The following is a 144,179-nucleotide window of genomic DNA, read 5'->3' as shown; positions in this document are numbered from 1 at the left end:
GACTAGAGGTATTATTTTTAGTTAATTCTCATAGTTTTGAATCTTCCCTCTATGTATAAACAGTAAAAAAAAAAAAAATAAGACTAGTTTTAGAGAAAATAAAACTCAATAAGAAAGAAAAGAACCTAACATCAACCAAATGGTACATATATTTATAACTGCACAGGCAGGCTTATGGCATAATACATTATAGTTTCACAAACAATCGATTCAAATTGTTGGATATAAAATTACTTTTTGATGACCACAGAGAAAATACAAGCTGTTCAAGACATTTCTCACACTATTATTGATTTTACTCTACTTTTTCTATTGCATTTTTAAAGCACTTGATGTCAATTTTCAAGTCTCTAGTCTACAGTAAAATACTAAGCAAATCCATGTATACTGGAATTGTGTAAGCAGTATCTAGAAAAAAAACAACTTCTTCAGAAAGCTTTCTTCGAATGTCCTTTGCCCACAAACATCTTTTTATTAGTAATATAAAATGGGTGTTACACTCCTAACAACATTTGAAATCACCTTGCTGTTTAAAAACCATACTATACATACTGTAACAATTACAGACAATAGGTCAGCAGAAAGATGTTAACTATCAAGAATTAAAATTACACATTTTCATATTATTATTTCATACAAATCACTCTTATTTCAAACAGATACCATGGCTCTTCAGAGAAAATGCAGGCAATGCTGATGTCTTTTCCAGCATCTCTTAGACAGACCATGAAAAGTTGCTTCCTCATTTTTTTAATCAGGTAGATGCTGACTGAGACTGTTTGGAAGGGAGAGAATGATGAAAAGAGAAAGCAGAGTGAGAAGTAAAACTTCCATGGGTTACAAACTAGTCTGTGACTGATGCCAGTGGGTGCCATGAAGGTAAAATGCGCCTTTCTGATTCCGAAGACAATGGAGCAGATATCTTTATATTGTGTCATTAGCTACCTTCATCCAAAAGCAAGTCCCTAGAATGGCAGATGATAGAGTGACTTCAACATCCTGAAAATATGACCTATGTGTGTATATGACATTATTTATATAAGAGGTTTGAGATATTGTTAAAACGATCCTGCTAGAATTCTGTACACGTCAGAGTTGCTCTACTCCAAAGCCATTCCTGTCTACTGTGATCCAACAAAGTACTTAATTGTTGTAGTAAACGTAATTGATCATGCTTTATCACACTCATGACTCTTGTTTATTTTTCTATAAACTTTATTTTTTCTCATCCATATGCGTGTGTATTACAATTTCTCACACACAGTAAATAAATCTACATCAACTGTCAGAAAAGCAATGTTTTCTGAACTTTTTGCTCAGATAAATGCTGAATGAAGGTTCAAAATACGTGCAAATCACAAATTATGTAGCTGACCTTTATTATGTTTTATAGGTATCCAGGCTTAAAATGTATATTATTGAACAAAATTGTTATTATATGAGTTATTAATGTTGTTAATAGTGCATAGTTGATAAAATGACATCAAATAACATACATTGAATCATATTTTGAAAAAAAGGCAAATGTTTTTAAATTGTCTATCTGGGTTGAGGATATCTAACAGTAGTTATGAATGACTGCTCTGCAAGTGGAAAGCCACGAGTTCTAATCTTCTGCGCCTATGTAAAAGCTGAGTATGGCTCTGCATGTCTGTAACTTCAGCGTCAGATTGTGGAGAATGGGTATCCTCATAATTCTCTGAATCAGCCAGCTATGAATAAATGGTGAACTTTGGGTTCAGTAAGAGACATTAAGATGATAAGATGAAATAGAGGAAGATGCCCAATATTCTACTAAATTTTCACATGACTATGGTACACTCTCTCTCTCTCTCTCTCTCTCTCTCTCTCTCTCTCTCTCTCTCTCTCTCCCTCTCTCTCTCTCTCTCCCTCCCTCCCTCTCTCTCTCTCTCTCTCTCTCTCTCTCTCTCTCTCTCTCTCTCTCTGTCTGTCTCTCTCTCTCTCTCTCTATCTATCTATCTATATATATGAAAATAAACTAACATTTCTAGAACAGAAACAAATAGTTCTTTCTTGTAAATTTAAATAACTATCATATTCATGGTTCTAAAAACTGCATCTATTCACCATAAACCCATATCTTCCCAAAGTAGAAGTTTCCAAATGAAAGCAGTAAGTTTGGTGTTTAATATAAAATATTTAAAATAAATGCCAAATATGTCAGGCTAGCAGGAAAATATAAAATCAGTATTACCTTTTTTGACCCAAATTTTAAAAAATATTTATAGCAGTTACTCACTGTGCTGGCTAGTCTTATGCCAACTTCACAAAAGCTAGAGTTAGCTCAAAGGAGGAACTTCAATTCAGGAAATGCCTCCATAAGCTCTGCCTGAAGGCATTTTCTTAATTAGTGATTGATGTGGGAGGACCTAACCCAATGTGGGTAGTTCTAGGTTCTGTAAGAAGGCAGGCTGAGCAAGTCAGACAAACCAGGCCAATAAGCAGGACCCCTCCATGCCCTCTGCCTCAGAACCCGCCTCAAGCTCCTGCCTGGTTTGCAGTCTTGCCCTGATTCTTCCAATGATGAGCCATGCTGGTGAAGTGTAATCTGAAAAAAGCCATCCCTCCAAACTGCATTCTGGTCATAGTTATTGATCACAGCAATAGAAACCCTAACCAAAGCACCTACATGACTATTTTAAAATATCATGCATTTATTTCCCTTTTTTTCTATACATAAAATGTAAATACATTCTTTGATTGGAGTGCCAAATGTTTTGCCATGTTATAAGAATGTCCTTAGCCTTCAGGTGCTTTAGAATAATAATTGAGCTATAAATAGTTGATCGAAATATCTTACAGTTGACGGGTCCTGAAGGTAATTTTGGTGCATGATTATTCTTCTGAAATTAAGCTTTCAGCTGATCCATTTTATTTCTTGCAAAATACAATAAAATATCTATTATATCCAGCTGGCGCTTACTGAATGAGATTCTGTGAGGCTTAAAGATTAAAAAACCTTAGTGTCTAGACTCACTTCAATACTGCATGCATCTTATACTAGTCAGATGAGTGACCAGGAACAATTTTCATAAATAAAATACAGGAGTTGACTAGGTGATTATCAAAGGATATTTAATGTCCTAATAGTCTATGACACTGTAATTTTAAACTCTTCCCAAAGTGTCATGATCTGCATACAGCACAGCATCAGTCTTCCATACACAAACATGGACTTGCATGTCCACTTTGACTTTTCTTGTAAATTGAGGGACCACTTGATGAATTCTAACCTTTCATCTTTTCTGAAGCACTGCATATATTGTCATGTGCTTCATCTATGTCTTCTTCTGTAGCTTCTAAAATGGGACTGAGGTAACCTATGTATAACAATGTCTTTATTTGCTTTAAACATGATAAACATCATTGCCTCTCTAATATGACAGGTAACCAGAAGGCAGTCATAACCCTTTCCCTCCCTCTTCTATGATGTGCCCTGAGCCTTAGATGGAGGGATAGCATTGTACATGTACTAATTGTGTAAAGGCAACCCATGGTCAGTTTTCTCTGCGTTCTGCTCAGTTACAGCTCTCAGTAGTAGCCTCCATCTGCTGCTAAAAGAAGCTTATTTAATGAGTGGCAGCTGCACTCATCTGTGTGTATGAAAGTATGTACTTAGAATACAGTTGTAAATTATAACAGTTTCAGAAAGTGGCCATAGGAGGCTCTCCTCTAGGAACCATATTTCACTAATCGTTAGTGCTTGCCTAGGTTTAAAGTACCAGTCATGAATTATCTACTACTTAGTGGACCGTAAGTACAGCTTGATGGCTGTTGACTGCCCGGATGATAGTCGTGTTTTAGATACACCTTCCACCACTGGAGAAATCTTTTAGAGCCAGTGATTTTTTTTTAGCAGCCTCCCAGGTCATTTCCCATTCAGTTCTTCCAAGTCCTGAGTCTGACATGTGTGGTATCTTCAGCAGTAAAGTCTTTTGTTTTGTTTTGCTTTTGATTTAAAAAAAAATCCTCAAGTTCAGATAGGTATCAATGGGAAATAGTAATAGCCTGTACTTTGGGGACAGTCTCTTAGATTTTGTGGCTGACAACAACTCAGATAGAAGTCATCTATGCTCAGCAATGGAATCTTGTTATGGAGTATATTGCTTTTGGAGGTGAGTCTCATTATCACTCTGTGTAATGGAAAAGAATGTAACATATAATATATTTTAAAGTTATAAAATAGTTTCCATATTGCCTTTTCAAATATCCTTAGTATTATCTCTCTTTTTTCTCTTCCCCTGCAGTAATCTCTGTCTTTTTTCCACAGCTGAAATTTGTCTTGACCTTCCTAATATAACCTGTGTGCACACATGCACATGCACATGGCTCCTTTCTGTTTTCTTGGATTCTGTGGTTACTTCAGGTTATACACTCACAGAGCTTGTTCCAGGGTGCTAGCATCCAGGCAGGGTCCTCTAGATACAATAAGGATATTGTACCCATAAAACCTTGACAATATAGTAAAGCAAGAAGTTGGTAATAACACCAGTTGATGTACCAAGATGAATAGGGGAATTTTCAGTAGGCCCATCCTTAGATGAAAAATTGTACTTAATCAATAGTTACTGAGAAAGAGGGAATCAATTTTACCCGGAGAGAAGCTCAATGATACTTACCCATTCCAAAGTGGTCGCCTTAAAAACATGTAGATAAGAGCAATGTTGAATGGGTTTAGTAGACTATCTGTGTGTGAAAACATACGAAATATAGAAGCAGTCATGAATTTAAGTGGGGCTGTGGAAACATTTGGATGGTCATAGGTAGAAGTGAAAATTATATAAATGTACAAATGACACTAAATAATGCCATCACTTATAAATACAGGTCTGAGCTATAATATTAACAATGACTGTATAATAATAGGTAGCCTTTTTGGAACAATGACATTTTACAGAAAAATAAACCTATAGAACATTATTTCCATTTTTATTGATGAATAATCTAATTCCCTAGGCGCCAGAGGTATGCCTATAGGAAAGAGGTTCAATGTTAGAAATCATTAAGAGACTTCTAATATCTTTAGAGCTCTACATCATAAGAAATAACAAATCCAAAGAGAATGGGCCAGTATTTCCATATACCTTCTCTGGATTTAGAGTTGAAATGACATAAGGAGAACACATCAAGGACATGCGCCAAGTGTTTCTTGGTATAGCTAACACACCTTTTGTCTGATCTATGGCTCTGAATTTTAACGATACATCATGTATTTAAAGAAGAGACTTGATATCCTATGAACATATACAGGGGGAGGAGGTCCCCCTCAGTCACAGTCATAGGGGAGTAAGGGGAAAATGGGATGGATGGAGGAATGGGAGGATACAAGGAATGGGATAACAATTGAGATGTAATATGAATAAATCAATAAAACATATTTTAAAAAAAGAAAAAAAAGAATGACACGTTGTCCAGCTGGTACTATTGAGAAATGGAGGAGGAAGATCGATGATTTGGAAGTCCTATCATCATCATTACTATAAGATCAGTACTGTTTCATCTTACATCACTTGGAGCCTAACCAAGAATATATTTTAATTTTTATATATCCGAAATGTGTTAGAAGTATTATTTCCATAGGGCAGTTGTATCCTCAGACACAACTGTGTAGGAATCTGTATTTGGTAGATCCCACAAAGAACGCGGAACCAGAAAGGAACGGCTATAAAATAGAAACTGGTCTTTCACCTGTCGTTAAACAATTGGCAACAGAATATTAAGTTAATATTCAGATAAACTCAATACCTTAAAAAATTATAACAAGAGGGCTCATGAGGTAAATAGAATCCTTCTGTGATGGAAATAAAGTTCCGTTTTTATTAGGCCATTCATTAGGGACCCTCAGCTAGACACATGAGCCCATTAGGTAGTGACTTACTCAAGTGGACAACACAAGAAAGGTTTATTACAAGACTAGCTGAAGGCTTGGGCCTTGTAAACATTTTGTAAAATTTCTTGAGATAGTTTCTTTTGAGAAACCTCTTGCCTTGGCATACTTTTCAAGGTTTCCCATATTTTAAAAAATCTAGAATGAAGAAAGATAGCCATCTGATGGAACATATGGGGGTCAGTGAAGACAGTCTAAAGTCACAGGGGTCATTAAGCCAACACCTGACTTTGGTGATAAGAAGCCTGGCTTTGTAGTATGCGAGATTCTGATTTCATCCTCAAAACACAATTCACTGAGGGCATCTTGCGATCATGGGGAAAGCAGGGCAAGGCAGTTATGGCTTAAGCTGTTAAGGTTCATATATCCTGTTTGGATGGCTACTTTTTAGACCATCATTGTGACTTGATTATTTTGTTAGCACACGCATGTTGACAGGTTCCAACTATTACGTATTATTATTCAGCCATTATCTAATTATAAGAGAGGTGAATAATAGTGTGGATGTCAGGAATTTATTATGATAATAGTGTTAGAAATTAAAAATCTCGAAAAATGGAGGGGTGGGGTTAGGTGAGAAATATATGAAAAGCAAATAGATAAAGGTCTGTGTTACCAGAAGGAATGATGTAAAAATAAGATAGAAAGGTTATTTCCAGGTTAGTAAAGGAATATAAAGATAATAGAGTGTATGTTTGTTTTATCAAGAAAAATTTCCTTCAAATTCTAAACATTATTAGGAAGTAGAGTTAAACTATTTTAAACCTTTTTAGCTAAACTTCTATCTGTTAAATATCAAGACAATTTTGATATGTTTTTATTAGTTTAAAGTTGAAATAATTTATGGACCCTTTTGATTACTAGGTAAACATCTTTTCTTTTGTATATATGCCCAATTTTCACACAAGCGTTAATGACCTGAAATTACATTTTGGCAAACATGACTCAAAATTTGTAAATATATCTTTCTAAATACATACATATAAATATGTATTTGGAATTCAGATGCCATTCCGCATTATCAATAACTACGCATCTCTCTGAAGTGTAATTAGTGTGACTTTATAGTCATGCATTACTCACTGAAGTAAAATAAGAAGCATAGCCTCATTTAGCTAGCCAAAGCATTTACTCTGATGAAGGCCCACCTCCTCACTTGTGTAAAGTGCAAAGAGCTATCTTTCTTGTTTTTGCTACCTGTTTCAATTCATGGGGAAGCTTGATGTTTGCATCCTAATTTTCTAACCTTGAGTGCTGGGGTCTCTCATATATTTAATGAAGTCTGATAATAAATCTTCAGTTCTTCTCGAGTAAGCAATCCTCCTGCAGACTCAGCTCTCTCCCCCTTGACTTTCCTGGAGCCCAAATAAGATTTGTGCTCTGACAGAGTGAGCATTTACTTTATCAGAAAGCATATTAGGGTAGGCATGTCTCAGCATAATGTGCACCAGAATCAGAGAGGATGACTAATTTGTTCTGCTATTAAGCGGATAATAAAATGATTTAGGCATGTAGATATGAAACAGCCAGCACTTTGTGAATTATATGTAGCATATTTCCTCCTAAATCTGGCCAAGTCCAAGAACCTTTTATGCTTAAATGACATTTACAGGAAAGACAATGCTCTGCCCAGAAATTAGAAATGTTTACCCAGGATGAGGTAGGAATATAAGAATTATTTTAAAGTCATATTATTTATAGACATCTTATAAATGTTGTTTTATACTTGCCTAGCTTTAGCCAATATTTTTCACACTTCAAGAATTTAAGGATGATACATATTCAGAGAACTTATGTAAATCAAAATAATTTTAAAAGGTTTATTAGAATTAGATTCTGGATCACAATTTAGTAATTATGAGGATAACTGAAAATGTATCTGCACTCATTGATTTATCTGTACTCCAGAAAATACTAATCATCCTTAAAGATCAATCAAATCCTTTAGGCACAAACTATGTTACTAGTGTATGTTTCTAATTTCTCAAAATTATCGGAAAATTATAATAAAGTTCTTGGGATATGTAGGTGGCTCAGTGGGACATATTTCTGGCTGTGCAAGCATGAGCACCTAAATTTGGAACCTTGTCGCTGAAGGAAATGCTAAGTATGGTTGATCACAAGAGCAACCCCCCCAGGACCAGGTAGAGGAGAGGCAAGAGGATCATCTGAGTCTTGTGGGCCACCAGTCTCACCCTAAACAGCAGCCACAGGATACATAATATACAGTACCTCATTTGCATGCAGTAACAAGGGGTCCTATCACACAGAGGGGAAAACATTACTTATTTATCCTATAAATGAGAAAATATCTTCTAGATATGATCAAAGGCCATTTGCTAGAGGCTAGGCTCTCCTCAGCATAGGATGGGGGTACTTCCAGAATTTTCTGTGCCTGTTGAACAAGTTCCTTTTTAAGACAGGATTGGGCCTGTAGTTTTCCTTGAGGACTACATGACATTCCTTACAAGATATGAGGTTACAGATCAGGCGGAGTGAGGACCGCCCTAAGAAATAGGAGTCCACTTTCATAGACTGAGCATGAAAATGCCTTTCCAGAGACATCAGACTTCAACCTTATCCAGCAGAGTCCCACGCATACATAGTGGAATTCCATTAAAGGGTAAACAAAAAAAAAATGATAACATTTGCCAGTAAAAAGATAAAACTAGAAAAATATGCAGAATGAGCTACCACAGCACTAGAAAAGCAAAATTTTCATGTTCTTTATTTGTGGGTCATATATCCCAGTCTTCAGAAGAGAATAAGTAACCTGGAGTGGTTGCAGAAACAAGGAAAGTAAAATGGGACAGGAAGTTGATAGAAGAAACCCTGGACAGGGGCATAGTAGAATAATGGTGCTATTAAGGGGACAATTAGAAAAATGAGGGTGAGGCTTTATCTGGGGAGGGAGACATGATTAAAATTGTAAATATGACTGAGAAAGTCATAAGACAATATTATTTTTGTTTACTTAAAAATGTCTACTATATATGAATGTTTATATATAAATATATATAATGAAATAAAGTTACGGCACTTAGAATAATAATTAGTAGCACGAGAGCCATAGACTAATAAAAACCCCATAGTTAAGGAAGGAAAAACCTCTTTGAAGAAACTCTTAAAGCAATGTAGGGTACTGCCATTGCCCTTGCATGCCTTCCAGAACCTGAGGCTAGGACAGTCTTGCCGAAGATATCATAAACTTTGGACACGGGCTTTTTGTCTATGGAGCTGGAACAATCTTTTATCTGATTAGATGATGCTACACAAATTAAGCTGACAAGAGACAGAAACAATTAAAGGTCCTATCTAGCCATAAAGTCTAAGAACCACAACAACCACAGGCATGCAATATATACCCAGCGAAACAAGAGAAGTTTTATATTTTGGGAGATAAAATAAAACATAGTATCATTACACAGAAAACATGAAATGAAGTAGACCCACGTACCAATCACTTTTAACTTTAGATAGCTGTTATTCTATCAGCTGCAATGTGCATAGGTTCACCTAACTTGGGTCCACCTGTGTGGATTGTTAATCAGATCAGAATGTGATATAAGGTGGTGGACTAACAAAATTTTCATTGGTGATTTTAGTGTGCAGCCAAATATTAAGATGTGCTGACCTTTAATTATTAAACATGCCCATTTTTAATTCAAATCATAGTAATATAGCTTCTCAATAACGATATGCAGGTACTGAGACTCCATAGTCATCAAGACTTTAGCATGACATGGGTCGTCAAAAACAAAAAAAACACTGTACTTATTTTTAAAAGTAATTTCCTAAGATAAGTAGTTTCAGATGGTTTTAGTTTTATATTCTCCCTGTTATTTCTTCCTTTGTTTGCAATTTAATACATGTTTTCTCTAATATATTCCTTTCAACATTGTTAGGTTATATTCATCATTTCTGACTTTTCTACATGCATTATTTCTAATGAAAATTGTAAAGCTTTCTTCCAAAATATACTTATGAACTTTTAGTTCTGAAAACTCGCCATGCATTTTGTAATTCTGTTATGTTAATAATGGATATTTGTACTTTGGGTTTATTATTTAAGAAAGATTAAAAAATAAATTTGCATTAAATGTATTGTATTCTGAAATATCATCAATTGTTATAGTCAAGTACATTCATAAGTGAGTAGGTTTGTAATACTACTAATGAGAAATAAATAGTGGGATCATATCCAATTGTACAAATTAAGACAAAAGAGCCTTATTCCACAGGCTTTCCTCTCAGTCAGCTCTGGCCTTTTTGAAGTTAGGACTTCTACATTAACAAAAATCTACTATTACATAAAATGAACTATCACCGTTGGGTTTTGAGTCCAGTTTGTTAGCTTACAAGATTACTGCCCATCAACAAAGACTGATTCAGACAGACAAGGTAGTCCAGCCATGGGTGATTATTTGTCAGCAAGTCTAGCCTTTGCCAACTCAAAACCAAGAAGAGACTTGATACCCTATGAGCATATACGGGGGGGGGGGGGGTAATTCCCCTCAGGAACAGTCATAGGGGAGGGGAATAAGGGGAAAATGGGAGGGAGGGAAGAATGGGAGGATACAAGGGATGGGATAACCGTTGAAATGTAACAAGAATAAATTAATAAAAAAAAGAAAAAAATTGATTCATACCCTCCAATAAATGTACATGTTAAAACATACATGCACATTTATGTACTCTTAGGAAGGATGCTACATCCATATATGTTATACATATATTAATAAAACATACACTACCTACTCAGTCTATACAATGTTATTTGTACGTATGTTTTCAGGGCTGACCATTGGAATTGAATAAGAAACTGTACTATTCCCTGGAGAAGACTCTAGTTGAGAAGGATAGAAAGGACAACTTAGAGGGAGGACAGGAAAGAGAACAATGGTGGAACAATAACATCAAAAGAAAAGAAATAATTAAAAATAAAAGTATTTACTGTCATCACTGTTCTCTTTCTGCCTGAAGTAAATCCAGAAGTTTTGTTTCAGCTTGTAAACAACTGATGGACCTACTCCTTGTGTTTATATTGACAAGCATATCATCAATGAAAAACAGAACTACTATGCTTCCAAAAATAAAGAAAATTTCTTATTTACTAAAATAATATTTTCGTAGGTAGTAATAGGACAAATGATCCACTCTTTTACTATTTTATTTTGCTTTGTTTTCTAAATTGTCCTTAATATGATGTAAATATTTTAATAGAAAAATCATAAATGTTGTACTATAAAATAAAAATTATAACTTAAAAATGTAGAATTAAATGTCTTCATCATATTATCAGGATGTTATATATATTCAATATACTAAGCATATGTAATTATAATTTAGATGCTCAACTAGCACTATTACTCCCTGCAAAGCAGCCATAGTTCTGGAAAGTACTCCACATACTACTAGAGGAGAAACAACATCATCGATATAACACAGATACAAAGCCTACATCCTACAACAGAGACTTCCCTACAGAATATATTAATGCAAAAATGACACAAAGGGTGTAGAAGAAACCAATCAATTTTCTATTGGATGTAGTGCATACCTCATGAGATAGAACTCCTACATGACACTGATACAGTGGCCATGAACCTAAAACTACAATTCTGCTAAAGAAACATGGCTATAAAATAACTCTTAATTACATATTTTTATTTCTATAGATTAGTGCCTCACTCAGCCATCCTCAGAGACACTTATACAGAACACTGGAACTAACACAGAGACTCAAAATCAGACATTATGTAGAGAGAGACTTTGGAGCACTGAGTCCTAAAATGGGATGTCTTCATCAAACCCCTCCCCGCAGAGCTGAGGGAATTCTGTGGAAAGGAAAGACTGGAAGAATCAGTGGTAATGAATGGCACTAAAGAAACTCATCTGGATACAGCAGGCATGATAAACATTAGAATCCATAGTCTGTGACAGCAGGCTCAAGATCTGCCCAGATCCAATTCAGCTCAGGCCCCAGCGCTGAATGGGTGAAGTAAATATGGGGTTTCAGCCCTAACCAAGAAACTATTTGCAATAACACCAGCTGGCCCAAGTAAAATCAACATTTTCCAATGGTGTGTCACTTGTTAAAACTCCTTGGGAATCTCATAATTAAGAGTAGTTGGGTAGTATTCCATAGTGTATATGTACCACAGTTTCTTCATCCATTCTTCTACTGAGGGACACTTAGGCTGTTTCCATGTGCTGGCTATTATGAATAAGGCTGCTATGAACACGGTTGAGCAAATTTTCTTGTTGTGTGCTGGAGCATCTTCTGGGTATATTCCAAGGAGTGGAATAGCTGGGTCTTGAGGAAGCCCTATTCCCATTTTTCTGAGATAGCACCAGAGAGATTTCCAAAGTGGCTGTACTAGTTTGCATTCCCACCAGCAATGAAGGAGTGTTCCTCTCTCCCCACATCCTCGCCAGCATGTGGTGTCTCTTGAATTTTTGATCTTAGCCATTCTGATGGTTGTAAGATGGAATCTCAGAGTTGTTTTGATTTGCATTTCCCTGATGATTAAGGAGGTTGAACATTTCTTTAAGTGTTTCTCAGCCATTTGATATTCCTCTGTTGAGAATTCTCTGTTTAGTTCCAAGCCCCATTTCTCAATTGGGTTATTTGTTTTGGTGGTGTTTAATTTCTTGAGTTCTTTATATATTTTGGATATTAGACTTTTGTCAGATGTAGGGTTGGTGAAGATCTTTTCCCAGTCTGTAGGCTGTCGCCTCAGCTATTAAAAACAAGGAATTCCCGAAATTTGTGGATAAATGGATTGAGCTAGAAATGATCATAATGAGTGAGTTAACCCAGAAGCAGAAAGACTCAAATGGTATATACTCACTTATATCTGAATATTAGCCCAAGGGGCATGTCCCACGAAAGCCTTCACTTACCAGGAAACTGAGACAGAGGAGAGGACATTCTATTGGGACTCTAGATGAGAGAATCATGGGAGAATGGCCAAGTAGAAGGATCCAGAGGGTCCTAGAAACCTACAAGTAGAACATTATGATAGGCAGATTTGGGCCCATGGGTCCAGCTCAAACTAAGGCACCAGCCAAGGACAATACAGGCGGTAAACCTTAAACCCCTACCCAGATCTAGCCAATGGACAGAACATTCTCCACAATAGAGTGGAGAATGGGATATTACTTTCTCACATACTCTGGTGCCTCACCTTTGACCATGTCCCCTGAAGGGGGAGACCTGGTGGCACTCAGAGGAAGGACAGCAGGTTACCAAGAAGAGACTTGATACCCTATGAGCATAGACAGGGGGAGGTAATCCCCCTCAGGAACAGTCATAGGGGAGGGGAATAAGGGGGAAATGGGAGGGAGGGAAGAATGGGAGGATACAAGGGATGGGATAACCATTGAGATGTAACAAGAATAAATTAAAAAAGAAAAAAATGCAAAAAAAAAAAAGAGTAGTTGGGAAACACAAAACAAATTCCTTGCTTTAATGTAGGCTATTTGTTTAGTTTTTATTTTTTGTTTTTATTGTTTTTATTTTCTTGCTTTATTTTCATTTTTTGAAAGTGTGTTTCTTTTTGAAAGAAAGAGAAAGAACAAAGTTGGGTAGGTAGAAAGATGGGGAGTAAATGGGAGGAGTAGATGTCACAAAATATAATGTGTGAAACACTTTTTAAATAAAATGGAATTAAGAGATAAAAATGGATTTTGTTTTTATTGAGTTGTCTATTGTGGAATGTGATATGCCACTTCGTTGAGGTGTTTGGACATTTACAGATATAAAACATTTAGATTGTTTGATGAGATTCCTTTATTAGACAAGTCTAGCATAGTTTAAGGAAGTCAAAACCATCACTTTTACATACGATGAAAGCCAGATCAGACAAAAATTTTTCTGCAACTCTGGAATATATGATTTTAACCTTTGCCTTTATATAATTCAGAATTCCACAGTTTTATGACAACCAACCCCTGGTGATCAAAGTACTCTCTTCTTCTTCATGGCATTTGAATAATTAGTGATACTGGCCTATGATGTGAAATTCCTGAAGTAGACATGTGGTTTACGATGACATGTAGCAGGTGCAGATGTCCCCTTAATGAAGCGTATCTGTTGGGAAGTATGCAGAAAGACAAATTCAATTTCTATCATATTACCACATGTAGAAATATAATTATGTCATGTGTTCTAATGTTCTATGATTCTATACGCCAAGATCTCTGGTGTTGGTCTCATATGTTTCATTACTTTCAGAAAGGCATCCTTTTTTGTTACCTATTCAACTGAACATAGAATAAAGGTATACTGCAATTTTATCTTTTATAATCTATCAAATGAATTATCTGTGTTTATAATGTATTTAGCAATCTAATTAAATATAATAGTTTTACACTTTTGGTCTGCTTTGTAGTGTATTGTATTACTTGAATTTATTTCAGACACAGATACAATTAACATTACTGATGTACCCAGGATGAAAAGATGGCCCTACATACATGCACGTACTGGCAACACTGAGTGGACAAAGTGGGCTTTAAAAAAGAAATGGCAGTCCTAGGAGACAAAAGAAGAAATCAAAGGATGAGATGGGGCTGAATTTAATCATTAATTTTTTAATTAAAATAAAAAAACTTCACAAAAATACATGTGTCAAAATTATGGTAAAATATTCAACTCACGCTTTAATACTGTTGATTTTTTAACTGTAGGTTATCCTTAAGTGAATATGGTGATCTCACTTGCAGTAGACACATGAACTAATTTTAAGCAATAATCAACTTATCAATAACACCATTGTTCTCTAACATAACCTTGTACACTTTCACACGTCCATGTACAGATTATAAAGTAAGAAAAAGCTATGTGAGTAAAACTTTGGGCATTATATAAATTGAAGAGTTCATATTAGATGTTCATTTTCTTATGACACACAGTACAGAAAATTAATCACCTGAGATTGAATTCATGTATATGTAGCACCAACATTTGCATGAATGTTTCAGTGAAGGTTAAGCAATTTATTTTCAAAATACCATAAAGGAATAAATAATGGCCACATGTAAGTTTACAGCATATGTTTGCTACACACAATAAAGAAAACTGAAATGATGACATAGTAATGTTGATATATAAACAATGAGATGCCCTCTAGCTATAGAATATGGAAGTATGTCTCATTGATCAAATATGTGACCTTAATAGTGAATACTATCAATCCTTAAAAAGGTATTAGAGAAAAGAGTACAGTGTTTTAGTTTTGTTTTTTAGATAGAAAAGAACAGATAAAAGTAAAATAATACATTAAAATTAAAATGTTCAAACTTCAGATTTAATATGTTACATGTAAGAGGAAATCTAATTTGAACAAATAAAATCACACAAACATACAAAATTACACTGCTTTATGGAGCCAAACTACGACAGAGAACTCTTGTTTGTGCTAAGTATTTCAGAAGGATATTGCCATGACTTTGCCCATATGACTTTATGTTAAGCAACAGTCTGTGGCTTTCTGTGGATGTGAGTGATTGTAGAGATTCCGAATTGTGATGGTAAGCTTTGTAGATATGCCGAGGTTCACATTACAGCATTAAGTATGTTCAAAGCAAATCTTTGAGTTCATTATTTCTGAAGCACTTTAGCCAGCCTGAGTAAATCATTGCTCTTAGGGATATTCCTTGGAATGAATTTAGTGCAGCTTAACACCTCCTTGTGGAACCAATCAAAGGGAGAGAAAAATAGGGCATGCTTCTAAATAGTGCAATTATGAAGTAAGACCAATCAAAACACTAGGGTGTCTTCCTACTACATACTGAAAACTGAAAGAAAAACAAAGAAATGTGGTTAGTTCATTATCCTACAGTCTTCTTTCTATAATCCACCTCCAAAAGTCCCTATAGTATTTGTTACTAATCTAGAAACTCAAAGATACAACTAGTATTAATCTACATAATTTAATTCTGAAGTTTGAACAAATGTTTTCCTCACTTTAGTAGAGTGTGATAATTTCATTTATTTCATCTTCTGTATCTGCTCTGCTCAGCATTCATGTTCACATACTCTCATTGTTTTAGAGTTCTAAAAATGCTTTCTTGAACACTTTTTCCCATTTTCATTAGTTGTTTGATATTCTTGGGTATAAAAATTATTGAATAGTGTTTTAATGTAAAAGATATGAGTAATAGTTATCTGGCTTAACTTTGTCATTTTTCTTAAAATTACCATCCCTCTAAATATTATCTGCTCTCTGAAATCAGTACCCACTTCATGTGCATGCATCTGTGCATGAGTGTGGGATTAGAGCAGGATCACATGCTGAAAACATCTTACTCCTGGTGCATAATCATGTACATTTTCATGCAGAGTAGATTTGGTTTAGCAGACATTGAAGTCCAAAATCAATTATTCACTCACTCCTGTAGTGAGAATTCTTTAATTTTGGTTTCTTTTCTAACACACACACACACACACACACACGCGCGCACACTCACATAGAAATACTGTAAGAACATCCTTTTGTTATAATCCCAGGTGTGGGGACACGTGGCTTCTGTGCAGCACCTGACTATGATTTGCCTCATGCATGGGGGAGGGCATAACTTTGCTACTTGCAGATAGTTTCTGTCATTGTGTGATGTTTGGAATTCTGGGGACCCTTCAGAAAGTATAGAAATGCTAGAGCCCAGACAGGTGGGCAGGGGGATAATTGGTTGGCTTTTGGTGGTTGCTGTTGGTTGTGGTTTGTTAAATGGTCATGGGCATAGAAGAAAGAGGAGAAAAGAAAATGAATACCCTGACAGCCAAGATCAAACTTGCCCCAAAGAACTCAATACCCTTAGTCAGAAGGTTGCAGTCTAATGATAACATCACCCACTTTCCTCAAGGATCCCTTTCCTTTCTTCTCTATTCTTTTTTTTTTTTTTCCTTATCTAGTGTTAAGGGTTGAAAGAATAGAAGAAAAGGGGTGGAGAAGGGTGAATGATAGAAGAACCCATAAAATAGTAAAAGACCAGTTACACAACCCAAAACACTTCCACTTACTATTCACTCATGTTCATGTCATGCCTCGAGTCTATATATCCGTGTTACTCACCAATTTATAGATACCACAATTCTGTAATTTCTAGAATAAACCATAAAAATATCGATATCTGAGCTATTTTACATCCGTTTAAATTACTGCGTAAGGTATAGTCCCTTTTGATGTATACATGTCCACAGTTTATCTGCCTGCTGAGATCCAGTTAGGACGATTTAGCTGGGGATCCTGTAAGCATTCACATGCAGACGTCTACTTGATCAAATTTCCCCTTTCTCTAGGATACTGACAGAAAATATTGCTGGATCATTGACATGTTGATAGAAGGTACTGTATACTAAAGTCTGGCTTCCCAGAGGAGTTATATCCTCGCCAACTATTAACAAGGCCTGTACTTTTTATTTACATATACATTTATATTATTACACATATATACAATAAACTACTTACAGCAAGAAGAACCATGAAACAATCAGGAATTATATAAATGTTACATTCATAGTATTATGGCTATTTGTATTTGACAGCCTTGAGAAAACATCTGTCCTACCTTGGTGCATCTAAAATTCTGAATGTAAATCAATATCTATCATATCTCATCAGTTGATAATGACAAGGCCCATACTTTTTAAATTTTACTTATTCTGGAATATATGAAATGAAATGTTTTAGACCCAATTCTGATCCTTTGAGCTAATTTATTATTGCATTACCAAGACCATCCTCTTAATAATTTCAGTCTTATTATTCTTGAAGTTGAGTGGAAATCTACCAATTTAGCTCTTTTATAATCACTTTTCTAATATATTTTATTTATCTTTGAACATGTCATATGTGTATACACATTACATTCATCATATCTGCCAAATTACCCCAAGTCTCCTTTCCTTTACAGTACATCGTCCTCTCTTCAAGAGCTCACTGAGTCCTGTTAGTGCTGCTCATACATGCATTTATTGGTTCTTCCACAAACACTTTGGATTCAGTTTATATATGTCTACAATAATCTTAGTGGGATTTGTTATGGATTGATATGGATTAAATCTATAGATCAACAAGGCAAATTAAATTTATTTTCTCATTGATATCTTTTCAATACATAATATAATACAACATTCCAAATGTTGTGATATTTTTTGGTATTTTTACTAGTCTTTTATAGTGTTTAACAGAGATTATGACAAAACTTACTATATTTACATATATGCTTACATATATATTACATTTGTACATTAATTATATATATATATACATTTTAATATTTAGATTTAGTGGATTTTAATTGCTTTTATATGTGATTATATTTGGATTAATATCTAACTATTAATTAATATCTAATAATTTTGTTAAAATGAGTTATTGATTCTTTTTACATTTTATCCTGATATGTACCCTAGTGCATATGTCTAAGTGTCAGCAAAATCTACTGTTAGTGTTTTCATTCTTTCCCTTGAGATGGGTTTTGTTGTTGTTGTTGCTGTTGTTGTTGTTGTTATATGTGCTGCATATGCCTATCTTAGATATACCAAGAGCTCTGTGATTGTCCTTTGATGAATAACTCTCATTGCAGTGCCTAGCTCTTACTTGATATCTGGGAATTTGAACTTAGTATTTGTATTTGTATGGCAAGAACTTTTACACAATGAATTATCTTCCCAATGACCTTTTTTCAATTTCTTAAACAAATGTTCATGGCCAGTAATGGTAATAAAGACGTACATGAAATCTATATCAATAGCATATATATATAAAGAGAAAGAATCTTTATCTATAGTTATGTCTATATGTATATATACATATCTATATTCTCTATATATCTATATCAATCTATTTCTATAGACATAGTGCTGTTTATAATAACATTAGTGTATAAGTTTCTAAAAATTTGTTTTTATTTCTTTATTTAACTGGTTAAAACTGTCAGTAAAGAAAAATGAATAATTCTCATGCATTTTGGGCATTGTGGAAAAATATATCTTTATTGTTTACAGTTTTATATTATGTTTTATTTTGTTCATTTACATTGAAAGTGTTCATTAATGACTAGTACTCCAACCTATTATCTGAACTCATTTTTAGACAATTGAATGAGCTTATTACAGGGAAAAAATGAATAGCAGATTTCATGTTAGTCTATGTTAAGTATCTAGCATCATATAAATGGCAAAATGCAATAATATGTGCTTTTATATGGCAATTAAACTCTACTTACAGTATAGTATACAAAAAATATCAAACATGAGAACAAATTGCCTAAGTCATTTTTGCATATGATAACTATAATCAAAACTATTCAGCCATGTGTAAAGTTCCTGAAAGATTACTGCAATTGTGGCCATGGGTGCATTTGGATGAAAGGCTAAGGATGTTTCTTCAAACAAATAATCAAATATGCATACTGAAGGGGAGGAAAAGCAATGCTTTCTTTTATGTAGGCTTTATATAGACTGGATATATATCATCTATGAACCTATGAAAGCAAAGCAGTTATTTCCAAGTGACAATTATTTATATTGAGGAAGAAAATTCAAGTTTAACTATTGAGATATTTATTTTCTTCATCATTTGGTTGCACAAAAAGTTACCATATTTATTTTTGCCATCTCAAAGAGCTGAGTGGAGCACTTTCTCCAAAGGAGGAAGAGAAGGAAGAAAGATGAATAATACACAGAAGATCAATAGCAAACTGAAATTGCCTAAACCTGTGTTATAAGTAAATAACATCAATCAGCAGATGAATAGAATAAATTAAAAAATCAAATTAATATGAATAATAGGATTTCAGTAATAATATGATGAATAGCAAAGCTTTTATCAATATAAAAATATCTGAATTATTGTTCTCTCTTACAGATTTTTGTAGTGCTCTGTGGTACACACTAACTTTATAATATTCATTGGGCATAACTAGGAGGTATCGAATAATTAATATAAAATGGATAATTGCTTCATTCATAAAACAATTAAATAATATCATATTGGTGGCAAAATGTATTAATTCAATGTTACACTCAAATTCAACTAAGTACTTTATTGACATAGTTTCATTGCATGCTTGAATATTTGTTTATAAAGAATTCTACCATAATAGTCGAATACCATACTTTCATTAGACTATCTTATATGTGCACAAATGCACATGAAAGAAACAGGCGAGTAAAAAAATAAAAAAGTCTATGATCAGTGTCACTAATAATTATAGCTAAAATGCATTTAGTACTCGAGTTATGAACTCCAATACCTGACATGGATGAAAATTTCATTTATTCCTCACTATAAACCTATAATACGCCTACCATCATTGTGTTTATTTCACAGATGAGGTAATTAAGATCTAGAAATCTTGCTGTGCACAAAGTCTTAAAAGCATAGTCATGTTTAAATATGGAAATCAATGTGCAGATGACTGACAAAAGAGTGACACTAGTTTTATACATCTTAGTGAAAACCATAATATTTTCTCTCTCCCAAATTATACTAATAATCTTCGAAAGTATCACAGTAAAGAAATCAAAACCCTTAGGAAGTTATTAAAATTTAGCACTCTACTCATGTGGGAGTATAGATTCCATTTGCTGCAGAGATTATTATAGATGTGCCTAGAATAAAATGCAAATATCACACAGAGTGAGCTGGATCTCTCAGTTGGGTTTCCCAAAATCTTATCACCTTAAAATCTTAAATATTGGATTAAGTATATATTCAAGCAAATGCTCTACTTAAAATAACATCTGAAGGTAAGTTAGCAGAATTGGAAAATGAAATGATTAGCTATACCTGTGAAACCAAACAAGATGTGTTGATTACAAAGCTATTTTAAGAGACAAGCTCAGAGCAATGTTCTATTGTGTACCTGAAATTCATTGAGACCTTTGATTATTATAATATAATAATGAAAAAGCCCACAGTATATAGTCTCAGGTTGATTGTATTGGTTACATAATGTTATATGTATTTAGCATAATATTTTAAACTTGAAATATATAAGCATGTTTCCTAATTATATTTTATTCAATATAACTGATAAAAGTGAATGCAAAGCCAAGTATAATATGATGTGACAATCATCTTGGCTGGATGTTTCTGAAGCTGACAGGACTCCTCGAAAAGGTAGGCAAAGCCTTGGGCCTGATAATAACAAACATTTAAATATGTTTTTGTTGTGTCATTATGAGTAAACTCCTAAAGATAAAATTGAAAATCATGATTACAGAAAGTGAAAAGGTAAATATTTTGGTAGGAAATAATATTGATTTAAATAAGAAAAATACGGGATCCTTCCCTCTGGAGGAGACTTGCCATGCCCAGGAGCATCCAGTCTTATAGGTCTCCAGAAGCAAGCAGGTTAAACACCATTCAGCCGTTTTCATTCTTGCTGGGTAACAGAGCCAGCAGAGGTGAGCTGCATGCTAAATGCATCCCCTACAGCTGCATAATCATCTCTTTGGAGGCAGCTTGACAGCCCCAGCACAATGCAGGCCTGACAGATCCCAGGAACAACCAGGTTAGACCCTGCCCATTCTTTCTCTTGCCTGCTGTTCCCACCGGGGATACAGCAAGCAGAGGAACACCCAGACCTCCAGGTCCTGAGGAACACCCAGGCAGCAGAAGTAAGCAGCCTGCTATTCTCTGAGCTCCAGTCACAGGCCCAAGGCTCTGCCTGCCTCAGCAAGGAGTCCTGTGAGCTTCAGGAACACCCAGACAAGACCAGGGTCAACCAGATGGCTAAAAGCCAGTGTAGGAACATAATCAACAAAAGCCAGGCCAATGTGGTATCACCAGAAACCAGCTATCCTACTACAGAGATCACTGGATATCCTGAGACGCTAAAAATAAGAAGACAACCTTAAATCCAGCCATGTAAATATGATAGAGGCCTTAGAAGAGGATATGAATAAATTCCTTAAAGAAATATAGGAAAATTCAAACAGGTGAATGAAACGAATAAACCACTTAAAACAGGAAAATACAAACAAACAGGTGAACAAAAATGAATAAATCCATTAAAGAAATATAGGAAAATGCAAACAGATGAAAGAAAGAAATTCCTTAAAGAAATACAGGAAATACAACAGCATGAGTGAAGGAAATGAATACACCTGTAGAAAACCAGAAAATGGCAATAGAAGCAATAAAGAAAACACAACTTGTGGAAACCCTGGAGATGGAAAATATAGGGAAGAAAACGGGAACTACGGATAGAAGCATCACAAACAGAATTCAATAAATGGAAGAAAAAATCTCAGGTGTAGAAAATACAATTGAAGAACTCAAAACATTGGTCAAAGAAAATCTTAAGCCTAAAACGTTCCTGACACAAAACATCCAAGAAATCTGGAACACCGTGAAAAGACCAAATTGTAAGAATGTTGTGTGTAAAAGAAGAAGACGTCCAGCTCCATATTCAACAAAATCATAGAATAAAACTTCCCCAACCTAAAAAAAAAAAAAGAAAGAAAGAAAGAAAGAAAGAAAGAAAGAAAAAGAGAGATGTTTATAAATATATAAGAAGCTAATAGAACACCCAATAGGTTTAATCAAAAAAGAAAATCCTCCTGCTGCATAATACTCAAAACACTAAATGTACAGAACAAAGAAAGAATATTAAAAATTGCAAGGGGAAAAGGCCAAGTCACATATAAAGGCAGATCAAGAAGGGTCTGGTCAGATATATTAAAGACACTAAGAGACACAGATATCATCCCAGATTACTATTCCAGCCTAATTTTAATTACCATAGATTGAGAAAACAAGACATTTCATGACAAAAACAAATTTAAACAATTTCAATTCACAATATCCTCCCCACTGAAGATAATAGAAGGAAAACTCCAACAACCAAAGGAGGATAATTACTCATCAAAAACCACAGAAAAGAAATAAATAACCCATACTAGCAAAACCAAAGGAAGGGAAGCACACACACCACACCACACCACACCATATCACAATCACCTCTCTCTCTCTCTCTCTCTCTCTCTCTCTCTCTCTCTCTGTGTCCCACCACATCAAAATAATATCTCTCAACATCATTGGATCCAATTCCCTAATAAAAATACACATGCTAAAAAAAATGCATGCAAAAACATGTTTCATCATTCTGCTGCATAAAAGAAACACACTTCAGCAACATAAGTAGCCATTATCTCAGAGTAAAGGACTAGAAAATGGTTTTAAAGTAAATGGACCCAAGAAGCAAACTGGAGTAGCCATTCTATTATCTAATTAAACAGACTTTCAACCAAAATTAATCAAAAGGGATGGGGAAAGACACTTCACACTCATCAAAGGAAAAATCCAACAGATGACATCTCAGTTCTGAACATCTATGCTCCAAATGCAAGGGCACTCACATTCATTTTTTAAATATATTTTATTAATTTATTCATATTACATCTCAATTGTTATCCCATCCCTTGTATCCTCCCATTCCTCCCTCCTTCCCATTTTCTCCTTACTCCCCTCCCCTATGACTGTGACTGAGGGGGACCTCCTCCTCCTGTATATGCTCATAGCACTCACATTCATAAAAGAAATATTACTAAACCTTAAACTCCATATCAAACCCCATACAGTAATTCTGGAAGATTTCAACATCCTACTCTCATCAATGGACAGATCATCAAGACAGAAACTAAACAGAGAAAGAAGGAAACTAACAGATATCATGAATCAAATGGACATAACAGATATCTACAGAATATTTCACCAAAATGCAAAAGAATATTCATTCTTCTCAGCACCTCACAGAGCCTTCTCCAAAATTGACCATATACTCCAACAAAAAGTAAGCCTCAACAGATGATTCAAGAAAATTTAAATAATCCCGTGGATTAAAGCTGGATTTTAAAAACAACAAAAATTGGAGAAAAGCTATAAATTAATGAAACCAACTCTCTAATCAAGGCCCACTGGACCAGAAATAAATAAAGAAATAAACAAAAGTCTTTGTAGAATACCACAAAAATGAAGACACAACATAACCATATTTATGGGACACACAGAGAAAGCCGGCTAAGGGGAATGTTTATAACACTAAGCACCTTCATAAAGAAATTAGAGAGAGTGTGGCCTTTAATCTCAGCGCTAGGGAGGCAGAGGCAAGGGGATCATTGTGAGTTCAAGTCCAGCCTGGTCTATAAAGTGAGTCCAGGATAGCCAAAGCTACACAGATACTCTGTCTTGGAAAAAAAAAATAAGAAAGAAATTGGAGAGGCCTCATACTAACAATTTAAAAAGCACACCTAAAAGCTTTAGGGCAAAATGAAAACACACACACACACACACACTCACACACACATGAGGATTAGATGACAGATAATAATCAAATTCAGGGCTGAAATCAGTAATTTAGAAACAAAAAGAGCAATACAAAGAATCAACAAAACAAGAGCTGTGTCTTTGAGGAAATCAAGAAGATAGCCAAACTTTTATACAAACTAACTAAGAGACAGTGAAACATTATCCAAATTAACAAAATCAGAAATGAAAAGGGGGATATAACAACATGTTGTGTACTAGCCCCTGGGAAAAATCGAAACAGGGTTCACCTGAAAGAGGGAGTGGGGATTGAAAGTAGGATACAGAGACGTGAGAAATAACGAATCAAGTCAGGAAATTTCTGATCAAGATTCACTTTAATGCCGACTAGCAGAAACATATATAGAGCAAGGTCAATAGGATTTATTTTAATCTCAATCACGCTAGCCCCCGGGCAAGAATACAATAGCCTAAATCACTCTCTGTAGAACTTCCTAGTTCTCTGAGTAGTTCCTTGTAAGAATTTCCTATATCTTCTGGGTGGTTCCAAGTTGAGACTTCTCTACTTCTTTCAAAGGTAAATAGTCCAAGGATAACCTAGAACATAAGACCTCATGGTGAGGTAAAGGTCAGCAACTCGAAGGTCACAGCATACAGCCTAAGCACAGGATTGCTGACATGGAAGAATTTGGCATGGGTCCCCACAACAACAGACAATCAAAAGCCTGTATTGTACACAACTAGAAAAATCTAAGTGAAATAAACAATTTTCTAGATATATTATATTTAGCACTCTTAAATCAAGATCAGGTAAACAATTTAAACAATCTTTAACCCATACGTAAATAGAAGCACTCATTAAATCTTCCAACTCCCACATCCCCCCAAAAGCCCAGGGTGAAATGGTTTTAGCACAGAATTCTATCATACTTTCAAAGACCACCCAATATCAATATTCCTCCATCTATTCCACAACATAGAAATATTGCCAAACTCATTCTATGAGGCCAGTTTCCCTAATACCTATCTCACACAGACTCAACAGTGAAAGAGAATTTCAAACCAATTTCCTTCATGAAATTCTCCACAGTTGTGTGGAGAGTGGAGACTGACTCTGACACGAACTCTGGTGCCCCCTATTTGACCACTTCCCCTTGGTGGGGAGGCCTGGAGGCACTCAGAGGAGGGGAAACAGGCTACCCAGATCAGACCTGATAGGGCATGATCATATGGTGGGTGAGGAGGTCCCCTTCTCTCGCAGGCCTAGGTGAGGGGAATAGGGTGAAAGAGGGAGGGAACGGGGAACAGGAAGATACAAGTAAGTGGATAAAAATCAAGATGTAATATGAATAAATTATTTGTATAAGTAAATAATAAAAATATAATAAAAAAGAAAAACTAACCAAGGTAAGCTATTAGCTACTAGAGCCATCAAAAAACTTAAAGCTCAGAACACACTACAGTACCAATCTGCTGAGGTGGAGGTAGTCCTTGGCAGCATCCATTGAACAACAGTAGGTACAATGTGAAAGCAGACACATTTTTCTTATGGACTGTCATGGGAAGAAACAAAAGTGATTGAATATTAACCATTTTATTATTTCAAGGGTGTAACTCCAATCAGAAAGGATGAGACCACTATGTTTACAGGAAATATTCAACTAATGTTGTTTATAAATATATATATTGTATACAAATATAATGTTGTATTAAATTCCTGTGGAAAATGTATATAAAATTCCCTCATGTTTTCTTTCCTCTTTATCATTCTTGTTTCACAGACTGGAGCTCATTTTCACAGACTAGTCTTTAAAGGAGTATTTTAATTTGACACCTAAAATCAATATTATTTATTCAACTCTTGTAACTGGTTAAAATATGCACATATACTTGTATATAAATGCAAACAAATGTTAACTAATGTTAATTTTTTTCTAAATTATCAAGTATATGGAAAATATTTTCAGCGTGACTTTTGTCACTAACATACTTTTCACTACAAATCATTAGTAGAAATCTTTGCTTTTTAGCTTACATAAAATAACTTTCCACATCTTATTACATATAAAACTAGTAAGCTCACTATTATTATTATCATAATAGCATTGTTATTATTATATTTGTCCTCTTAAACTGGTTTTATTTATTTATTTATTTATTTATTTATTTATTTATTCACTTTAAATCCTGAGACAGCTCCTCCTCCTCTCCCCCTGTAGCCCCTCCTTCATAAATCCCTCAGCCCAATTCTCCAGTCCCCTTCTCCTCAGAAAAGGGGGAGGAACTCCATAAGCACCATCTTGCACTGGCTCATTAAGCTCCTGTAGAACTAGGTACACCCTCTCCAACTGAGGCCAGACAAAGTAACCTGGTTAGAGTTTTATGTTTTATTTTTTATTTTATGTATTAAGTAATTAATGCATTTCTATTAGTTGTAAAAGTTTCAAGCCCTTTGTTCTCAGCATCATGAACTTAAAATGCTGTATGGATAGATAGGAATACAGCTGGGCATGGTGGTGCACACCTTTATTCTCAGCACTCAGGAATGCTGAGGCTGATTGATGCTGTGAGTTTGAGTCCAGCCTGGTCTACAATGGGAGTCCAAGGCAACCAAGTCTACACAGAGAAGCCCTGTTTCAAATGATGATGATGATGATGATGATGATGATGATGATGATGATGATGATTGAAAAGAACACCCTGCCAAAACAACAATCATATGTATGCATTTACTTGTTAAATCATGTGAACAAAATGTTTGCTACATCTTTTTAATAGGTCTTATAGTTAACTATTTGGGTCATTTATGCAAGGTCTAGTATTTCACTTTGCACATTACTTTTATAGCAATAGTGTATTTTTACTATAAATAGTATACTATTTTATAGTAATAGTATACTACAATGTGATAATGATAACTTACTAATATGTTCTTTGGCTGTTAGGAACTGTTAAAATTATTGTATTAATTTGTGAGTAGATTTTAAATCAATAATACTAGAAATAGGGAAAGAGCAGGAAAATCCCTGTCATATTATCACCTAGTTAAAACAAGGTGAACTTTGCGATCTTTCTCAAAACGTTCTGTGAAGCAGCATACTCTAAAACTCAACACATAATTCAAACACAACGTTTAATGTGAAGAAACAGAGTCCATAAAATGAAAGCAGCTTTACCTGTTATTTGATAATATTTTGTGTTAGAAGAGAACTTCTGTGAATTTATTTGTGGTCTGTGAGATACTGCAATAGCCGAGAACAAATTATCAATTAATATAATAATATGTGGTTCACACACATGCACTTGTACACAGACACACACAAGTGTGTGAGTGAATGAAATACAAGAATATGTTTACTTCACTGACACATTTAGACTTATGCCATTGTGATCTCACATATTTAAATTTTACCAAGTTTTCCTACTGACTTTTACTGTTATTTTATGATAATAAAAAGATCAGAAGGGGGAGAAAATGAGAGGAAACATATTAATTCTTTTCTTAGAATTCACACTATAAAACCTTTCATATTAACGTACTTGCAGATCATGCTAGTCTTCAGACTGTTTCTCATACCATATTCTTACTTATTATAATAAATTTTTTCTAACTTAAATTACTTTTGTTATTTATATAATTGTTATATTTTATTACTATTTATATTTGTTTTATGCCTTTTTCCTTATTCTGCACTCATTTTAATATTCATATTCTATTTAATTTAACTAATAAGTATGTGTTATTGTTATTTATGATTGATAGTATATGTATTTGTCTTAATAGATAGCTTCAAGTTCCTAATCTTCTGCTTTAGCCCCATGGGTGTTGGGCTTACAGGCATGCACTATCACTCCCAGTACAGGAGATGTGTTGTTTACTTCATTCCCCTCTTAAGTGTAATCGCAGGACTTCACATTACATTACAGGAGATTTACAGCCAGACACTTCTGTTTCCCTATTCCAATCTTTGCTTTTTTACTTCATTCAATTCAATTTCATGTGTATCATAAATAAATGCATATTGAACTTACTAAAAATTTAAATAAGAAAGACACTACAGGAGGTTTCTACATTGCCCCCAAATTGCCCTCAAATTCCAGTTGTTTCTCTCGGTACACGCCCCCTTAGTCTTCTACCTACTTGATCTCTCTTGTTCCCACTCTCATCCACGCCCAGTCCAGTCCACCCACAATATCTATTCTACTTCCCCTCCCCAGAGAGATCCATGCACTGCCCCTATGAGCTCTCTCTGTTACTTAGCCCATTTGGGTCTGTGGATTGTAGCGTGATTATCCTTTATTTGCGGTTAATATCCACTTTTTAAAAAATTTGTTCTTGTTACATCTCAATGGTTATCCTATCCCTTGTATCCTCTCATTCCTCCCGTTTCCCCCTTACTCCCCTCCCCTATGACTGTGCCTGAGGGGGACCTCCTCCCCCTGTATATGCTCATAGGGTATCAAGTCTCTTCTTGGTAGCCTGCTATCCTTCCTCTGAGTGCCACCAGGTCTCACCCTCCAGGGGACTTTTAAGTGAGTACATACCCTCTTTGTCTTTCTTGGTCTAAGATACCTCACTCAGGATGATTTTTTTGGTAGTTCCATCCATTTGCCTGCACATACCATGGTGTCACTGTTTTTAACAGCTAAGTAGTACTCATTGTGTAAATATAACACAGTTTCTTTCTCCAGTCTTTGGTTGAGGGACACCTAGGATGTTTCCAGTTTCTGGCTGTTATGAACATAACAGCTATAAACATAGTTGAGCAAGTGTCTTTGTTGTAGGATGGAGCATCTTTTGGATATATGTCCAGGAATGGTATAGCTGAGTCTTGAGGTAGATCGATTTCCAATTTTCTAAGAAAGCGCCATATTGATTTCCAAGGTGGCTGAATAAGTTTTCACTCCCACCAGTAATGGAGGAGAGCTCTCCTTGCTCCACATCCTTGACAGCATGAGATACCACGTATGATTTTCATCCTAGCCATTCTGACAAGTCTAAGATGGAATCTCAGAGTCCCTTTGATTTGCATTTCCCTGATGATTAATGGAATTTAACATTTCTTCATGTGCTTCTAGGCTATTTGAGACTTCTTTGTTAAGATTTCTCTGTTTAGTTCTGTACCTCACTTTTTAATGTTATTATTTTGTTTGTTTATATCAAGTTTCTTGAGTTCTTTACCTATTTTGGAAATTGCCTTGTGTAAGATGTAGAGTTGATGAAAAAAATCTTTCCTCTTTTGTAGGCTGTGTTTTGTCCTCCTGAGAATGTCCTTTGCATTGAGGAAGGCATTTGATTTCATGAGGTCCCATTTATCAGTTTTTGATCTTATGCCTGCACTATTGGAATTCTGTTCAAGAAGTTGTCTCCTATGCTAATGTGTTCAATGGAAACTCCCAGGAATCTACCAGAGTAATACTAGCTGTGACTCCTAGTAATGCGGGATACAGATCCTGAACTGGCCATCTCTTATAGGCAAACAAGAGTTACAGTGAAGAGATTTGGATACCAGCTCAGACCTTCTATAATTTGTCCTGCTAGTATGATGTGCTGTGGTAAAGGATGGCACAGAAATTGTGGGAGTGGCTAACCAAATTCTGGTATAGCTTGAAACCTATGCCATGAGAAGGTCTCGATTCCTGACACTGCTGGGAAGACCAGAAACTAGAGGCAAGATGGCTCAAAGATCTTGGATAGAGTCAAACATGACTGGTAAAAACAAACAAACAAACAAATAGTAAATGAAATGACACCTAACATATTCTGTTAGGTACCTAAGCCAATTGTCATCAGAGAGGCTTCATCCAGAAATGAGTGAGAACAGATACAGAGATTAACAGCCAAACATTAGCGGAGACCAGGAAATCATGCTGAAGAGAGGGAGGCAGAGAAGGATTATAGCAGCTAAACGTGTCAAGGGCATCACACAGAAAACCACAAACTCAACACACCTGGACTCATTTAATCACTGAGACTGACCTGACAATCAGAGAGCCCGTATGGGTCTAACCTAGGCTCTATAGCTTTGGAGATTTTTGTAGCTTGATGTTTCTGTGGGACTCTTAAAAGTGGGAGCCACAACTATTTCTGGTGTCCTTTTCTGATTTTGGGACCCTTGTCCTCCTACTTGGGTGCCTAATCCTCTCTTAATATGAGGAGAGATGCCTAATGTTTTTTGTACTTGTTATATTTGTATTTATTTTTTTATTCACTTTACATCCTGGTCAGAGCCCCATCCATTCTCTTCTCCCAGTCTCCCCCTCTCCACCCTCTCCCATCCTCTATTCCTCAAAAAAAGGGAGGCCCTTCCCTATCCACGCCAGCTCATCAAGTAACATCAGGACTGCACATGTCCTCTTCCCCTGTAGCCTGGCAAGACAGTCTACTAGGAGAAAGTGATAAAGAAAAAAAAAAGTGGCATAAGCTCCATATCAGAGACAGCTCCTACTCCCCTTAGTTGGGAGACCTACACGAAGCACATTGGCTACATCTGTGTTGGGGGCCTAGGTCCAGCTCATGCATAGTCCTTGGTTTATGTTTCAGTCTCCACAAGACCCCCTGGGTCCTGGTTACTTGGTTCTGTTTGTCTTCTTGTGAAGTTCCTGTAACCTTTAAGTCTTTTAACCCTCTCCCTACCCATTTTCCACATGAATCCCCGTGCTTTTCCCAATGTTTGGCTGTGAATCTCAGCATCATTTGGAATTGCTGTGGCTGGAGACTCTCAGAGGACAACTCTGCTAGGCTCCTGTATGTGGCAGTGTATCCTTAATAGTGCCAGGAGGTGGCTCTCTCCCATGGGGTAGGTCTATGGCTGGTCCAGGCATTGGTTGGACATTCTCTCAGTCTTTGTTTATCTGTTGTCTTTGTCCCTGCACATCTTGTTGTCATGGTAAACTTTGGGTCAAAGTTATTGTGGGTAGATTAATGTTCTCCCTCTCTATTAGGAGCTTGTCTAGTTAGAGCGTGTCCTCTTCAGACTATGGTCCTGGATACTAGGAGTCTCTGCCAGAGTCCTGGTCAGATTCTCCCAGGAGGCTACCCTGACCTAGGTCTCTGGCTTGTCACAAAGATGGCCACACACACAGTTTGTCTTTTCTCAGCAGGCCTTCTGTCCTGTCCTCCAAACCATGCTCTCCCAAGGTCAGAACTCAACCCTCATATCTCTCTGTGCTCCCTCTCCTACCTTGTTCACTCTTCTACCCCTACCTCTGTCTATTCTATTTCCCCTTCTGAGTGAGATCTAAGCATCCTCCCTTGGGTCCTCCTTGTTACTTATCTTCTTTGGGTCTGTGCATTCTAGTATGTTCCTCCTGTATTACATGACTAAAGTCTACACATATATGAAGAACTCAAAACATCACACACACACACACACACACACACACACACACACACAACTCTATTAAAATTGGAGAACAGAGCTAAACAAAGAATTCTCAACAGAGGAATCTCAAATAGCTGAGAAGCACTTAAAAGCAATGCTCAACATCCTTAGTCATCAGGGAAATGCAAATCAAATGATACTGAGATTCCATTTTAACCTCTCAGAAGGGCTAAGGTCATAAACTAGAGTGACAGCACATGCTGGCAAGGATGTTGTGAAGGAGGAAGACTCCTCCATTGCTGGTAGGAGTTCAAACTTTGACAACCACTTTGGAAATCAATCTGGTGCTTTCTCAGAAAATTGGGAATAGTTCTACCTCATGATCCAGCTATACCACTGGGTATATACCCAAAAGACTCCCCACCATAAGGCAATAAGGACACTTGCTCAACTGTGTTCATAGCAGCTTTATTAACAATAGCCAGAATCTGGACATGTTCACTTGTAAGTGGAGATGTCTAATCTGATTGCAACTTGATATGCCAGGCTTGGTTGATATCCCAGAAAGGCCTTCTCTTTCCAGAAAGAAAATGCAGGAGTGGACAGGCATAGAGTAGGTGGGGGAAACAGAGGAGGTGGTAAGCAGGAGGAGGGATGAGAAACCCCAGTCTACAACAGATAGGAAAATAAATTAATAAGAAAAACTTACATGCTAACCTATGTGATTTATATTTTCTTTTGTTTTTCTTTGGTTTTACATTGATTTAAGTATACGATTCTCAAGAATATTTGTTTTCTTTTTTCTAATTAAATTTATTTCTTTATACACTTTACATCTTGAGTGCAGCTCCCTCTCTTCTCTCGGTCCCATGCTTCCACTCTCTCCCCTCTGTCTGCTGTCTCACCTTCTTCTCAGAAAGCAGAGCCCTTCTCCATACTAACCCACCTGGCACATCAGGTTGCATCAGGACTAAGACAAACATCTTCCTCTGAGGCCAGACAAGGCAGCACAGCTAGGAAAAAGTGATCCAAAAGCAGGCCACAGAATCTATATCTGATCCATTTGGTAGATGTCACACATGAAGACTGAGCTGCCCATCAGCTTCATACGTATGGAGGGAGGGGCTAAGTCCAGTCCACGCATGCTCTTTGGGTTGTGCGTCAGTCTCTGTAAATCCCGATGCACCTAGATTAGTTGACTCTCTTGGTCTTCTTGTGGAGTCCTTGTCCCCTCCACTTCCTTCTATCCTTCTGCCAAGTCTTCCACAACACTACCCAAGCACCGCCTAATGTTTGGCTGTGGCTACCTCCTAACAAGGCAAGTATACCTTTAGAGGGAAAAAATAAACATGTTAGAGACACAATGGTTATCCAGTCCAGTTACTTCAGCTTGGCTGTAAATAAAATTAATTACAACAACTGCAATGGATCAGCTTAATGATCGCCAGCTGTTCTTTATCAACATTCCAAAAATAAATTTATGGTATTATATACAACTCTAAAAACAATTATACATAAACAGTTACATCTTGACAGATACATAAAAGTTGAACTGTATCAAGAATGTTTAAGTTTTTTTGGTAGCTTAAATTTTAGTACCAAAATCAAATCACAAAATAAATATTAATAAGGTTTATAGAATATGTTCATCTTTTTAAAAAACTAAAACATAAAGATTCATTGATTTCATTGCATATGCATGTATGTGTACCTGAGCAGCACTGTGTGCGGGTACCTCTGGAGGCTGCTCCCCAGATCTTCAGGAACTCACATTACAGACAGTCGTGAGGCAAGAGACGGAGGCACAGGGAACCAAATATGCAACCTTTCAAAAGCAGCAAGAGCCCTCAATCACAGTGCCATTTTCCAAGTTACTTGCTGCATTGCATATTGACACTACCAGATTGGTGGCACATTTTAATTTTATCATCTTGAATTAAGACCAAAACTAAAAATACTAACTTCAATAGTTTACAGGGTACACTTTTTGCGCAAATAGAATTTTTTGACTTATCTATCATTTCCTGATTTTCACATTGACTTTATTACCATGTTGACTTTACCCTCTCCTGTTTAAAGCATCATTCATCTATTTTAATACAATAGGGATTTTATGTTTCTGTAAGATTTGATTTATTCTTCATTGATTATATAAATGTTTTTATCATGAAGATGTTTTAAGTATTTATTCAGAGTCATGTTTTTCTTCTTTTTGGAGAATATAATAATATTGGCATTTTGCTGCATATCTGATGTCTGTTCTTTTCCATCAGTCCCATTAGAAAAGTCAAATCCAGTCTCAAACTACACACAGTCTTCAGATAGATAGTAATACTTTCATGTTCATTTTTTTTCTCAGCAGAATTCAAATTTTCTCACTGATAAATATTAAATTTGCCCTCTCTTTGTCTCTCTCCTCTGTCTGTCTGTCTGTCTGTCTCTTCCTCTCACCCCCCAACTTTGGAAAGATGTTTTCCAATGTAATCAATTTCCTAATACCTTTTATTTTGTTTAATCTTTTCTGCTACATAAGTATTTGGTCATGCTTGCTAACGAATGTAACAGGAAGGATTGGAGTAGTGTTACAGACTAAAAGAGCATATAAGAAAAGTTCATACTGAAACATCATTTTTGAGATTTAAGTAAATAAAAGATAATAATACATTTTTGCAACTTCATTTAAGGGTTTTCTTTACTTTATCAGTTTATTTACCTCAAACCTAAATGGTTGCTTAGTTAGGGAAATAAGTTGAATGTTAAAGCTTATTCATAGTTATGTCAACCTTGGCTTGATTGTAGTTTACAACAAAAAAGAAAACAGGTAAACCTTGTCATCTATATGTGTACAATATTTGACTGTCTACAGAGTATTTCTTTTAAAGGAACAAAATTAATAATAATTATTAAAATGCACAAATTTCTTATTTTAATTGTTTTATGTCAAATTTTATACTGTAATTTCCAAAATGCCATATTTTCACACCATCAAATTTAATATTCAGTATTATATAGTAGCTTTTCTTAATTTGACAGGTATGTAAACTGAAAAATAATGAAAAATCCATCTATATACTCTTGTATATATTCTTGTATGAATGGGTAGGTTCATATTGCTTTCATTTAATTTATTTTTAAATACTTGAATATTCTCAATAACTTTGAAACAAATTCTGAACACATATATATGAAGAGTACAATACTGGACAAATGATTTATTTTCAAAGAAGACAATTGCAAAGGTTTGTTGTCAGCCCTACTCACAGATATCTAATTTTCTAAAAGGCTACAATACATTAGTAACTTTAACATAAGTATCTTGTTATAGTAATATTACTTAAAAGATCACAAAGAATTCCTTAAAAAATACCTCCTGACTGTGTATTCTAGCTAGTATTTTCAGTAGCTTAGCATATATAATTTTTTTAGATGAAATCAGGCATATATTAAATATGTCAAAAATGCTAATGACATTATTAATATATTTTCTAACATTTTATTGTTACATAATAATACAAAACCAAGAAAAAAGCACTAAGTAGACTATAGAAAAATATTTTTTAAAACCTTTAAGGTCAGTTGACACATTTATATTTTATATATATATGACCATATATACACCTGTGCAAAATGTCTGATTTCATAATAATTTCTGAAAGTTATTGGCAAATATTTAAAATATGACCTCTTTGTAAAATAACAAAACCTCTAGTAATCATTATGTAAAAATTCCTCCCTTTGTAAAGCTCTGGCCTTTTTAAAGATATAATTGTGGATTAAGATTTTTTGCTTTGAAATTTTATCTTTACCTTTATTGGAACACTTCTGTCGTCAACAAAGGTGTGTTCATAATCTGACTTAATGAAATCAAGGCTTTCAAGAACAATCACAGTATATATGGCAGCATTTTAAGTGTCAAGTTTGGTCATTATCACATAAGACAATGTATTACTGTGACAAAAAAAATGGCATGTTTTTTCCAAGAGACCCCTGAGTCACAAACACTCAAAGTAGGCAGAGGCCCAGACAAACATTTACTCATATATTAAAGTGATTCACTGACAAAATAGCCATTTCTTCCACTTCAGAAATGCTCTTAAAACTATCTGTTACTTCATTATTGTGAAGTCTTTCTAATTCTTGGCTTTTTTTTTTTTTTTACTTTGCTTTAAAAATGTTTGCTTTCCTTCTGGATTATCTCTAACATGATATAGGTTGATCATTTGGATAATATCAGTTCTCCAATTTATACAGATGTCTCAAGTAAAAACCTCATTTTAAGTATGTGGATTCATAGGGCGCTCCTAGAGAAAACCCATGTTTGTCATATCAATTACTTCATATGAAATGTAGTTGCAATAAATTATTTAGTGAAAAACTGGTGTGCTTTAGTATTATAGAACAAAGTAGCTGAGGTTCTGTGTGCTTACTGCAGCATTTTATAACTGTTTCCCTTTGGGATATATTCATTTCATCCGGGACACGAGAGGATTAAGTAGTAAAGCAGTAATTAACTTTACTTAAAAAGGCTTGTATACTAGGTTAAAATTTTTATGTAAATTAAATATATGCTCAAACATTTATGTAAAATATATAAATGTACAGTTTTCGCACATAAATATATAAACTTAAGTAACATGTATATATAGAATTCAGTGTAAAGATGTTGCCCTTTGATGTGGATGGTGACAACAAAATACAGAAAACATAGATGCTGGTGACATTTGTTTTCTCACAGAAGCCAGGAATTTTCTAACACATAACTGTAGTGTCCTTAGGGACAAGATAGATGAATAGCCAATAAAACTATGCTATTCTAGATGACCCAACAAAATCAAGGCCACACAGAAAGTGAATTAGCTACACTGCCAATGCAAGCATGACCCTTTCCCAGTTTTTGACCTGTGCTATATAGAAGCTGTTGACCTGAGGACATCCTCTACAGCAGTGGTCCTGCAGAACCTTGCAAATGTTGGTAGCAGCTTCACATCTCTTCCTTTCTTACAAGCCCTCATCAGATGATGAGGGAAATTCACTTTCTCAAAAGAACCTATGAGGATATGTTTAAATAGCACTAAGTAAAAACAAACACACACATTCTTGATTGAATGTCCTATACCTTAATTTAAAAACAAACAAGTAGGCAGGCAAGCAAAGAAACAAACAAACAAACAAAACAACATGTCTCCAAAAAGGTCATCTCAACTATGTCATCAGGATGGGAGACTAAGCTGATTCATCCGGAACTTTGCAATATCTTTCAGTTTTTCCAAAGGTACTGACAAGTTAATTTTTTGGCACACAAATCTAATATTCATACTCTGTTCCCCCAGGAAAGCAAGTTAATACAAATGTACTTCTTGGTTATTTTCAAAATATTTTCACTTATTCAAACTGGCATCATTTGCATTAATCACACTGGCAAGACTGAATAATTAACAAGATTTTGTACAATTAAGGGTATAAAAGCAAAGTCACTCATATACTGCTGGAAAGACTATGAACTGGTAGCAAACATTAATAGAGCAATTGGTTATAGCATTTCTACCTGTATAGAAATACACAGGAAACTCTAACAGTGTATAAAAGTTCCATAACTCATGAAAACAATACACTAGAGAACCACATGAAAAGTTTTCTTAAAATGGTGATATCATGTAGCAACCATTTCACAATTAAATAATGTATATATGTTTTTAGTGTTTACATAAATTGCATGGTTTCTTAATTGATTGCTTGTACATATCTGGATATATTAGGAATCCAAATAGAACATAGAAAATATTTTGCATAACTTATTGTTACTTATAGTTGGATTTTAGAATATACTTGCTGATCAACTCTGTTTAAATTTATTTATTCTGTTTGTGTATTTGCCTGAACATGCCTGTATACTACTTGCATTCAGTGTCCATAGAGACCATAAAGGGACATCAGCTTCCCCAGAACTGGAGTTACGTGTGATTTTGAGTGGCCACATGGTACTGGAACCTCACCCTCCTCCCTTGGTCCTCCTGCCCCAGAGGAGCATCCAGTTTCCTTAACCACTGAACCTTCTCTCCAAACTGCAGTCTTTTATATTATATGCATCTCTGTATTTTTGTCGTGAAAATATGGACAAGCCATAGCTGTTGTGACCTTAGTGTCAATTTAAAAATAGACAGTTACTATTATATGATATAATCTGTTCATCCATGTAAATCATTCATGAGAACTATGGAATTATAAATCTCTTGTCTTTTGAAGAAAACAGCATTGTCTCTCATCTGCATTCATCCACATTGCATTAAATAAAAGGTTTCTTTTCTTCTGTTTTCACATAGTCTCCATTTACATTTTTCTAAATTTAAAATTTTCAATTCATTTGTGTTTTTGTGAGTCATTATCAGATTGAAGCTTGTTCATTAACAAAATGAGATAATTTGCATAGAATAGTGACTGACATAAAGTTGTTGTAACAAATATCATTTCTGTGGATTATCAGCAATCAGCAGTGTTTTTTAACCTGATTGGGGAGGAAACTTGTATGGATTTTTTTCATCTATAATATTTCCACGCATTGTCCAATAATTCCCTCTGAATAGAAGAGCAGTCCCAGGCTTGCTGTTCTCAGAATAATGACCTCTTACATCTTCCTGGCACTAACAGCATAAGTACTTACTATAAAAGTCCCAGTCACTGCCCACAGCAGTCCAGCAAGAAAACTGCTTATTACATAGATCCGTTGTGTATCTTGCTTGCCATGATAGACAGGGAGAAGAGAGAAAGGGAGTTTCAAGTACATCACATGATGGCCAATGTTGATAGAGTGGAGTACACACCCATAGATGAGGTGATGAAGGAAAAACGCTTCAGTAGATTTAGAGGGAAGCCTTCTGTCAGTGAAGCGAGCCATGGGAAAACAGCCTCCAGAGCCCAGGAGGTTCAAGAGATGGATAGCTTGAAAAGAAAAGTAAAATGACATAAGAAATCAAAGAATATTTTACCCACAGAAAGAAAAATCAATGAAAATGATGAAGTGCTGTTTGAAGGAAATAGACTAGTTATTCAGGTTTCGCCAAGGAAGGGGTAGGGGATTTGTGTGTAGAACTACGTGGGCGAGCCACTCTTAGAAAAGGAGGTTAGAGAGGCCAGTTCTGAGCACTCCATTGTAATTATTTTCTAGTCCAGAAGTGTAAAATGTCACTTACGTGTTACAATATATAACAAACTTCTTTATTGACATGAGGAACCTTACAATCACTTAGTTTCAACTACTTTTCTAAGTTTTTATTTTGTAGTTCAAAATAAAATATTCACCACGTATAAAGTATTATCATATACCTGAAGAATTAAAAAAAAAAACAGAGTTGAATAATGCTTTATTTACCAAATCTTAGGAATCTCCTGACTTCTCCTTTCTGAATACTTGCTATTTATCTCATAGGGAGAAAGTTACCACTCCTCAGATTTCTGACCTAATCTTATTTTTTTTTTATAACTTACAACATTGAATAGACAGACAGACAGACAAACAGATAGATGACAGATAATGATGAAGATGATAGATGATAGTTAATGATGAAGACGATAGAAAGATAGATAGATAGATTTAGAAATAATTCAAACAGTATGAAAATTGAATATGAGGTTTTTTAAGAATTATATGACATTAAGTCTTATGCATGTTTGTTTTTTTTGGCAAATGCATGCTACCTATATTTTATACATTTATTACTTGAAAATAGGTGCTTTAATGCTTCTAATTACTACAATAGCATCTTCTAAAGCAAATAATAGTTCTTGGGATACATTTCTGCTGAATGGTATTATATGAAACAACTTGACAGAAATAATTTCAATTTAAAACCCAAAACTTTATGAAAATATTTCAAGTTATGTCCAAGGTAGAGAGTGAATTGTAGGGTTGTGATTCATATTTGGCCATGTCCCCTTGATGGGGAGGCCCAATGGCCACTCGGAGGAAGGATAGCAGACTACCAAGAAGAGACTTGATACCCTACCATCATATTTAGGGGGAGGAGGGTCCCCTTCAGTCACAGTCATAGAGAAGGGGAATGGGGCAAAAGCAGAGGGGAGGGAGGAATGAGAGGATGCATGGGATGGGATAGCAAATGAGATGTAATATGAATTATTTTATTTTTCAATAAAAAATGTGTAAAACAAAAAGAGAGAATTGTAATTTCTTCCCAGTATTTTTAGCAGTCAGGAGTATCTGGAAACATAACTGTTCACTTCAGTAGGAACATTCTCTAAACATGAGAGCATAATTTCACCTGAAATATATGCATATAAATATATAAAAACTTTACCAGGAGTTAATATATAGCAAGGGCGTAAAACCCAATTTCTAGCAAATAAAAAACCAAGACTGGGAATAGGCTGCTTGTTTTGTAGTTGTTGGTTAGTGGGGTAACATACACCCTCTACCCACCTAGGTTATTACAGGTTATTACTCTTTGTTACTCCTTGTTCTTTGTTACTCCTTGGCGCTTAGTGGCAAGCCCCAAGTTAAAAGACATGACATACTTGAATAATAGAACTTGGAGAGATAAAGCTCACACATACCTGGGCTTCATCTTGTTTGGCTAGTTTTCACAATGCTGGAAGTTATTATACACACTATTGAAGGAAAGAAAGCTATCACCCATCTTACCCTACCGTCAACCCTGTTAGCTACAATAACAGGTGGTCTGAAAACTTCTGCTTGATGTTACACTAGTGACATGAATACTATAGATTTAACCAATAACTCCTTAATTGAATTTAAGGCCTCCTTTATAATGTAGATACAATATTTACTGACATTACTAAGACTAAAACCCTGTAGCTATCTATGTCATAAGAGAAAATCTACTACTATTATTTCGACAAATTAAAATACTATTAAACTACTTACAATGACTTATAGTTATGCTGCAAAATTAATATATCTCTTGTTTTTCATCTGATAAGATTATTCTTGCAACTGATGGCAGTTAACAGAGAGAAACACTGGTCAAATGCAACAGAATAAAAGACTGGAGATTGCTCAGCCCTAAATAAAATGTACATGTCACATACACCACTTCAAGGCTGAGGAGTCTTTGCAAACTAGGAGACAGAAAGTCTACAAGACCTAGATGTAGACTGTGACTTCAGAGAAACAGTGCTTCAATATCATAACAGTTAATACCATAACAGTGGAGCCGATATTGCATCAGTGACTGTATCTCTCATGTAAGGTTGACACTATATTTCATAAGGCTCCCAGATGGGTAAATGTGTTGACACCGTTTTGCTCGTGGCAATCTTTCTCTCTCTTTCCATAAATATGAAGGCTAGCCAACAAGGAAGATGCCTCTAGGTCAGTTCCAGCTCCATTTCTCTGTGTTTTTCAACCAAGTTGTGTAGTGTCCTCAGAAATTGAATCATATCATATTCTAGTGGGCAAAGGAGGAATGACTCAAGCCTTTATTATATTGGGGTCCTCTCGTGCCTCTATGACCAACAATTCAGAAGGAGTATCCCAAACATTGCACAGATTGTTTAATAAACAATGGCTTTTAAAAACAGTATTATTGATCCATGCAGGGCATGTGATTCTAACTATATTAAGTTGTATTTATTTGAATTGACTTACTAATTAGAAGGGTTTCCATAGTAGTAGATTTGTTTCATGCTTTTTCATATGTCTTTTGTTTAAAACTCTGTTCCTAAACTTTTCATTTCCCTAACCTTAATCCTCATACCTACTTATATTATTTATACATTCTTGGGCTCTGGAAATATTAATGAATTGGATGTAGAAAATGCAAGAGCAGGGAGGAGTAGGAATGTAAAGTGCTCTCTTCAGATAATGACATAGCATTGCAAATATCATCTTATAACATGGTTTCCTGCCATGACCCTGTACAACAGCTGAACATAGATTGAAAGAGGGGCTCATGGATCTGTAACCCTTCCTGCTGAACTTCTAGCTACTGCTGTTTTCTATGAGAAGAATAGCCATTGATACGAATTCACTTGGTGAGATCACTGGGCTCCAGTGGATATTTCCCAATCCGTGATCAAACAAAAGGTTTGCTTAACTTCACCTGGTCATAAAACAACAAAAAGCTATGAATGTCGGAAAGGAACTTGTAGGAAGGAAGCAGAGTACAATGGATTAAGACAGAAAACAGGTAGGATTGAGATTAAAAGTATGTACTATATAAATATAGGAAAATTGTAAAACAAAAATGTAACAAGCAAAAAATAACTAATGTTTGTACAACATTGAAACTGTAACTAATGTCATGGATTATATATTTTAAGGAATACATTTTGCTTAACATGAGTGCCTAATGGCTAATAGTAACATGTAAAAAATACAAACCTTTCTTGAAAGAGGACTTTGGTGAACACTACTGATCTGAAGACAATCATGAGGGAAATACAGATTTGATCTTATGAAAGTTGTTCTACTAAATAAATGTTTAACCATGTCGGAATGGGGAATATTTTCCAAACTCAAATTATTTTATAGGAAACAATGCTGTAAGTTCTGATTGCATTTCTAGCTTATGAATATTTTTTATGACACCTCAACCCCCTTGGTCCATTATTTTTCAGAACAGAACACATTATAGACGTATTATATAGTATGGAGGACATACAGATGTGTTGCCTTTTTGAAATATGTTTTATATTATACTTACAACAGTCATTTTGTAGATGAGAAACCAAAAGCCCAAGGGTTATGTAACATATTCAGTATCAATTGGTCTGTCTGTAATAGAACAGAAACTTGACCTAAAGCCCACCTTATCTCAAAGTCTATTCCATTTCCATTTCCCACGCTAATGTCTCACAAAGACCTGTTAAGAGTGATTGGCATTTTCTGAGTGTGCTAGACACCTCACAGTTCTTATTGAATGCTTAAAACCACTCTACTGGGAAGCTAGGATTAGTGGAGTGAGAAAACTGAAATTCTGTAAGGTAATTGTCTAAGTTAATATCAGAGCCAGGATTTTAATCACCATTTGGTTCTAAAGGCTGTGCATGCATTCCCTGTAATATTGTACAGCAATACTGCAAGAAATGCATTGAGATGTTATTTTTTTCTTATTTTCTGCCTTTTGTCTTTGCTACATGAAAAAGTCTCCTGTCTTATATTCAAATATGTTTCCAAATGACATTTTTCTATGAAAGGGAGGACCTCGGGCTGCCTGCACCTGATGGTGAACTTGTTAAAAGTATAAATTCTCAGTTCTCACACCAGAAAACCTAAATCAAAGAACCCAGTGGTAAAGTCCAGCAATCCCTGCCCGATCAGGTTCTCGGGAGAGTTTGATAAGTGCACGGGATCTGAGCAAGGTTCACAGTGTGCTACACCAAAAGAAAGTGAATTGACAGTTTGCTTTCTTGATTTTTGAAAATTAGAAGGCTAGGTTGTTAGGATACAGTGCTTTGAACAATACAAAGTACATAAAGGAGGGTGGCGAGAGCCTCAGTTCATAAATGCGTGGTAGCCAGGCTGGGGACCTGGGTTTCACCCTTGAAGCTGCATGACTAGAGGAAAGTTGTGACTGTGGCAAAATAAAGTTAAATTATTTGTTAAAATATATAAATGTCTGAGTTTCCAGCGGAGGATATGACTGCCCCTGTGAGAACTGGAGCACCCATACAGGGACACTCACATCTGGCAACCATTTGACATCTTTCCCACAAAGAGCACCAAATAAGCTACTATATTTCAGAATCACACAAATGGGCTCAGTAATCCTTTAAAAAAAATCAAAGAGACTCTAATTACAGTGAAGATGCTGCTGTGGACAGAAGTTGGGGTATGGACTGCAGTGGTGTGGAATTCAATCATTTAGTGGTAGTGGAATTTTTCCAAGGTATTAAGTAAAGGAATACCTCGTTAAAGGAAGCTCAAAGTTCATAGTTTTTACAAGGCTGACTTACAAGAATACATTCTCTCCTGACAAAGCCATTTAGTAATATTAAAAAGAACACAACATTCTTACTTTCCTAAAGATAAATAAATTAAAGAGAAAGTCCTTAGAAAGCATATACTTGCCTTAGAAAAACAGGCAATGGGTATCTGCAAAAGCAAAGAAGGGTTTCATCATTCTGTTGTGAGAATTGATGTGAGCATCCATATAGACCTACGGTTATTTCATGTAGGCCCCAGAATGCTGCTACTTTGGAGAGAAGCAAGGAAGATTCAAGATTAGGTAGAGAATGTATTTTATGTTTGAATTTCCTCGTCTGTTTGCAAGGAGAGTAATCTACTCAGAGTATTATTGTAGGTGAAATTCTGTGATGATAAATACTTTTGAAGGGATTAATTGGGGTGAAACATAATTCTCAAGTTTTCTTTGTATAGGTTTGGTCAACATTTAGCTTACAGCTCATTTACTTTAAGTACCAAAACAAAATGAAAAGAACAATAGGAGAGATGATTATCACAGCTTACAAGTTATTATTTTGATTGATACTGCTACTGGTGTGTGTGTGTGTCTGTGTGTGTGTGTGTCTGTGTGGATGATGGGTCGGGGTTGTCATGACGTGCAAGTAAAAGTCAGAGAACTACCTTTATGTAGTCAGCTTTCTTCTTTCCACCTTAATGTGGGATCCAAGGGATCAAAGAGATGTTGCTGGGCTTGGTTATCGAGGGCCTCTGCCTTTAGAGTCACCCCACTTGCCCAGAGCTAAAGTATTAAACACTCTCTAAGTATCAAGGATTGTTTAAGTGCCTTATATTTGTTAATTTCCTTAATCTTTAAAATGAAACTATAAATTTTAAGATAGTAAATGTGTTTTTGATATGAAACAGAAAAGGCATCTCAGTTTCAAATTGTACACTAATAGTAGTTAAAAACAATAATATTACATGATTATGAGACAATGATTTACTTATTTCTTAAGCCAAGAAATTATATATACTGAAGAACAGGTAGCAGCTATGATTTTTAACAGCATATATAAAGATAAAATTCAGTGGGTATTTTTTTTTACTATTAAGAAGCTTCAGTATAGGGTATAGGGTCAGCAATAATATGAATGTTGGCAGCCAGGATTTCCCAGGAATGATTTGCAAACACTGAAAAGTTCAGTATACTCAACCTGAATGGCTCAGTCACTGCATCTACTTAGAAACATAATGCCTATGTGTTCAAAATGAAAAGCCAACCATACAAATGCTATAAATAAATAATTGCCATCTCTAGTTAGTTTACCACATTTAAAATACTATTAAATCTCACCCAATCATTCATTTAATAAATTTATTTATGATATGTGAAAGAAGTAGAATCTATTCACTAGAACTTGTGTTAAAAGATTGAGTTGTGTCATCAATAAATCCTGTATGTGACACAACAAATTGAAGAATGTCTTCTGCTTTCAGAAAGTTAAATTTGGTATTTAAAAAATTAGCATAAAAAAGAATTTAGAGGGGTGATGAACTGCTAATTAATATATATATATTTACCATGCAAGCATGAAGACTGAGTTCAAACGCTATCCCTCATGTGAAAAAGCCAATTATAGTTGTAACAGTAACCAAGGAGTACAAAGGCAGAGAAAGGAAGATTCCCTAAGCTCACGGACAATCTAGTATACACAATCCAAGAACTCCATCAATGGTAAGTTACCATGTTTCCAAAAAAGAAGGTAGAGAGGGAGTAAGGAAGAAACATATATCTACCTCTGACTCCATACATACTGACATCAACTATGTACATGACAAACACATACATGCACATATACACATGAGTACATATACACACATATAAAACACCTAGCTGAAATTGTAAATCTTATATAATTTGCTGCACAACTAGAAGGGATAAGAGATGTATATTGGCGTCTGTGCGCCGAGGTCCTCAATGCATTCTGAGGAGGATGATTGTGTTCCCGAGCTAAACAGATTTGTTCACCCCTGGCCTAATTGGGAGGAAACACTTAGAAGAATGCATTAGAAATACCCAAGCCGAGATCATCCAAGATGGCGTCAATCACACACTGTGCCAAACAGCAGTGACTGCACAGCTACAAACGGACCATACTGAGAGCTCCAAAACACAGTGCTGGAGTTTCCCAGAGAGAACGAAAACCTTTCATGTGGATCGTCCATGCCTTCCCACCCCAGGACCATGGGACCACGCTCTAGTGAGCTCCCAGGGACCCTAGGCTGCCGCAGCAGCTTTTTTAGGGCCAAGGAGATGACATTCAAGGAGAGGGTGCTGTTCAAGTCGATCTCAAGCAAGGAGTGTACTGCCCTTACATACCACAGGCCTCATGAACCTCCTCTCAGGGGCTGGGGCCATGCTCAGTGGGGAGAGCTAGATCGTATAGCGGTGGATTCTAGGAGCAGCACTGAGGTGGGGGCCATGGCAGATGGAGCAAGTGATGGAACTAGAGACTCGGAGGCTCGAATAAACAAAGCCACAAGTACCCAGGGATTAGAAGCTGAGCTGGGCCATCACTAAGGGTTTCGGCAAGCAACTCAACAAAGACTTTGAGGGGCCTCCACTTGCCACCTGCTTGATGGCCCACAAGATCCGGTACCCATAGGAGTAGTAGGCCACTCAGGCCTTGACAGCCAGAAACTATCTGGCAAATTGAATGGGAGCAAGAAAGCTTGCCCTGAGGACACAGGATCATAAGAACTAGCCCTCAGGATGAAGGAACAGGTGAGGAAGCCCTAGAGACATGGGAGCCAGAGAGCTGGCCCTGCTCTGAGGACAGAAGAGCAGGAGAGTGGGGGCCCTGCCCTGAGGATGTGGGAGCAGGAGAGCTGGCCCTGCCATGATAACAGCTGGCCCTGCCACTATGACATGGGAGTGAGAAAGGGGCCCCTGCCCTGAGGAAACAGGAGCAGGTGAGCAGTCCCTGCCCAGAGGACAAGGAAGTGGTTCTGATCCAGGCCTCTGAGTTGACCTCACCCCAACATCTACCCCATGTATGACCTGCTGGAACACATGAAGGGGCCATACCTGCAGATTCAATGATTAAAAATCTCCTTGACATACAGCAACAACAAGGTATCTGACAGCAGTCCCAGTGAAGACCCTGTGACGATAGTGTAGGTCTCAAACCAGACCCATGACTCATAGCAATGAACATTTGAATGTAAACATATGTGGACAAAAGGCTATACTGTTTATACACTACAGCTTACGTGACAAGATTTTTTGTTTGTCTGTTTGTTTTGTTTTACTTGGGGGAGGAGAGGAATTTTGGTGCATGACATGTAAATCATAAACATTCAATGAAAGTAAAAAAAAGAAAGAAAGAAATATATCTTGTCTATATATTACCTTTTCTCAGGATCATAGAAGTGGGAGAACTAAATATACAACTATTTAGTAGGTACTCATAAGTAGTCAAGGTAGATATTATTGCCTTATATATTTAGTTAGTTAGTTAGTTAGTTAGTTAGTTGGGTTTTTCAAAACAGAGTTTCCTTTGTGTAGGATTGGCTCTCCTGGACTTGCTTTGTATACAAAGCTGTACTCGAACTTACAGATAGCTGCCTGCCTCTACTTCCCAAGTGCTAGTATTACTGGTGTGTGCCACCATGCCTGGCTTTCTCTTATTTTAAATCTAAACTTACAGACAATGAAATATAACGTTGAAGTTTTCTAGCTTAATATATGTAGTAAGTACAATTTGTACACAGACATAATTTGAGGAGCTCCATGCTGTCTTCTCATTATGGAATACTTTACAAAATTTCAGTCAATGCATTTTTACAAGACAGAAAAGATTTCTGTTGGGAAGGTCAAAGAGAAAATGAATATCACCTTCTTGAATAATCAATGACCCCCACATAGCATTGATCACATTTATAGAAATCGTAAATCTCTCAAAGTTAAAGTCTATCAAAAGCAAAGGTGTAGAAGCAGTTTCTCTTATTGTCTAGGTTTTTTTTAATGCTATTCTGTAATTTATAATACAAATATGGCCCACACCAGGGAGTAGAGGCTACACCATAACAAATGCAAACCTTCTCTTAAGTTGACACTTGCTTTGATGGTAAATTCCAAAGCATAAATGAGTCTTCCTGGGTAAGTCTGGTTTCACTCATGTCTGCATAAGAACATAATATACAGTCATAGAGACCAGAAGCAACTGTGATAACAATTTCAATGGAGTAACTAGGAACATAAGTTTTTATGTATAGGATTTTTAGTGATTTGTAGGAGGAACATTTTATGTATATGATATTATATACAAGACATACATATGTATATATACTGACACATATAAAATTATATATCTTTCTGTCAATGCTAATACAAAATTCTGATATAGATGAGACATATAATCATTGCAGAAAGAAAGATGACAATGTTGAAGAGAAGGACAACTTTAAGTTGAAGTAATTTTTTTTTGAAAACATGTCTTTTGATGCTTCCAATTGACACTAAAAGTTAGATATGTGAATGATGAAGTGGAGAGTCAATTCTAAGTCAGGGAATCACACTACCTGGGCCTGAAGGAACACAGGCTAGCTTTAAAGTCACTGGTGATGAGCAAAGGCTTTGTGTAGAGCACAACCCTAGTCACAATCATTAGTTGTCAATGTTTACAAGTTGTTTCATATTTTGAAATAAATTAGAGAATGATCAAATTTTTAAAAAGGAAAACAATTATTTTTGGAGGTACACTCACAGCTGGTAGGGCAGGAGTTGTTTACAGTCATGGTATTTGGGGAAAAGAAGAAAAATGTAAATGGACCCTAAGAACAAAGGCAATTTAAGTCTGAAATTTGGAAGTTCTGATGATTAACTGTAGCACTTTTGTACCCTGAATATTGTAGCATTTGAGTGAAAACAGTAAAGAATGTGACTGCAAGGAATGTTTTAGATTATGAAATCGGTGCCTCTCAACATAAGTTTACTTGTAATTTATATATAAATTACAATGCATACATATCAGAAGTATTAGAAATATATATATTTCTAATATATGCTGTGATATATATATATATGCTGTGATATAATCATTCAACTTTTTAGGGCTTTGACTATATCCAGCTAGCCTCTACTCCCAAATAATGAAGACAGATACTTATTAATTTATTCAAACAGCTTTATCACAAAAACTCAGCAGGTATAATTTAAGCTAGTTTTCTAAGCTAGTCTGGCTACTTCCCAGCTACACATTCCAAGTTACTTGGCAATAAGTCTCAGGATGATCTGCTTCATCAGGCCACATCTTCTTTCCCCATCTTTTTCCTTCTCTTAGTTCTCATCACACACACGCGGGCGAGCGCGCGCACACACACACACACACACACACACATGCACACACACACACACACATACACACACACACATGCACACACACACACACGCGTGTGCGCTCACACACACACACACACACACACACACCCCTAGGCCCCATCCACTCATCCTGCCTGGGAACTGAAGCTCCACCTACCTCTATTCTGGCATCTATGGAGAGCAACCAGATCTTGGGTAGCCAGTATTTAACATCTGAATACACAGAGCACTGGAAAAGCCCCAAAATACTAGCATGAAAAGATTCAAGCAAATATGACAATAGTTATAATTAAACTAGAAATAGTATATAAAAACAGTTTCAAATAAAAAGAAATACAAATTCACAAAGTTCTCTGAAATTTAACCCTATAGATTCAAGTGTTTCCAACTATTTGGGAATAGTTAGTGATGGTGGAGTTGTTAGAAAATGAAGATAAAATGTAAATAGGTATGAATAGATTAAATAGGTATATACTGAAGTATAATGTATTTTATTTATGAATTGTTTGCATCTTTAAGGTTCTAGCAGGAATATTACACACTAGGAAATAGAAGACAAACTGCAGCAGATTATTTTAAAAAGCAGTGGTTTAAGAAAGCAAATGTTCTTCAATGCAAGGAGTGCAGCAAGATTAGGAAGTCACTGTCCCTACTGCCACCTTGTACTTGAGGCATAGGCAAAGAAGTACAGATACAAGACCACTATGCCCCATGGTTCTAGGAGTAGGATCATCCCCAAAGTATTATAGACAGCTGGGGTTGCAGGTGCCAGAGAGGTGCTTGCCTAGCATATCCCTGGTTTGGTTCTAGCATAACAAGGAGAATCAGAAAGAAAGAAAGAAAGAAAGAAAGAAAGAAAGAAAGAAAGAAAGAAAGAGGAAGGAAGAAAAGAAAGAGGAAGGAAGGAAGGAAAGAAGAAAGAGGAAGGAAGAAAGAAAGAAAGAGGAAGGAAGAAATGAAAAAAGAAAGGAAGGAAGGAAAGAAGGAAGAACGAAAGAGGAAAGAAGAAAGGAAGAAAGGAAGGAAGGAAGGAAGGAAGAAAGGAAAGAAGAAAGGAAGGAAGGAAGGAAGAAAGGGAAAGAGGGATGGAAGAAGGAAGGGGATGAGGACTGTAGATATCAGGTAAAGAAGCACTGATTTGCAGAGGGCGACTTATGAGCAACCTCCTTTTCTACTATGAATAATAGGTGCTACCCACTGCCTGCTAAAAGCCAGTCAGTGGGTCCTGTTGCGGTGGTCCTTGGATCCTCGGCATATGGGGCCCAGAGCAGAATGGAGAAAGGAGTATCAAGCATCAAGAGGCAAATAGAGAGTGACCAGCTCAATTTTCTACAGTGCTCTTAGCTCTTCAACATTTCACCCAAATTCAAAGAACATTGGAAGAAAAAAATTATGTTTAAGACTTTGAGTATCTTGACAGTTCATGTGTAAACAAGCAATGAACTAAGCATTTTTCCAATTCTACATTGTTTAGACTATTTGTAGAACTTCGTGTCCAAGAAATGTCCTTGTATAGGCAAAAGACATCTTTCTCAAAGCTTTCTGGATCCCATGCTACATAATTCAGTTACAAATGCATGAATGTGTGACATGTGTCAGGTCAGCTTTGCTAGTTACGTGACCACTGCCTCGGTGCTTTATCATAATTACACAGAGGAATAATTACAGTGCAGTGCATATCAGAATAAACAGTAAAAAGGAAGTAAGGAGTCTATAGAACATCCTTGCAGGATCGCTGTGTTGCATAGTAAGGCACTTGTGTTGCTACGTTCATGACAATTAACCAGAAAGAAATATTGATCTCAACATCAGAAAGCATCTGCTCATGGAGAGTAAAAAGTCAAGCTCATAAAAAGTATGTTTCTTTAAAAGGACAGGAAGGATCCCTATTCAACGGCTGTCACATAAGGAAGGTGAGATATCCGCATCAGTGTGAATGAAAATACCAGATACTATTAAATAAATTAGACTTTTTAATATATTTTAAGTTACCATTTGAAGGAAGAAAGTGGTAATCCCAGAAACATAACATGTACAATAAAACTAGGCCTTCACAAAAGCTCTGATTTATTTCAATAGACCCTATTGTGTGGTGTATAATGTTTTGTGTTGTGCATTTGAAGACAAAGTGAAGGGAATTTGGCACACATTGCCAAAGTTACAGACTTGGAGTGATAATCCAAAGCTACTCCATAAATTACAGGAAACAAGAATTACCCACCCCCCCCTTCATTTATCCTGGAGCTGAATTCTAACAGTAAATCTCTTGGGGGACAGTTCAGCAAGCATTTTGAAACCTTAGAAACACTAAACAGTGCACACATTGCATCCACCTAGGGGAAGATGGCTATTTTCTAACTGCATGCTGGAAAGATACTGGATCATTCTTATGATTTGTTATAAATCTTTGCTTTTTTCCCTCACAATAATTTATCTGAAATGGAAGCCAACACCTTCTAGGTTACTGAGGCTAGCTATTGAATTAATTCATGAGTTGCACTGAAAAAATGGGCCATTCTTCACTACCAGGATCATGAATATTTTAATGTCTGAATAAAGATAAGAATAAAGTTGAAGCCACTCCATTTTGTAGAGATGCCACCAGGAGAAAAGTAGAGTTAGATGCTACAGTGTAATTCATTTTATATTAGCATAATTGAGATGACTGAAAATGTATCTAATGTTGTGGGTCAAAACAAATCTTAGTACAAACATCAGCATGGTTACTTCATGGAAAAAGTAAATTACTAGCATCCTCTTATGATGCTGGTCATCCTACCAGGAAATTAATTTCTTTTGTTTCTGCATAAAGACTCACACAATCTCATTACATGTTGAAGGTAGATAGGTGATCTGATAATCCAAATGTCCTATCAGTTCAATAACAAGAAGGCACTTAAAGAAAATTCCCAAGAGGAAGATACACTTCTCTAGTAGATACAACCAAAGAAGACATGAAGGCATAAATATACATACAACTTCCAAGCACAGCAATGGTTTCTGGGCTTCTGAGATGCTGCCAACAACAACAATGTGACAACCCAAAGAGAAAATGGAGAATAACATATATTTTCAAATATGTTATCCAAAAATTTTGGTGGTTTGTTGTTCTCCAAAATCACTCATTACTTCAGAGGCACTTCATAGCTAATTGTCCCCCAAAATACAGAAGCAGATACTCTCCGAGGCGTGCTTCCTTGGTATCTCGGGTGATTCCAGTCAATCAGAAGTCACTGGGGACTACCGCAACAAGGACGTCACCAAATAAAAGGCATAGAAGCAGATACTCATTATTTACAACTGACCCAATAAATGTCTGACACACATACCTGCGCTGTGCATTCTCCTGTATGCTCCCATGCTGAGCCCCAGGGATTCAAGGCCCCATGCTCTTAGATCAGTAAAGCCTACTCTTACCTTTGTGAGGTCAAGTTGACTCTATTCTTTCGTTTTTCACTGTTGACTTGTTTTGCACAAAATCTACTCATAAATTAGGCAGCTGTTCAACAACCTTGCTTTAGGTCCTAGGGCAGCCATGAAACCACAGAGAACTACAGTCTGATAGCAGTTCTTCCACTAGTGTCCCACGAGGACACACCCATGTCTCTGGTGCCAGGACACAGCCTGCTAAGTTTGTCCCAAAGTAGATCCTAAGCAACCAAAAGGCACATCTAGCAGCACCTTTTAGTTATAGACCTTAGGGTGTCCAGTGTACCTAGAAAGAAGCAGGAGACATCTATGCTGCCCTGGAGGCATGGCTATAGGTTTCATATTTATCTGTGTTTCCTAAAACATCCTTTCCAGTTTTAGCTTCTTAGCTGTGGTTAGGAAGACATTTCTTTCTATTCATGACCTCACCTGGGATGGAGCTGGAGTGCCAGAGATCGCAAGGAAAATGAATAAGTGCACAAGCCTGGACATGTCCACCACTTACAAATGTAACTGTACATCTGATATATACATATGTCCCTGTGCCTGCCCAGTGCCAGGCTCTGTGGGATGAGAGAGGAAGTCTAATCTTCCCTTACTGATCATTGTCCCACTAGCAATAAGCGCAGCAGGAGCTTCTGACTTTCTGACTCTCTCTCTACTCTGACTCTCTCTCCTACAGTTATCTTCTTGTTTATCAGACCCGATAATGTCACTATTGAGGTAAAAACAGTATGTAATAACTTCCTATGAAAATATACATACCATTCAGGACCTCTTGTCAGGCAAATATGTCCAACAAGAGAAACTCATAAGGTTCCAGGACCTTTTCTAAGAGAGACAGAAATATACAAATTGAGTAATGGATAGTTCAAAGTAATTTATACAACAAAGACAAAGGAGATAAACTGAGCATAGAAAAATAAACGGATACATCTACAAAACATTCTCATACCTCAGCAAATATTGCAGCAGAGGTGTTTGAGAAAACGGTAAGACCCAGACAGTCCCAGAGTCTGCTGTGAGGCTGAGTGTTCGGATAATATCAGAAGCTTCACCTATAATGTCTCAGCAACATGAAGACTCTAATGTAAGCTGAACAGCATGACACCATTAAACACACCACACTTGACAAAAACAAGGCCAGGAAGTCCCCAGCCTACACAACAAACTGTAATGAGAGGGATTTAAGTGAAATAATAATGTCAAAACTTTCCCCATCAAGTGTTCTACCAAATACCAATAATACCATCATATTATAAACCCATCAACTTGATAATCCATCATTGAATTCAGAACCTTAGAAACTAGTGACCTCTCAATGATTTGATCTGCTATCAGAGGACTTAAATCTCCAACAGGAAATGGAAACGGGAAGACTTGCAGACTAAGCCTACAATCCAAGCCAAAGCTCTCCTTTAAGTGAGGGCCAGACAATAGCATTCCATTCAGAGACTGGAATTTTATCACCATTAGACCTGCTTGCACATTGCTAACACGAGTTAAATTATTCTGAAAGGATGCTAAACACCAACGACATAGAAACAAGGACCTGCAAAACTCCTGTAAAAGTAAATGCATAGTACAAAACAGAGCATCCTAAGATTGTAATGGTAGTGGCTGTGGTGTAAATGTAGCTTTTATTCTCCTGATGTAATTAACTGAAGCCAGAGCCTTAATGCTGAATAAACTCATCCTTTCTAGTCCTTTGTGAACACTTCCTGGCTGGTTCAACTCAGGTGTTCTGGCTCAAACTCCTCACCTAGCTGACTGATTCAATCTGGTTTCTCCTGGCTTCTGGGCTTCTGACTGAATTACTCTGCTTGGCCTCATACTAAGTTTGGCAATAGTTCTAGCTTGTGTTCTCTCTGCAACCTCCTGTCTCTCTGTACAACTGTCCTGGTAAAATCGCCTCCACCCTCTCCCAACCCCCACCCAGCCTTGCTCGCTTAAGTCACCCCTTGTGAGAGTTTGCCATATCCTATTCTGTCAAATCTTTCTCTCATTTGTCACCTTGTCTGCCTCTCAATTAGATGTCACATTCCAACATGCCTGCTTCCTTCTACAAACTAACCTTATCTACATTGTTTGTGGATTAAAGGTGTGTACCAAGGGTATGCCTGTATTCCAACCAGAGGGATTAAAGGTGATTGGCCTGTCTGCATTCCAAACAGATCACACAGACCTGTAAGGTTTTTGGATGTGATCAGAAGAGCATTTGCTGGATTAAAATTCCCCTACACTGTAGTACTCTTATACTTGTAGATGGAATGCTACAGACATAAATAAGAAAAACCAATGTGTAAGTTTTTAATTTAGATGAATATACTGTAATAAATAATTACCCATGGTGAAGTATGGTAAATGTAGCCTAGCAAGGGAGCAGGGTTCAGATCTACAGTCTGACCTTTGTCAGGGACTTGAAGCAGGGGGATTGCTTGAGCCCAAGAGTTTAAGATCGGTCCAGGACAAAAGAAAAGACATTTTAGGAAAAAAAAAAAAAAGATGGTATTGTGACCAGTAACATAAAAGGTGAATGGATGGAAGGGATCTTAAGTGTTTTAAACACACACACACACACACACACACACACTACATATGAACATACATTTGCACAAACATTCATGTTTAAAAGCATGCATATAGAAACACATGTATTATATGTGTCTGCTGTACATATAAGCACACACATATAATACAATGAGAGGAAATTCATGTGTTTACTAGCTAAATTTATTATTTAATCATTTCACAATGTATATATATTACAAATCCCCATATCATTTGCTTTGAATATATGTATTTATGTAGACATATGTGTGTGTATGTATTGTTACACCTACATAGTATATCTAGATGAACCCTTGTTTTAAGTAAAAAAGAAACTCTGGGGAAAATTCAGAAAGATCGATAGCTAATGAAATATAAATCATCTTAAATACTGAGGTCCGTTCTTATTAAAGATGAACTCAATTTTGTTGTTGTCGTTGTCATTGTTGTTTGTTTTAGCTTTGGCCCTCCTGAACTTGCTTTGTAGACTCAACTGGCTTCCTTTCCCTCCCCAAGTGCTGGGATTACAATGGGTGCTCCACCGCACCAAGCTGAACCCAATTCTTAACTAAATGCACAACACATATTACTAGGTACATGGATGTGTATCCATTGATGACACAATTCCTTTATGCTATGTTTAATATAACACTACTAGATATTGTATGGTCTTTAAAGCTTACACATTTTTCCCAGAAATCGGGAGACAGATGCAGGTGGATCTCTGAGTTCGAGGCCAGCTTGGTCTACAAAGCGAATCCAGAACAGCCAGCACTATTACACAGAGAAACTCTGTCTCGAACAACAACAACAACTCGAACAAGAACAAAACAAACAAAAAACCTTACACATTTTTAAAATAATTACAGAATTGATTGAAAGCTCAGTAAAATTAGAAGCTGTTACAGATATGTGAACAGAGTAAAGATACTTTTAAAAATAAACACTTAGCAAGAGGTGGTTTTCTCTTTTTCAGTCTGTTTACAAACAAGAATGAAGTATTAGGGTACACAGTCCAACCTCCTTCCAGCTAACACTGTAGGCAAGCAGCAGCTACCGACAGGATAGCAATTAAAGCCTACACAATTCATTACCTCTTTTAACAGAGTTCTTTGTTTTGTAGCACAAAGGGAAAAGAAACCACGAATTGACACCCAGTCCCATATTGCAAAAGCTATAAATTCTGTAGAGTTATGTAGCAAGCTAGCATTTGGTGTCTCAGCTGAGCCTGTGTTTATTTGTTTTCTGCACTGTTTTGACTCAGGCAATGAGAAGTCCACTGGAGAATCAGCTTGCCTGCTTTCTCCAAGTGCTGGCATTATTCTTTGACTCCTTGGTCTTGTTTTAAAGACTACTTCAATTCTGACTTCAAGTTTGAACCTAAACATGTATTTTCAGTCTTTTTCACCCTCTCTATTTCAATGACATAAAATGTGTCCTCTCCAGGAAAAATACAAATATAACAGGCTTGCCCAATATCTAATTCAAAAATATTTAAATAAATCAATACCATATGGATTTTCTTTCCTTTACTATATATATTTAAGTACCCTATAAAATAAAATGTCTTATTTTTTTTTTAAACCTAAAACATATCTGTCAAGATATGTTCTGAGCTGCTCGATACAGGGCACTTCTCCTCCTCTCCACGTGTCCAGTAACTGCTGGATCCTGTTATAAACCACCTATTAAGGAGGCCTTCTAGACTAAACTGGAGTGGGGGAAACAGGTGGGAGCTGAAGAAGCCTACAAGAAGCCCATAAGTAATAAAATTTATAAAATATCAAAGACAAAATACTTGAATAAAAAAACAATGGTCCCAAAAGTCCATGACGTTTTAAAAGAGTTAGTACAGTGTGCTTCCTTTAGATGCTCATAATAATTGAAACCTGATGCAGAAACCCCAGACCATTATGATTGAGTATGTAAGCAATGTTTCTTTAAAGAATAGCCACAGAGGATCTTGACCAAGTCTGTATATACTCTCTTTCATTATTGGCTACAACAGCGGTTGATTCCTAGTTAGGAAATGGAAAGTATTTTTTATCTTATAGCCTCAAAGATATGAATTTACATTTAAAACCTCATACTGTTTTTATAGATAAGCTGTGTGTGAATGTATGTGTGTGTGGGCGTGTGTGTGTACTTTCCTTACGGATACAGTGTTTGTTCAATTCTTCTATTAATCTAAAGTTAAGTAAAATAATATCTCTGAGACAAACAAAATTCATTGTATATAATTAGATTTGGAGAGAGAAGTGATACAAATATTAAAGAGGGGCTACAGAGACTTAGCTCATCACTTACTGCTTTTACAAAGGAGTCCAATTTTGTTCTCTGCAGCTAGATGGCCACCCCTCACTATTTGTAACTCCATTCCAAGGGGCCATCGCTCTTTTATGACTTCTGTGGACCCTAGTCAGAAAGGTGAAGCATAGTCATACAGGAAGGCAAGCTCAAAGAAGAGTAAGGAAGCCAGAAATCTAATTCTGAGCCTCCTAACCAGGTTCTACCTTGCTACTCTATGACCCTTGAGGTGAGGCAGAAAATAAAACATTATGCTATATCAGATTTAAGAATCATTTACAATCCTTAGCACAAGGAATATCCCCCCACAAACCCAGTCACTATCATTAATAGTGATTTGCTATCATATTGGTCAACATTTGTGTCATTGCAGTTATTAACTTGTTAAAGTGAAGTAAGAAATATCTAATATTGTACTAAATGTGTTGTAAGAGTATCTAATATAATTATTTTATTTTATAGGCAAGAAACTGAGAACTAGAGAGGCTGATTGATGTGGTCACTGGTACTTCTCACATGCAGTATGAAGAAACAAGTATCTGAACGGAAGTTTGACAAGTATGAATGCATTTCTTCTCTGCTGTACTGCATGGCTTCAATGGGGCATCAAAGATGGAAGGTTTACTGGGTCTGTGTGTTTAGATCTCTTGGTTTTGGGACCATTAGACTCTGAGAAATTATAGGCACAATTATTAATTCTACCTGTATACACATGCTAGCTAGCTCAGTCAACATGTGAGTTCTCCAAGGTTGGTTCTCCTACGCAGAGATCATTTTCTGTTGCCTGCGTAGCTCCTATAGGGAGTGTGCAGGACAGCAGAGCAGCTGTCATCGAGCTCCTGGAAACGTCGGGATTTCTTTCCCTATTATATCATAAACACAGCGATATTTTGTGGGTCACACTAGCTTGAAGCAAAATATAATCATGAACATAAGAATTGTAAATTGCATTTCTGACCTCATGTACCTCTGTTTTGGAACTGCAAACGCTTCTAGAAGCATCCTTAAATCTTTCTCAACTGGAAATTAATTTTCCAGGACAGTGGGGAAAATGTTTTTCTGCCTTTGTTTTGCCAGCTATGAACTCTTGCAAGAAGTTCTATTTCTAGTTATATGCAAAATCACCATCTACCACTACTCCTGACATCTGCCCTTAAGCTCAGGGACCTCTATAAACAAGAGGCTCATACTCATGGAAACAGGGTCCTTTTAGACACAACTGATTATTTCAGCCACAGAAAATTGTATCTGGTCATTTGTGCCTAATTATACGGCTTTAACCTAATGTTTATAAAAAAATTCATGGCAGGATTTAGAAAGTAGCCCTCAAACTTGGGTCAAATTGGGAGATCAGACTCACCAGGACTTTCACTGCAAAAGCACTGTTTTAACTAACTTCTGAATGTGTTTCTCATAGCAACAGCTACTTCAGGCTTGCTTTTATATGACTGCCATCATTGAGTTCCCTCACAGATATTACAATAGAAATAAAATCATAGTTTAGAAATGAGAATTGGTCCTTGTTCACATGGTGCCTATCAGTCCACCACAAGGAGTTAACGAGCATAGTGCCAGTGGCAGAGATACTCTTGATATCAAAAGTTTGGAATTTAGGCACATAAATACACTAGTCAATATTACCTATTTCGGAATTACCACCAAAGAGATATCATCTGTATGAAAGACTAATTAGACAGGACCCTGATATTTAAATCCTAACTTCGTATGTTCAGAATCTCAATTTACTGTTTCCCATTGTCTGAGCCCTTCAATCCCTCTGCATATTTTCTTTCTCCTCCCTGATGTCAATGGCACCTCTCAATTTAGTAAACCAGTGAATGTAATTAATAGACTTTTCACTCTTCCTTCCAGATCATTAACTAAGGCATTATGTAAAGGCAGTCCTCACACCCAGTGCTGCATGTTACCACTGGCTCACTACTCCCAACTGTACAGGCTGCTCTACACTATCACCACTAACTTAAAATCCTTCAAGCCAAAGCACCCACAGTTTCAACTATTTGTGGAATATATTTTAAGCAGTCAGTAATGCATTAGTAAAATTTCATAATTTTAGTTTACCATACAAACAAAGGTAAGGAAATGGAGTAGATCTATTTTATAGATATAGTCTATATATCATTATACATTAAACCTTTAATAAAAATCTGTAAAATTACCATGGAGACACAGATTGTTTTCAGTTGTTCCTGCTCTTTCAAATTATAATACTGAACTCCAAATGCTGGTCCAGACTTCTCCAAAATATACTAGAATTGTCATGTCCTCATGTTTTACAGTGGAAACCCAGGAAAGCATTTGAAAATATATTCAGGTTTTTTTTTCAACAAATACTCAATGCCTTCTCCATTCACGGCACTGCTCTAGCCATTGGACAAAGTAGAATGCACAAGTGAGAAAAAGCACTTATTTCAAAGGAAATTATGTATAAGCAAGTGACTTGATAAGTAACACAGCTGATGTTGCTAAGTGACAGCTAGAAAGGTAAAATACATTGATAAAGGATCAAGTATTTGATTGGAGAGAGGAAATTCTAACATGTGTTAATGAAAAACATCTTTATTAACAGATTGAACAAAGAACCAAAGGCAGTGAGGGGCCAAGACAACTGAATATGAGGAACAACATTTCCTCCTTGAAAAAACCAAGATGAGGGGAGGACAAGCTACTCAGCAAGTCTGGACACTCAAGAGTCAGCTAACTGGGGTAAACATCAGAGGCAGCAGGTGAGGTTATCTAAGCATCAATAATGGTTGAGGACTTGAATGGCACTGAGGCAGAATGCTTATTGGATAAAGAAGTATCACCATATGACTTGAAATGCTAATTGTCCTTAGGAGAGGTTTTGTGATGCTCATATAGAGAAACCAACCTCACAATAAGGATTTTAAGTTCGGTGGGTCTGAAATAGAAACTGCACCTACATTTTTAAAAAACTCACCTCCTTAGAGCAAGTCATTTCACCCTATGCTTCTTTCTTTCAGGGTACAAGTTCAGGCAGTGACTTCTAAGGTATCCTAGTCACAGCAGACCCATAATTAATATCTATACAAATCTATCATACTACGTATACCAACTGATTGGATATATGCAACCATTGTGTCTACTCTTAGGGGATTATATGGTGCTCCTCAAAAAGAGCAACAGTGCCAACTAACCAGGGCCCAGAAGGCCTTTCAGAGACTAATGCCCCAACCATGAACTCAGTCTAGGCCTCTTACACATATGTAGCCAATGGGCAGCTCAGGTTTCATGTGGGTACTCTATAAAGGGAAGAGGGTCTGTCTCTGACATGGACTCTTTTGCCTGGTTTTTAATCGGCCATGCCAGAAGAGAAGAAACTGAGGTACTTGCTGGTGTTGGTGTGGTGCAGGGGTGGCTGTCCTGAGTGGTAGGGGAGTTGGGATGGGGGAAGAGGAAGGTAGGGAGGGACTATGATGGTGTGGTAAAAAGAATAAAATTGTTAAAAATTAAAACATTTTAAGTGAATGCATTAGTCGAAAGTTCTGTATGCTCTATATTTCTGCCTAAAGAAACACAACTTATCAGTTATTTTTTATTTTATAAAATAACTCATATTTGAAAAATACTTTAAAGAAATATAGCATTCTCATATATACTGTTATAGTTTAACCATCCAGCATCTTTGTGATACAAATTAAGCAGTAAAATCCTCACTACTTTATAGCTGCGAAAAATACATTTCAAGGTCACACAGGTAGTTAATAAAAACAAAACAAAACAAAAAACTCAGACTCTCAGGACTCTTAGACCCAAAACTAAGCCACTCCTCACAAAACTCTCCATCTTCAGTTGTACCCCACAAGCAAATAGTAATGCCAAACCTGGAATACCCAAGGTAGTCTTCTCCAGGACCAACAATCATGACATCAAATCTTTATTATACCCTAATATTTTTTTTAAAAATAATCTTATGCAAATAACTATACAAAACCACAATAAAATGCTCTATGTTTTCATTTTCTCTCCTCTCTCTCTATATATAATTTTATATATATGTCAATATGAATTAACCAATTTGACACCTCAAAGAGGTGTTGTAAAGATTAATTAAAGTTAATTAAGTGAATTATTTGAAAGCATAGGTATGATCAAGGCACTAAGCATTGTTAGCATTTTTCTTCCAGATGAGTTTTAATTTAAAAAGGCAATCATTAGGAGATAATACACTCCTGGAAATATTATTCCAAATATAGACACATCCACTTTTATCCCAAGATGATAAACAAGGTGACTTTGCTTATGATTAAATACAACAAATAAATGCAGACTTGTTATAATATTAAGAATAATGTCAAAGTTTGTTTAAAGAGCAAACCTAACCCTTTTCTTTCATTATTCTCCTCACCCTCCACCATACTAGTATTTACCTCCTTTTTGTAGTCTACACATCATTTTTCTCATCATCACAACCAAGCTTACTCCACAGAAATCTCTATAAGAGCAGTATTGTGTTCATGACATTAGACAGTGTTTTAAATGTTGGATTTTTTTTTAAACTGTAGTGTGGGTTTGTAAAAATAGCTTTCATTTCAAATATCAAAATGTATCAAAAACATTTAGCAAAACTGGAGAAATTCTACCTGGAGATAAGAAACCTTAATTTTTCTAGACCTTTTCCTAATGCCTGTCAGCACTGTTACAAGGCATCGCCATGTAAATATTTTCACATCCTCTCTTTCCTTTGGCTAAATTTGTTGTCAATTCCACTTGCCTAACTTATCTGTGAGAATTCATTTTAAACATGCATTTGAGGACAAACAGATCAATGCTAATGACTTAGTTATTGACAACAGTAAATTTTGAGGTGTTTACTAGTATCAGAGCTGCAGCAAGCTATTCAGTTATTTTAAGAAACGTAATACATACGTAAGTAATGGAGGCGTAGTGCACTCAAAGAACGAGAGTGGAGCATATTCGTGGGGTGAAGGAAGCAGGTTGTGTGCATTCTTCTTGTGTCCGGATATTATTTATCTCCCAATTCCCCATGCTTATGAGACTAATCAATGATTGGTTAATTTGCTTAATGGATTTTGAATAAATGGTATGATGACTTGTCTATCCCGCCTATAATTTCTTCTAAGCAGAGTGGGTTTTTCAGAATATAAAAGGTGTTCTCTACTTTTTATTAAAAACATGAAGCCTTATTATTTATTTATTACTCATAGAAAAGGTAGTATGAGTATATATTTTTAATCTGGTAAAAAAAAAATAAGTTTCTAAATTGGGGAACGTGTCATTCATCGCGGTTTGCTATCAATCCATCCCATACCTTCCACAGTATTATGATCAGTATACATGGCAGTTCAATCAGATTTCCAAAATTAGCTATCTTTAATGTGTTTTGGTTACTTTTAACTGTTATCATAAAAGTACAAGGAAGCAGAGAATAAAGGCTTGCATTCAAATCTCTCTATCCCATAAAACTAATTGGTGTGTGAAGGGAAACTTTTCTTTTCTGTTTTCTTGTCTGTTATGGGAGTAAGCATGCTGTGATACAACAGTACAACACACTGCGGGATGAGTCAATCCTACAGTCAAATTATAGTCTGTCTTTCGGTGTTTTTATACTTTTGTGCTTCAGGACTTCAGCTTCTGTTTCTTAGAAGGTAAACACCTAAGTCACATTGCAAGCCGATTGACAATCAGAGAATATTTGCTTTGAATAGAAGTAAAGGTTCTACCGAGCAAATGCTGCAGACTTAGTGTCTGGTTGACACAAGCCAGGACTGAAAGGACAGATGATGTCAACAAAGGCGGCATCTGCCTGTGAACACACACCCATCGCCCAACCTCCGCCTTTTACAACTGGGTATCACTGATTACTCCCTCCGTATACATGCGTATTTAAGATAGACACGGATAGTTAGACAGGAATGGGGATTTCATTAAATGAATCTAGAAAATGCACAACAGGAAATACATTTCTGTTCCCTATACTAGTGTAAGGATGTCTTAGATAGATCACAGGATTAAGTTTTGAAAGAATCATTATCCCGCACCTCTTTTCTTGATTAATATATTTATAAGCTCAATGCAATCTATGTTGGCATGAGTCCACAATAGAAATTTAAAAACATCCTCAGCAGACAGCTCTTTTAAATGTTCCCTGTTTCTCTGTTTATTTTTTGCAGTTGTTTTAACATCATAGATGCTTGTCACCTATCATAACTAAAATATTTAATCTGTAGATGAATTTATATATATATATATATATACCCTCTTTCATAACATGATTTATGGTAGAAAAATATAATATGCCATTTTAGGATCTTGATTTAATGAAGTAGTTGGACCTTTACCAGCTAATGATTATGTCATCCTCATCCCCTTCCATATTACAGGAGCTTCTCTTTAGCATTTATTTATATTGTCGTGTGTGTGTGTGTGTGTGTGTGTGTTATGATATTTTAAAATCCTTTCAGCTTCTACTGAACTTACTGACCTGCTTGAAACCTAAATACCCCTCAGCTCTCCATCCTAGAGTGAACTTGTATGCTTTTCTATGTCTCTTCTCTCTCATCCTCCCTTTGCAAGTAATAATAGCACATCTTAACCCAGGAAACAAACCAGACCTGGGACCAGTAGCTTCTCTTTTCTCTTCAAATAGTCATCAATTCAGATCAATTCCTAGTCTCATGCTTGACTTTTCTAAAATCTACCATATTCTATGGCTTTAATTCAGGCTCCACTAAATGTCTGTCTGCACTATATCAACTTCTTCTGACACAGTCTGATGGACACAAGAAATCTCTGGAATGGTTTTGGGTGAGCACAGAAGAAAAGGCTCCCAGATGAGAGCTTAAGTTCTCAACAGCAATTTTCTATATGTCATAAAAGGCAAGTGATTTGTCTAAATAAAACAGAGAAACCTGCATTTAAAATACGCATTACAATTTTTTTTATTGTTTGTAGGGTTTACAAAATATTTAACAAGCTAATCAAAAGTTTTATAGTTCTCTCTGAGAGGGTATTTATAAGGCATTTCAAAGCCAAAACCCAACACACACACACACACACACACACACACACACACACACACGGGTTGTGGGGAAATTCAAGGTTGGGGGCATGGGGAAGCATGCTAGTGAGATTTTCTCTATTTGACACAAACTAGAGTAACCTGAAAAGACAGTACAACTGAGTTATTGCCTTGTCTCCATCACACTGACTTGTGGGGATTTGTGATGGGCATTTTTCTTGATTAATGACCCATGTGGGGTGATTCAGCCTCAGGGTGGTGCCTCCCTGAGGCAGATGGTCCCAGATAGTATAAAGCAGGCAGAGCAAGCCTGTCAGCCACATTCTTTATGGGTTAAGCTTTACTTTCTACATCAGTGGAAAGGTGGTAATTCTCTGAGGACAGAGACATACACAGGACGGAGACTTCTGCTCCCTCCCACCTGTGCAGCCTGAACATGGCTCCGCATTTCCTTGTTTTCAACTCCCTTAGCACCGGGTGAAAGTAATACTGACTATCTAAGCCTAAACAAAACAATGGACAGAGAGCATGTTGCATAGTCACCATAATATAACAAGTGTCAGGGAGCGTTCCTTGTTGATATGCGTTTTCTGGTACCTTCTACAGAGAAGGAACTTGGGTGCTATAAAGAAGTGGAAGGAGTCTTAACGTAGATTGATACCCAGTCCTCAATTCCTTATCACTAATAATTAAGACCCCTTCTTGCTCATTGGGGAGACGAGTCTTAAAAACTGTTCTGAGTGCTTTTATTATTATACAAAATAGCCAAAACAAAACCAAACAACAACAACAAAACAAACCTCTGTTATAAGGTTGTTTTGTGTGGTCTATGTATAGTTCCAGAATAAAATATTAATTGTGCATGCCCAACCTTGATAAAAACAAAAAATGGAATTTTAAACCATTGGTTTTCTGTCATAAAATGTATTTCAGGGAAAATATGTGTCTCTGATTTTGCAAAAGGAAAAATTATCTTTTTTTCTTCATTTTTAAAATAAGTAGTATCAGATAAAATAGCAGGAAAGGACAGAAGAGCTAAAGGTTTTTTGTTGTTTTGCTGACCAAAGTAAAAAAAAAAGTCAGTCTAATTCCACATAATTAACTTTTGACCTACTGCTATTAGTAAAACATTAAACATTCAAATATATTAAACAATTAATTATGGCCACAAACAATGGTTAGCTGAATTTCACAGTTTATAACAATGAGGTTCAAACAGGACTTGCGGAAAAAATATAAACTTTAGCATGAGGGAAAAATTACATACCAACTAGAATCTCTTGACTTTTGCAAATCTCAGCTTGAGTTGTGGATGATGGGATTATCTTATCTGAGCACTTTATTTGGTAGATGGCAACTTCTTAATTATTTTACTAAAAAGTGAGAAGTAGAAAAAAAAATATATATATATATTCTTTTGGATGTGTGTAAACATACCTCTATAGATAGAAAGGATATGTGAAAGTATACTTTATTCTTCATTGAAAATATAGATGCTTTTGTCTAACTTACAATTTTAACTTTTGTCGCTTTAATATTTAATTTTCTTTTCTATGTATGAGCGCTTGTGTGTATGCATGTGCATCAGGGGTGTGTCTGGTGTCCACAGAGGTTCAGAGTGGGCATTGGATACTCTGGGTCTTGAGTTACAGAAGATCGTGAGCCACCATGTTGATCCTAGGAACTAAACCCTGGTTCTTTGTGAGAACAGCAAGTCCTCTGAACTGTTGACCCATTTCTCCAGCCCTCGATGTTTAGATTTCAAAATATTTAAATGTTGGTCTAATCTTCAAAATCCAAAGTGTGACCACCACCATTATTGCTATGTCAGTTCTAACAAGCAGCTTCTTTTTACTAAGATGATTACATTTGAGTTTTTCCCTTTATAATTAGAAGTACAATTGATTCCTACTTTTACATTCCTTGTGGACGTTGAATTTCATTCCATTCAAACCTGAGGCTTGCTGCACTATATCACTCTGTAAGGTTAAACATGAGGAAGGGTTGCACCCAAGGCTCCCTAGAACCCCAATAACCACCAATGTAGCTACATACTAGTGCTTTCTGCATCCTTTGTGTGTTTTACCGGAAAATAAGGCTCAATAGAGTATTTGTTGCATTTTGTGAGATTTTTTTTCGTCTTAATTTTCATTCAGGTTGTCTACTTCCTCTTACATTCTGTCTTCAAGTATACAAGCCAACATTTAGAATATTTACCTATGTCAGTAATATGGTAAGTGATCTTTTATGCCTTGGGAGGCATCTCGGTGCAAATCCCAGACAGCTCATTCCCAGGGTGGCGTAAACCTTCTAGGAATTGTAGTGCTTCCTTTTCCTCTGCCAAAGCCCTCTTCAGAAAGAATGGAGCTCAGGTGCCAAAGCGAGCAGTAAATATACCCGGAAACTCATTTGCATTGTAACTCGATGCAGCTTGCACCCCTCACCCCTTACTCCCTGAGGATTTCCCCAGGTATCCATCATAGACAGTGAGGGTTATTTGCACAAGAGAAAAGATGTCTTGAGAGATAAAGAGAAATAGAACTTGAATTTTCTACTTTGTGCAATGATTTTTCCTGTCTATTACTCTTGTGAGCCTCTCCTTAAGCAGTCAGTTATATGTGTGGAATATGAGCTCTGTGAAATAATGATTGGAAAAAGATTTCATATCGTTCCAACCATGTTCACTTCACACATTCTCATGTCAAATTGGTTAAATCATATAATTTGAATACAGATAATTTTACTTGATTATTTTCTATTTTATATAACTATTAAGGAGTTAATATTTTATGCACGTATATGTCAAATAGGAAATAATATGTCCAGAAAATTAAAACAATACTAAACAGAAGGGTAAATCATTTCTTCCACTCAGAAATATAACATCGCACATTCTAACTGTAGATGTAAACCATCCTATTAAAGCCTTGTCTACTATTTAATGGCCCTCCTTTATTCTAATCATCTCTTTTCCTGTGGTGCTGTAAACATCCGTTTCCTTCCCACAGTTCCTTAGGAATAATGAAATACCTTAACATACACACTCTTATTGTTCCCTGTATTACAGCACAATATGCATCATTTTTATGCATTTTACACAGAAAGGAATTAATTGTTATTTGAATTCCTGGTCCTCAAGTTGTGTACACTTCTAAGTTTACAGTGCATTTCAACTAAACCTATGGGAAAATTTTCAAAAGTTGCTTCCCAGCTGTGACTAAAACTGCTTTCCAACCATCCCATATGAAAAAACAAACAAACAAACAAAAAAAAAAACCCACAGGATTGAAGAGAGGGGTTTTAGATCTTGATACTCTTGGAAGAGTTTTTTCTGATTCCAACTGCAGTTTAAAGCAAGCAGGCGATTAGATGCCTAAGAGGTTCATCACCAACCAGCCAAGAGATGGGTGGCAGAAAAATAGGCAAGATTGAAAATTCCTAGGCATATGCCCTTGCTATCCATGTGAGTTCATACCTGTTACAAAAATATACCATATCCTGTGTGTGAGCATGCTTGTTTCAAAGACACAGCAACCCACAGAATTGTTTTCTTGGTTCTAAATCTTATTTGAAACCAGAGGAGACATCCAGCTGGCTAACAGATTTCAGAGATAGAACAGTGAAGCATTTTTTGCTTATAATGTTTAAATATTTATCTTTGTTGAAGTGTGTGGGGGGTGTGGGGAGGTGGTGTGCATATGCATTAATTAAAAACACAGTTACAATTAATTTCATTTCTTTTAAAGCAATGTTTTGCCATGTAAAGAGCTGAATTCTCATTTGAGATAGATTTTAAAACATTGTTTGCCCGTTCGGCGAAAACATTTTTATTCTCAAAAATAAAAATACATTTTTAAAGACCTTTAAACAGGTTTTCCTTACTAATCTCCCAAGGGTGAGTGCATAGGCTTGCCTTTGTGTTTGATGCAGTGCTCAGGCTAACGTTGGAATTTTTCTCTCTCTTGCCCTCTAGTGCAGCTTGTCAATATGACATTGCTTATGCCTCACGCTTTCTTTAGAATGTTTGTCTCTCTGACACAACTATGTGACTTTGTTTGAACTTATTATATATACACAATTCACAGCGGACAGGATTACAAAGGGAAATGAAATAAAATAAAGTGAAAGGTAGGCTGAACAGAGAAGTGCAGGCACGTGTTGATGGCTTGCCGTCTTTAAAAGTACTGTGTCCTTCTTCAGGAAGAAAGAAATAAAATGATAGCAAGACACTCCAACTTTAGATCCACATCTGAGAATGGATAGACCCACAGGCAGATTTTCTGGAACGCAGCATGCCTTTTTTATTGTCATATACCTCAGAAAAACTATAGCAGACAAGGATAAAGCTTTAAATTCTTATATTTTTCCTTAGTCATGAAAATTCCCTGCTTAAATAATACATGGCCATTTTAGGGTTATCACTGGTACTACAGTAATAGTAAATAATTGTAACAGATTTTTTTCTTTTTACTTCCTTTTGTATATAAACTCTGTGCACATCAATAACAATACAAAAATATTAGCATCTGTTTTAAGTACAAGAAAATACACACACACACACACACACACACACACACACACACACACACACACGCATACACCCTATTGCTGCCAGTTCTGGAACTCAGATTATGTCTCATCTGTGTGCCAAAATAAATAATTATGCTGCTTTTGATTGTCTTCTAGATGATGTTGATATGAATAAAATTCACTAGATAATGTGATTAATAAAGTGAAACTCAAATACATATTAGTGAGGAAAATTGTTTAAGCTAAATAAATGGTAGCCATCCACTATAGTAGTGATTCTGCTTAACCCTCATTTCCTAAGAACAGCAAAGTGGAAAGGTAGTGGAAAACACACCTCAGAATGATGATCCAGTCAGATCCAGCTTGACCATGGTGCTCCTGAGGCAATTACACTTAAAAACGTGAAAACTTTCAGTGTGTCTATTAAGTCATATCTTAGACAGAATCCATTTCCTACAGCCAACCCCCTGAGTAAGCACAATACATTTGTGCTTTTGTACTTCAAACTTAATCTTCTGATAGACCAGCACCAAGTGCCCCCACTTGATCTTTTGAAAGAGAATCAGAAGAAAAGCAATTATAAGTGATTTAATAAAATTAACAAATATAAGTACAGTGAAATGTACTGTCCAAAGCATATGCTAATAGATAAGTAATATTTTATCTTTTATAATTTTTATTTATTATAATTTTTTCAGATTACATCTCTCTTGTATCTTCGCCTTCTCACCCTCCCTCCCTCTTCTGCCCTGTTCCCCTCCTCTAGACTCTCTGACAGAAGGGAACCTCCTCCCCTGTCATAGGACCACAGCCCATCCGGTCTCATCTGGATACCCTGCTTCCCCTTCTGTGTGCCTGCTGGGCCTCCCCACCGAAGGGAATAATCACATAGGAGGCACCAGAGTTCATGACAGAAGCAGTCCCCGCTTCCCCCCGCCCCCGCCCCCAATCGTGGAGAATGAGCTGTCCGGATAGATAAGTAATTTTTAGAGGTTTGAGATATGACATTCCTGAGAAGAGATACAATTCTGGCTGCTTATCTATTGTGCACTGCACTGATGCCCAAATCCAGTAGCTAATGTAGGACATACATACAAGGTAAATAAAATGATCAGTGTAAGAACCTTAAAATAAAAAATGATTCTAGTGTTTTGATGTAAAAATATTTTATCACCCTTGCTTCATGACCCAGAATTTGTGATGTAAATAATTTACAATAATATAAGTGAGATATCACCAGGTGTGTATGCACCCTAGATAATTTTAGGTTCAAAGTCAGAGACAAACTCGTAATAAGTCACAGAAAACTGAGGTTATTGTGACCAAAATAAAACACATTCTGTTTCTGGTTCCTATTTTTCTTAACTGTATCTTCTCTCCAGTATTTAAACATAATATGTGGCTGATATTTATATTTAGAGAAACAATCAACCTTCCTTATAAGAAAAAGCTTTGAATATTAATGTTGAGCTAGAAATTAGGATTTTTACCTAGAAAGCTTTGGTCTCTACTAGAGACAAAGGAAGTGATATGTAAGCCAAGTATCATTATAATTCATGTGAAGATTTTTTAAAACAAATTGATAATAAAAATACGAGCACCTTCCTTTGAGTAACTATTTATTGTCACTTATTTGACAACTCTATGGAATATATATGAATATAAATATATTTACACATATTTCATAGATTTATTAGCTAAGGGAAGATCGATATTATATGTACGTGTGTGTGAAAGCAGATGACAAGAATTATATATTAAAAACAATTATATATTAAGGAATATATAAAATGAAGATGCCAAACATGAAGTTAAGACAAAAAATTCACAAAACCCATTATTTCCTTAGTTTATACAAATTCTGCTGCTTCAAAATCTAGAGATACAAACTTACATATATTTAGACACACATGCATTTACTACAAAAGTACTCGATGTTGATTGTCTATATTGTCCATTATTCAAATGGACACAGAGAAAAAACAGCAGTGAATATGATTTTAAACACCAAGAAAAACTCATTCACAATTTGAGCACTTGCTTGTATTAAGTGAGGTATGTATGTATGTTGTATTGTACCATAAACATTCTACCTGAAGCTCAACAGTGATAGTTTTATTTTAGCCATTGTTCAAAGAGTGGCCTACAACAACCATAGCGTGCTGAAATGGCTGAGAGCAGAGGCCCCAGGCTCTTCTCTTCCCATATGCCTTTCTTCACCTATACAGAGTGTAAAATCTACATGGTAACAAGTATTCAAAGGGACAGTGCGAACACTATTAGTTCTGGGCCTCAAATTTCACTGAATTCAGGTTCAGAGAGTTGATGAGAAAAGCAGTGGGATCTACTTACAGTCTTTTGTCACATGCACCTTGTGACTTAAATATATGAAAGTTCATATTACAGATAATATGCTTGACTTTATATAATGTTGCTAAGACCCGTTCACTGATGGGATATGTCCAGTGTCAATAACACTATTTCTTTTCCTCTCCAGTAAATAAAAAAAAAGAATGCTCATAAGTGTGATAGACTAGCATTTAAACCCCTAATTCATGTATGCTAAAGTATATACAATAATAAAACAATGGCTGCAAAATATCAAAATGAGGTGAGAATATGTTGCTTTCACCTCTCATTATTTTGTATGTGGGCTCTTATTTGTGAGATAATTTTTACATGTAACTCCCCTAACTGACACAGCACTAAGGTCACCTATGAGAATACGCAATTGGATTAAAATCAGCATCTGTAAAGCATGGAAAACACTCTCATTCTGGTCAGGTAAGGCCCAGATTAAACACATATTTCATTATGTTTATGTATAATTAGTTTAATATTATTTACATTTGCAGTGGGTTTATAGTTGAGCTTCTAAAAATAAGAGCAACTGTGCAAGAAGACGAATTTCAGAATACTCTATGACATGTTCGTGCAAAAGAAGGAAAAATGATTAGGGATTACTTTCAGAGTAATACTGCTCTCTTGCCTTACAAACTGTTATTAACTGCAGAGGAAAGTGTTAAGTGAATGGAAACTCAATCCTGTCCTTTGCCATGGGATACATAGTGCTGCTTCTGTTCTGCAAAGAAGGAAGTTACATGCACATGCCTATGTCTATGTTTATATGTAATTGTATGCACTTGTGACATGCTAGGCATTGTTCATGTTAGTGGCTATCTGTTAGCTAGCTAGTGTTCACTATCACTTAGATAAACATTTTCCCCAACATTAATTTTAAAGAAATGTCCAAAAGCTTTTTAAGAACGAGATTCCCCCTGTTAACAGCAGCTGAAACTAAATTCTATACAAACAAGAAAACATGATTGTTTCAAGTAGAGCAAGCTTTGTGGGAAAATAAAAGCTCAGTTTCACCCAATTATCAAAAGAGAGTGAGGGGAGGGGAGAGAGAGAGAGACAGAGAGAGAGAGAGAGACAAGGGAGAGAAGAGAGAAGAGAGAAGAGGAGAGGAAAGAGGAAAGGGGGAGGGAGATGGAAAAAGGCAATTAAGCTAATGCAAGTTGGGTGTCACAAGGTTATAGATATTTCAAGAGCTGAGCAATTTACCGTCTGGAAAAGGAGAGGAACTCTTGCATAAAATGTCCCCAGTTCAGATTTATTATGCTTTTAGTTGTGTTATATGTGATACAATTAGCAGGAGGTGCCAATAAGGCATTCTCTCAAGGACGTGGTCATCCCGTGCCATCTGTTATTAATTGCATTGTCCTTTCCACATCCAGCTAGAGGGGAGAAAGTTTTTTTGAGAAACACCTGCAAATTCTCACTGCACAAGAACTAGAATGTAAAAAATACTTAAACAAAGGAAGGACTGGCTCTAAACTGTCTCTAAACTGCCCGCCTGGAGTTCAAAGAGAAAGAAATAGATAAAGATTTTTGTGTTAAATCCTCTTACTGGGGTGGTTTTTTCCTATCACTAAATTCTACTGCATTGATAGCTTCTCCAGCAACAAAATATTCTAAAACGCAAAATGAGTAATTATACCGTTCTTACATATGCTAAATATTACTGATGGCCATTTTGTCCTGAACTCACACAGATTCAGATCTTTCAATAGGTTTTTTAGCTAAATCACAAGACAGAGGTTTAGAAACCGACTGGGAGGGCTTTTTTTCTGGTTGCTGAACGTTGCTGTTGTTGTTTTGGAATTTGTGATGATTCACATTAGTTTTTAAAAAATGGAGTTCTGGTCATTAATATTCCTATATTATTTCACATGATTGCTCAATTTGGCAATCACTCAAAGATATCTCGAATGACTAAAGGCTGCTGCTGAAATTCAGATAGCTATCACAACAACTTAAACTAATGCCAGAAACACTAACTTACTTTAACCGTGTGCGCTGCTGAATGCTGTCTTCTGTGACTCTCCATGCCCATCGTCTGGGAACAGGGCAACTGCCCCAGCCCTTCTTGTTTTCCTTTCTCTTGTTTCAATAAAAATGATGACTCAGAAGTCACTGGGTGAAGCTCCAAAGCACTGGGACAAATGTTTAAAACTCCTTTATGACCAGTCATTCATCAATAGTTTAGGAAATAACACTGAATTCTGTACAGAGGACAAAATAAATATTTCGAAGAAAACTACCTGAATTTAACTCTTACTTTCCTGGACTAAAATCAAAGTGGCACATATTCTAACCATCTACACTTCATTTCACTGTTAAATTACGTACATGATTTACACATAGAGGTGTACTATATTCAAGAAATTATACACACATAAATTGTGTGTGTGTGTGTGTGTGTGTGTGTGTGTGTGTGTGTGTGTGTATTTAAACTGGGTGAGGGGAAATAAAATCTTGCTAATAACATACAGATTAAGAAATATTTTCCTTCTTTCATTCTACTTCTAAATTAGGAAAGATCCCCATGCACTTTTATATTTAACAAGTGCAGTGAAATTAATTTCATGTATTAAAACAGTAATAGATCATTTTAATATCTGGTTACAATCGATCCATTTTATTGAAAGAGATAATACCCTACACCACCACCCTCAGAACCTGCCAGCATTTGTGTGCTCAGCAGATTTTTCTGTTTGTATTAATTATCCTCATCTTCTTTCAAGTCATGATTTCTTTTGGCTCTACATAAAAAATGTTTGCTTTTGCAATTATAGTCATTTATGTCTCGATATTGTAAGTATGATTTGATGGCTTAAATTTTAAGATACAATGTAACAACCTTACAATGAATATAACAGATCTATTTAATCAGGTTGGATGCCAAGACTGTTTTATATTATTATATTTTTACATTCAAAGAATGAGTGTGTGAGTTTTTTAGAATTATGAAAGATCATACAGAATATAATAATAAAATATACTGATGAACATATCATTTGAATCTGTTATTAAATCAATGTGGTCTAAATAATGACTTTTATTTCTCATTGGCTGTGTAATGATTAATCAAAATATCAAACTGTTAAGTCTTCTTAATTTCATTTCCTTCTTTCTTCCTCCCACATCATGCTATTTGGTCCTCCCTTTAGTTGACATCAGAGTCAAGACTGCATCTTTAGGGTCCCCGAAGTGAATTAGTATAGACTGAGCATGGATATTTCTCAGAGGAAGATTCACATTAGAGCAGTAATCTTATGCATTATGTTCTTACAGACCTAGACTTTAGGCTTTTGTCACAGAGACACCAAATCTCAGAATGCCCACTGGATAATTAATCTGATGGATGTGTGCACTTTAGACGGGAGATCAGTTACTGTCTATATAATTAGGACTATCAAGAATGCTAAAGCCATTTTCAATAGCATGCACAAAGGTAGCAATGTCAATTTGTGAGCATTAGTAACTCTCGTGTGACCAGAAAATGCATGTCATATATTCATTTAAATAGGTGTAGCACCTGTTCAAAATTGAGGAAAGAATGAATTATCATACTTAAAGCTTTTCCTTAGGGTCAGAATTGTTTTAAGTTTATAGGAGCCTCTTATCTTCAGCCAATGTCTTAGAAAGATTTACTCAGACTTGGTATATACTTAAGATTCTAAAACACAAGTATTTATACCACAGAGTCCAGAAAAAGTAAGACATGCAGCTCTAATTCTTTGATATAAAATCTTAATATTTCTTATCAGATCAAAAGTTTGAGGTCTACTTAGAGTCAAGAGTATAAAATTTACCAAAAAAAAAAACACCTTAAATCTATGTTTTGTAATTTCTAAGAATTCTGGTTTTATGAAAGGAAAGTAAAACTTACTTGTTCATTAGCTAATTGAGCACAAGACCTTAATGCTAATTCAATATTACATTGACTGTATTTGTATTAATACTCCTTACTGTTTATGTGCTATAATACATGACCTGTGATCAAATACATAATATGTAAACTTCAATGATTAGCATAGAATCACTGCAATTAAACTCATTTCAAAATGTAGAAACTTTAAGAAGAACTGGTTCAAAGCAGATGTTAACAAGCTACACTTCCATATCACAGAGGAGAAAAAAAAGTCCCTAACTAAATGGAAGTTGCAGTCTTTACAGATTCTAAAACAAATGCTATTTTTATTCATATCGACTTAATTTAATGTGGAGCATTTATAGCTAATTTCAATTTCTATTTATTTAGGTTGGTACTTTTGTAAAGTGAAAATTTCAATAGAAAACCTTCTGCCTTTTAAAGCAGTCTTTGTTTTCTGGGAAAATCTATCCTAAGAAGTTGGAAATTCCAGATTCCAATTGTTACCAACAGTGTCATTATGACCACATTAACACAATGAGTCCGTGGGAAAAAAATCTATGAATCACCTACACAATTGATGTGAATATAGCATCAGATAATGGGGGAAATTTTTCTTGAATTGTCAAGGTTTTGTTGATTTTGTGCTGTTTTGTTTTATTTTGTTTTTTGTTTTGTTTTGTTTTTTGTAAGTAAATTGGACATCAAAAGAAAACTGGTTTTAATTAAGCTTTAGTCTTTATAGTACTTTTTGTTTTGTAGCTGTCCAATGTTTTGAGTTGGTGTGGCTAAAACACTTGCCTCAGCCTTTTTGTATAAACTGGTAAACCGCTGTTGCTTCCCGTCCCCCTCCCCAAAAAGAAAATTAATCCATAAGTGAATCCATACACTAAAAAATTGCAATAATGTGTGTGCATGAAAAAGATGTATGCTTGAAAAATAATTTTATTGTTGTTTTTGGTTACTATTTATAGCTTTGAGTCACTAAAATTTCAGGCTTTGGAAAGATCTATGTGTCATTTTTTCCTTTCAAATACAAAATGTAGGGCTTCTCTTTTGATATTTTTTTAAATCAAGATTACAGCTAAACAACTAGAATCAGCTCATAGACCCCAACTCTCCAACACACACACACACACAAACACACCCACGCACACACGCACACACACATGCACACACAGAATTTAAATAGGTACAAATATCTACTCGTGGCAGCTGAAAAAGCACTTTCTGTCTCAAATGAAAAGTTTGTTTTGCGAGAACAAGGTAAAGACCTACACTGAAGGAAAAAGAGATCAGTCAGTCAATTAGCATAGAGCAGAGCAAGTGAAATAATGTGCCACTGAGAGTGTGCCACCAGGGAACAGAGGGGAAGACCTGACTGTTAACACAGAATGGAGCAACTGACTTGACACCAGAAATACACTGCGATGAACAAAAGTGAGAGAGATCATGTCCCCAATCCCAACCTTAACCACACACTGAACCCTAATCATAATTCTGTACACACTAACCCCTCACTCTAACCTCAATAGAAATGCCAACCTCCTGAATTGGAACACTGATTTTCCAAGCAGATGTCAGACATTAGCCACTGGCCTCAGCTGCCATCAATATTAATCAGCTGATCTTAACATTAACAAAACATATGCATCTTAAGGACAAGCTCATGCTGTTGCTATGTAAAGGACAATTATCAGCCAGTTCTAATAATTAGAATGATGTCAGTACATTCATTATCAGTCATAATAATCTTACTATTAAAAAGAAACAATTGTCACTTAGAGCTTATATCCTTGACTATCTTAAGCACAAGGTAAGACATCTCCTGAAGTGCTACATCCTCTCTGGGGTGAGCATAAGAATTTCCTGTTGTTAAAGATCAATTTGTTTAGTATCAAAACTAGCTCAATTACTAATTTACCAATCGTTATTGTGTATTTGTACTCATTTTTAAATACTATAGACAGAGTACTTTTGTATTCATGAAAGTCATGTATCATTATTATGTTGCTTGGACATTATTCTTATTACTACATAGACAAATAACTCCACATTAAACGGATTTCAAATGTTTTACCATAAAATTGTGTAAGAAAAATTAAATCATGTAAGAGAACAAAGATGTGATTTTTGCTTTGCTGAATTCTGGCAACAAAATGTTCTGGCTTCTTCCTGGTTTCTGGTCTAGCTTCTCTGAGTCCACACTGCAAGTGGATCTCAAGCCCTCTGAATGCTGTGCATTTCCTTTCTGCGACATACTCCTGCATATATCCATGGACAATTAAGCATTTATAAGCACTTCTGTGGTTACTGCTGTAAGGGTAATGGTAATCATAGTAAATTATTTCCTCTCATGATGAAATGTGAACCATGCCTGATGCAACACTCAGACAGAAGCCTTAACAGTTAGACAAAAATAACCTTTCTTCTTTAGAATTCAAAATTGTAACACAATCAAAAACAATTATACTAATTTATATAAAAATATAGTACAATGGCAAGTAGTTTGATAGTTTCTGGGCACATTATTTTAAAGAAAATTAAAGCCTTTACCATCAAAGAAGTTGAATTAATCCACAGTCTACAGATAGGCAGAACACTTTAAAATAAATGTAGTCTTAATATTTGTCATATAATGCCAATGTTACATACTAGTAGAGATACTGATGTTGGAACTAGAGACAGGTAACAACCAGAACATATAAAACAACCATTAAGTAGGAAGGAGGTGATAATTCAGTGTTTGGTATTCTTTCCAGGGAGGCAATGTACAAAAGTCTTTTCATATCACAACCCTGATGACCACAGAAATGATTACAACCACATATAACTTGTTGAAAAATCAAAATAATAATGAGCTTATTGGAGTTACTAACAGGAATGTAACTCACAGGCTCCTGGGCATTGTGCAACCAGAGTTCCTACCCCAATGTAGATGACAAAAATCTACAGCTCTCAAGGATCTTACCAAACTTTCCACGACCAAATAGTCTCTTCCAACAATTGGTCACTGCTTATATATTATTGATGAGGGGTCCTCCTGAGTCTCCTAATTTCCTTGAAAGAGACTTGTAGGTTTTATTAGCTTCCTGGGGCTTATAAGCATCTGCCTTTCTTCCAGTTTCATTTTAGATGGAATATTCATAGATACACAACACTAAGGATGGCGTGCTGGTGTGGGGTGATGAATGAGAAAGTAGTAGTAAATTAATGAATATCCATGAGACTTATTATAGCAGGAGAGAAATTTTTCAAATCAAAACAAGATTTTTAAATAAAATGAAGGTCAAATTATAGAAAGGACACAGCAAAGATGCTTTGGGGTTCTCTGCACAGTGAGGATTAGACCTCCTATTGTTTTCACTTATGCTAAAAATGAAGCTCCAATTACCAGAGTGATAATTGAGAATTGGTTTTACCCATAAGCATTTCAAGAGTCATTAAGAATAGCCATAGTCAGGATGCTAGCGATACTAATGCTGACTTTGTGTGCAGAGCAAAAGCTAGCTGGTTATTCACAGAATGTGACACCCACACCCCTGGACCTAGTACTAGATGGCTTAGAAGTAAAATCGATACACTGTGACTATAGTGATGCATTATCAGGAAAATAAAAGTTTGGTTTTTATTTGTTTGTGTTTTGTTTTTAAGAAAGAATTTGACTTCAAATTCAGCCATACCTTAAAATTTCCTAGACTGTGAGAAAGTATAGAGAAGAAAGACTGTAAGAAAATATGGGGTTCATAATTCCTGGCATATACTTTAATAAAAGTATTACTTCTAGAATATAGTCATTTGTAAAAATCTATGCTTTAAATTATATATATATATATAATTTATATATTATATATATAATTTTTATATATATTTATTTTTGTCTCAAACTAGTAACCTCCAGAGAGAAATGCACAGGAAAGTGGTATGTCTCAGAAAAATATTTCCTTGCTCAAGTAAATATTTTTGCACTTCAAATATTTATATTAGCATGTGCAATGAAAATTAGACTTTATACATCATAGTGAGGAACTATAATATATATTAACATGCTTTGTTTTTTTACTATCTGTCAATGTGTTTCATGATATCACACATGTGTTTAACAAGAATGCAAGGATTAGAGCTATCAGACAGACTCACATGTATCAGATTGACTCAAATGTAATTTAGCTAACTATATTCTAAGACTGATGCACACTTGATTTTTACACAGCCAGGGTTTGTAGTGTACTCCTATATTTACCAAACTACATTTAAAAACCACATAAATCATCTAATTTTCAACAACATTATGATAAAAGAAAGGACCAACCAATAATTCATAGCAGAATCTTGAGGTAGACAAGAACTTTGTGTTGGAAAGGATTAAGATTCAACAGCTTGCCAAATCTGCTGTCTACTAATGGGAAATGAATTAGTATTTGTCTGTTCATGTTACTCAACCAGTTCACCTGTTTTATGTTCTTTAATTGAAAATCTATGGATTCATTAACATAATGCATATTGTTTTAGTGTTTGTTCCTTCACTTATTCATTCTTGACACTCACTAAATGCTAGTTATGTGCCTGGCAAAGTGTGCATGTAAAAGCACAGTGAATCCAAATATAGTGACCAAATATTTGCTCTCTGTGGAGTCTAGTTAACACTCTGAGACAACTATAATTCTGGTTATAAATGTGGGTACTCACTTAGCCATATTGATCACATCTCACTTCTCAAGCTCAAAAGTTTAAAGAAAAATTATAGAACATAAAAAAACAGATAACGTCCATTTTTTAAGAATATAAAAATGATGAAAATGGGTTTAATGTAGTAAAGAAAAATTTAAATGTAAATGCTGATAGTATTGAATGAAAGCCCACATAGTGCCTTATTCTCTTTTAATTTAAAAACCTGCAAACTGATGCTACTGGCCAAGTTCAGGTCAGAATTGTGAAATAGGCTGAAAATAGAAAGATGAAATGAGCACCACAGAGGAACCACTGCAATCATTCAACTTTCATTAGTCTTTTCCAGAAATGTACAAAGAAAAATAATTCATAAGAATTTAAAGCCGGGCACGGTGGCGCATGACTTTAATCCCAGCACTCGAGAGGCAGAGGCAGGTGGATCCCTGTGAGTTCGAGGCCAGCCTGGTCTACAAAGGGAGTCCAGGACTGTCAAGGCTACACAGAGAAACCTTGTCTCAAAAAACAAAACAAAAACAAACAAACAAACAAAAAAGAATTTAAAGTTAAAAATGTAAATAAATAATTAATACAAGAGAAAAGATAAATTATTCTGGAGGTCAAACGTCCATTACATATGAAATTAGAGAATAAGAGTCAAATAAATTAAGCACAATAAATTAGTAATAAAAGAAACATGACAATGTAAAGAAATTCTTGGCAAGCCAGCGTCTGTGGCTACAGAATAGAACAATCTATTTCAATCACATATTTTCTACTGTAACTAAGCATTTTTTAAGTTCTGTACAACAACACAATACTCCCTCTGATGAAAATAGTTCAAAGTTTTGCTCATTGTTGTCTGGAAATGAACTGACAGTCAAGCAGACTAATCAAGTAGGCTAGATATAATCCAAGAGAACAAAGTACAAAAGAGTATATAATGTTCTCCTCACATTCCTATACTTATTAATTTTAAACAATATTTATAACTAGTTGACGCTGATACATGCACATAAAGTGCGTAAACAAATGAAAACTTGGGAAAAGTTGAATTGTCGCTGAGCACTATGAGTTAATTTCTTTATGACTATAACATAATTTGAATCTACTAATTTAAGTCTGATAACACGGTCTGACATGTATAATTTATATTTGGAGTCCTATGAAATAAGACTTATTTTGTAATTGAGATAAACGTACCATTAATAAAAAGAAAATGTCCAGATGATCCTTTCCTAGGTTGTATGAATGGGGTTTGTATGAAATATGATCTATTGTTGTTGCTTTAATTATTATTTTCTTGGTATTCATATGTGTTCAAAGAAAGGTATTCCCTCAATGTCATCCAACCTTAGAAAGAACAAAATCATGTTTTCCTTCATATGTGTATTTTTCCCTAAAATGTGCATGTTCATACGTTTAGACAAATATATGTATAATTATAGTATAATGTATGGAGAACAAGAAAGGTGCTGTTAGGTGATGGCAATGGACTGAATGTAGGCAAAGGATTCATAAAAAGAGAATATAGAAAGCTATTGTGTTTCTAGATTTAAACATGCTAGCCATTTTTTCATTCTCTTTATCCTCTCCCTCCCTTTCTCCTCTCTCTCTCTCTCTCTCTCTCTCTCTCTCTCTCTCTCTCTCTCTGTGTGTGTGTGTAAATAAGTATAATAAAATGTAATTATTAATAATAAAATTAACACTTTATAATGTTATCTTAGTTTAAATACAATTCATAGTAGTGTCTTACTTTGACCCACTAGTTGTAATGATTAATCAATTAATAAACACTCTTTAAATAAACAAAGTATAGGTAGTTATTAACACACATCTGTATCCAGTTTTGTATAATAATGTTTATACACATATGTGTTTGTGTGTGTGTGTGTACATGGCTTTCAATGTTTTGAAAAACATAAGAAAAATGACAGCATCAAACTATAAGGTGAACATTACAAGTTTGCTGACTGAAGTTAATATTCCTAACTAGAAATAAGTTGGTAAAAATTAACTTTTTATTATTAAGTTAGGAAGAAAATCTAAAATGATGAGTATTTTCTTGACCAGAGTTATTACTCTTGGTAATGAGCAGTGCTCTATGAAAATGAGGATTTAATATGTAACCAATTAGTAAAAAAATTAAGTCAATTACCAAACACAATTTTCCATGTTAAACATTAATTAAATTCTGAAGTATATCTTAATAAATTTAATATAGAAAATGTGAATTAAAAGAAATGGGCAATTTAACCTATTAATCAAAATACTGTTTATCATTACATATATATGTGTATATATATATATGTATATAATTTGACTCAAAAAGTACTTTGCATAGTAAATTATTTATTCATTATTTTAAGAGAATTTACTATTTAGAGTTCTAATAACCTTCATGCATTATAAAACTAGATTCTTTAAAATAGTGTTCAGTTGGCATATAACCAAAAGAATACTATGACACAAAATAGAAAAATAAGTGCTGAGAGCGCATGAAGATTTACACTGTACATTTGTTAGTAAAAAATAAAATAAAATAAAATGGGCTTGTACAATCACAGTAAGGATGAGAGACTGCATTTGTGGACTGATATTACTGAAAGGAGCCATGAGTACACAGAAATATCATGTGACTCTGCATGAACACTCATTCATATACACGCAGGAATTCAGAAGCCTATGAACATACTTTTTACTATGATTAAATCTCTGTAGAATACTTAGTGGATAAAGGCAAGAAAGCCACATTTCATTCGGGGCCATCCTAGTATACAATACAAGCTACATGAGACTCAGCACCAGAAAAACAAGTAGAAAGAAAAGAAAGAGTGAAAGCTCTTGACCTTGCACTGAACAGCTGGCTGCTGCTGCCCCTCCACAAGAGCAAAAGCAAATGTTGGGTGAAAGGCTGTTTCCTCTTATTCAAGCCATGCACCCCACTCTTGCTGGGAAAATCTCTGGCATGCTGTTGGAGATTGATAACTCAGAACTACTTCACATGCTTGAGTCTCCAGAGTCTCTCCGCTCAAAGGTTGATGAAGCTGTAGCTGTACCTCAAGCCCACCAAGCGAAGGAGGCTGCCTAGAAGGCCGTGAGCAGTGCCGCCGGCATCCCCGCTGTTTAAATTGATCAGGGACCACAACAGAAACTCATGCTTCACTGAAGAAAAATATTAAAACATCGAAAAATTTAAATATTATGAAAAAAATTGCAAAAAAAATAAATTAAATTAAAAAAGGAAAGGAAACTTTGAACCTTATGTACAGAGCAAATTTCAGGTCTAGCAAACAGTGCTAGTCCTTGATTACTTGATTTAAAACAATAAAAAAAATAAAAAATAGTAAAATATAAAAACAAATTAATGTTTTATAGACCCTGGGAAAAGAATTTTCAGCAAAGTACAAAAATTTAAAGCATTCCTTTCTTTAATTTTGTAATTATTTACTATGGAATAGCTTGGGATGTCAGTTATGTTTTAAGTAGCATAACTGTTGACTAAGCAAGGAAACGTAATTTGGATTATAAAATTCTTGCTTTAATAAAAATTCCTTAAACAGTGAAAAAAAAGAAAGGAAAAAAAAAAAAGAAAGAAAGAGCGAAGAGGAAAAGAGCAAGAAAAAGTAGAAAGAATTCTGGGTGTTATTCAAATTGCTATGTTTGCCCAGTGTGTTGGTGAATTTTAGAAATAAACACTTTTCTAATCCATAGCAAAGAAACCAGTTGATTATCAATCAGTTGCCAAATTTGTTCTTGTAAACTGGATCGCAAGGTGTCCTTACACTTTAAAACACTGTTGAAAAAAAAAGATAAGGTATGAAGGCAGAGAGACAAGGCAGGAGAGCCCATGAAACAAGCAGCCCGCTTGTGTGTGGGAAAGGATGCCGGAAAGACTTTAAAAGGAAACAGAGATGATTGACAAGTAACAGGAATGACTATGAAAACGTTCGTCAGGGACACTACAGCTTCTAACGTAACTAGAAGATGATCTGAGGATCACCGCCCTGGAGCTCTGACATTTGCACAGACAATCTTCCCCTTGGGGAAAGGAAGCCCACTGATTCTCAAATCTGAGCGATAAGAAAGGTGGAGATGTCAAGAAGAAAGTTTTTGATAGGAAGAGAACTGAGGGTCTGTGTTGTAGGAGTAAAGTACCAGGAACATGACTTCCGTCACGCGTCTTTTCTACAACTGAGAAATGGAGTACATTTGGGAGGATGAAACTGCTGTATTTATGAAGGAGAATCTTTCATTGTTTCAAACACCGCATTTCATTTTATATTCCAATGATATGAATTTTCCTAGCTACCACAGTGTTTTATGTTTTCAGTCAGTTTTAATATTTTCCTCATAGTGAGTTTGCCTTCAAGAGATTTAAGTCCTTTAGACACTTTTAGATTTTTCTGGGAGATGAATGCTAAGAAAGCTTTCAGTATGAAACCAAACTAGAAGAGAAAAATATTTGATTTCGGTAAAATAGGGAAAATAATCTATTAAACGTTGGTTTAAAATAATGCACATGGAAGGGTAAATGGCTTCTGGTCCTAACAAGCAGCATTCAAATCCTATGTAATACTTAAGTAATTAGAAACTTTAGAGCCAGATATTGAAAATGTGACAACTAGCACAGAAATGTCTGAGTCCTAGGCAAGGCATAGAGAACACACCTACTGAACACCTTAAGAGTGAATGTTCTCCTTTTTTGAAGTGCAAATACTTTGGAATAATAAAGTATAAATAAATAAATAAATTGAATAAAATAAATTTTATGACAAAAAGAACAGAAGAAATAGAACAAAATGTGTGATGGAACTGAAAGAAAAATGTAAATGGAAAATGTTTTTATTGGAAATTTCCTAGAGATCATTATATGTAAGATCTCAGAGTTATTCAAATGTGAGGACGGGCCTTAAATGAAGTAGGTGGAATTTATATCCATAAGGCAATTGTGGAACTGGGACTATACTTTTAATTTGTCTACAATTCAAAACCTTGGAATATGCTATTATTTTGGACTTTCAAATTTCAATGATCAATGGGACAACGGTGGTGCATGCCTTTAATCCCAGCACTTGGGAGGCAGAGCCAGGTGGATCTCTGTGAGTTTGATGCCAGCCTGGTCTAGAAAGCAAGTTCCAGGAGAGTTAGGGCTACACAGAGAAACTGTGTCTCAAAAATAAATAAGTAAAAAATAAAGGCAAATTTCTGTAAACATCATCCATGATGATCATATTATCTATGGTGGCATCAGATTTTCACCATATTCTTTAACTGTTTTATTCATTTGTTTTTCACATTCTGTCTTAACTGCTTTTGAATATATATGTGTTAAATAAGCAAGAAAGTAAAAAAATTAAAATTCTGAGTTTCACCTGTTTTTTAATAATCAGACACATGTTAAATTAGGTATGTCTTTCAGCTACAATTACAAGCAAAATATAGATTTTGGTATTCAAATGTAATTAAGATTAACATTAAAATGTTGACATAAATTTTATCAAAAGAACTACATTATGCTGCTGCAAAAAAAGAAAAAGAAAAAAAAATCCAAAGCACCTACATGTGGATCATGAAAACAACTTTGAAGTTGATCATGATTAAAGCTTTCTTTGCAGAAAAATTACTTAATGGAATATAAATTGGAGCAAATGATTTTCTAACTAATATATGTTTGTAGTTTTGTTGCAAAATAAGTCATTATCCTCTATTTATAAGTAGACCCAGAGAAAATAGTTAACACACCTGATTGCATATAGGTAAGTAAGATTTGTATAAAAGTCACCCTCTTCAACAAGTCATGGCCAGAGCATGTTGAAACAGGTTTAATCAGTGTGGAGTATAACGGAAATAATTATCCCTCCAGAAAATAACTTTAATCAAAGGTTATGCTCCATATTATCTTAAAAAGGTTTGTCTTAAAGTGTCCATGGACTATAAGTATTCGTGTCAGGTTTTATAATTATGAAAATATAGTTACTTTAACACAATTATTGCGAAGGGCAACCTTTCTCCATTATTTTGAAATATGTATTTTGTGCAAAATTATGTTAAAAAACATGGCATTTTACCTTAATGTTTAAAATTACATTTATTCATTTGTGTGCATGTGAGTGCATATGTACATATATGTGTACATGTGTGTGTGTTGCTGTATGTGCCACATGTATATATGAAAGACAGAGACCGCATGTAGATATCAAATCACCTTCCACCATGTGGGTTCCAACGATCAGGGAATCAAGCTTGCTTATAAGTGCCTATTTATGCCAGCTGTCCAACTCAAGGTCTCTTATTCCTTTATTTTTGAACTTTTAAAAAATTTTTTTCAAAAATCATGAAAACACTAATGTGTTAGTATAGAAACATTTTATTTATTCACAATGGCTTTGAAAGTAAGCCTTCCTACCCACTCTCTTGTCTTAGCTGATCTTGGGACTCTTGTTTTCCTTTAAGTTTTACAAACAATGTCAACAAGGAAGAAAACAGAGGACTTGGTTTGAAATTGTTTCAACCTTTTCACTATTAAGCCTTTCAATTCACAAGTATTAATTTTCTTGTATTCATGCATATAATCTTTATTACTTTCAACTATTATTCTCAGTGTTTTAAATACCTGACCTGTGTAGGTTTTATTGAATTTATTCCAATATTCTTCAAGTTATGTAGCTAAACTACTATGAGATGGCTCAGCAGAAAACAAAACAAAACAAACAAAAGAGTACTCCCATACAAACCAGACGACTTATTATCAATTCAAGGAACCTACATTAAAGGCTGACACCTTACATTGGCAAGCATGTTCTAGCATTGGCACACCTGAATGCAAAAGTCACACAATGTAATATGTACACAAAAATGATACATTTTTAAAACTTCTTTTAATTTTATTGTTCAAACACTTGTGGTTTTCATGTAGAATTATAATTACTGATTCATTTATTAAACATAATTATTTATCTTTTTTAATTTGTTATAATTTATTCAGATTACAGCTCAGTTGTTATCCCCTCTCTTGTATCTTCCCGTTCCCACTCTCCCTCCCTCTTCTGCCCTGTTCCCCTCCCCTAGAACTCTGAGAGAAGTGGACCTCTTCCTCAACCATATGACTACAGTCTATCAGGTATCATCCTGACACCATGCACCCACTTCCTTGAGTGCTTTTTGGGCCTCCCCACCAAGGGGAAGTGATCAAATCTGGGGAAGCAGAGTTCATGTCAGAGGCTCCACAAACATGGAGAATGAGCTGTCCATTGGCTAGATTTACATCATGCATTGTCCTTGATGGGTGCTTCAGTTTGTGCAGGCCACCAACGGTGCAGATCTGCCAGCCTGAATCGTCTCCTTAAGGGGTTCCTGAATCCTCTCCGTCCTTCCATTCCACACTCATCGCCCTACCCAGAGTCCAGCAGCTAGTTGGAGCACCTGTCCCAATCCACATGGGTGGAGTCTCTCAGAGGACCCCTATGTTGGGCTAATAGAGAAACTACACCCTTCACTATAGCCACAAATAACATAAAGTATCTTGGTATAACTATAACCAAGTAAATGAAAGACTTGTATGAAAAAACTTTAAGTCTCCGATGAAAGAAATTGAGGAAGATATCAGAAGACAGAAAAATCTCCCATGATCATGGGATTGGGAGAATCAACATAGTAAAAATGGCCATTTTACCAAAAGCAATCTACAGATCCAATGCAATCTCTATCAAAATACGTACACAATTATTTACTGACCTTGAAAGATCAATTTTCAACCTCATTTGGAAGAAAACCAGATCAGTTAAAACAATCCAGAACAATAGAAGATCTTCCTGAGGAATCTCCATCCCAGTTTTCACTGTGCTATAGATCAACAATAATAAAAACAGCATGGTACTGGCATAGAAATATGCTGGTTGCTCAGTGATATTGAATCAAAGACCAGAAATAACCCACACACCTATGCACACTTGATTTTTGACAAAGACACCAAATTCATACAATGGGATAAAAGCATAATTATTATACTTAAGGTTTTTAAGGTTTCCATTTATACAATAGTTGCAAAAATTTCCACTTAGTTTTCTTTGTTAGCTTTGTATTTTCTTTCTTTTGCTTGTGTTAATATTATTTCTATACTTTCAAAAGAATGTTACTCAGAAATGGTGAGAGTAAACATTGCATCATATCTGAAAAATATATCTAATACATTTTCTATTAAACATTATATTAAAAAGAAACTTAATTCCTAGTTTTCAAATAGTTTAAGTTTATTTCAATTAATTGATGGTAAATTTAATTGAAAAATGTTTTTTTTTCTCTCACAGATCGTGCCACTTCTCGCTCTTATTCTATTAAAATGATGAATTCTAATTGCACTAATAATTTTTTGTCAGAATTTGTAATGAACCCTACCCTGTACTGAATGATTCATCAATTTTTACTGCCAAGTTCATCTGATTAAAAGAATATTGAAGATGCTATTGTGTTTGGAAAATCACCCGTTTATAACTGGGAGGTTTTAGTACATGTTTAAGTCTGTGTTCAAATTAATTAGCTACAGAGTCATTCAAACTTTCTATTTTAATTATATCTTCATCGGTTATAGTTCACTAAAAATGTGCCCATTTCTTCAGCAATTTGCAATAAAGAACTATAAAGATTTTATGATATTCTTTGACCACTCTGGAGTCTCTAAGCCTGTTTCACACCTATCTTCAGGCTACCTTTATATTTTCCTATTTTTATTTTCTGATATTTGTATTTTCTACCATTATGTTAAATTACCTTTGCAGAAATTTACAAATTATAGTAATTCTACTTATCTGTCTTACCAATTTTTATAGTATATGATAAATCATTCAGGAAAAACTATGTCCATTAGCTCCTATCTTTTTCTGTATTAGCAACTTGCCATTAGCTAGTGTAATAATTTTTTCTTAATTTCTATGGATAAATAGGTATTAATTTAGATTTCAGATTTTCCAAATAGTTATTATTTTACATTACCACATATTATTATCATAACACTTAAGTCTGTAAGAAAGGTTCTAAGCAACCATTCATATATCAAGTTTCTTTCTTTCTTTCTTTATTATTTATTTATTTATTGTAGGATTTGTCTCATCTTGTAGTAGAAATGAATCCAAATACTCATTGATATTTGATGTGTGACAAAATATTTCTGGAACAGTGGATGTGTGAGACTCTGTGAAGGTAGTCTACCGATGCCAAAAGTGTGAGAAGGCTACCGAACATTATTACTTAAAATATGGCTGGGCATATTCCATTGTGTTCTCCTGTATAAGCTCCAATATATAATCGTGCATGTGTGATTTTTACTGAGTTGTTTGTATGCCATATCCAGTTTTCACTTTTAAAAAACATTTTTGTGTCACTTGGGGTCATTTATTTATTCTTGTATACATGTGGGTATACTGTTAAATTCATTTGTCTCTATACATTATTATTTCTCAGTTTTTACATTTTCAAGTTATCTTACCATTTTTTTTAGCTCTTTACTGTTATTTTGCTTTGTTTCTTTGTAAAAGCTTTATTGAATTTGTGCATGTGTGCATGCGTGCACGTGTGAGTGCATGAGTGTGTGTGTGTGTGTGTGTTTTGTCATCTCTCTAAGATGTCAGAGGAAATCTGTGTATCATAGATTCTCTCATCCTACATTTATATGAATTCAGAGGACCTTAGGCTGGTGTGGCAGGTGCCTTTCGGGATGAGCTACCTATCCAGACCATCTTTACTCATTTCATTCTCCTTAAGAACAGTATAATATTTTAGAGCCTGTTTCCAATACACTCACTACCTGAAGCTGTGTTTTCATGGTTGCTTTGCTGTTTTTTATTCATTTGCTTTTGTCTACTTATCTGCATTGCTACTTCTTATAGGATATAAAAAGCTATACTGGGAAAATACGTCTTGAAATAGTCTGGGTGCTTGAAGGACATCATTATCTAGAGAAGACTTTCATTGCTATTGCCAGGCTCATAGAGATGATAATAACCTGCTGTGCCATCTCAGAGCTACCTAAGCTGAATTAACCATAAAATCACTTGACTCTGAAGACTTGTCTCTGTGTCATACAGACTTCCTTCTCCGCTGAACTTCTTCAAAAGCCTTTTGGGATCACATGCTTAGAAGAAGCAGTGTGTCTATATACCCATGAGCCTTTTAAATGTGCTGTTCATAACTCCTTTTGGAAATTTTAATTTAGTACCAGGAAAAGTCTAGTCACATATATTTGGCATAGAGTATGTCAAACTTTTCATTAGAAACTACAATGCTAGCCTTCTAAAAATCAAAGCACTGTCATTATAATAAGGCCTGAGTGGCGCATGCCTTTAATCCCATCACTCAGGAGGCAGAGGCAGGCAGATAGCTGTGAGTTCGAGGCCAGCCTGGTCTACAAAGCGAGTCCAGGACAGCCAAGGCTACATAGAGAAACCCTGTCTCGAAAAACCAAAAAAATAATAATAATAAAAATAAAATAAGGCCTGAAAATTCAAACTCATAAAGATCAGAGAAAACTTGTCAGTTAATAATCAGAGATAGTAATTCTATCTTGTGACCAATAGCTGGGTAAGTAAGACGTGTGGGAGGCTACTTTAAAAACTCTAGAATGAGACAGTACATATCTTGAAATTATATAAAATAAAAATAACCCAAAGAATACAAAATCAACACACAGAACTGAATGAATGTATAGGATAAAGACCGCTGTTTTCTATATTCTTTGAACATGAGCTTTAAAATCCTCTTAGGTGGTCTTGTTGCAAGGATGATATCAACAAACATATCGAGTAGATGTGGTAAAGTCTCTGAGACCTCAGCCCACACAAAGAACCTCAAGCAGCTGAGGAAAGAGGTGAGCAGATCTTCCTAAAGAACGAGCGTAGCAATTGGTCTCCAGTTACAAATGGTCAATTCTGATAGTGCACATATAAGTAATTTTCTGTAGATTCACAGATTATATTTAGGAATATATGTGTGCGTGTGTGTGTGTGTGTGCGCGTGTGTGTGTGTGTGTGTGTGTGTGTGTGTGTTTGTGTTTGTATTTCATATTTAGAAATGTATATGTGTGTGAGTATGCAGGGACAATAAAAATAATTTGAAGGAGAGTGAGATGATCTCTATGAGAGTGTGTATAGAGAGGAAAGTAAAAGCAGAAATATTAAAATTAATTTGCTTTATTAAAATTAAAAACAACATTTTTAGACAAAAAATATTTTCAAAGAGTACACAACCAGTAGGAAGAAGAACTTAATGCTTACTGGAGAATTTGTCTTTGACTCTCAGATCTGGATGTTACTACCATAGAGACAAAATGTACATAATGCAACTAGACATTAGCCTGGTTTCTTCTATCACATCAACACCGAACACTAGTAAAACAATTATCCTCAATGAAGAGAATCCAGTCATTCTGACTCCACCATAAAGTTGGATAGAGGATCTCAATTCCGACTGACTAATGGACCAGGTGGAGATTTTTTTTTGGTTTCTTTTTATTTTATTTTTAATATATTTTATTAATTTATTCATACTACTTTTCAATTGTTATCCCATCCCTTGTATCCTCCCATTCCTCCCTCCCTCCCACTTTCCCCTTACTCCCCTCCCCTATGAATGAGACTGAGGGGGACCTCCTCCCCCTGTATATGCTCATAGGGTATCAAGTCTCTTCTTGGTAGCCTGCTATCCTTCCTCTGAGTGCCACTAGGCCTCCCCATCCAGGGGGCGTGGTCAAATATGGAGCACCAGAGTTCATGTGAAGGTCAGTCCCCATTTTCCACTCAACTGTGAAGAATGTCCCATCCATTGGCTAGATCTGGGTAGGGGTTCAAAGTTTACTACAGGTATTGTCCTTGGCTGGTGCCATAGTTTGAGCAGGACCACTGAGCCCATATCTGCGTGTCATAATGTTCTTCTAGTAGGTTTCTAGGACTCTTCGAATCCTTCTATTTCCCATAGCAGCCTTGTTCATAATCTGGAACCTGGAAACAGCCTAGGTGTTCCTCAGTAAAAGAATGGATAAAGAAACTGTGGTGCATTTACACTATGGAATACTACTCAGCTAATAAAACCAAGGATTTCCCGAAATTTGTGGACAAATGGATTGAACTAGAAATGAACATAATGAGTGAGTTAACCCAGAAGCAGAAAGAGTCAAATGGTATATAATCACTTATATCTGGACACTAGCCCAATAGGCATGTCCCATGAAAGTCTTCACTTACCAAGAAAGTGGGACCGAGAGGAGGACATCCTATTGGGACTCCAGGTGGAGATTTTAACTGTAATTTATTGAAGTTAATTTTGTAAAACAGTGTTTGTTTCTTTTAGCTTATTTCTTAACCTGGCTATCAAACAAATAATTGAGACTCTATTATAATACAAGGCTTCACAACACAAGCTTGAGTAGGTTAAGTCTGTTCTTACCCCTCTATGCTATTTTTTGTTACCCTCAGCAAACATTCCAGTGATACTTTCACTTTGTAGCTTTCTTTGGCTTCACCTCCTTCCTCTTGATCTTCCTAGGACCTCTGTTTATGGCTGAATCCCCTGCTTCATCTCCTAACTCCTCCTGCCCTGGCTGGGAGGAAGTCCAGCCCTATTCTCTCTCCTGCTCATCAATTTTCTATAAGATGCTTTGGTGACATATCTGGGGGACAATTGGGGAATCGAGTTTATACAATATTTAGACAAGAAGTGAGAATTTAAACTACAAGATAACTTTATGCCTATATTTCACAGTTAAACTTAAATTGTTTTGGATGATAGAAATTGATAGACAATAAAATATTTTATACAAATGTAAGTCTTACCTAATAATTTCTATAATGGTTATGTTATATATAGTTTGTGATTGTAAGAGAAGTTTTATTAGACTAAAAGTGGAAACTGCAGGCATAAGGTTATTGCATAGTTTAAATTCTGATATCCTGTCTAAATGTTGTATAAACTTTGCTCTCCCATTGTCTCCCTGAAATGTCAATAAAGCAGCTTACAGCCAGTCAATGAACAGAGGAGAAAACAGGGCTGGACTTCCTGCCAGACAAGGTAGAGGAGGAAGTAGGGGTTTCAGGCAAAATAAGAGGTCCAAGAAAGATAAGGAGGAAAGAGTTAGAGCTGAGGAAAACTACAAAGTGCAAGTATGGATGGGGTATTGCTGAGAGTAAGACAATATAGCATAGAGGGTTAAGAACAGATTTAAATTATTCAATCTTGTATTGTGAAGCCTGTATTGTAAGAGTCGCAAGTATTTGTGTGATATCTGGTTTAAGAAATAAGCTAAGAAAAACAAACACTGTTTTATAAAATTAACTTCAACAGTAATTTGTATAGGAATTTTAATCTAGCATCATAGACACTCTGGAAAGGGATCACATCCAAAGACCTAGGTCTGTGTGATTATACTAGGATACAGATATTCCCTTAGTACACACCTTTAAAACCTGGAATACATACCCATAATTCCTCTGCCTGGAATATAGACACAAAACACCCTTAGTCCCTCTAGCTGGGATTTAGTGCACACCTTTAATCCCAAATAGTGATATCTAATTAAGTTCATACAAAGGGATGAATCTGAGGAAGACTGACAGAATGAATCCTAGATGGGATACATCTAACTCACAAGAGAACAGGAAGGAAAGAGAATCTTCTTAAAAGCAGAACAGAGTGAGTTCAAAAGACTTTGTGAAGACAGTACAGTAGAATATAAGATACAGTACAATTCTGCGTAGTTTGGTGCAGGTCACTTGGGTGCAGTTGAGTTCATGTAGTTCAATTTGTGTAGTTCAGAGACAGTTTTCCCAAGCATAGCAATGCAGTGAGAAAGTAAGAGAATCCAGTTTGAATCAGTCAGCTTGGAGAAGAGTTTTGAGCCAGAATATCTGAGTTAAATGAGCCAGCCAGAATTCAGAAAGAATTAGAGTGAGTTTAATCAGCAAAATGTCTCAAAGGCTCAAGACATTCTGGACCTAGGATACCAGATGGATGCTAAACACTGAAGCCTTCAAGGTCAGGGACTGCAGAAGATTAAACTGTACAGAGGCTGGAAGCTTCCAAGCCTAGGCCTAGGGATAGATAGAACAGAGAGAGGAAAGCTCTGGGCTCAGCCCAAGCCATGTACTTGTAAAACCGGAGTATGGCTTTCATGGAGTCTTAATCACCTAAGGAAATAAAACTGCTGGATTGTCTCAAATTCTGAATGAATATCTATGCTTAACCTCAAACTAACTCCTGCATCTGTCTAGTCTTATAGCTCGTTACACGGCAGTTCTGCTCAGGCATGTTCAATTCATGGAGGTAGTGGAGTTCAGAGACAATATTTCCAACCAGAACAATTCAGACAGAAGCAGAGAGAAGCTCAACTGAATCAGTCAGCATAGATAAAAGTTTTGAGGCAGAACAACTGAGTTGAACCACCCAGCCAGAGTTCAGAAAGAACTGGAAAAGGTGAGCTTATTCAGTCTCAGAGGATGAAAACATTCTAATCATAGGTTTGCAGATGGATTCTGGAAGCTAAAGATATCATGGTCCATGCCTGTAAAAGATTAAATTGTATGGAAGCTAATAGCTTCAAAGCCTAACCCTATGGATAGTTAGAAATGCTCTGGGCTCAGCACAAACCATGTTTTCATAAAGCTTGTATATGATTCTCATCTCATCCCCTCCTCTGAGGAAATAAAATCTACATTAACTGTTATATATTTGTAATATGCTTTACTTGGTATGTCTGAGATGATAAAACTGAAAATTTCTACTACCCAGACCTCAAGATCTTTAAATTCAAGATGATTAGTTCAAGGCCATCCTGTGACTGACCAATTAAATTTGCCATCAAGTACCCTTGCATTCCTTATACTGTCTTTTCCACCCACATCTTGGCTTACAATTAACAGTATGTAAAAGAGGGAATTCCTTATTTTCCACAGAGGTTTGATGTCACACTCAGAGTACAGCTCCAAGAAAATCACTTATATGGTAAAATGAAGCAACTGTGCTTCACAGTTCAATGAGGTAGAGTTCTTCAGCATCATTCATTAATATTTCATCTTCTTGATTATAAGTTAGCATAATTTCCACAAAATCAATATGGTGTTTATACACATTATATTTTTCATTTTTTACAACCATGCCCATTTTATATGTGGTGCACAACTTACACTCTACAGTGTGCATACCAATATTTTATACATTTCCAGACCATACGTTCAAGATTTTACCAAAGCAGCATTATGAAAGTTTAATCAAAATTTAGACTTATTTGATGAGCAAGTATTGAAAGAGTTTTGCTTGCACCAGACATTCTATTAAGCAATGAAAGAATAAAATGGAATAAGAAGTTGTAACTTGATAAAGAAGCATAAGCAGAGGAATTTGAATTACCTTAAATCTTCCAAGAGAACTAATATATTGGGATGAAAAGTGGCTTCTGAAGGAAGAGAGATTTGCATCACACTGTGAAGGGTACAAACAGCAGCATGCTTAGTTATCTCACCAGAGATCTCACACGCAGTATGTACATGCTTCCACATGTCTACTATATTCTATTGAGTAGTTCAAAGCCATTAAATAAGCAAGAAGGGTTTTTATCTCATTTTCTTATTGCCATGATAAATCTGTGGACTGAATATATATAAAAATAAACTCTATAAAAATATGCTTAAAGAGAATAGAATGAAAACATACTGTTTTAGTTTAATTTTATGCCTCACATTTTTATGTGTTTTGGTTTTGTTTCTTTGTTTTTGTTTGAGGTATCATCTGAGACTGTAGCCCACACTTCAGATTATCCCTCTCTACCTCACGGATGTGCATATACACTATGTTATCTGATTTCTCTCATTGCTTCTCAACTCTCTAAGTTTAAATTGAAAACTAACATTCAACTGAAGAGTCAATAAAAGATAAGAATAGACAAGACTAATTATCTTCTATTATCAGTTTTCATTTCATTGAATAATCAGATTGCTTCGGTAGAATTCCTAAACCGTTCCCTCTCCTCCTAAATTTAATGATTACTCTTTCTCAGGAGATTATGATGAATGACCAACGGAAAGGGTCATCTTTTATTATAGGGCTGCAATTCTTGCTTAATTGCACCATGGCACTCGATAAATACCGGTGTTCCATCCTCTGCCCTTATAGCTTCAACTTCTTGGTGAATATAAAATAATTGAGGCTGGTGCAGTTTTCTCTCCTCTTGAAGTTTACTTTGGAGGATAAATCACAGTTTCTCATGCCTTATGGCAGCGTGTCATTATAAAATATTTCATACCTGATGACCTTTGAACATTTCTTATTCAAAGATTCATGAGAGCATAGCATGAGGTACGTCTAATGATCCCTGTGTAAACACACTGAACGCTCCCTCCTACAAAGGCACAGGCAGGTGGAAGACATATTTTCGACACCCTGTCTTCAATCTAAGCGTCACTGGCAATATCTGACAGGTCTCATTTGCTAAATAAAGTACAATGTGTCAATCTGAAATAAATGTAAATTATCACCTTTCTTCCTTGTTAATTAAGGTCTGATTAATGCAATGCAAGTAGTTGTTGACAGTACAGTAAGAGAATGGCTTTGTTGAAAAAAACAAAACAGAGAATGCTTGGATATATAGCACGGTTTACATCATCTACTAAACTTTGGGTTAGGAAGGTTATTCACAATGACTTGTTGCATGAAGCTTGGACAGATGTTCATACCTCTGCTTCTTAATGCATGAGTTCTAAGGAATGCACAGTAGAAAGAACAGGTGTTACATGGGTAAGAGAAGTATTTTTTTTTTACCATTTTTTATTAATTTACTCATATTACATCTTGATTGTTAGCCCTTCCCCTGTTTCCTCCCATTCTTCCCTCCCTCCCACTTCCCCCCTTCTCCCCTCCCCTATGTCTGTGATTCAGGGAGACTTTCACCCCCTATATATGCTCTAAGATTATCGAGTCTCTTCTTGGTAACTTGCTATCCTTCCTCTGAGTGCTACCAGGCCTCCCCATCCAGGGGACTGGTCAGAAAAGGGGCACCAGAATTCATGTGAGAGTCAGATCTCACTCTCCACTCAACGGTGGAGAATATCGTGTTCGTCGGCTAGGTCTTGGTAGGGGTTTGAAGTTTACTGCCTATTTCTCCTTGGCTGGTGCCTTAGTTTGAGGAGGACCCCAGGACCCAGATCTGACTGTCATAAAATTCTTCTTGTAGGTTTCCAGGACCCTGTGGGTCCTAATATTTCCCCATTCTTCCATGCTACTCTCGCCTAAAGCCTCAATAGGATGTCCTCTCCTCTGACCCACTTTCTTGGTAAAGACCCAGCTATCCCACTCCTTGGAATATACCCAGAAAATGCCCTAACACACAACAGGGACATATGCTCAACCATGTTCATAGCTGCTTTATACATAATAGCCAGAACATGGAAACAGCCTAAGTGTCCCTCCGTAGAAGAATGGACTAAGAAACTGTGGTACATTTACACTATGGAGTACTACTCAGCTATTAAAAACAAGGAATTCCCGAAATTTGTGGACAAATGGATTGACCTAGAAATTATCATGAGTGAGTTCACCCAGAAGCAAAAAGAGACAAATGGTATATACTCACTTATATCAAAACACTAGTCCAAGGGATACATCCCATGTAGAGCAATATTTTTTAAGCTTCAACTTAATGACAAAGACATGGATTCTAGATTCAGTTTACTGTAGAAGGATTGAAAAGCCCAACTCAAGAATGATGATCTTTTGTGGATAGGGGAGATACAATGACTAAGAAATTATGTATCTTATTACTTACGATATAAAATTTAACATTATTTGATAAAAATTCAGTTAAAAGAAGGATTTAGTGTTAAAAAATATACTCCCAGTCTCAAACAAAAAGCATTTATTTTCCCTTGTAATTTTACTTTCTTATTCTACACATATTTTAGACATCTGCTAACTACTTTAAAGAAACAGTTTGAAAACTTGGGAAATGCCATTTATTTTGTTTAAATACATTCATATATGAATATATCAGACACCATTCCTTAAACATGGCATTTTTTGTTTTCTGCATATAGCAGTAGGTATTTGTGTGTATTTACACTGAGCATTAAATCTAGGGTCTTGTATATGCTAACCAGCTGCTCTATCGCTAACAAATTTGCTTTTTATTATGAGAGACACCGTCTCACTGAGTTATACAGTATGACTTTGAACTTTTAAAAGATATAGTAAACAGTTTACTTCATTTATTCTGTCATTTTATTAGCCAAATATGTAGTTTCACACTGCAATATTATGACCTATAATTTTACTGTGCACAACTTGGCTGATAATACTTTTTTGCTCATTGTTTTTTTAAATAATTTGGTGGAATTATAATCATATAATTAGAATAACATAAGAGGGTTAGATCTATATGAATTCAAGCTGATAAAAGAAGTAATCATCCTTCAATTATAATGAACCATGCAATTGAATAATGAAAATCTGAGCAATTTATTTGTTCCTTAAGCAAACAGAGTTCCAAAATAAGCGTAAAGAAAAATTTTCTAAAATTCTAAAATATAATCAATTATACTGCTAACTTTAAGTTCACTTAAGGGAAATATTATATTCCACCCTTTCTACTTTTCCTAGGTGCTTGTTCCAAAAGCAGTATTACAGAAGAAACAGGAGAAATGCCACAACTTATGGTGCACTATTGATTTTTCCTTAGACCCCTCTTTACCTGGACTAACCCAAAAATGTGCTGCTATTTTAGTAGAAGAGAATTTCCTTTCAGTTAATTCTTGGAAATGCCATCACAGACAAATAATATTCCTAGTTGACTCCATATCCCTTTAAGCTGAAAATATAAGTAAATTTTATAATAAAAAAGGGAAAAATGAAGCAAATAAATTAAAAATATTAGTAGTCTTTTTCACAATGTCATTAGGTATATTAGTCACCCCCCCAGAGAACCTCCCATATTTAATAGTAAGAAAATGCATACTGGACATTTTGGATTCCCTGGATTTTACTGATAAGAGAAAGAAAGATTTTGACATTGCATGAGAAAGGAAATTAGAGAAGGGGAAGAAATAAGACCAAATTTATTTATAAAATCCTCAAAGAATAACTTCCTGAAGCTGTAGTGTTTAAGGGTTGTAAGTCTATGCAGTTTCTTATATATGTGCTAGATATTTAAACACACAGAAAGAACTCTTTAATTTTTATTTAATAAATTTATTCAGATTACAACTCAATTGTTATCCTATCACTTGTATCCTCCAGTTCTTCTCTTCCTCCTGCTTTCACCATATTCCCATCCCAAGGTCTAAGACCAAGGGGGACCTCCTCGTCCACTATATGGTCATAGGCTATCAAGTCTCATCTTGGTAGCCTGCTTATTCTTTCTTTGAGTGCCATCAGGCCTCCCCACGAAGGGGAGGTGGTCAAATATGGAGCACCAGTGTTCATGTCAAAGTCAGCCCTCGCTCTCCACATAACTGTGGAGAATGTCCTGTCCATTGGGTAGATCAGAGTAGGGGTTTGCTGTTTACTACTTGTGTTGCCCTTGGTTAGTTCAATCGTTTAAGCAGACCCCCCTGGGCCCCAATCCACACATCACAATGTTCTTCTTGTAGCTTTCTAGGACCCTCTGGGTCCTTCTATTTCTCCATCACCTATATTTCTCTTACCTAGAGTCCCAGTAGGATGTCCTCACACATATCCCATTCTCCTGGTAAGTGAAGTCTTTCATGGAACATGCCTTTTAGGCTAGTGCCCGATTATAAGTGAGTATATACTATGTCATTCTTCTGCTTCTGGGTTAACTCACTCTGTATGAACATTTCAGGTTCAATCCATTTGTCCACGAATTTTGGGAATTCCTTGTATTTAATAGTTGAGTAGTATTCCATAGTGTAAATCTACCACCGTTTCTTTATCTATTCTTCAACTGAGGGACATTTAGACAGTTTCCAGGTTCTGGCTATTATGAATATGGCTGCTATGAACATGGTTGAGCATATGTCCTTGTTGTGTGGTAGAAAAAATTCTGGGTATATTCCAAGGAGTGGAATAGTTGGGCTTTGAGGAAGCCCTATTCACAGTTTTCTGAGAAGGTGCCAAATAAATTTCCAAGGTGGTTGTATAAGTTTGCATTCCCACCAGCAATGAAGGAGTGTTCCTCTTTCTCCACATCCTTGCCAGCACGTAGTACTTGAATTTTTGATCGTAGCCATTCTGATGGGTGTAAGATGGAATCTCAGAGTCATTTTGATTTGCATTTCTCTGATGACTAACAACATCGAACATTTCTTTAAGTGTTTCTCAGCCATTCGCTATTCCTCTGTTGAGAATTCTCTTAGTTCTGAGCCCCATTTTTCAATTGGGTTATTTGGTTTCATGGTGGATAATTTCTTGACTTTTTTATATATTTTGGATATTAGACCTTTGCCAAATGTAGACTTGGTAAAGATCTCTTCCCAGTCTTTAGGCTGTTGCTTTGTTCTGTTGACAGTGTCTCCTGCCTTACAGAAGCTTCTCAGCCTCATGAGGTCCCATTTATTTATTGCTGACCTTAAGGCTTGGGCTGTTGGTGTTCTGTTCAGGAAGTTGTCTCCTGTGACAATGTATTCCAGGCTCTTCCCTACTTTTTCTCCTATCTAATCTAGTGTCTCTGGATTTATGTTGAGGTCTTTAATCCACTTGGACTTGAGTTTTGTGCATGGAAACAAATATGGGTCTAATTGCATTTTTCTACATGTAGAAATCCACTTAGACCAGCACTTTTCCATTGAATAGATTTGGCTTCTTTATCAAAAATCAAGTGACCATATGTGTATGGATTCATTTCTGGGTCTTCGATTCTATTGCATAGATCAACCAGACTATTCTGTGCCAGTACCATGCTGTTTTAATTACTGTTGCTGTATAGTACAGCTTGAGATCAGGTATGGATATTCCTCCTGAGGATCTTTTATTGTATAGTACTTTTTGTTTTTTTTTTCTATATGAAGTTGAAAATTAGTCTTTCAATGTCTTTAAAATATGTTGTATGTATTTTGATAGTGATTGCATTAAATCTATACATTGCTTTTGGTAAGATGGCCATTTTTACTATGTTAATTCTCCTGATACACAAACAAGGGAGTTCTATCTTCTCATGTCATATTCACGAGTTAAAGTTTTTTCAAATAAGTTCTTCACTTGCTTGGTTAGAGTTATTCCTAAATATTTTATATTGCTTGTGGCTATTGTGAGAGGTATAATTTTCCTAACTTCTTCCTCTGCATGTTTGTCATTTGTATATAGGAAGGCTACTGACTTTTTAGACTTAATTTTGTATCTAGTCAAATTGCTGAAGGTGTTTATCAGCTATAGGAGTTCTCTGGTGGAATTTTGGGGGTCACTTATGTACACTATCATATCGTCTGTGAATAGGGATAATTTGACTTCCTCCTTTCCTATTTGTATCCCCTTGATATACTTTTGTTGTTTTATTGCTCTGGCAGAGTTTTCCTTCTAGTTATTTCTGTAAAGCCGGATTTGTGGGAAGGAACTGTTTGATTTTGTTTTTGTCATGAAATATTTTCATTTCCATGTCAATGGTTATTGATAGTTATGTTGGGTATAGAAGTCTGGCCTGGCATCTGTGGTCTCTTAGGGTTTTCAGGACCTTTGTCCAGGCCCTTATGGCTTTTATGGTCTCTGTTGAGAATTCGGGTATAATTCTGAAAGGTGTGCTATTGTATGTTACTTTGTCTTTTTCTCTTGCAGCTTTTAATATTTTTTGTATATTTTGTGTTTTTATTCTTACATGTCAGAAAAAATTTCTTTTCTGCTCTATTCTATTTGGTGTTCCATAGGCCTCTTGAATGTTTATCATCATCTCCTCCTTTAAATTGGGGAAATTTTATTCTATGATTTTGTTGAAAACACTTTCTGGGCTTGGAGTTGGGTGTCTTCTTTTTCCTTCATGCCTATTATTCTCAGGTTTTGTCTTTTCATGGTGTCTTTGATTTCTTGGATATTTTGTATCAGGAATTTTTCAGATTTAGCATTTTCTTTGAGTCCTATGATTGTATCTTCTAGTCGTGAGATTTGTTCCTCCATTTCTTGGATCCTGTTAGACAAGCTCGCCTCTGTGTAGCTTACTTTCTTCTATAAGATCTCTCATTCTCATTTTTCTTCTCTCTGTGTTTTTAGCACTGTTTCCATTTTTAGCTTTAGATCTTGAACTTTTTATTGATTTCCTTTATGTGATTGTATTTTCCTGAATTTTTTCCAGTGCCTCTCTATAGGTCTCTTTTATGTCTTCCACCTGTTTGGCTGCATCTTGCTGCATGTGATTACAGATTTTATTCATTTCCTCCATTGGAGGAATGTCTTCATTACTAAGGATTTAAGATCATTTTCTTGTATTTCGATTGTGTTTGAGTTCTCAGGATTGCTTTCTTTAAGATAGCAGGGATCTGGAGATGCTGAGTTGTTTTGGTTTTTTGTTGTTTGCATTCTTATGCTGTCCTTTAGTCATCTTGCTATCTCTGATGTTGGATAACTTCTGGTGTCCTTTACTGGTTTTTGAGAGTAAATAGTTTGTGAATGATTATAGGGCACGTGCCCTTGCCTGTGGGGTTCAGAGAGTTCTTCCCTGGAACCAGCAGGTAACCTAGTTTCTGCTCCAGGATACTTTGCTCTACACCTGGCTGGGTCAGCAGAGGTAGGCTTCTGCCTGATCCCCTTCATGCTACTGAGGGGGGTCAGATCAGCTGTGTTGGGGGTCATGGTTTAATTTTCTGTCTTGACCCCTAAGGGCAGTCCTGCCTCTCCCAAGCCTGTGGGAGACCACCCTGGCCCTGGAGACTGGCCAGGCCAGGTTTTAACTGTCCAATTGTCCAGGCCCATACTGCTGTGGCCCGAAGTCAGGTTCCTGCCTGAAACAGTCTAGATAACAAACCAGTCTAGATTGTGCGCCTTTGGGGGTTCAGTCCCACTAAGCTGTGGCCACAATTCAGACCCCCTACCAGACCGTCAGGGCAGTACAGCTTCTCCCACAAGTGTGGGAGTCCCTGCCGGGCAGTGGAGAATGGCCTGTCCAAGTTCTATCAGCCTAATTTTGCAGGCTTGGTTGGCTGAGGCCAGCTGACTGACTGGCTCTGGCCTGGACCCACTGGACCGTGCATGCTGTTCCTGGGTACTGTGTTTACAGTCACCTGGGCTTCCCCTTGATCTCGTGGGCTCTCTGTGGATTGGGGTGGGGTGGGGGGGGGGGTGTCCGAGCATAGATTCACCTGTTTCACTGAAGCTTCCCCAGGTCAGGAGCTCTGGTGTTCCACTGTCCCACACACTGTGCCTGGGCTATAGAGGCCAGCTGCAGCCTCTGAAAGAACTCTTTAAAGCCAAGCTATCCTCAGTCCTGAAAAATAACTTAAAGATTTAAACATGCTTTTTAGTAATATGTAAAACATTGAAACATGAAACATTTAGCAACGACTTAATAGGAGTCGCTTATAAAACTTAAAAAGTAATGCAGGAATTATTTTTAAATCTTAAAAAACAAATAAACATGCAGTATTAATTGATTACAAAATTCAACACTAATTTATCCACAAGTTATATAATAAAGAAAATACCAAAATCGCATCTCGATATTCCATGCAATTCAAATTAAATATATACCAGATATAGAATCAAACTGGGAAGAGAAGTGATAAATGTGAGTTAGGAACCAAAAGCTAAAAGGAGAAACATTAACTAGCGAGAATGATAATCCTGCCAATCTTGTGTGGCAATGTGAAGATTCCATAAGTGTTATATGTAATCCAGTACGTAAGGGGGAAACTCAGATGGGCAGGTTTTTCACAAGTCATAGTTAATATAACTTGATTAGATTACTGATATTAGACAATCTTTCCTCGTCTACAGATAGATGCTTAAAAACAATACAGGAGGGAAAAGAAATATATTATTTAAATAAAGAAATAATATGTGAGAGTATTATACTTTCTGTTTTATTATTGGTTTTTCTTTTTTTAGTTTTTCAAATTTATACCTTAATGGGTCACTTAAATTATTAATTTTCTATGGGAAATGTTTTGTGGTTCTCCTTCCTTGTTTTGTACCTACTTTTTTTCCACATATATAATAGTATCATTCTTACTTCTTACAACTTGGACACACATGTTGTGTTTCTCATTCTCACTTTATTTCAGCTCTCTCCCTTTGCCCTTCCCTCCCTGTTTAACTATTTCAACAGTGATACCCTTAAGCCTAAAGAAACTATAAATTGGATTTCTATAACCACTACTATAGTAAACCTGAATTTGAACTTCATCAAGGATAAAAATATAATTCCCAATCATTTAAAAATGCAAATTAACATCAGGGATGTTGCTAAATCACTGCATCAATTACTACAATTGATTTCTTGACTAAAATGTACTCAGAAATATGAAAGCATGTGAAGAAAGACTACATTGATAACTCCAAAAATTACAACAATGAAACAAAAAGACAGTGGTGAAAATGAAAAAGGTGGAGGATATATCCATTCAAACAGAGGCATAGGACAAAAAAAGAAAAAAAGATATGAGTCTAAAGTTCAATATATCTCTACAAGTTGAAAATACACAAAATATAATCCAGAGACTGTGAAGTAACAAAAATGGATTTCAAAGCCCTTCTTAAAACTACTGCTAAGCAAATAATTGACTCAAATGTGCAGATAAATGAAGTAAATAAATGTATCTAGAACTTAGGCAAGAAAGTTATCAAAATATACAAAATGTTTAGTAAAAAGGAAGAAAATTCTAAACCATAATGAAAAAATCCAACAAGCAAAGTGGTATTTTGAAAAACCCAAACAGAAATTCTTTAAGTGAAAATATCATTTATTCAATGAAAATAGAGTGAAAAGCAAAATCAACTGACAAGGTCAACAGAAAAGCACATCTCAGACACTGAGGACAAGCCTGAGAAAACTACACTCAGAAACAATATAGGGAAAAATGAGGTAAAATGGCATAAAATTATAGAATTGCAACCTAAGAATACATGAGCAATAATTTAGTCAATAAAATTATACATAAAAATAATAGAAAGAGAGAAATAAAAATAGATAATATATAATAGAATTATAACTATATAGTGAAAGGAAATATTAAGTAATCCAAGAAAAAAATCCAATGAATGGAAGGTAATAACACACCTGAGTACTTATAAAATTTCTCAAAAACAGGAATCCATGGAATGATATATTTTAAGCCCTTAAAGTAAATTTCTATCAGCCAAGGCTGATATACCCAGCAGTGACAGCCACTATTGATTGTCTACTTGGCAGAAGCTAGAATCACCTAGAACACAAGCTTTGGGTCCTCCTACGTGAGAATGTTTAGATTAGATTAGTGTCTGGGAATATCTAAAGAGTGAAGCAATTATTCCCTGGACTTGGTTCTATGAATACTAAGAAGTTACCTGAGCAAGGATGCTCATTGATCTCTTCTTTCTGTCTGGAGAGAGGAGGTGGTCAGCTGATATAAGTGCATGCCATCAAAGTATGTTCTCTTTTAATTGTGAGCACAAATGAACCCTTTATACCTTCAATTGCATTTTTAGGGATTTTTTATGGAGTAACAAGAAAAAATCGAAAATATTATCAACCTAAAATTGATGAGCAATAATCACATTTTACAATGGGCACAATTAGGCAAGGCCAAGAACATTGTGGTAGCTTTGATAAATTTAAGATAATACTTTTTCCTCCTAACAGAGTAAGAAGGCAGACAGTCTCTTCATGAGATCAATCACATGAAATATATATCATGGAAGGAATGCATTGATATAGAGAAGCCATGAAAAGATCCGTCATTTTCATTACAAACAAGTAAACTGCTGATATTAAAAGTTGATGATGAAAAATCCTATCAATCAGATTAACAATCAACAAAAGGAAGGACACAGTAAACCCCTGTCAGAAGTACATTAAATGTACATAATTTCAGCTCACCATTAAAAGGCACAAATTGTCTTACTAGGTGAAGAATAAAGATCTGTGAACACATCTCACTGGCAAAGACACTATGAACATAGACTTAAAAAGCAAACAGAAATGGATAAATTAATGTAATAATTATATCTCATAACACAGACTTCAAGCAAAATTAGTCAGAAGATTTAAAATCACATATTAACAAAGAGAATAATTATCAAATAATAATAAATTATAAATTGAATCTTGATGCTTCTAATTTCATAAAAACAAAATTAGACATAGTCAGATAGATCTATATTCAATAAGAGTAGAGCACTTCAATACCTTAGTCTCATCTTTAGGAAGGTCTTCCACAATGAAAATCACCAAAGAAAATACACCATTAAATTACCTGATAGAACAGTAGGAATGAGAATGATCTACAGAATATCCCCTTCAATGATAGAAAATACAGACTTTTCAGAATCTTGGAACATTACCTAAAAATAATCACAAAGAGTCACAGAGCAAGCTTTTATACACACACACACACACACACACACACACACACACACACACTGAACATTGAGCTGAGCTCTTTTGCTTTTTTTTTTACTGGACCACATTGAAAGAAAAGTAGAAATTCACAACAAGAGAAATTACAGAAACTACAATATTTAAAGATTGATTAAGACACCTCTTGATAAGGAATAGATCACTGAAGAAAGCAAAAAGAAACGTAAAAATTTGTGTATTTAGTACACATGGGAGAAGTGACAAAAGAAAAAGCAAAGTAAATTTTTATAATTATATTTTTTAAATTAAGTTTAAAAACAGCAAATAAAAGATAATATATTGTAAAATTCTAACGAATAAATTCGTAAATAAAATAAGTCAAACCTAAATGCAAAAGATAGCAATAAATATTAAAAATTAGTGGAAAGACTTAGGCAGAGACAAAAAGAAAAGTGCATAGAAATAATAAAACAGTTGAATCTATGGAAAGATTAATGCAATTGACATCTTCAAACTAACTACAGGACAGAGAAGGAAGACCAAAATCAATTAATTTAGCAATTAAAATGAAACTGTTACAACAGATCCAAAGAAAATCTAAAGTTCTGGATCTAAATGTTTTTAAAACTTGTTATAAAAGCTAGAAAACCAGATAGAACTAGATAAATAACTAAATGTATATTACATACCAAAATTAAACCAAGAAAACATAAACACTCTAAATAGACCTATAAAAAACAATGAAGTCAAAACAGTAGTTCCAAGTAGGGACTTTGTTGATTTTTTTTAATGTTTACTATGTCCAGACACCAACATTACTAAAACTATTCCTCAAAATAGAAAAGGAAGGAAGATTACCAAACTAATTCAAAGAAGCCACTATTAACATAATGTCATAGTCACTATTGTATTGCTATAAAAACAGGATGAATATAGCAATTCTTGTAAGAAAAAAGCAGTTGTTGGGGATTTGCTACAGTTTCGGAGGCTTTGTCCATTATAGTCAAAGCATAGCAGCAGACATGGCAAGCATGGTTCTGGGGAAGTAGATAAGAGTTACATCCTGGTCCACAGGTAGAGAAAACAAGACTGAGCATACACAAACTGGTGCACCAACAAGGTTAGATGTAGCCTACAGACAGTTCACTCTCCACATGGGCAGGGAACAGAGTAGGGACTGCCTCTGACAGGAACTCCAGTGCCTGTGATTTGATCACTGCACATGGTAGGGGCAGGCTTGCAGGCAAACAGAGGAAGGGCATGCAGCCTACACTGATGAGACTTGATAAGCTGAGGACAAATGGCTGAGGAAGAAGGTCCCCTCTGTCAAAAGTCATGGGGAGTGTAATAGGGTGGAAGAGTGAGGGAGGGTGGAAACAGGAAGAGGGAGGTGGGAGCAGGAAGATAAAAGGGGTGTAATGTGAATAAAACATATATGAAGAATCTTAAGAAATTAACAAATATATATGTAATTTCCTTCTTTTATACAGGATTTTTACTTCTACCAGATTTATTTCTTAGTCAATTCTATGCATTTTGTATAAATTACATATCACAGGATTAAAAACACAAAACAAAACAAAAATAAAACCTCAATGCTTATCACCAGTGACACACTTCCTCCAACAAGGCCACACTTCCTAATCCTTTTAATCCTTTTAAACAGTTTCCTATTCCCTGGCGCTAAGCATTCAAATATATGAACCTATGGAGACCATTATTCAAGCCATCATATGTGAATACCAAAATCTGAGAACACAACATAAAAAGTACTGACCAAATATTCTAGTGATCATAAATGAAAACAAAACAAAACAAACAAAAACACTTGCAAACCAAATTTCAAAACACTGTTCAGGCAAATTTATATTTCCTTATGGATGAGGAAGGAAACTAAAGAACTCACCCTTCCCAGGGTTGTCACTGTCTCCACTAGTGTAGCCACATTAATTGCCCTTGGCCTACTGAATAATTTCTCACTTATGCTAGGCAATATCTGCAACCAAACAAATTGGGCCAAACACAAAAATGAGAGAGGGATTCCCTGAGAAATAGATCAGTAGGAGAGGGAATATGATGCGGGAGGAGAATGAAAGGCAAAGAGGATAAAAATTTATTATATAATTATTAATTATATATAAATATTATATAATTATATAATTATTTTTAAAATATTATATAAGTGTTTAAAACTGTCAAACAATAAAAAGATGAAAATGAACAAATTTAAATGATCATATACCACAAACAAGTTAGTTTTATCTCAAGGATGCATGATTGTTTCTCTATATGCATAACAATAAAGTTTATAAAATTTTAAGTTCAAAAAAGTGTAAAAATTACCTAATCATCCCTATACAGCACTTGGTAATGTTCATCATCCTCACAATACTCTAAACTCAAAAGCAAGACAAGGATGGTCCCTCTCCTCTTAATAGCATTTAAACTCATACGTTAAATAATAAGACCACTGGGAGAAATAAAAAGGATGCAGAGAGATGAGAAGAAAACCAAATATCCATATATGTCATGATATCATACCTAAACCCCCACCAGAAAACTCTTGAAGTTATAATTCTTTCAGCAAAGTTGTATAATACAAAATCAACATTCATAAGAGTATATTTTCTATATACTAGTAAAGAAAATGCACAGACAAATAAGGAAATATATCCCATTAAAAGCTATTTCAAAATTAAATTCTATGCATATACCTAATCAATGAATTAAAAGAATTCTGCAATGAAAACTTTAAAACACTGAGAAAAGAAAGTGAGGAAGTTACTATGTGATGGAAAAAGCTTACATGATCTTTAAATTGATGTGAAGAAAATGACTGTATCATTCAAAGTGGTATGCAGGTTTGATGCTGTTGCCTCTATTTCCAAAGATATTATTTTGTTCTTCTTCATATAAGTAAAACAAACAAACAAACAAAAACAACAAAACCAAACAAAAAATTACATGAAAGCCAGGATGATGCTAAATAGTCTAAGTAAATCTAAACTAAAAGAGCAAAGTTGGAAACACATCTCAATCTTACCTTCCTGTCCCCAGTCTCCCTCCATCTTCCACCCTATTCTCCTCCCCTAGACCTCTGACAGATGGGGTTCTCCTCCCCCACCTTCTGACAACAGCATATCAGGTCTCATCTGGATAACCATCATCCCCTTCCACTGTGTTCCCACAGGGCAACTCAGCCAAGGGGCAGTGCCAGAATCAGGGTCACAAGAGTTACTGTTGGAGGCAGTCTCCAGCTTCCCCTTCCTCCAATGTAGAGAATGAATTGTCCATTGGCTACATCTGAATAGAGGGTCTAGGTTCTCTGCTTGAAATGTCAGTGGTTGGTGCAGCAGTTTGTCAGGACCCCTGGGTCCAGACCCACCAGCCTTGGTAGTCAGTCTCCTTGTGGAGCTCCTGACAATCCCACTATCCCTGTCCTTTTATCCAGCATCTCTTCCATACAACTCCCAGGGCTTTGCCCAGAGTACAGCCGTGAGTGCTAATATCTGGCCTGAACCCCCACAAAGTTTTTGTAAGGCAAAGGACATTGTCAACAGAACAAAATGACAGTCTACAGACTGAGAAAATATCTTCATCAACTCTACATTGGACAAAGTGATAATATCCAAAATATATAAAGGACCCATGAAAGTAAACACCATCAAACCAAATAATCCAATTTAAAAATGAGGTACAGAGCTAAACAGGGAATTCTCAACAGGGGAATATCAAATCCTGAGAAAAAGAAATGCTCTGAGTCCCTAGTCATCAGTAAAATGCAAATAAAAATGAGATTCCATTATTACACCTATCAGAATGACAAAAATCAAAAACCCAAGTGACAGCACATTGCTGGTGGTAGTGCAAACTTGTACAACCACTTTCAAAATCATTCTCGTTTTTCCTCAGAAAACTCGGAATAGTGCTACCTCAAGACACAGGTCTACTTCTCCTGGGCTTATACCTGAAAGACGTTCTACCACACAACAGACACATTTGCTCAACTACTTTCATAGAAGTTTATTTGTAAGATCCAGAATATGGAAATGACCTAAATGTTTCACAGAGCAGCTTTTAGATTTAGTGCTCACTATCGACTATTATGTGGGTTTCTCACATCAAGTTCAAGTCATCATGATTAAGGCTTAATGGCTTATTTACTAAGCCATTTGCCAACCTATTGCATACGCCAAACTTTTATGCCATATTTAGGTATTGAAATGTGTTATAACTAACTAAAATGTTAGCAGCACTTATCATGAACTCTAAACCTTTTTATGTCCTGTGGTAAGAACCACATAATATCTTCATTAGTCACTAATCTTCAAATCAATCATAAAAATGTTATTCCCACTCTACAATGCATCTTTTGATTAACATTGCCAAAATACCACTTGCCATATTGTAAGAAACTGAGGGGGGGGGGGAAGGAGGAAGGGAGGGAGGGAGGGAGGGAGGGAGGGAGACACAGTAACAATAAATCATTGAAAACAAGAAAGAGATCTTAGGTGGTGCATACAGAATGAATGATCCTTAAGAGTAGGAGACAAGCATATTTTCCAAGCCCATGTGAAATCCCATTTCCCACCTTCAAACACAACGTTTCAGGTGTTAGGATACTATGTTAGTTTGTATTCAAAGAAACGTATTATTGTTGTATAAAAGTTCTATTCTCAAAAATGTTTTTTCCAGAAAGGAAACTTTTACTAAAATTTACACAGTTTCTGTTTTACTCAGTCTCCAAGGCTTTGCTGCAGCCAGCACAGGGTGTTAAACTTTATACCTCCACAATCAGTGTCACCATGGCGAAGCTGTAATTTGACTGTATTAAGAGCTGAGGGGGTTCCACATTATGGATATTTGATTTTTACCATCACATCATTGTTCGTATCATCATAAAGAGGCAAGGAACATTACAACTGTTTGAGGCCACTGGGATCCAGCAATCATACAGGCCACACATGAGAATATTCTATTCATATTTTGCAGGAGAAAAGAAATAAATGATCCAAAAGAAAGCTGAATGGAAGAAATTCAACAAGATAGTCAACAGCTAAAGTAACTGGCAGAGAGGGGGTGAAGTGGCATTGTAGTTCAGTGACTGGCAATCCCTACCCTGCTCTAGTCAGTGAACTTTTCTACTCACTAAAATATTTCTGAACATGCCATGAAATGTTAATTTCACAGAACTAAAAATATGCTAGTAAATACTATTTACATTTTGAAATACCACTAACTATAAGATCAACAAAGCTCAGGTTATATCTACCAGTTTTCCACAGCATCCACAGTGTCCATTTACAAAGTACTATGCGTTTGCTAATTTTATTTATATCCACATCGGGGTAAGAGTAAGAATCTTGTCACACTTGCATGTAACCAACCTCTGTACTATATCAAACACATTTTATACACACAGAAAAATTAATAGAGCACAATAAATGAGAATAAATGGGTTTTGGACAAAAAAGACAAGGTAGTTGTTTTGCTATCCAATAAGTGACCTACCATTGCAATAAAAAAATGTGATCAGTGAATAGATTACAATTGTGATACTGTGATACAATTGAGAAAACCACATGATGAATCCTGGTAGTTGCACACAGACAGGAGCAGGTCACCTGGGTTATATGTTCTAGGGTATACCTGAGAAATGACAAGCAGATTTTTGACGGTTCAAAATTGACTAAAAAGAGACGGCACAATAGTCTTATTTTATTCTTTGTAGCTTTATTTGTCCTTTTTCCACTAAGGAGGACTTTGGGATAGGCATAGCCACGCAAGTCTCATTTCTGATGTTGGCTAATTAAAAGAAGGCATTTAAAGCACGCACTGTTATGAGAAAATAGCTATCAAGTGATTCACTTTAGGAAACATTAAAAAACAAAAGCAAGTACATAGTCATGAAGCTACTTGTTTTTAATTATATCTGGAGAAAAGAGACAACAAAAACCTTTCTGGCATTGTCTATTTGGTCATTTTCTGAAGCTTCAAATGAGATGACATAACTAAAATTCATGGAAAATAGCTAACTGAAATACGAAAGAAGTTCTGTCCTAAAATTTTGTATCCATATGAAACAAGTAATATTTCAGTCTCACCCTTCCCTCACATCTTATAAATCAACTTAAATAAATATGTCTCTACAAGGTAACTCGTCTACAAAACCAAAACATAATATATTAGTTTTCTGACATTTATTTATGCATTTACTGTTTTTTATTTAAATTGTATCTGAATGAAAACTGCCAAAAAGAAAAAAAGGTTAGCATGGCACCTTATCAACTTGAAAAAATAAATTATCTCCTGTTTGAATTTCAAGAACTTTGCACTGGTCAGATATATATATACACATACAGATCCAAAGGGAAAATAGTCAAGTAAACCTAAGGGTTCATTTCTTTGTTATTTCTAATAGTGAACAAGGAAAGAAAAGTTTTTTAATGAACAAATAGCTCAGTGGTTAAAAATGATTTCTGCAGCTGAGAGTGGTGGCACATGCCTGTAAACCCAGTACTCAAGAAGTCAGAGGCAGGAGGATCTCTTTGAGTTCAAGACCTGCCTTTTCTATAAAGCAACTCCAGGACAGCCAAGGCTATACAAAGAAACCCTGTCTTGAAAACAAAACAAGAGCAACCAAACAAAAACAATGATTTCTGCATAAGCATCTTTTGAATCCCCAATATTCCTACATAAAATCTATGAATAGCTATGTTTGATTCCAACCTAGTAGTGTGGGATGGAGAATAGAGGACGCCAGTAGATTCTTGGTTGGCCATACTATCAGAAATAGTAAGCTTCAGTGAGACTTTTTCTAAAGGGATTAAGGCGTTGATCCATCCAGGAAGACATCTGATGTCATTCTCTGACTTCTGCCATGTATTCATAAACCCACACACCTGTAGAGACAGACATGCACCACACTCTAAAAGGGAGTGATTCTGTAAGGAGTGAGGGAGCAGCACAAACTTACTTACCTGCATTCCTATGAAGGGGTACTTCTCTTAAGCTTTCCTCCTCCCTGATGACTTCCGCTTGTGTCAAGTTGACAAAACAAAACTAATTAGAATACTTATATTCTATTTTATAAGGAAGAAGATAAAACAAAAGCATATGCTCTGGGGAAGGCTTGGACTACATGTAGCCATGGCTGCCATTGACATTGAAAAAAACAAAACAAAAAATAAAAAACAGAACAACAACAAACAACAACAAAACCTTGATGGCAGAAAACACTTTACATTGTGTTTTTAGGTGAACTTCGTCTTTATACTCTAGAATATTCCATGGAGTGAGCTAAACAGAGCAGGCACAGCTGTGGGAGATAAGAGAAACAACAAGTCTGAAGGAAACCTGTGTGATAACCAGCTTTATGTTTCTAAGGTGTCTGAAATGCATCAGATATCCTGCCTTAAATATTTAGAAAGAAATAAAAACCACACCAAAAGAAACTGTCTTCTATCAGAACAATCTCTCAGTTAAATGTCTTGTCCTCACAGAAACAATAATAGGATTCTGAGAATGAATTCTCTTATGGCTAGTTTCAGGAAATTTGGGAAGTATCATTTCCACATCCACATAGCTCAATCTTTACTTTATCAGTAAGTTGGCACAAAAGAAAAAAAAAGAGTCCCCTCTATTTTAGTTAGATATTTTGGATTGCTTTATATTTATAAATGAGATAACTTTTTATGAATAAAATTAATTTCTTGAGTATAGAAGTTGAAAATAGATCTTGAGAGCTCATTAGAAGAATATCAGAATTTTATTCATAAACAAAAATCAAAGAAAGAACTGGTTGATTTCTCAGTACCTAACAAAACACAAAGCTCTTCAGTGTCTTAATTTTCCATGGTTAAAATGTAAATTTTTCACCAAATCTGTGAATTTTTTGTAATTTCAAAATATGCACTAAGTGTTTTCACATATTATACTCCTTCCCTCCAAAATAGACAACACTTCCTAGGATGCTAACCACCATTCATTTTTCCAGAACCAACATGAAGACTCTGTAACTCACCTATAAAATGACTCCCCACTTCCAACGACTTTCTCATGTCCTGTGGTAGTATGTGTAGTTTTAGTAAGTAACACAATCAAGAACAGTGCAGGTTTATTTATTACATTCTAAGCACTGTGGTGAACAGTTAAAATAATCATCTCATCTTAGCAGCATCTTTGTGTCTCAAGTGCTATTGGAAGTCACACAGATGTTAAATGACTGCCAAAGGCTATCTATGTGAAAGTGATGGAATTGAAATCTCCCATCCAGTTGTGTTAGGCTCCAGATCTTACAGAGCCAATAGCTTTGCTACACTCTGGTCTGCAGCTACATGTCATAATTTTCTACTTACTTTCCCGTCTCCACTGAATGTCATAAACTCGAGCCCATGAACAGTATCTTTGATTTTGAATTTCCAACATCTTGACAATTTCTTTATCGAATAGGTAATCATTAAAATGTGTGGCATGAAAGACTAAATGAATTATTTATACCTCATTTCTTGAGGTACCCATTGCTTCAACTCTTTCATTACTAAATGCCAAAGGGAAGTGGTGAGGACAAATGAGAAATACCTTAGGTGAAGGCAGTAGCATCCGTTATCCAGACTCACACATGGAACACAGAGCTTTGCTCTTTCATTGCGCCCTTCTCCCTTTAACTATATTTGGCATTGGTACAGCCATGCAAATATTGGAATTATGCTTCTACAATCCACACTCCTAATTCCTTTTAAACCTTCACTCACAACATTTAGTGTTGTTAAAACCTCAAAATATCCAGTGAAATCTACTAACAAATAATACTCTATTCTACACTAGCTCCAAGCTAGGACATAACCTAAAACAGTAGTTTCCTACAACTATTTCTTGAACAGAAGAAAAAAATTATAAAAATCTCATTTCACCAAATTACCATGATTCTGTAACAGTATCAAGATTGAATGACACAAAGAATAAAGGGCTCATCCTATCATAATATCCTATCATATATTAGAAAGCATGTACCATAGAGGTAAAAGCAAGAACTCAAACAATCATAAAGCAATTCTTACAACCATGTAAAATGCTCAAATCTCCTATTAAATAGATAATATTACTAAAATATACATTGATTATATTCTTCATAATTTTTATTATTTCCTACATTTACATTAAAACATATAGAGAACCTGTTTATCAAATTGTAAAGAATTTTTTTGGAAAAGGTCCTAAGTGGAATAAAGTAAAATCTTGCTACAGACTAGATCTTTGTGACCTTAGACATGTTGTTTTCTTCAGGCAAATATGTTGATATAGACATTTCTTTTGCCCCACCAGGAATCAAGCTTATGTAGGGCGTAGGTTTGGAATATACTCACTTGCTATTATTGACTGTCAGGGCTTAGAAAATGTCTAGGACACAGTAGGCATTAAGCAAACATGTGACTAATAGTCAAAACTGCATAGCCCAGGGACCTGTCATAAAACCAAACACTACTGTTCTACCAAAAGAACATAGCAATTAAATTACTTATTTAGCCATCATCCGTGAAGCTTCCTCCAGCATCATATGGAAACAAATACAGAGATTCACAGCCAGGCAATATGCAAAGCGTGAGAACAATGGTAACACTTAACTCTAAATAGGATGCTTCCATCAAACCACTTCCCTACTTGCTCAGAGAACCCTTTCCAAAGAGAAGTCAGGAAAAGTGCATGAGCCAGAGGGGATGGAGAAAACCAGGGTGTCCTAATCAACACTCTGGACACACATATGAACCCACAGAGACAGCATGCACAAGTCTGCACCAGCTGGCCTCCTAGAGCTTAAAGAAGTATACACATGCCACAATTCTTAACCTATATGCTTTCTCCAATTGATAACCACTTGCAAATGCAAATGTTATTTCCTCCAAGGGAGTCTTACTGGGAAATAAACTCTTAATGGTAGATTGTAGGCCCAGCTAGATGGCTAACAGGTAGATGGCTAACAGAAAACAGACACAGCAGCATCTTTAGAGGTTCCTTGACTCATAATGTCCAATATAGATATTACAAACGTGTACTAGTGTACCTTGTCCTCACACAAATTTTATAATGACTTAATTATGTTGCTTCTTACCTATACCAGCTTTTCCTTGTGAATGGTCCTCTACTAATTACATTGTGAAATACAATGAAAACAACATCAATCATTCTAAACTCATTAGACTATTATTTTCTATAGATACATTTTACTTTATTCTTTCAGATACATTTTTAGTCTGATCCATAATTAATGAGAAAAAATCATAATTTTGCTAGCTGAAACAATGAGGAATATTAAGATAGTTTCCAATCAGGTTCCATTGATAAGCACTCTGATGTGTGGCACTTCCAATATAACTACCTCTTTCACCTTGCGATCACTCAGAAGCTTACTTCTTTCTCTAACATACCTTAGCTCAGTTAAATGTTTTCCAGATTTAAGTGTAAGTAATATTTCACACCCAACTCAGTTTAAATAAGCTTCTACTTAAACTATTTCAATGATCACTTCCATCCAGGACCTCTGATCAGTCTTTAAACTGTCCTGTCTAGTCTGGCCTCTGTTTCTGAGCTCTTTAAAGTGCTGTGTTTGGCTCTAATTATTTTTCTCAGGTCCTTATGTTAATTTTATTGTCTGCTGTTTAGGAACTTGTACATACTTTCTTTTGTGTCTGGAAACTTTTGGTGATATTCTCTACTGCCATTAATGAGTATACATTATTTAGATGTCAGTTGAAATTCATGTCTGAGAAGTTTCATCTTCAGCCTTCTGTTTCATCAGCATAGGTTCAGGTGTCTTTCAAATACCACCATGTTCTCATTCTGTAGATGTGTCTTTGTTTTCATCATCCACATCCTTCTATAAATTGCATAGATATTTCACCAGAACCTCTTTCAACTAAATAAGACCAATAAGTGAGATAACTATAGTAATATGCTTTTTTGCTATATGTTTCATTACTGTATTAATATTCTTTTTATTTAAAAACCTGTCCTTTCAAATGATCCTTCTCTTCAATGTGTGTCATTTTATTAATTAGAAAAAGAAAAGGCATTGAATTCTTGCATAAGTGTCTATAAGCAAATTGTCAGCACACAAGTTATATTTTATCACATGGCTAAACTTTGTTGAGAATGGACTATGTTCTCTTCACATGGATGAGGCCATACTATCTGTGCCACAGTCATGGCTTGTGCTATAAGGAAATCAAAGTTAGTCACTTAAATATAATTAACACTAAAGTAGCTGCTATAGCTTGAAGGACAACTGGTCAATGTTCACTAACGTGACACTGGATAGAGAGGTAAGCTGTTTCCTTGCCTATAAAGAAGTAATGTGAAAACAGAGAGCTGGGGCTCAGAGTAGCAGTAAATCTGAGCTCTGTCATGGAACAGTTTTACCACATGTGAAAACCCAAACTTCTCTACAGATATACAGATCATAAACACTTCATCAAATCACAGAGAAAATTACATTAGATGCAAGACTTTTTATGACTAAAGCTCCAAAGAATTAATGAAATACATGCGTTCTGCACCCTTAGTGCAACAATGATGAGCTGTGACCTCAGTGTGAACTTAAAGCCTGTTTTTTCACATGCTAGTAATATGTTACTCTTTCAGCAGTAAAGCTGTTTCCTTATTTTCCCACAGTAGTCCAAAATTTTGACCTGATTTGGCCATTGATTTCTTTAAGCAAGCTTGTTTCCTCTTTGCAATATACTACCTAGTCACTGTTATTGTGAATTCAAAAGTCATTGTATAAAGTTAAACGATAAGTATATAAGAATGTCATCTGTTTCTATGTGTCAAAGCCTCAGTGTACACTGTTCCTATAAACTATTAGTAAGCGTTGGTAAATGTGAAATAGTTATTTACCAAAGAAGAAATAAATTAAAATATAAATACCATTCCTCAATGTAAACTTACATGTAAATTATCATGTGATAGGATTAGTTTTTTCTAGACTGATAGAGAAAATTAGAATCAATATTATCATGAGCATTACAAAGATGCCACTGTTTTTTCCAATAAATTTCATACAATAGTTATCAAAATTAACTATTGTGAGTAGAGCTGACACAAATGTAACTGTCAATGTTGTAGAATATATATTCTTTGGGGTATATACTCAGGAGTGTATGGCTCTATTATATAGTACATTCATTTCTAATTATAAATAGCCTCTAGACTGGCATCACTAGTTTACACTCTCACCAGCCATATACAAGAGTCTCTTTGCCCCACATTCTTGATGGTGGCCATTCTGACCGGGGCCAGACTGAATCTTAAAGGGGTTTTAGTTTGCATGGAAGAGCATGATGCCTCACTGTGTGGAAATCCCACAAGATCACACAGGAAGTTCTGAACACTTAGTAATGCCCAAATTAAGGAGAGAGGGCTGCAGGATGCTGTTATAGGCAGGAAAGATATGAAAAAAGGTGGAAGGCACAGAAACCCAAAATAAAAAACCAAAAACCAAAAACCAAAACCAAAACAAAGAAACAAACAGAAAACACCTGTTACTAATGTAAATGTACAAAACAAACAAAAAAGCACAAAGATACTGCAAGAAGTAGGCATATAAGAGTGACAATGCATGAATTCATAGCTAGAAATAATCTTATTTGTGCCAAATTATCACACATCCCTGTACTTTCAGAAAAATTAGATTTCTGTGCACCATTAGTCCTAAGTAAATATTTTATGAGGCAAGTGGATGAGGAAGAGGGCAGTGCAAATTAAATGCCATAATGTTCCTACTCGAAGAAACTGGCTAAACTTGCTTAGCTTGTCCTCAGAGGGTGCTTACTTCTTTCCAAAACCCTAAAATCGAGAACTGAGGAAAGTTACTCATTTAAATGGGGTCTGATAGTGAAGCTCAATTTAATACAATTATCCTGTATTAAAAGTGGTGTTGGCAAAGCTTGCTAAAGTTTTTCAGAGCACTTCCAAAATCACTGATCACTGAGACCTTGCCAAGCTCTGCTGGAGATACTTTAGTCTGATCTCGGTCCAGGTTATCGCAACAGGGAGCTAAGAGCGAAGACATACCAGGAGGAGTAGAGGTTAAGTAGACTGGGGAAAGGCTTTAAAGAGGAGTCCCCTGGAATTATATATATTGGAACGAAAGAAACATTGTATTTTGCAGAAGATATGAAAAGCTAGTCAGACTGAAAGGGAGGAGTACAGAAAGAAAATTAGTGAAGAAAGTAAATGTTTCCAACTTGGTAAAGGTAGATGCTTTGGAGCCAGTAGGATTTAATGTAAGGAAAACCATTGCAATTTATTGGGAGGATGTTTTCATATTGTCAAACCTCCTAATTCATATTCCATAAAGTATATATAAGTGTGTATGCATGTATATATATATATATATATATATATATATGTCTTTTTTATTCATCTCTAAAGTAGTCACTTGAGCAACATGATAGAAACTGAGACCACCATTGAAAGTGAAGAAGTGAAGCCTTAGAGACCCAGTAAGCATCAGGCACAGTGTCAACACCTGTAATCCCAGCACTTTGGGAGACAAGGGCAGGCAAATCACTGTGAGTTCTAGGCCAGCCTGGTCTACAATTCCATTTAACTTTATTCCATAAGTTTTAATATGACCGCATTATATTTAAAGCTCCTTGTCAAATTAGTTAGCAATTAATACAGAATGCTCAATATGACTTTACAAATTGTACCACAGCAACACTCAGTGAATTCTTCCATACTACCTATTACCACTTTTTTTCTGCAACAGATCTTATAACTTGAATTTCTGTATAGGTCAATACCACATTTTATTTAACTGTTTAACCTTTACCTTTGCGGGCAACACATGTCATCCACAATTAAACTGCCTCTCGGAAGTTAGCAAACCCCCATGCACCTGTCCATCAGACATGCCTTAAGAAGCAGAATTACACATCCAAATCAGTCCATCCCTCTCCTCAGATTCTCAGCACACCGATACACTTCTTCTATAACCTCAATTAGCATTTAAGAATGCACACAGAGCATTGCTAATTCAAAATATTCTAATTTCAACCAATAATAGACACTGACTGTGAGCCTTATAATAGGGCAGTTGCATGCTGTTGAAACTGTAGAGGGAAAGCAAATTTCTGGGAGAACTATATCCAGCCATTCATTCAAATTACAGCATCAAAGCCTATTTCCATGACTCTCGATTGTCTGCTTACTGTGCTTTCTTTCACTAGTCTTTTGACAGCTGACCCTGGAAGTGGTCATACTCCAAAGCTGAATGAGTTTTAAGAAGCCATCACTATAGCACTTGTGACTTCTGTGTTTTTAATACACCTTCAGTGGCCAGTTGAACCTATTGGTATAATGTAACTAGGTGCAACATTATGTCAAGAGTCAGCTAGCTCCCACACCTCCAGCACCTAAAGATTCATACAGTCAAGGCCTGGGGAAATGGTCTCTTCTAACAGATGCAAGAGAAGAGGACAGAAACGTCATTGCCCCCACATGCTTCCATTGGAATCCAGTATCTATTTAAAAATAAGCTGTGATTATTTACACATTAATTCCTGATGTAAATACTGGAAAAATGAATCTTACCAATTAGCTTAACCAGTTCATGAAGCACTCTTTGATTAGTGGGAAAAGTTTCCCCATTTGTTAGAAGATACCAAAATGTACATTTAGAAACAAGAGGTTTATTCATTTAAGAGCAAAATAATGGGTCGTATCTAAAATAAACATGAATATAGAAAAGAGAGTGAGCTAGGAAAGAAACAAAATCTTCCATTAAAAGACTATAACAAAATATTTAGATTTAACCCACAGCCCTTAGTGTATCAGGGCTCCTGGCACAGAAAAGTCTGTTCCAGTGTTCTTCTTAATGATGCTCCCCAACATGACAACTTCCAAACAATATTCACTCAATAAAAAAAAGTCTCTGAAATGTTTTTTACTATAAAATAAATAAAGTAAAATGAAATTAAATAAATAACTGAATTATTTGCTTTCCATTCTTAAATACTACTCTTTAGGTTACTGGATCATTATTAATGGTCACAGTCTTCAACTCACTTCTCACTCCCAAATAACTCAGTACATTAATTTCCAGCCTGTATTTGGATGAGTAAAGGGTTAGTATACTTTTCTATTTGAACTGTCCCATTATCATTAAACCTTATAATGATACACACTGCAAAAGACCTCATCTAGCATTTATTCTCTTCTTTGAATGTATGTATATATGTATGTATGTATGTACGTGTGTGTGGGTGTGCGTGTGTGTGTGTGTGTGGTGTGGTGCGTGGGTAGTGTGTGTATATAATTTATATACACACAGCCATGTCCCATGTGGAGAGAAGAGGAAGACATTAGCTGTTTCACTCCATCCAATTCTTTATTCCTTTGAAATGAGTCCCTCAGTGAAGCTTAAGGTCAGATGGGGGACAGTGTGCCCCAGCTATCCTCCTGTTTCTAGTCCATTCCAACAGTAGGGCACTAGAGTTAGACAGGCAGGCATAACTACATGTGGCTTTCTATTCGCATTCTGGGGATTTGACTCAAGTCCTCATGGTTTGCAACAAATACTCCTCTTATCCACTGAGACATCTCCCAACCACAAGTTACTACTGCAACATGTATTTTGCTTCCTCTTTCATCCAACTGTTTTACACAGTTTTGTGTTCAGAGACTAGTGACAACATTGTTCGAGGGAAAAAAGCATGCCCAGGTAAGGCCCTAATCTACTCAACTCCCAGCACTGCTTCATAATCAGCCGGCTTAACAGTAGAATGTGCTTATTTGGGGGAACATTTGGAACAAAATAAGAATACTGTAATAAGACAGCATACCCTTTTTACTTCTTTATGTGGCATTTTGAAAATGTTAAAATAGCAACTCAATTGTTTTCTCCCTAGTGTCCTATGATTTTTTGTGGACTGTGTGGAGATTAATAGCAGCCCACAATAATCTGTTGTCCTTTGTTGGGGGAAAAACTATGCTGCTGTTTCTGGAAAGAAATAATTGGTATGTAGCCTATAGAGTCAATGGCTGAAATTAATGGAGCATAAAGGGGTGGTATCTCTCGCGAAGGAGGCATATTATCCGTTTAAACAGCTTCCAGTCTTGCACATAAATTAGACCTTCGACAAGCATTGGAAAAAGAGAAACCACACAGCAGTGAATTAACATGCATGCATAATCTTAACAAAGAAGCTGTCTCTTTTGAAAAGAAGGGAAAGATCCAGTGTCTCTGTTACAGTTGGAAATCTGAAATTAATTATTGACTTTCCCATATTGTTTGCAGCCACTTTGTTTGCCCATTTATTGTAGAATGTATATATGGTAATTGTTTTACGGGAGCTCATAAAACTGAAACTGCAAATGAGATAGTGGATGAGCAATTTATTGCATATGCCCTTCAGATGCTGAACCTAACTTGGCATAAAAGAAAAGTGGTCAATGCATGCCTTTTCAAGGTCTTTTGTGAAGGGAGAAGAAAGAGAGTACTTTGAGTATTTTTCACAGTAAAATTCTCAAACATCTACAATTGAAAACCATTTAATAATTTTATCTAAAACATTCATGATTTAGAAACTGATTTACAGTGGCTCCTACACTTCAGTGGATGAAGAGAGAGACAAACAGATAGATAGATAGATAGATAGATAGATAGATAGATAGATAGATAGATAGATAGATGAGTGTAATGGAAGCAATCTTAAAACATAGTTAATATGATGCAGACTATTTCAAGTGCTCTTTCACTCCCTAAGTATCCTATATTAGCTAGCAACCATAAGTAGGATCCTTAACCTTGCTGAAATTCCAATTCTTCTACTATAACTCATAACAACAATTAAATGTAATGACTGGTTCATCTCACCAACATTTATGCCCCTGTTAACTGAAACATAATACTCTTATCATGGACCATTCAGATTCCTCATTTCATTTTATTTCTTGGGTTTGTTTTTTTTTTTTTACACATTAGACAATGTATCTTAAGTGTTTTCTACCCCACTGTCTTCCTCAACTTCCTCTATGATTTTCTACTCCACACATCTGTTTCTCAACTTCATATCCATTTCATAAATGTATCTATACTCTGAGGTATACATGTGTACAATGTATTTAGGCCTTTTAAATTTTTTCCACCTACAACTTTTCTGCATACCTGGATTCCTCTACCAACTATGTATTTTATTTTGTCTTTATAACACACTGTGTATAATTAGAGCTGCTGGTATACATATGGTATAAGTCATTCATGAGAGCATGGGCAATCTACCAGAGTGACAGCCATGAAGAAACTAGACTCTTCTTTTACTAACAGCTATCAATTGCAAGTAGCTCTCATCTAAGGGTGTGGTCATGTGGTTCCCATCCTTGCTTAGCTGTTGACTGGCTTGATCTTGTTAAGTTCTTCTGTAGGCAGCCACAGATTCTGATAGTTCATGACTATTATGGTTCTGTCTTTCCAGAAAACACTATTTCACATCAGTTCTCCCCAACCTTGGTACCTCCCACAATCTTCCTAATCCCTTTTCCTTGATGATCCTTGAACCTCGAGGGTATGATATAATGTATCATTTGTGGCTGAGAAACCTACACCCTTAGTATCTTCCCTTTGACTACTTGCAAATTTCTGTGATACTCATGATCCAAAGAATTAGGAAGCATCTTTGATGAGGGGTGTGACTACAAAAGTTATATAATAAGGACAAATTTTAGTAAGGAAGTTTTGTTATCAGACCATTCAACAAAATAACACTAGTATGTTATCACTTGCAGGGCATGACCTCACTAGCTGAGGGTGCAGGTTAGGTTTAAAGTACAAGGTATGACTTTACTGCCCTGGTTCTTCTAATTAATACTAACACAGGCTCATGAATATGTAACCATAGATTCAGACATGTGCAATAAACCACTGACCACATCCCAAGGAAAGGTGGTCCTTCCTTCTCACAGCAGACATCAACCACTAATAGATCCTCACCTAGAGATAAGGTCTCCTGAAATCCTACCTCATATATGTTAGAATTTTAACTGGACTGCTCTTCTGCCAGTGTGGTAGAGATAACCAAATATGCTGTTAGTCCATCTGTACAACAGACAAGTCATATTCATAGGACAGTATACACAATAGCCATGCCCATCCTCAAGCTCTTACATTCTTTTGCCCCCACATTTTTTTGTGTTTCCTGGGCATGTGGATAAGCTGGAGATACAGAAAGACTAACTTTGAAAGTATTATTAGACTTAATTATCAAGGGAAGAAAGAACAAATGCCTTTCTTTTATCACAAACTTTCATTTTTTTGGGTCTTTGTTCTTGCTAACTTAAGGCACTGTTTACAGTTCCTAGAACCAAATAAGTTCAGGAAACATTTTGGTATATGGTAAAGAATATGGTTTTGAAAACAGACTAATTTAAGATACACTCCCAAATCTTCCTTCACGAAGTATGTGATTTTTTTTACATGTTTCCTAGTTTCTCTACATATCAAAGTCATATTTTGTAAAATGAATGAGGTAAGGACTTAAAACTAGTTATCAACCTTCTTATTATTATCCTTTCCTGTCATATTCACCTCCTTCTCAGGTACATTATCTCCATATATGATATCTGGAATAAATAGCTTATGAACCTTCTCACTGTTTTCTGTATTGTCTTCCAGGGCCCTCACCTAGAGAAAAACTTGCAACTTATTTTCTATGTTATCTATTTATTTTCCATTATTTCTTCCTGATACCCTCTTTTGACCTCCATGTTCTCCAATATACATATGGTGCTATAAACTCATGCTGGCAACAATCAAACAAACAAAAATAATAAAAACTAACAAATAAATCAGAAAAGGCAATCTGTATTACTTGTAAAACTTACAAGGGTCGTTTAAAAAAAGCGATAAGATACTACCGTAGATTCCACTATAAGCTCTCTGACTTGTATTTATCATTAAGGAAAATTTCTATATAGAACTCTATGTTTTTTTTCAGTAAAATTTCTAATGCAGACCAAACGCTACAAGCAACTCCCATGGATGGCGAGTTCTAGTCATTACTGCTAGAGTGCGTAGGCAGAGGTCCACCAGGATCCATGTGAGAATTATGTGAATTCTTCTTATAACATTAGTTTGTATTTGCTGTTCTACTTTAGAGCTAACACTTGTGTCAAAATTTGTTTTCCAGAGATCATTTGATTCCATTGCTCCTCCTCCTTGCCTTCAGAACTTAACATGTGGCAACTCTTAGTATGATTCTTTAGAAATGAGATTGTCTAGTCAAAAGAATGTACAATCAGAGCAAGTTTTTAAATTCCAGAGATTAAATATAAAAATTTAAACTAGCTTTGATCTCCTGAACTGTCAAATTCTGGCAAATTATTTTCTGTTTTATCCTAGAATGTGGGTTTTCTGAGATGGCGGAGTATACAGAATTTGGAGCCAAGTGGACATGTGTTTGAACTCTGACCAATAACCAGTAAATTATATGGCCAGGTAAAACTTCTTCACTTCTGATCCTCAGTATCTTCTCTATAAAATACAGGTGGCAATTTCTACATAAACACTTTGTCAAGATAATGTGTGATCATCTATCTGAAGGCCTGGTATTATGCTTGTACACATGGTATGTATATAATTAAAATAGTTCTTCTAACTTCCCTCAGAAGCCCCCAGTCCTTGACTACATAGTATCATAGCTTAAATTTTATTATGAGCATTTGCTGTTTTATATACTGTTTTTATGTAAACAGTATATAAATAAAATTCATAACCAACCATCTTAGAAAAAAAACAGACTTTATTCCTTCAAAGATCTAGGACTATTTTTATATCACATAAAGTGAAAGAAAAATCTGCTTGACTATGTTTCATGTAAATAGTCCAATCAGCGATAAATAGCAACCAGTGATAATTATTTACATTTTTATACATGAAATATTGTATCTTCAGTATTTCAGGTTGTACCAGCTCAGCAACCCTAAATATTATTGGATTCCCGATTATCACTGTGTACTAGTCAACTCTTATATCTAGATCCAAGCTCCAGTTCTGCTAAGAAGAATGTCTTAAAGGTGTTTTTAAAAATGGCTGATGGAAGTATCCCACAAAGACGTGTATTTTAAACTTCCTTCGACATTATAAATTACAGAATATCTATCAACTATTACTACTTATAAATGTTTGTTCTTTCAATAAAAATAACATGGCTGGCAAAAGGAAATAAAACTCAAACCATTCAAATATTCTTGGAATACCTTACCTCCTAGAGGTAAATATGGGTTAAACTGTAAGCTCTTATGAGATCTGTCTCCATGGTAGGTTTCTTTGATATGCTGCTCCAAGGGACAGAGTGGCTGTGCCATACTGACAGAGAACTAAAGCAGCCCTCTTTAGGTGTCTCTGCGCACAGAACTCTGGTTGTATGAGCTCAAGGCTTTTCTCTCTGTGTTCTATACTCAGAACTCAGGTGACTGCTCCCCAGCCAGCAGTTCTCTCTCTTTCTCTCTGGAATGAAGGATAAAAGTCAGAAAACTACTGAAGATCCCTGGGGAAATGAGATTCCCTGAAATTTGGATGAAAAAGGAGGGAAAGGTCTACTCACAATATCCAAGACAAAGTTCCCATTCTTGGAGATTTGAAGAAAAAGGAACTAAGTGAACCCGTTACCAGGACAACCTGTGTTGGGGAGCAGTGTCGGGACAAGGAAATGGGTGACCTATGGATACTTCTGTTCTTGCCAGTGTCCCTGGTAGCCTTTCATGGTGTCAAAGGCTGTTTGGAATGTGACCCCAAGTTCATAGATGACATTATGACCTTGTTGAGACACCTTGTACCCGCACAAGTCCCTGGGAGAGCTCACCTGCTTGCCAGGCAGCATAAGGAGATAATCCACCTAAGCTCCAAGGTCTCCCACAAGGATAAGACACTTCGGTTGATGGGTGAGGGATGTGAGTCCTTAGTGTTTGGGAGGTTAAAGGGGAAGGGAGACGCGGAAGAAAATATGGGGGCCACTCCTTATCTTCTAATCATAAGATTAACGCCTGGCCCACATGGACCGCTCTCCTTCCCATACAGCTGTTGCAAATGCTGTCAAATTGAGAACATGGATGAAGGATGAATTTTATAGACTGGGAAATGAAACATGGAAAGGTAAGGCATTGTTTCACTGTCAAACTTTTGTGGTGCAAACAAGTAAACAGGCCTGGGAAATTATTATGAGAAAGAAAGCAAACTGCCTGGAATTAAATTGTGAAATAATCACTATAACTTCAAGTATCACTTTCAGGTGTCTTTATCATCCAAGGCAAGCTCGTCAAGGTCCGCCAAAACTTGGAAATCAAAGTGAAAGATACGCTAAGGAATTTCTCTGAAGTTGGTAATAATAACGTTTCTACCTTACAACACTGAAATTATGTCAGAGAACAAGAAGTAAGGGGTGAGAGGAAGAATGAGGGTTCAGGTCAAAGGGGTAGAGGTGTAGTGAGAAATGCATACACAGAAGGGATGAAATGGGGGTAGACGTGACACAAGTGAACTCAGTTCTCAGCTGATCAGACCTTTCTGCTTCTCTTTTAGCTTGTTCAGAAGATTGCAGTGAGTACAGTACATGTGACGCCTTGAGGTTTCAGCCCATATTTTCCCATCTCCTTTTTTTCTGTTTGCGCTTTTCTCACACAGCCAAATATTTATAACATTGAATTTTTAAGAATCTTGATTATTAGAGGAAAGATTCCAAGAAATGTAACCTAGGAGTCCTGGGAATGCCTTGAATCTAATCTGTGTTTATGAGGTAAGGGACACCCTGGCCATATCCATTTTATGATTGTATGTTTCTTTGTCAGTTGTAACTGAAGGTCCTGTCCTTGACTGCTGGTCCTGTTTTCGCATGACCACCCGGTGTTTCAGAGGAGACTATTGCAAAGGTGACGTGGGTTGCGGTATGGCATGCGGTAGGGCTCATTGAAAAAGATGACCCATTGATTTCTTTTTTTTTTTTTTTTTTGAGTACTTTAAAAAAAAGCTTACAGTAATGCAAAAAAAAAAAAAGGCAAAGCTAAACTGTTTAGTAAAAGGTTTATCAACATGAACAACTTGGAACAAAACTAATGATGTGGGTAATAAATGAATAGGGATGAACCCTGGACACATCTGTAGAAATTATTAGGCTAAAGGCCAGCAAGTGAAAAAGTGCTGGAGGGGTCTAACAGAAGGAATCCAGGAGCAGTGCAGAGGAGGCAATGCCAACTCACTTGAACTGTTCGTTTTGTAAAGAGAGTCCCTGTTACTATTCCTCTTCTTCCAGGTTCATTTTCTCTATTTCTCTTTTCTTTCCAGAGGAGAATCCAAAGAAGGCTGAAAATCGAGAGATTTCTCTATATCTGATACTCATGGCAGAAGCTGTAATATTGGCAAGTGCTGTGTTACTGTGAGTTTTCCACCCTCCCAGCATTCCTTTGCAAAAGAGATTGCCCAAACTCCCTCCTCCCTAATGGAAAGGGGGAACAGAAATAGAACTTTCTTGTGAATAACAGATGAAACACGGAGTGATCCAGGAATAAAAGAAAATAATTATATAATTATTCTTAAAACGTTGCTTCTTCCACTGACGTACGGGCTGTCCTCTCTCTACTCCAGATTCCATATTTGTGTCTTACATCGAAGGAAAATGAAGGTAATACGAAGCACACTGAAGACATATTTGGAGAAGAAACTTGAAGAATTAGTGGGGGTGATAGATAAGGATGAGGAGCGAAATGATTTGGAGACATGGAAATCCTCTTCACGGTCTCAAACAGGCGATACTTCAAGTGTTGAATCAGAGATGCAAACTGGGACTTGAGTTTCTGCATGGTCATAAAATCACAGCATCTGAAAACTGCAATAAAACTTAGGGTTTCTCCAGTGAATATCCTTAGACATTCAGAGACAATGGGCGAAATGAGAGGACAAATGATTTACCCTGAGTTATACAGAGAGCAAACTGGAATGCTGGAACACACAAGAAACAATATGCCATGGTATAATAAAAATGCATTATTAGTCATTCTCCTGAATGGCAGTAATTAAGACACCTTCCATGTTTATAAATCTTAATTTTGTTTCCATTTTTACTTCTATTTCCATATCTACCATCTGGGTCAATGTAGATGATTTATTAGATAACAGACATTTAATATGTATCATACAAATATAAGCACATACATATACGTAAAATAAAGTCCAAAAATACTAGTCCTGAGTAGCTGAGATATGTCCCTGTCATTTTCTTCTAAAACTATGTCTCAAGACAAAGTTGGATATTTTTCCTTTTTCATATGTGTGCGCTGTGTGCATGTGTGTGTGTGGTGGGGATGTGTGCTTGTATGCCTGATCATGTGTGTAAGGAAGCATGTGTATGAAGACACGTATGATTGTGTGTGTGTGTTCCATCTGGTTCTTTGACCCTTCTCAGTCCAACCCACCAGATCTTGCCAGCATGGCTTGTCTTGCTAACCAGTTGTCCTCAAGTTCCCCTTTCTCGGATTTCCAAGACAGAAATACAGGTGACCTGCCACTCCCACACACTATCAACTTGGATTCTGAGAATCTAAACTCTGATCTTATTGCTTTTAGGGTAACCACTTTATACACTAAGCTGTTTCCAGCACCAGTATGTTTTCATTCCATGATATGGCTTTCACTGCGTGTCTTTATATGCAAATTATCTTAATTATTGCAATATCTATCTACCTATGAATGACCACTGTTGTATCAGTAGAGCTGAGGAAATAAAACTATATCTAATGGAAGTATGCATAGATATGACAAATTTCTTTGAGTGAGTAACTCATGCTTATCAAAACAACTTGACTAATATTGATGAACAAATGCATAATTAAGAAAGATAAATAAAAACTGTAAAAGTGGATTCTCTGTCATTACACATTCTTGATTATGCAGCTAGTACATAATAAAGCCTGAACTAGAACAGAGGCCTAGTTAGCTCTAACATTCATGAGACTTCTATTTTGCCTTGCTTCCTTTTATTCTGTAAGCTTGTTCCTGAGAATAAGCCCTGCTTTTCATCAACAGGATATATATAGTAAAGGGAGTCTTAATTCAGCAATGGGGGCAAGTGTTTTCAATTTATCTCACACTGTAGAACTTTGTGAGTGCTTATTGCTACTGCCACACAAATGAGATACCTAGTGAGGAGGATGATCTGGAAGGAAGCTGGACATTGATATTGCTGCATGATTAATTTTAATTTTATGTTAACAGTCAGAGGAGACCGTTATAGGACAGCTATAAGTTTTCAGTGACTTGGGACTCTTCCTCCGTATGATAGACAATGTATTAACACAATTCATGGAATAAGCAATTTATCTACATTGTTTTAATAACATAAAATTTATAGGCAAGATAATAGAACTGTAAAAAATTTGTTTCAGAGCAATATGATATCATTTTCTGTTTCACAACACTTGAACATTTAAGGTCACAGCACGTATGCTGTTGTAGATAAGAGTGAAATGGCCACTGTATAATTTTGGCTTCTTATCCCTTTCCTCTGCTATCTGCAGTTCTGTAATTTGTCTTTTAAAATAATTTCTTGGGCTGATAATTTCTACTTTCGTGGTATCAAAACTCAGTTACCAGCACTCAGCTATCTCACCTTACAACCATCTATCATTCAAGTTCCACGGAAGTTAGGGTCCTCTTCTCCCTGCCCTATGCAGGCTCCATGATCCTCTTCTCTCTGCCCTATGCAGGCTCCATGATCCTCCTCTCTCTGCCCTATGCAGGCTCCATGATCCTCTTCTCTCTGCCCTATGCAGGCTCCATGATCCTCCTCTCTCTGCCCTATGCAGACTCCATGATCCTCTTCCCTCTGCCCTATGCAGGCTCCATGATCCTCTTCTCTCTGCCCTATGCAGGCTCCATGATCCTCCTCTCTCTGCCCTATGCAGGCTCCATGATCCTCTTCTCTCTGCCCTATGCAGACTCCATGATCCTCCTCTCTCTGCCCTATGCAGGCTCCATGATCCTCTTCTCTCTGCCCTATGCAGACTCCATGATCCTCCTCTCTCTGCCCTATGCAGACTCCATGATCCTCCTCTCTCTGCCCTATGCAGGCTCCATGATCCTCTTCTCTCTGCCCTATGCAGGCTCCATGATCCTCTTCTCTCTGCCCTATGCAGACTCCATGATCCTCCTCTCTCTGCCCTATGCAGACTCCATGATCCTCTTCCCTCTGCCCTATGCAGGCTCCATGATCCTCTTCTCTCTGCCCTATGCAGGCTCCATGATCCTCTTCCCTCTGCCCTATGCAGGCTCCATGATCCTCTTCTCTCTGCCCTATGCAGGCTCCATGATCCTCTTCTCTCTGCCCTATGCAGGCTCCATGATCCTCTTCTCTCTGCCCTATGCAGGCTCCATGATCCTCCTCTCTCTGCCCTATGCAGACTCCATGATCCTCTTCTCTCTGCCCTATGCAGGCTCCATGATCCTCCTCTCTCTGCCCTATGCAGGCTCCATGATCCTCCTCTCTCTGCCCTATGCAGGCTCCATGATCCTCCTCTCTCTGCCCTATGCAGGCTCCATGATCCTCCTCTCTCTGCTCTATGCAGGCTCCATGATCCTCCTCTCTCTGCCCTATGCAGGCTCCATGATCCTCCTCTCTCTGCCCTATGCAGACTCCATGATCCTCTTCTCTCTGCCCTATGCAGGCTCCATGATCCTCCTCTCTCTGCCCTATGCAGACTCCATGATCCTCTTCTCTCTGCCCTATGCAGGCTCCATGATCCTCCTCTCTCTGCTCTATGCAGGCTCCATGATCCTCCTCTCTCTGCCCTATGCAGACTCCATGATCCTCTTCTCTCTGCCCTATGCAGGCTCCATGATCCTCCTCTCTCTGCCCTATGCAGGCTCCATGATCCTCTTCTCTCTGCCCTATGCAGGCTCCATGATCCTCTTCTCTCTGCCCTATGCAGACTCCATGATCCTCTTCTCTCTGCTCTATGCAGGCTCCATGATCCTCCTCTCTCTGCCCTATGCAGGCTCCATGATCCTCCTCTCTCTGCCCTATGCAGACTCCATGATCCTCTTCTCTCTGCCCTATGCAGGCTCCATGATCCTCCTCTCTCTGCCCTATGCAGGCTCCATGATCCTCCTCTCTCTGCCCTATGCAGGCTCCATGATCCTCCTCTCTCTGCCCTATGCAGACTCCATGATCCTCTTCTCTCTGCCCTATGCAGACTCCATGATCCTCCTCTCTCTGCCCTATGCAGGCTCCATGATCCTCCTCTCTCTGCCCTATGCAGACTCCATGATCCTCTTCTCTCTGCCCTATGCAGACTCCATGATCCTCCTCTCTCTGCCCTATGCAGACTCCATGATCCTCTTCTCTCTGCCCTATGCAGACTCCATGATCCTCCTCTCTCTGCCCTATGCAGGCTCCATGATCCTCTTCTCTCTGCTCTATGCAGGCTCCATGATCCTCCTCTCTCTGCTCTATGCAGGCTCCATGATCCTCTTCTCTCTGCCCTATGCAGACTCCATGATCCTCTTCTCCCTGCCCTATGCAGACTCCATGATCCTCTTCTCTCTGCTCTATGCAGGCTCCATGATCCTCCTCTCTCTGCTCTATGCAGGCTCCATGATCCTCCTCTCTCTGCTCTATGCAGGCTCCATGATCCTCTTCTCTCTGCCCTATGCAGGCTCCATGATCCTCTTCTCTCTGCTCTATGCAGGCTCCATGATCCTCCTCTCTCTGCTCTATGCAGGCTCCATGATCCTCTTCTCTCTGCCCTATGCAGGCTCCATGATCCTCCTCTCTCTGCCCTATGCAGGCTCCATGATCCTCCTCTCTCTGCCCTATGCAGGCTCCATGATCCTCTTCTCTGCCCTATGCAGACTCCATGATCCTCTTCTCTCTGCCCTATGCAGGCTCCATGATCCTCCTCTCTCTGCCCTATGCAGGCTCCATGATCCTCCTCTCTCTGCCCTATGCAGACTCCATGATCCTCTTCTCTCTGCCCTATGCAGACTCCATGATCCTCCTCTCTCTGCCCTATGCAGACTCCATGATCCTCTTCTCTCTGCCCTATGCAGACTCCATGATCCTCCTCTCTCTGCCCTATGCAGGCTCCATGATCCTCTTCTCTCTGCTCTATGCAGGCTCCATGATCCTCTTCTCTCTGCTCTATGCAGGCTCCATGATCCTCTTCTCTCTGCCCTATGCAGGCTCCATGATCCTCCTCTCTCTGCCCTATGCAGGCTCCATGATCCTCCTCTCTCTGCCCTATGCAGACTCCATGATCCTCTTCTCCCTGCCCTATGCAGGCTCCATGATCCTCTTCTCTCTGCTCTATGCAGGCTCCATGATCCTCCTCTCTCTGCTCTATGCAGGCTCCATGATCCTCCTCTCTCTGCCCTATGCAGGCTCCATGATCCTCTTCTCTCTGCCCTATGCAGGCTCCATGATCTTCTTCTCTCTGCCCTATGCAGGCTCCATGATCCTCTTCTCTCTGCCCTATGCAGGCTCCATGATCCTCTTCTCTCTGCCCTATGCAGACTCCATGATCCTCCTCTCTCTGCCCTATGCAGGCTCCATGATCCTCCTCTCTCTGCCCTATGCAGGCTCCATGATCCTCTTCTCTCTGCTCTATGCAGGCTCCATGATCCTCTTCTCTCTGCTCTATGCAGGCTCCATGATCCTCTTCTCTCTGCCCTATGCAGGCTCCATGATCCTCCTCTCTCTGCCCTATGCAGGCTCCATGATCCTCCTCTCTCTGCCCTATGCAGACTCCATGATCCTCTTCTCCCTGCCCTATGCAGGCTCCATGATCCTCTTCTCTCTGCTCTATGCAGGCTCCATGATCCTCCTCTCTCTGCTCTATGCAGGCTCCATGATCCTCCTCTCTCTGCCCTATGCAGGCTCCATGATCCTCTTCTCTCTGCCCTATGCAGACTCCATGATCCTCTTCTCTCTGCTCTATGCAGGCTCCATGATCCTCTTCTCTCTGCCCTATGCAGACTCCATGATCCTCTTCTCTCTGCCCTATGCAGGCTCCATGATCCTCCTCTCTCTGCCCTATGCAGGCTCCATGATCCTCTTCTCTCTGCTCTATGCAGGCTCCATGATCCTCCTCTCTCTGCTCTATGCAGGCTCCATGATCCTCCTCTCTCTGCCCTATGCAGGCTCCATGATCCTCTTCTCTCTCTGCCCTATGCAGGCTCCATGATCCTCTTCTCTCTGCCCTATGCAGGCTCCATGATCCTCTTCTCTCTGCTCTATGCAGGCTCCATGATCCTCTTCTCTCTGCCCTATGCAGACTCCATGATCCTCTTCTCTCTGCCCTATGCAGGCTCCATGATCCTCCTCTCTCTGCCCTATGCAGGCTCCATGATCCTCTTCTCTCTGCTCTATGCAGGCTCCATGATCCTCCTCTCTCTGCCCTATGCAGGCTCCATGATCCTCTTCTCTCTGGCTTTTTCAGGCACCATGCCCATATGCAGTATGCATAGCATATATGCAAACAACCCTGCATTAACATAAAATAAACCTTTAAGGGATTATATGTATGTGTAAGTGACTATATGTCTAAATCAGTACCAATTGCATGTCTGGTGCTGCTTGAAACAAAAAGAAGGCATCAACTCCTGGCACCGTTATTCCAAGTGGTTCTGAGGGTCTTTGTGTGTAGGGGGGACTGAAACAAGTTCCTCTGCTTGAGCAGCCAGTGCTGTTAAGGGATGAGCCATTTCTCCAACCCCCTGTTTTATAATTTTTAATATATTTAAACAATGAGAAGTAGATAGGCACACTCATGTAAATTTATAGGTCATTCTAAGAATTATACAATTGAACATACATTTTCACTGATAACAGGCTGGATTTCGACACATTTCTTTGTAGAATTTTAAACTACAGCTTTTTGAGAAAGAGTCATTTAATGGATGCTAAGACATGGAAAATAAGTCTTCTCTAGGGACCAGCACCTAATAGGTTCTCCAATCCTCAGAAGTCAACAATATGCATATACAAAACTAATTAGGCAAAATATTATATATATAATTAAATGTAATATATTCTATATATTAATGACTAAAGAACAGGCCATGGATTTGAGGAGTTGAGGGGATGTGAGAGGAATCACAAGGAGGAAGTGAGACAAAAATGATGTAAATACAGTACTTACATAAAATTCTCTAAATGTATTATTTAGAAAAATAAATTTAAAAAACACAAAATAAAAACACAGTTTTCTGGACATAATACTAATATCCAAGAGATTTTAGCTAATGTTGCTTTTTGAAATGAACAAATGTCAAATCACTTAAAGAATTTGTAATATTTCCAGTATTTTGAGGTAATTAAAGTTTTTCTTCTGCATATAATAAAATTTAAAGGAATATTTACCACATAGAAACAAACACCTTGAAAAATAAGCAAGCAGTAGTTGGGAAAACACAAGAAAAAATGTCTAATGTATCCCTGCTCCTCAGACTTGCTCTTCTCCATTGAGGGTGCTATCCAGTTCACTATGAGTTGTGATGGAACAAAGAAAAAACTATAAAGATATTGATAGTATTAGATATCGAACATAAGTCTAGTTTTGTGTCAGTAAAAACTGGGAATTTGATACTTGTGTTTAAAAATTGCCAAGAGCTGTTAATAAACTGATAATTTTGTATCTCTACATTTAAGAAACACCAAAACATACATTGAGGGTCTGTTCCACATAGTAGCACAAAGTCATTCTGCTCAAGTAATAACAAAGTACAGGGCAGAATTCCCATCACACCAGGCAGTGGTGGCTTAATTCTTCCAACAACACATCTAATCACAATAAAATAAAAGTTAAAAAAGAAAAAGAAAAGAAAAAGAAAAAATCACCTTCACAATAAAACAAAACAAAACAAAACAAAAAACTGCATGATCATAATGAATGGACTTTTAAATCTGTTGCTGAATGAGCTTTTAATTATCGTCGTAAAGATTTTTACACCTATGCTCATCAAAAATATTCATGTTTATTTTTCTTTTATGGTAAAATAAAAAATAAAAATAAAAACGCTAACAGTTAAAGATGATTCAGATAAAGGTTTGTCAGCAGGGTCTTTATCATGTATGCACACAGTAGTTTCTTTGTACAACCAGGTTTTAATCATACATGCACGCCGTGGTGTGATCACACTTTGTTATGACACACAGGGGTGTCTTTCTTTATGGATAAAAGTAGGATAAAATAGCTTAGGATTGAGAAGGTGTCAACATAAACAACTAAGAAATAAAAATCAGCATCAGATGCAGAGAAAAAACAATAGTAATCAACATAAAATAAAGGTGTCAGTCAGAAGCATATTGGATGAGATCATTAAAATCTAATTATAAAATACTTTTAAAAATAAAAATAAAGTAACATGACAAATTTTCTGTGTGGTTGAACTGGGTAGCAAAACTTAACAGTTAGCAAGTATTCTGTTGGTGCAAGTCATAAGAGAATTTAAATAAATATAGTGAGTAAGAAAAAATAAATATGGTGATACATAATAGAGAAGGATAGAAAGCAATACGGAAACTGAGTAAGTCAAGTATTAATCTTGTCATTTATGAAAGAATATTAACATTATGTCAAAAGAATTTAACACAACTCTCATAGAGTCTTCTGAGTCTACAGAAAAGTCATAAGGCAATCGATGTACAAAACACCACGGATGAAGAATGTTTCTTTGATCCTTGTGCTTAAATCACAGTTTTCCCCTTTCTAATTCAGAGGGAATATTTTTCAAAAGACAAACCCAAACAAAGAGGAAAGAGTATATGTCTTGTGTCCTGCTTAATTTATTTATTTTTTTCTGAACAATCTCTCAATGCTCTGGATGCTCTGAAGGAGCTCCTAGAGTGAAATGGAATTCTTGAATAGTTGGGAACTTCTAGGCCTGTCATACAGAAATGTAAGCAGCAAGGGTTGATGGAATTGCTAGGGAACCTAGAATCTAACTTTCAGTGCTTAAAAAGCCATGTGTATGAAGTCGGACATAATTCCATATACTTTTAATCCCAGCACACAGAAGCAGAGTCAGAAGACTCTCTGAAGTCAAGGCCAGATTATTATACACAGGATTTCCAGGCCAGCTAGGGCTGCATAGTAAGACCCTCTCTCAAATAAATTAGCAAACAAACAAACAAAAATTGAAACAAAACAAACTAAACGTCATGAATTAGCACACCTGTGTGTTTAACCACAGCTCTGTGCAGGACAGAGAGAGAGAATGATCTTTGGAGCTTGCTGGTCTCCAACCTATGTCCAGTTTCAGTGACAGACCTCACCTAAAGGAAATAAAGCATGGATGGCAGGGCAGGACGCACAGCATCAACCTCTGGCCTCTGCATGTGCACCAGTATGTAAACACACCACACACACACACACACACACACACACACACACACACACACACAGACACACACTACACATACCATACACACCATATACACCACACACACACATACACACCATACCCACAACCAACACCACCCACACACAAATATATACACCACACCACACAGCACTCACACACAACACAACACACACCATACATACACACACACACCCCATACCATACACACACCAAACACCACACACACACAAACACACAAAAACACACACAATACCACACACCAAACACCACACACACATACACACCATACACATATCTATCACACACACACACACACACACATACACACAAAACATCATGCACACCAAACACACACAGTTTAAAAAGACAAAGAAAATACATTTAAGAAGTATTTTTTTAAATTCCAAACTTCATCCCTTATAATGGGTTATTGCTCTACAGGAATGTCTTAGAATAGTGTGATTGTTGTTATTTGGGATCTTAAATTAGAATTTCCTGTCATTTAAAAATATACATTTATTTTACTAGTTTCTTAAAATATTAGAGCTTGCACTAACATATATCATAGAGTTTAAATAGAAAATTGAAGCATTTGTTTAAAGAAATATTATTCAGGTAATGAGTAATACAACCAACTACAGAGAATTTTTAAATGCCATGCATTTGGAAACTCAAATTCTTATTTTAAGTAATTTATGAATAAGGATAAAATTGAAAGTCAAATTATTAAGTGTTTAAAAGTAAATAAATGGAAACATCACCTATCACATCTTCTGAAGCCTAGGTAATATACTGACACATTGTGTATAGAATGCACTGAAGAATGGAACATTCCAGTATCATATATCAGAACAAGAATATTGACATTTATATACTAGATAATTTAAAATGTGTAGAAAGAAGAAAACACAAATGTAATACACAAAGAAAGAAAATAAGATGGCATCAGAGACCATAAAGCAGTAAATAGAGATAACACCAACTACTAATTACATTTTTCCATCTAGTTTTTAAAGAAAATTGATTTTTAAAAGTAAGAAATAAAGAGGAACAAAAGTGAAGATGTTTTCTTTTACCATCAGAGAGCTAAGATGGGGCTGGCAAGTGGCTTAGTGGGTAAAGACTCTTGGTGCCCAGGCTGAATACCTGAATATGATCCCCAGAAATAGCACAGTGGAACAGAGTACTGATTCTTGCAAGATGTCACAAGACTTCCAGTTGCACTCAGTGACATGTGGATGACCATTCATGGACATATACCCACATAACCAGGCACACACATGCGCGCGCGCGCGCACACACACACATGCGCGCACACACACACATGCGCACACACACACACACACACACACACACACACACACACACACACACGTTTTTTTATTTTCAAAAACTGTCTTAAGTAACTAAAATATTTAAAATTTGTTTGAAAGAGATATTTTCAATGAAAGAATACATTTCCAATACCGGCATAGGAAAAGAAACCGAACATGTGAAAAAATATGTAAATAACTTGACTAGTATAAATACTATTAAACATGCTTAATAAAAAGCCTACAATTCAACACCATGGCTTTGATTTTATTTAAAGGATAAAAAGATGCTTTGGTGTTTGCTTCCACACTTGTCTTCATTGATTTGTAGACTTAACTAGGAAATACCGGGGCCAAAGAAGTTTAATTAAAAGAGTAGATTCTTAGTTTTCAAACAGTAAGTGTAGACTTTTGACTGGCAATATAACAAAAGTGACGTGCATTCAGTATTTGTGCTTTTAAATGTGATCCAAGAAGATCTAGACTAATGAAAATATTGCAAAGGCATCCGAACAAAATCAATAGCAAATATGAAAACAGGTCTGAGATCAGCAAGGCAGGGTAGAGGAAATTTGAACACCAATCACAGAATACTAAAGGTCTCATTATAGCAAAAAGTATGTCAAAACTCTTAAAGAGCATGGAAAGGGGCAACCAGTAAAAGGATGTGTTGTTAATGTACATACAAATATAATCTTAATATGCCCAGAAATGCAGCTTCTCTGTGTAAATACATTCCTTTGAAAGATGTTGTTTAACTTTATAGTATTTTTACATTTCCTTTCTGTTTCTAATTTTATGTAAAATGGAATTAGCACTTTACTGTTCCTTCTCCTCTTAGCAGATCCTCCCAGCCAGTCTCTAGAACCCTTATAATGATCCTCCTTCTCAAGTTGATAAGTGCATACAATTTTAACAATCAAAGAAAAAGGCTATCCCATCCCTTGTATCCTCCCATTCTTCCCTCCCTCCCATTTTCCCCTTATTCCCCTCCCCTATGACTGTTCCTGAGGGAGATTACCTCCCCCTGTCTATGCTCATAGGGTCTCAAGTCTCTTCTTGGTAACCTGCTCTCCTTCCTCTGAGTGCCACCTGGTCTCCCCCTCCAGGGGACATGGTCAAAGGTGAGGCACCAGAGTATGTGAGAAAGTCATATCCCACTCTCCACTCTACTGTGAAGAGTGTTCTGTCCATTGGCTAACCATTGAGATGTAACAAGAATAAATTAATAAAGGAGAAAAAGAAAAAAAAATAGAACAGGGTTCCCCCTCTGTCACAGTCGTAAGGGAGGGGAGTAAGGGGAAAATGGGAGGGAGGGAGGAATGGGAGGATACAAGGGGCGGGATAACAATTTAGATGTAATATGAATAAATTAATAAAATATATTAAAAAAAAAGAAAAAGACCCTTGCTTTGCTTCCCAAATTCACTGCCTCTTATTAATTTGTTTCTATATTGTTACTATTATTATATATAAATTTATAAATACTACCTGGTAGTTGATTTATTGTTGACCATGTGATTAGGGCAGACTTCTGAGACTGGGTAACCAATCAGGGTGTTCATCCTTGGAGAAGGCTTTAAACCCTCTCTCAGTAACCTTTAATTGCTTGGAGTTCTTTATCTATAGGTGTACACTGTATAATCTCCCCAATGTCATTCTAATTGGTGCTGCCATTTATCAGGCCTGGTTCAGGCAACTGTATCCTTGTGAGTTCATTGGTAAAGCTTCCCCATCATATAAAGGAGATACCATCACACAGTAGAGGTCCTGGTTCTCTGGCCCTCACAATGGATTTCTGTCACTCTTCTGCCCTGAGCTTTGGGTATAGGGCTTGCGTTTTATCAAGTGAGGCAGGGTACATAATAGTTAACTGTTCTCCGCATGTTACGGCTTGCTGTAAGGAGTTCTATCTGCTGGGAAAAATAAGTTTTGTTGTTGAGGAGTGAGAGTAACATTTACCTGTGGGAATAAGGAGAAGTGTTTAGAATGAAATTAGGAACTAGAGTTGTTTAGTAAAATGGTAGCAACTGGTTCTCATCTAGAGTTCATGGCGTCTTCAACCATAGGCAGTGGATAGGTTTCCAATACTAGGCAGGAATTCCTTCATATTAAGGAGGCATTAATGCTGGTGTTTACACTATTAAAGTTTTTGGAATATCTTGCAATTCTGGATTCGTGTGTGTGTGTGTGTGTGTGTGTGTGTGTGTGTGTGTGTGTGTGTGTGCGCGTGCGCGCGTGTGTGTTTCATAGGCACTAGAGCCAGATAGGACAATTAGTTGTTTTTCTCCCTTGGACATGTGGAAGCCTCATTCCTGAGAACTAGCCCTAATAGTGCCAGTATGGTATTTCATTTACTTAAGATGTCTGCTTTGGGTTCATTTCCCACCAAATCATAGCAATATTTTTTATTTATTTCTGTTAAATCCTTAAGGCCTTTTTTTACAATAGGATCATGATCACCCATCCAATAACTCCTCAAAGATCCACCAAGACTTATCTGCCCACCAAAATTGTGCCCCACCCCTTTTTTCTATTACACAGCCATCAAGTCCAATTTTTGCTGCTTATATACTCTTAGATGTGTGGCTCCCACTGGAGCAGGGTCAACTTACCAGTGGCTACAGTCTTAGAAAAAGCCATCTCTCCTCCTCCCAGCAGTCACTAATTGCCAGGAGCTCCTCGGCTGGGAGTAGGACTTCAGGTGTCACCCTCTCCCTTCCCATGCCTGCATCTGGCTGGTTTCCACTGCACAGGTCTTCTGCAGGCTGCCGTACCTCCCGAGGGTTAATATCTGCAGCTTCCCTGCTTTGCCAAAAAGATAATGTTTCCTTGTAGTTATTCTCTCTCTTTGGCTTTTATATTCTTTTTACTCATTCTTAAATTATACTTGAGCTCAAAGGAGGAGACGCAACATAAATGTCTGCTAAGGGTTAAAAGTTCCACAGTATTTTCTCTGTACGTTCTCTGGCTGTGAGCCCTGCATTTTTTTAAAAAGATTTATTTATTATTATGTGGAGAGTGTTCTGTCCATTGGTTAGATCTGGGTAGGGGTTTTAGGTTTACCGCCTGTCTTGTCCTTGGCTGGTGCCTTAGTTTGAACGGGACCCCTGTGCCCAAATCTGCCTATCATAATGTTCTACTTGTAGGCTTCTAGGACCCTCTGGATCCTTCTACTTTGCCATTCTCCCATGCTTCTCTCATCTAGAGTCCCACTAGAATGTCCTCCCCTCTGTCTCAGTTTCCTGGTAAGTGAAGGCTTTCGTGGGACATGCCCCTTGGGCTAATATGCAGATATAAGTGAGTGTATACAGTAGTCTGCCTGCACATACACCTGTAGGCCGAAGAGGGCATCAGATCATATTATAGACGGTTGTGAGCCACCAAGTGGTTGCTGGGAATTGAACTCTGGCCTCTGGAGGAGCAGACAGTGCTCTTAACCTCTGAGCCATCTCTCCAGCCCCAGACTGCATTCTTATATCACTCAGAATATCCCAGGAGTGGATCACCAACAGTGGTCTGAGACCTTCCACAACAATCATGAATGAAGTTAATGCCTAACAGACTTATCTCTAGGTCATTTTTTCTGATAGTTTAGGACTCTAGCTTCTTCGGATTGATAAAAAAAAAAAAGCCAGTACAATAAGAAATTAAGAAATTCCCTCCTATTTAAGGAATTAGGGAGCTTATTTCTGAGACCTCATTAGCCAGTAATTCCAAAAGAGCAACAAATTCATTGTACTGGTCTTTTTACATGTTTTACAATGGTGTCTAATAAGGGCAGTGTCACTCTGTTATAGGGTAACTCTCTCTCTCTCTCTCTCTCTATCTATCTATCTATCTATCTATCTATCTATCTCTCAAAACACACACACACACACACACACACACGCACACGCACACGCACATGCACGCGCACGCACACACACACAATTCTACACTAGAAGGTTTCCAGATAACTGTCCTAAAGGTGTCTGCATTCCCTCCTCTGTTCTATCCTCCACACCTGGACCCCAGTTTAACCTTTCCTGATCCATTATACTCTTTAACTGTGCACTGCACTCTACTTCCTTCTCCTGAAATACATTTCTTCTGGCCTCTTACTACTTTCGTGAACATTATGTGTATTCAAAATGGAATGTGCTTATCTGAACATATAAAGCCAACATACACAAATGAGAGAAAACACATGAAATCTGTCCTTCTGGGTCTAGTTTAACTCACTCAAAATAATATTTTCCACTTCTGTCCATTTACCTAGGAATTTCAAATGGGAGATTTTTCTATGTGTTCCATTTACTATAAATTGACATTTATCATGAATCTAGAAGCTAAGCTTTGCCATAGGAGGAGAGGACCATTGCTCTTTTTTGTTTATAATAGATACAATAAACAAAAGGTGTTCTAATTAGAATATTTATCTACTAGGAAAGGTCTTGCAGCATTTATGTTTTTCAAATGTAAAGAAGATACAATGTTAATTATTTACAATTTAAACCTGATATAATGGTCATAGCAAAAAAAGGATATGTAAAAATATCCTTTCAATAAGCTAATGTTTAACCAAAGTCTCACTTATGGCAACAGGCAAACAACACAAATCATTTAATTATTGGAGCAATTATAAGTTGAGAGTCGTTTACCTGGTGTCAGTTCCTCAGGAAGCTCATTAACACTACTCTGAAACATAGAGTACAGAGCTACTTCTTTGTAGTCTTGTGCCTCAGTGTTGATGAGGAAATGCTTGAGACCCATTATTTTGGGGGCCCTTTTAAATAATGATCACTCCGTGTCATTTCCTTGATTTTAGAATACTGAGGACAATGGTAAGTTTTTAAGTGTTGCTCGGCAAAAGCTCTGTGAAAGTCTAACAATATATTTTATCAAAAAATGTTGAAAATGTAGAAGGCAATGACCAAGCTATTTAAGATACTCAAAAATTATTGTTACTACATGTGTGTGTGTATGTGTGTATCTGTGTGTTTGTATGTGTGTATTCTTAAATATAATCTGCTTAATCTGTATAACATAACTTGTATATATCTTTTCAGAACTGAGCATTTGGTATTGGATAGGCAGCTGTTGTGTTATTCCCTGGGAGAGCAGGCTGCTCCTTATCAGCTTTCCTTAGCTTCTTGAATTTGAAAGAGAGCATGAATGTGTAAATGAGACGCTTTAGAGGAAGGAAGGGGGATTGTGCGATTATATTATAACCTCAAAATATGAAGATATAAAAACATCAGTTATTAGACCATAAGAATGAAAATGTGGTGATAAGATAAAAACAAAAGTTGATTTAATCATAGAAGCTGATCCACTTCGGCTTATTACTATTCTCCCTACCCTACTTGTTAGGTTAACACTGTCTTGTGATGTTTAGGACCTGTCCTCTTCCTAAATATAATGGCTTTTCTATAATTTTCTCAGTCAATAAAAGCATCCTCAAGCTGTAGTTACCTCTATCACTCTACTCCTTTATGCCAGACTTTTT

General features: G+C 36.4%; 1 protein-coding gene and 1 long non-coding RNA gene across 5 annotated transcripts; one reads left to right on the top strand and one right to left on the bottom strand.

Annotated features, from left to right (window-relative positions):
* Positions 1-25,659: 25,659 nt before the first annotated feature.
* LOC311605415 lies at positions 25,660-126,377 on the bottom strand. 2 transcript variants are annotated; one of them, XR_014781931.1, is made up of 3 exons: positions 126,229-126,377; positions 32,464-32,845; positions 25,660-25,745 (listed from the first exon to the last, which is right to left on the bottom strand). It is a non-coding gene; the product is annotated as an uncharacterized lncRNA (long non-coding RNA). The 2 variants fall into 2 exon arrangements; XR_014781932.1 differs by lacking the exon at positions 126,229-126,377 and adding an exon at positions 38,336-38,448.
* Positions 126,378-126,433: 56 nt separating this feature from the next.
* Positions 126,434-129,202, top strand: IZUMO3 (IZUMO family member 3). Of its 3 annotated transcripts, none has more exons than XM_084795901.1 (7): positions 126,435-126,679; positions 127,044-127,118; positions 127,255-127,344; positions 127,545-127,562; positions 127,811-127,891; positions 128,304-128,394; positions 128,604-129,202. In XM_084795901.1, exons 1-7 carry the CDS (start codon positions 126,676-126,678, stop codon positions 128,806-128,808), a joined length of 564 nt encoding a protein of 187 aa, XP_084652027.1. In that variant the 5' UTR covers positions 126,435-126,675; the 3' UTR covers positions 128,809-129,202. The 3 variants fall into 3 exon arrangements, with proteins under 3 accessions (XP_084652026.1, XP_084652027.1, XP_084652025.1); XM_084795899.1 differs by having other exon boundaries at positions 126,436-126,907; XM_084795900.1 differs by lacking the exon at positions 127,545-127,562 and having other exon boundaries at positions 126,434-126,907.
* The last annotated feature ends 14,977 nt before the right edge of the window (positions 129,203-144,179 follow it).

The sequence above is a fragment of the Acomys minous genome (genome assembly GCF_964271855.1).
Source record: "Acomys minous genome assembly, chromosome: 1".
In the NCBI taxonomy this organism is placed as follows: domain Eukaryota; kingdom Metazoa; phylum Chordata; class Mammalia; order Rodentia; family Muridae; genus Acomys; species Acomys minous.
The sequence above is the reverse complement of the archived record's forward strand: the minus strand, read 5'-3'. Positions and strand labels throughout refer to the sequence as shown.

Coding starts and splice junctions, on each gene's coding strand:
- IZUMO3 (XM_084795899.1), top strand. CDS start 126,676: ATGGGTGACCTATGGATACTTCTGTTCTTGCCAGTGTCCCTGGTAGCC. Junction 126,908..127,043: donor TAAGACACTTCGGTTGATGG/GTGAGGGATGTG, acceptor CTTCCCATACAG/CTGTTGCAAATGCTGTCAAA. Junction 127,892..128,303: donor CAGAGGAGACTATTGCAAAG/GTGACGTGGGTT, acceptor TTTTCTTTCCAG/AGGAGAATCCAAAGAAGGCT.